Source organism: Sprattus sprattus (genome assembly GCF_963457725.1).
Source record: "Sprattus sprattus genome assembly, chromosome: 19".
NCBI lineage: Eukaryota > Metazoa > Chordata > Actinopteri > Clupeiformes > Clupeidae > Sprattus > Sprattus sprattus.
This window is the reverse complement of record NC_137917.1, coordinates 471,794-601,677: the sequence shown is the minus strand read 5'-3', so window position 1 is coordinate 601,677 and position 129,884 is coordinate 471,794. Positions and strand designations below refer to the sequence as shown.

Genomic DNA, 129,884 nt, shown 5'->3' with positions numbered 1-129,884 from the left:
TATCCAAATTCCCCCACCCCCCCTAAAATCACTCAGGACTCTGTAACAATCTGCTTCTGCACTTTTATCACTTATGGTAACACCACTCACTGTACCAAATTGCCCTTTTTTTGCACTTCATAACCTCACTTTATGTAACTTATGCTGCTATATGTTTATCTGTATGTTCTACTTGTATTATGTAATGTCTTGTCTGTATGTTTGTATGTCCTCTCTGTTGTGCCTGTGCACTTTATATGTTTCACTGTAGGAGAGTGGGAAACGTTTTTTCGAATACTTTGTATGTCTTGACATTTGAAGTAATTGACAAATAAAGCTACTTTGACTTTTGACTTCTTTATGTTATGTTTATGTTAAAACGGATGGCACCCAGGCTAGGGCGGACTGGCCGGCTGTAATGAAAAAATATAATTTAAGACGGCACTATGAAACAAAACACCAAGACAAGTACAAACATATGGACATGAAACAGAAGCTTCAGAAGGTAGAGGAGTTGAAAAGAAGGCTGGTGTCACAGCAGGCTGTGTTAGCAAAAGCCTTATCACAAAGTGAGGCTGCAGTGAAGGCAAGCTTTATTTTTAGTAGCGGAGATTGCTAAAGCAGCCCAACCCTATACAGGGGGAGAATTTGTCAAGAACTGCATTATAAAAGATTCTGACATCTTGTGCCCAGATCAAAGGCAAACATTTTTAAATGTGAGCCTGAGCAGAAACTCTGTTGCTGATTGTGTATGTGACCTTGCCACTGATCTACAACAACAGCTGATGGGGAAAGGGAAAATATTTCATTGCATACTCCCTTGCTGTGGATGAGAGCAGCGACACATCTGATACTGCCCTGCTGTCAATTTTCATCGGTGGAGTGGACTCTGTGCGTTATAGAGGAACTTTTGGGATTTAAAATCAATGCATGGCACACCTACGGGGAAAGATCTCTTTGAAGAGGTATCCAAATGTGTAAATCAAAAAGGGCTGCCTTGGGACAAACTTGGGGGATTGACCACAGATGGAGCCCTGCGATATGCAGAAAAGAAAGACATACGAAATGAATGCCATTGATGTTTATTTTATTTATTAAATTAGATCTCTGTATTTATAGGCTATAACTAATAGGCCTAAGCTTTAGGCTGTTTTTCCCAGATTCAATAGGTCTTAAGTTCTTGGTTACATATGAAAAAATATAATATATTTTTTTCCCCAATAAATATTGAATATGTCCAGCCCTCAACTTGGGCGCAGTTTTTTTTCTTCAATTTTGGCCCTCTGTGTATTGTAGACCTTAGTGCTGCTTTTGACGTCCTATGAGGGCAATCATAATGCTGATGTGGCCCAGTGTAAAAATTAGTTTGACACCTCTAGGTGGTGGGCTGGACCCCAGAATTGTGAATTTAATACTTACCGTCCAGCTGTGAAGCCCATTTTTTAAGGATGGATTCATAAAAATACACCAAACTGTATTTGCTTTGTTTCCACCTTCGTTTCGTGCACATTTGGCGAACATATCCAGTACCGGTTCTTTCAATACGCACACTACGCACGTTGCGTAGGGCCCCGCAAATTTATTATTTATAATAAAGGCCCCGTGGGAAAAAAAAAAAAAACGTGACAACGTAACTGTCCGTCGTGGACGTCAGATAGCTACCCATGCGCATTATTGCATCATCAGTGTAGAAAGATGAAGCGGAGCTATCCCTCGGGGGAATGAAAAAAGGAAGAGGAAGGAACTTGAAAATGACCTGCGGGAGCAGCAGTCAGGTAAAGCCTTTAACTCTCCTCTCCTGGTGGGAGAGAGGGAGGGACAGTCCGTGTTAGACCTACAGGGCGGTGAGCCCTTGGGGATCCCCGGTCTCTGTGTGCGTCTTGCTAGCTTCTGTAATTTTAGTTGTAGCCTTGTATAGTTACAACTGCACTTAACAAAATGGAAAGTAATGGATACATATTGACTAAGATTGAAGTTTGTTTGCTTGGATAGCCCACAGGCAAATATAGACGCAGATACGATTCATTCTTGGTGAATAAATAAAACCCGTGAAATATTATGACAATGGTGCTAAATAATAAACACTTATAAATAGAGTGAGATCATACGGAGAACTATCAAACTGTTGCTTGAAGTATTGGTTTGATGTTTCGAGGTTAGTACGTTGTTTATTATGGCATTTTACTCTCCTTTCATTTTATAAAGACACGGTCATTGTAAATCGAAAACATGTCGTTTTGTTAAGCTCAAGTCAACCACTTCAACAGAAAACGGACAATATGGATCTGCTAAATAAAATGGTTTTAATTCAAACACAAGTGATTCAGAGTTTGTAGTCTTTCTATAACAAATAGTTGCTTCATCTGATAACCTTGGCATATTTTCACTGGACCATTGAAGATTTGAAAGTTACAACCAATGTGTGTGTTTTCATGTTAGCATGGCAGCTGGTAAATTAACTGTTGATTGTAAATAGGCTGCCTTTTAAAGATTTTTAGGTCTTTGTGTTCTGCTCCAGAATGTTGGAACTGTCGTTGCCATATAATAATAATTAAATAATTACAGTATATAAACATTCACCTATATTTGAAGTATATGAAAGTAAAACAAGTGCAGCCGATTTGATGGAGCTGAATTAATAGTAGCCTTATCCATATTTTACAGGTGCTATGCTTAAATTTCTTAGAAGCAGCACAGACTCCAGCCAGTCAGCCAGTGGAGGGACAGAGCCAGCTTCCCATAGAACAGACACAGATGAGCCATCCAGTGCAGGCACAAGCACAGGCACAGGCACAGGCACAGGTGGCGATATGCAATATATTTAAAGGGGGGATGAGTGGAAGCACTGGGTGTCAGGTGCGACAGTTGAACATTTTGGGGGTTCAGTTAGGAGGGCCCCTTGGCAGAATTTTGCCTAGGGCCCCATGGAGGTCTGAACCGGCTCTGGCTTCACGTCTATTGTAATCAATGTTTCACACCCTATACTGACGAAATTAACAACATGTAGCCTTAAACAGGTTTCATTTATGACAAGAAAAATAGTCATGTGTTGAAATATCCACTTGAAGTTAAACAATGGACCCTTCCGCTAACTCCGCCCCCCTTAGCAACGCTTGCTATATCAGTCAAGCATTCACGTTTCCCAGGTTCTCAGCATTGGTATGAATGGCGTGGCAACATGTTTTCAACCGTGTCAATTTCAGCCCTACCCAAAGAAATCACAAGCATTTTTTGGAAAAACGGCAAGATCTCAGATCGAAGCAGGCAAAAGGGTCTGCAATATGCTTATATAGGCTACAACCACGACATTACATGCCGTGTTTGTAGACAAACAAATGCTAAGGCTAACAGGTTCATTCCAGCTATGTTTATGTGTTCTAATATCTACACAGTCGCCGCTACGCAAACATGTAAGGTGGTAAAACTGAATCGTATTTTAAGCAAGCACGTTTTCGATGCAGTGGGCAGATTTGAGCGGCATAGCTTCTTGGAACAAATGTAGGTGCTTCTGTTTACGTTGCTGACATTCAGCTGATGGGGGGGGGGGGGGGGTTTCGGGAAGGGATAAAATGTTACCCCTCCCTCCAGCCTTTTTGGATATCGGCTGTCAGAATTACACACTCCATAAGCGCAACGTTTCATTTTCTCTTCTGGAGCAGACGTCTCTCTCATTGACTTCCATTCATCAAAATGGCTCACTTGACTGAAGTCCCGAGCTTAGTAACCGTTGCTATGCTATGATTGATCAGTTACCGTTTTGGGGAGTGGTCGCGGAAGGGTAAATTCTTACCTCAAAGCTGTATCTCAGCTATTTTCCAGTGGCAGATGAAGTCGATGTGCATTTCCTGGTGTGACGATGCGACACCAAGAAACGCAATTGGTTGAAATACCCCAATCCGCAGTTTTGATTGGACATCACGCCGGAAAACTTTGATCATATTTTTGAGAACTTAATTGTAAAATACTATTAAATGTGCAACAAAAATTTGCTTCACAGCTGCAGGGTAACTATCAACTCGAGAACTAAGCAAGATAGACGGTCTCAGCCCACTGACTACTCTGGTCTTACACTTACAACTGGTCTTTTGTGGGCAACCATATTGGCCCAGTGTGAAAATGAGTTTGACACCCCTGCACTATAGGCTTGGCTAAAACCATTCCGATACTCCTGGTTAAGCTGTGCGCAACTGTAACTTTTGTAAATCAGACATGGTCCTTTGAGCCGATGGTAGTCGAGACTGGAAGAGTTCTGTCGTGCCAGCATGTTGACATTCTTCTCTTTGGAAATAGATCATTAAGTATATATATCCTGCTGTTTAAAGCTTTTGCAATTCTGTGATATACTTTCGCAAGAGTTACGGAGACCCAATCCATCTTTCCCTGTCATTCGGATTTGAAGTTTGACTGCGTGCTGTAGGCTACTGATTGAAGTTCAGCATTTTCGTGAGGCAAGATTATTATAGTTTTGCATTTTTCACTAGTTTTTATTTTTATTTAGTTTTGACTTTTTGTTTTCAATTTCAGTTTAGTTTTAATTCGTTTTTAAAGCGGGTTTGCTAGTTTAGTTTAGTTTTTATTTCCTGAAAATGCTTAGTTTGAGTTTAGTTTTTATTAGTTTCATTATTAGTTTTAGTCTTTCCCGCAGAATGAACAGTGTTGGGCAAGTTACTGAAAATTAGTACTTAGTTACAGTTACTAGTTACTTCTTTTAAAGGTAATTGAATTACTTCCCAGTTACTGTATATCAAAAGTAATTAGTTACTAGGGAAAGTAACTTTTAAGTAACTTTTATATCTGCGTTTAATATAATGAATATGAACAGTACTGAACAGTCTTAGATTCAGATTCAACTTTATTGTCATTATACAGAGTACAAGTACTGAGATAACGAAATGCAGTTTAGCATCTAACCAGTAAGTGCAAATAGCAATAAAAGTGCAGAGTATGTGCAAATGTAGGGTGGACTAAGTGAATAAATATGATATGTACAGTAAGTTAGAATATGACACAGAATTGTAATATAAACAGAAATTGAATAGCAGCAATTGAGCTAAGAGTGAGGTATGATAAGTATATAAAGTGCAGGTGAAAGTAAACTGATGGTAACAAGTGAAATCAAGAGAATGAGGTAGTAAAGTACAATCAATACAGGTAATACAGTGAAGTGGATACAGTTATAAAAAGACATTAAGGTGCAAATGTTCAGTGGCTGGAGGAGGGTGTGTGGCAGTCAAGCCAGGTATAGGGGGGGAGGAATGAGGTGTAGTGCAAATGATCAGTGGCTGGAGGAGGGTGTGTGGCAGTCAAGCCAGGGTGGGGGGAGGGGTGAAGTTAAGTATAGTGCAAATGTACAATGGCTAGAGGAGGGTGAGTGGCAGTCAGCCACGGTGGGGGGGGGGGGGGGGGGGGAGTAGGTATAGTGCAAGAGTTCAGTTGTTGGAGGGGGGGGGGGGGGGGGACAGTTACAGGGGGAGGTGTGAGAAGGGGTGGGGGGGCTACCCCCGTGGAGCAGAGTTCAGCAGGGTGACAGCCGCAGGGATGAAGCTGTTCTTGAACCTGCTGGTACGGGAACGGAGGACCCTGTAGCGCCTCCCAGAAGGGAGGAGGGCAAACAGACTGTTGTTGGGGTGTGAGCTGTCCTTGATGATGCTGCGTGCCCTCCGCAGACATCTCTTGCTCTGGACAGCCTCAATTGTGGGGAGAGTGGAACCAGTGATGCGTTGGGCAGTTTTCACCACCCTCTGCAGTCTTTTGCGGTCGGCAACAGAGCAGCTGCTGTACCATGTTGAGATGCAGTTTGTGAGAATGCTCTCAATGGTACATCGGTAGAAATTCTCCAGAATCTGAGGAGACAGGTGGACCTTCTTTAGTCTCCTCAGAAAAAAGAGACGCTGGTGTGCCTTCTTTATAATGGATGAGGTGTTAAGGGTCCAAGAAAGGTCATCGGAGATATGGACACCCAGGAACTTGAAGCTGGCAACACGCTCAACCTCCATCCCATTGATATGGATGGGGGTGTGTGTGCCAACTTTCTTCCTGAAGTCCACAATGAGTTCTTTGGTCTTTGTGGTATTGAGAGCCAAGTTGTTGTCGGCGCACCACACCGCCAGGTGCTGGACCTCTTCTCTGTAGGCCGACTCATCGTTGTCACTGATGAGGCCAATCACCGTTGTGTCGTCTGCAAACTTGACAATGGTGTTTGAACCATGTACAGGAGTGCAGTCGTAGGTGAAGAGGGAGTCAAACCCAATAAACATATATCATTTTTACCTAATTATTTTAAACAACAGGGCAACATGCCTTCAAATCAAGCAGTAGTACAAAAGTCCCTTTTAACACTTAACTTAACACAAAATAACTGTCCCAGTCATTTAACAGTGTTTTTTTTTTTTTTACTACATTAGGCCCAATGTAGTTAAAGTGATTGGCTTACAGTATTAACACCATATAAAAAGTAGGGGGATACAACATAATCAATTAGTGGTTCAGTTCACAAAATACCATGAAACACCCACACAGTATTCACAATATGCTAAATATATAATTAGAATAATATCTTTCTAATACATCCTAATCGCTGGCAATCCCCACCCTGATCAAGGTAGGAACTGTTTATAAGTTCCCACTGGTCCCGGCGGAGCTTCTTTCGCGGTTGCCCCGACAGCCAAGATGACTGAGGACACGAACCATAGACACGAACACCCTATACAGTTGGTAATAGATTCCACGCGTTTTCTGGTTAAACAATAAATGTTGGAAACCACGATCGGTGTCCTAGCCTTCTTTCCATGTATGCGCGATTGTATACAAGTGCAATGAATGTGTGTTAGCGGCCGTGGAGAATGGGAGAAATAATTGCGGTTATCTGTGTGTGAGTGCGTGCGAGCGTGATTGTATGCAAGTGCAATGTGTGTGTGTGTTAGCAGTCCTGGAAAATGGGAGAAACAGATGCGTATGTACAGCCTTGTGCGTGTCTCTGTGTGTGTGCATGCGTGCGTGATTGTATGCAGGTGCAATGTGTGTGTGTTTGTGTGTGTAAGCGGTCGTGGATCTGGGTAGCAGAGTGTCTTTCATGTGCGGTCGCATTGGTCCTGCGACATCAGATCAGAAGAAGCTAAAGTAGGTCTATCTTGTCTTCTTGTCTGCAAGTGTTCATTTTCCACAAAAGATAGTAACGTGGGTAACGAACTCATTTAGATTTCAGTAACTGTAACTGCGTTACTCGATTTAAACAAATGCTCGTTACCGCTAAAAGTAGTGGAATTACAGTAACGCGTTACTTAGTAAAGCGTTACACCCAACACTGAGAATGAAACAGACCAAAGGTGGGCCAGGCAGGGAAGCTTCAATTTTTGCTTGCAAAACAAAATGCTCAAAATGATAGTAGATAGAAGCAGTGATGTAGGGGTCCAGGGTATACGCACCCACTTTTTTTTCAGTCAGCAGTGGGTATACCCACTTCTCAAAACAGGGCGTCTATCCTGTGCTGTATTAGCCTGGATACCAGACCGAACCCCGCCCACAACATTTTTGGTCTGGAAGTTCGGTCTTGCACTGCTCCGTTGGGGAGAAATTATCACAGATCCGAAACGGATCTAGCCAATCAAATTGTCAGGACGGGCTTTATACGATGATGGACAGATGGCTTGAGTTGAATTAACGGTGTATTCGAAATCGTACCCAGATGGCGGCGTCTCGGGAGCCTGTTAGCGGGAAATATTTTATGTGAATTAAGCTATCTACACGACTTTTTTATGTCTACATTGACTCGGTTAGTTGTGTATGTGCAACACGAATGTTGCAGAGTATTGTAGGTCTTAACTGAAGCTCTCTAGACCATTATTGTTAGGTTATTGCTAACGCTTAGATCAAAAATCCATTGAAACACATAGTAGCTAGCTAGGCTCGCTGCTAATAAGTATAACGTGAGCATGCATATCTGACAGCATGCATATCTTGACAGCACATTCATTTTGAAAGGGGAACAGAGAAACGCGATTAAGGCAAGACACGGCAGGCAAAAACATCGTTTTTTCAGCAGTGGTCAATTTTGAGATTTTGAGCTAGTTCACTCCCTGAACATGTAATCTTTCATACTAGCATAAAGAAATTAGCCCAATTATACATTAATGTGTATATTTATTCACATTTTGTCTGTTCGCGGCGTTAGAATTCTCCTAGGTTTCCTGGAAAGTTTGCATTCTAACGTAACGTGCAGTACATCGGCTGTTTTCTAATGCCTGTCATATTTGGTATCGTTGAAAAGCTCTGTATCTCCCACAAAACGCTATGTAATCCAAATAAGGACATTTCCTTTCCATTAGGACGCAATTTCATTGGTTTGCGGTGGTGTCTGATAACGTGATTGGTTCAGACGCATCACGTGTAAATCTTTAAATGCCGTTTTCTCAAAATAAATTGTTTTTTCATTTTTAGGTGCACATTTCTCAGCCTATGTAGAACCTAGGTACACCACACTTCCCAGTTTCACACATAGCATTGTTATGAAGACATCTACACATGGATTTGTTTATAAATTGTTCCTGGCCAGATTTATGGGTCATTTGGAAATCATGGCGAAAATAGGGTTTTTAAGGCCATGGATAGTATATTTTGATTTCCCTGGTCATAAAAGCAGATATCCTAAAAATCCATGTGAGGATTTTTTTGTCATTTGATATATAAACAACATAAAAAAAGAATTTTGGTTTTATCACAGTTTTGGCTTTATCACAGTTTAAGATTCATGCTCCGGAAATATATGCAAAAACGTGCATATTTAATGAGATCCCGCCAGATAGGACAGATCAACAGCCATCGACAAAAGACAACTATGAAAGTTGTGTGTCAGTCAGAATTTGTGCATATCCTGACCACAATGGTTCTAGAGGAGAGGATGAGAGACACACAGACACAGAGACAGAGAGGGGACATTTTAAGTGATAGACAGAAAAAGAGAGATGTTTAGCTTACATCGTTTATTTGTAAGATCCTTTTTTATTTATAATAATCAATTGTTTGATTTACAGTCCTGCTCACCATTATTGGCACCCCTAGTGAATTTGAGCAAACAGACTATGAAAAAATATGTCTGTGCTTTCTCTTGGTGTTTCACTCAAAATATTCACAAAAATCTTACAATAATTTAACTTCCATGAAAAGGTAAGAAAAAACAACGGTTGAGATTAAATAAATATTCTTTCAAAGGCCCTGGACATCTTGTTAGGATACATGGTATCATGGACTCCATCAAATACCAGCAGATATTAAATGAAAACCTAACAGCCCCCTCTAGTAAGCTTAAAATGGGCCATGGTTTGACCTTCCAGCAGGACAATGATCCGAAGCATCCCTTAAAATCAACACAAAAATGGTTCACCGACTGCAGAATAAAGGTTTTGCCATGGCCATCAAAGTCCCCCGACCTAAACCCCATAGAAAATCTGTGGGATGAGCTGAAGCCGAGTCTACAAGCATTGACCTCAGAATCTGAAGGATCTGGAGAGATACTGTATGTAAGAATGGTGTCAGGTCCCGTGCCATGTGTTCACCAACCTTATCACGCATTATAGGAGAAGACTCAGAGCTGTAATCTTGGCAAAGGGAGGCTGCACAAAACATTTAATTAAGGGGTGCCAATAACTGTGGCACACATGTTTTGAAGAATAATATTTAATAAAATCAGCGGGAATTAGATTTTGGCTCTGGGCAGAGGGCTTGTTTTCTTGCGCTTCAGTAATGCAAGTACAATTATAGCTCCGTAACAGCCATCCTCTGTAGCCTCTTTTGTTACCAAGTAAAGTTTTAGTGGCACACAAATCTCCCTGAGGGAGGACAGCACCACAACAGAGAGCAGCAAATGTGTGTGTGTGTGTGTGTGTGTGTGTGTGCGTGTGCATTCATGCATGTGTTTATACGTATACGTTAAGCAAAAAACCTACTGTACTGATTCACATATCCATCTAAAACTTCACAGTACCTAAGTGAATGTGCCTTGATGTAAAGTTTACCAACATGATTATACACGGAGCTTAACAGGTTGGGTTAGTTAAGGTGAAGTCGTGCCCTGCTGCTGGCGTTCCCTAGTCAATGCCAGCCACTTGGGGTTAGACGTGCTTTGCTGCTCTTTTAGTTGCGTTTTACTTGCCACTCTGTGCCTTATTTTGAAGTCTTACAGGTCAGCGGGCACGATGCGCTTGTGTCTTTGTCACATGTCCTTGTCACATACGCATTTGTCCATTAAAGGTAACACCCCACCCATAACCTGTACCTTGACGTGGCGAGTGGGCTTTCAACTAAACAGGTCTTGCTTTGAGTAGTGTTAGTTAGCAGGTTTTTAAAACAAGTATATGCTTTGCGGTTTGTCTTGTATATCTCCACAGGTCTACAGAATTAAACACATAAAGACTCAATTAATTTTGACTGACCACAGCATACAAGACCCTCCACCTGAAGACTGGCATCTTTATTCTTTCAATCACCAGACACTAAATGTCTTACATTGAAATAAAAAATAAATCCTGTACACTGGCATGGTTCTGCAATATTGTCTATTGAATTTGAGTTAAATTCGTTTAGGTATTGCTTAACATGTGTTAACATGTACATCTGCACCCTATTATAATTAATGCAATAGGTTTGGGACTGTACTGTAAATGTGCATATATGGCCTCAGCTACTGTGCTATATGAACATTGCTTGTTATATCTGGGGCATTGTGGTTCTCTCAATTTTTCCCTTAAAAAGCAAGCAAGCAACCTACTAAATCAATGTGAATCGTATTTATGGATATCTCTACTGATGGCTGTTATGTTTAAGTACTCAGATGTCAGTACATAACTTCAATTTCAGAAAGATTATGGCAAGAATTAAATAGATTTGTTTCAAAGACATCAATTGAAAACTGTTTGGTAATAATTTTGATCACCAAGGTTTTCTATTCTGACAAGCTGCTGCTGGGAAGTGGACAGCGAGATTGTAAACGCTTGTTTTTCGCCAACAATTTCAACAATAAAGAAACCTCAACATGCTTCAGTGGTCTGCTTCTTGTTAAACAAGTGACATGAGCACCAGACGTTTAACCCCATGTGAAATAGACAGACAAGCCAAGACGGCAATTGGTTTATTTACGCTAGCTTATAACTACTTATTTGACACGGTTTAAACGTTTGATTAGCACACTAGCTCTGTGTTTTGGTCATTTAGCTTCGTAAAAATTCGGTTAACAAGTCACTTGTGTGTTTAGATGTATGACTTCTTAAAAGTTCGGTTAACAAGTCAGTTGAGTATTGAGCCGTATAACTTCACAAAAATAACAAATACATTAAAAAAAATATAGTTTAAAAGTCAGGCGATCAACACAATTTCTCAACAAAAAAGTAAAGGTCCTGGTATCAGCCAATCAAACGGAGTAAATCACCCACTTCCGGTTTTAAAGCGGTATCTCTGGGCCAAAGGTTTTCTCTGCCGACAGCATTTGTCACTACACGATGGTAGTCGCGCATGCTCAGTTACGATGGTAGTCCGGTGGCATGCGTCACTTTGCGACACTGCTACAGCTCGTGGAACTTCACGAAAGATGGTCTACTTTTTGAAGCTTGGTAATTGTATTAGGACTGGGCAACGATTAAAATTTTGAATCGCGATTAATCGCATGATTTCCCTGATTAATCACGATTAATCGCATTTCTATACGCAAAATCCAATAATCAATTCAAAAGTAGTGTATAGCGCACTTTTATTTTAAATGTTCTGCCATATGAAAGTGCCACAACATTTGTTGTGCAAACACTTAACATCAGCATTTTTATATAGTAGCAGTTTAATAAAATAAATACTTTGTGTAATTCTCAACTTAAACAATGTTATCAAAACAAATACAAAACAAAAGCTTATTGCCACTGCCAGAGCATTAATGTTTTTAGAGTGTGGTGAAGCACCAGAAAATTGTGTTGACAATATTTCAACTCAATTCCATGTACTTGATGGCTGGTTTCCCTGTAATGTAACTAACCAGCCTGGTTATGACGTTGTTTCTGCCATATCTCTTTTAATTACAGTGCATAAAATGCCCTGTATTGTTATTCCTAGGCTTCTTCTTCTTCTTCTTCTTCTTCTTCTTCTTATTACAGTGCATGAAATGCCCTGTATTGTTATTCCTAGGCATTTTCTTCTTCTTATTCTTCTTACCTTTTTCTGTGATTAATTCAGCCTGAACCGCTTAACGTAGAAACTTCATTCAAACTTTGTCGCGTAGGTCTTGTAAAGGACACTTATGCTATGTATTTTTCACTTTTCTAAACTTTATACTTTTTAAGATATTAAATAAAAACGAATCGAAATTTTCCCATTGACTTACATTGGGCCATTATGACATCATAATTAGGGATGAGAACCGATAAGATTTTAACGATTCCGGTTCCTTATCGATTCCTGCTTATCGAACCGATTCCTTATCGATTCTCTTAACGATTCTTATAATTTGGTAAGGGGCGAAAAAGAGCACAAACGGGTTTTTTACATTAATGTTCTTTTATATAAATTTCTAGAATGTTTACATACACATTCAAATAAAACTTACATAACTTAAATAAAATGTGTTCTGTTTAATATAAACGTTCATACAAATAACAATGCTCCTTCCTTACAGAAGACGTACTAACTGCAGCCTGTAACGATGACAGACTAGCAGCCTCTGAGCCCGTCTGATTTAGAACCTCATCATCAGCTTAATTGGATGGAAATGGAGATTATTTATAGAGCGAACGCTGGTTTGCACAATGAAAAAAATGGCACTAACAAAATCGCTGAATTTTCTGATCTGACATACTGAAACATAATTACTTGTATCATGTAACATGATACAAGTAATTAAACTAGGCACTCAGTATATTTAACACTTAGCTATTGCTGCCACTGAATTGGCTACGAGAAACTTATCCATATCGAACTGTCAAACTGAGGGAGCTGCACGCGTTGCTTGCTTATTAACGGAGTCTTTTGTACAGCCTAACCCTACCCTAGGACCAACAGAGGGGAGGCAAGCACTGCCCCTGCCTCTAGCCAACGGTTGAAAATAGAAGATTATACAGTTAAGCTAGCCTAGTTATGTAAGTTATATATAATATATGACAATGTCCAACATCGCCCATTCTGTTAAGCAATTCAATGCTAAGTTTAGTTATGGTTAACTTCCTCCCTTTGAGGAAATACATTTTTTACAGAGGTTACAAGTGACCGTGTTCGCATCCGTTCGGGTGAAATAAAGCCACACTTTAGATCGCTTCTGTCGAGTTGCCATTTCTGCTGCGTTCTGACTTTATTTTAAGAGTTTGCGCATGCGCAAACGGCACAGAGACCTGTTAACAGACCCGGTTATGAATTTGGCTAACGATTCCAAAGATTCGGCTCATTGGGAACCGGTTCTCAACAAGACCCGGTTCTCGGTTCCCATCCCTAATCATAATAGGGTCTTTAAACTGGCTTGCACCTGTGCTTCACTGACAGCTGCGCCAAATCAAAGGAACCTCTTCTCTGTCCCTCTCAATTTAACTGTAACTAGGAACATTAAGACACCTTCCATTCTCTACTTTTTTTCTCTCCATCTCTCCATCTTTCTCTCTATCCCTCTCAGTCTACTTTCTCTCACACTCAATCTCTCTTCTTCACTCCATTTTTATCTCCTTTTTTCAATATTTTCACTCTCTTTTTCTCTTTCACTCTTCTTTCCTTCTTCCACTCATCTTTCCTTCTTCCACTCTTCTTTCCTTCTTTCACTTTTCTTTCCTTTCTTCACTCTCCGTTCTTCTTTCACTCTTCTTTCCTTTTCTTCTTTCCTTCTTCAACTATTATTTCCTTCTTTCACTCTTCTTTCTTTTCTTCTTCCTTTCCTAACTTTTGCATTTCATGCACTGGTATTTCCTTCAGGAAATGCATTTTCTAGTTCTTGTTACCTTTTTCTGCGATTAATTCAGCCCGAACCACTTAACGTAGAAACTTCATTCAAACTTTGTCGCGTAGGTCTTGTAAAGGACACTTATGCTATGTATTTTTCACTTTTCTAAACTTTATGCTTTTTAAGATATTAAATAAAAACGAATCAAAATTTTCCCATTGACTTACATTGGGCCATTATGACATCATAATAGGGTCTTTAAACTGGCTTGCACCTGCTTCACTGACACCTGCGCCAAATCAAAGGAACCTCTTCTCTGTCCCTCTCAATTTAACTGTAACTAGGAACATTAAGACACCTTCCATTCTCTACTTTTTTTTCTCTCCATCTCTCCATCTTTCTATCCCTCTCAGTCTACTTTCTCTCACACTCAATCTCTCTTCTTCACTCCATTTTTATCTCCTTTTTTCAATATTTTCACTCTCTTTTTCTCTTTATCCAGAGCCACTCTTGTTCACTCTTCTTTCCTTCTTCCACTCTTCTTTCCTTTCTTTTTCCACTCTTCTTTCCTTCTTTCACTTTTCTTTCCTTTCTTCACTCTCCTTTCTTCTTTCCTTCTTTCACTCTTCTTTCCTTTCTTCTTTCCTTCTTTCACGCTTCTTTCTTTTCTTCTTTCCTTCTTCAACTATTCTTTCCTTCTTTCCTTTCTTCACTCTTCTTCCCTTTCTTCACTCTTCTTTCTTTTCTTCTTTCCTTCTTCCACTCTTCTTTCCATCTTCCACTCTTCTTTCCTTCTTTCACTCTTCTTTCTTTTCTTCTTCCTTTCTTAACTTTTGCATTTCATGCACTGGTATTTCCTTCAGGAAATGCATTTTCTAGTTTTGCATTGTTAGCTGACGTTTGTAGCTCGCTAGTTAATGGCAACTCCCCATGCTAGCTAGCGATAGCTAGCACGTTCAAATTAGTTAGCTTAACTTATCGGGAGCCGGGGGGACAGGGAATATCATTGCACAACAAGCTCAAAATCATATTTTCGATAGTTGATTTTCTTGTCATCCTGATGTGATCTTAATGAATGGATCCAGTAGGGTGACAGGCTAAAATAGCCAGCTGCTTAGCTGCTGCTAGCACCATTCAGAGACAACGAACTTTAGCTAACAGCTGAGCCCACTGACGTTATCCTTTGCTGGAGGTGATGCACAGGCAATGAATCGCCACATTATTTCGAGAAGTTAAGCTTTCGTGTATCTGTGTTAACATGCGTATGTCTATGCCCTTCTCCAGGGTTGTTTATCCGGTTGCGCAGCAGTCAGCAGCAGCGTGAACCTAGCGGGAATAGAACGTTCAAACCGGATATGAAAATTGTTAGCCAAAACGGCTAAAAGTTAGCCAAACTATCAAAATAAAAGTCCCGCGATTTATACGGATCCACAGCGGTTAACAATGGGAATCCCTAACAATAATGATAATGAATTCCATGCAGCCACCGAACGGTCGAAATTTCGCCTTTTAATGTATAAGAATGAGAAATGAATGAAGATGTTTGGTGGAAACCTTCCAGATTGTTCAAATTACATGATAAAAGTATTTTTCAATAGCTCTAAAAATGGCTCTATCTTTTTCAGGGGGATATATATCATTTGGGATACATATATCATTTGCCTTATTCGAGAAATAACTTATTTCTTATTTGAAGACCAAAGAAACTAAGAGGGTTACACTAAACACTACAGCTTATTGATGAAAGCCATTAAACAAGGCATTATACAATGCACGCAATTAGAGTGCATGCATGACATTCAAATACTTGAAATAGGAAAACTAAGTCTTGTGCACCCTCAATATGGGGGTAAAATGAAATCCTTACAACATGACCTTTCAAATGATATATGGATTATATGTCCTGAATCGCTTTTGTGGCATTGGCGGGGCATCTTGTGCCAACTGTGCTATTCGCCATAGACACGAATGGAGAGCACATATTCAAATAGCTGAAATAAGAAAACTAAATCTTGTGCACCTCAACATGGGGGTAAAATGACATAATAAAAAATAAACCTGCGTTAACGTGCGATAAAATAATTGTCGGCGTTAATTCATTGATGAATTAACGCAAGATTAACGGGTTAACTTGCCCAGACCTAAATTGTATACAAGTTCTTAACGTTAGTATAATAAAGAAGATAAAGTATACCCCGACATCTTTTGTTCTGCCTGTGAAGTTATATTGGCTAGCACATCAATGCTTTATTTGTTTTATCTACTGCTATTTCTCACTTCTTCATAATATATTTGCTCCGTCTCCACACTTTTCATAATTAAATATTACATTAAATATACCCACATAATGCGTTAAGACTTCCCCATATGTTGACGTTGAGCCTTGTGCGGTAAACTCCTTTTCCGGGGGTGTGGCAAGCTTATCCAGCTACACTTTTGTTAGCCTGCACTGGAGCAGGTTAGTGCTAATTGATATGTTACTATGGTGATTTATCGAAAGTTGCTTCGCCGAACCTAACGGTGCAAACCCATGTCACCGTTATGAGCGACGTGATTTCTAAACCCAATGCATTTCAATGGGAGCCAATCCATTGTGACGTAGACCAGCGATTTGGGCGACGCGACCATGAAAATGTTGAAACTTATGCAAATGAGGAGCGATTTTTCCCGGCAGCGGCCAATGAGATTGTTTGGTGTCGTCTTTGACGGTTTGAAAATTGTAGGACTGTATGCTATTTCCACACGCTACACCACGCCCACTCAAAGCGATGGAATTTGGTCGCGTCGCTGTCATGGGTTTGCACCGTAATAGAGGGGCGTTTTTTATTTTAGCCTGTAAATTAGCTTGCTAAACTGCTTAGCGAGCTACTCCGAATAGGGCCCTGGACTAGTAGACCAGTCATGCACTTATGTTTTGATGGCAAATGTGGGGGGGTCTAAACAACTTTTTTTTAAGTGAGGGGGACGTGAACCCCCAAAGTTATATTGTTGCGACGCCCATGCGTGATTCACATGTTTTGGTTCTTACCATGTTAAACTGAGTTCTTGTACACTGATTTTCTCTGTGTCCCAATTTTCCTGAAATGTTTGAAATCTTGTGTACACCTGCATCTCACGTAACATCCTATGATCGCGTGATCAAGCAAAGCATACCAGTATTTTTGGAAAAACAGGCTACTTTAGACTGACATAGTGTCAGAGTTGATGTTTTTTTTGTTACTTTTTCAGTTTTAAATTCAGCCAGTTTATAGAGTGTATGAGACATGAAATCATGTAGATGAAACATTTACGTTTACTACTCTTCTGTCGAAAATTCCCATAGTACAGACATAAGTATTTGAAAAAGAAATAGAAAAAAATGAAAAGCAATTACAAAATAGATTAATAGGAAAGAAGAACCTGTGTTGTTGACAGTGACAGTTACAAACACTTTCTTGGAACACATTCTGCTCACTGCTCAGTTAGCCTGTATGTGCTAGTGTGTACATGAGGAGACAGAGAGGCAACACTAGAAGCAATGTGTATGGTCTGATGCTCGCCGCTGCGCTGTAGTTGCAAAGGCGTGAAGAGCAGCAGAAAACCTTGTTACCGTTCCCAGCGTTGTCCACTGATGCACCGGCTGCTGCCCCTGAGCAGGTGGCCCTGCTGGCACACTGCTTCACAATGGCTGTCACACCATCTGTGGACACGCAGGACATAAGAAGAGAATAAGCCCTGCACTGACTTGTGCCTTACTCACAATCCTATGAAGTGATACATATAGTAATATAAACACAGAGACCTATCCAGCCCATTGCAGTTATCTTGTTACAAAAACCTTCTACCTACTCATAGTGTCCACAGTGGCCATGCAGGTATCCAGGGGAGGGAAGCAGTCCTGGTTGCTCTGGTTACACTGCTCATTGTTGGAGGAGGCACTGCACACGTAGCATTTCAGTGTGTCCACTGAACATCAAACATGAAACAACATTGTCATGAATCTGTGATATACTGTTTTACACTGATGGTCTATGCATAGGCTACCCACAAATAGAGAACATTGAGATGATTATAAATAATGATTCGAATAAATAGTCGTGCTTTATGCAATGTATATTCAAAGCTGCTCAAGAACACTCTCTGAGAGCACTCAAAATGTAAAATTCTGAACAAATCACGATTCCAGACAAGCCAGGCTTTTCTCCTCCGAGTTGAACCTATCCTAATTATTTATGGTCTGTAAAATTCTGCAAGAGCTAAAACGTTTTATAAGACATTTCTTTCTTTCTGGTAACATTTGGGAAGGAAACTTAAGTGGTTCAAAAACTAGATAACATCTAGATGTATTCGAACATATAAATCCTATACACAGGAAGAGCGAACTGAAAAGCTTTACACTTTTGTTTGAGGTGCTCTCTGGAAGTATGAAAGAAGTAATACAAAAACTTGGGATACTATGACAAAACATTGGTGAGGATAAACTACATTGTTTTTATTTCATTGAATTGAATGAAATTACATTTAGGTGTTTGTTTCATCATTGTGCTCATTCAAATGTTAGTATGTGTCCAATCCTTACCTGAACGCACACATACAAGGAGAAGCAGTAGTCCAGTTAGAGCCTTCATGTCATTAGCAGAGTTGTGGATGTGTGTGTTTGTTTCATATTACAGGTTTAAGCTTGAAACTCTCCTTGGGGATTCACCCAGAAGGCATTCCTTCATGCGTTCTTCCTGTCCATCAAGATGCAAAAAATTACTGGTCATCTTGTAAGATTGTTATCTTTAGACAGTCACATTCCTAGATAACGTCACTGCCTGTCACTGTATACTGTTACTGCTATGATTTATTCTGTTAGATCATGTTGTCATTCAGGGTGATGATGACTATACACCTCTTCACCATTGTGTTTGCTGAAGACTGCACTGTGTGAACACTGTATATAATACGTTTAAACAGGTGATCAGTAAGTAAACAGGCCCATTTCCCTCCAGCTAAAGCAAACATCACGTGTCGCCAGAGTTTTTTCTTTCTACATCAGGAGTGATAAACTGGACTGTCCTCTTCAAACAGGAGCGAAACTGCCAGTCTGATACTATTCAAACAGATGCAATCGTGGGTTTGTTTGTTTGACTGTTCCCCTGACAACCACATAGTTGACATGCAGAACTCCCTAGAAAATTATATTTAATGAGGATACCTTCAGATGTATTTTATTCAGATGAGAAGAACAGTATGCAAGAACAGGAATTACAGTCACTGCCAAAATAACAGAGCAACAGAGTTGGATTTAGAGAGAAATAGAAAGAGGGAATTGATATTTTCATTTTTTAAATTCTTTTGAAAAAATAAGCTTGAATGTTGATGTCAGACGGACTTATTACAAAAGAGTGTAGTGCATTTTACATACTAACATTTGCCGTTCAGGTCTGTCTTAACCTTTGTTATTGTACACTACTGGCATCGAAAAATCACTCTAGTGTGAGTGAAAGGAGGTGTTCATCTCATATTTGACCGGTGTCTTTCAGTGTAAATTCTGCTCTAAGGAATGTATGGTGTCATATCATGCAGTCAGCGTTCAAAAACAGAGCAGTGTTGTAATGAGATGAAGTAATTGAAGACTGCAAGGCTTTGTCACCTGACCAGGTCTTCACCAGGCAAAAGGCGTGAGGGAGGTCATGTTTTCGGCTACATATTTCCCTTATTCACTGATTTCACATAATTATACCTGAAACCTGAACTAGCAAAGCAAACACTGATTTCAGAACAGCATGCTAGGGCAAGAAGGTTCTGGAATATGGATACAAGCAGAAGCAGCTTGTTTGGGCTTCCTACTCCAGTCACACTTCTTGTAAGACCCTGACCAAGACTTCAGCATGGCCTCCTTCTACTTCTCAAGAGACACTCAATCCTCATGAGGTTTCCCTTTCAGTCTCTGTCTGCAGCATGCTCCATATTCTCGACCGCGGGTTTTTCTGGCAGGGTACAGTCTGTCAAAGGAGGACGGACAGATTACGGATAGATTCTATTAAATGCCTGAAGTCATACAGTTACATCACCAGCACTGCAAACACAGTCAAATCTGAATAGGCTTGGTTCCTACAGCTTAAACCTAAATAAAGAGTATTCGTTTGACATATAGAGGTCACCTCCTCTGGTAAAGGTGAAGGAGGAAGATGACATCATCCCTGAAGCAGGCCAGAGGGTGGGTTGGCACCGTGAGGACAGTGCTGAGGATGTCATTTATAAAGGTACTCAACCCCTGGGACAACAACACAAATGGCCACTCTCAATACTGATGTCCACCACATTCAACAGAACGCCTGTAATAGTGTCATAGCTAATAGGACAGTACTTACCTTATACATGTAAATTGAAGACTGTAAATGTTCAACTGATTTCAACTGTAAACGAAACAAATTGTTGTCATGCAAAATGCAACAACATTTTCAACTAAACTTTATGCTGCTGGCCATTGGGCATCACCACATTTTCAGACTCACCTTGTAGTTCACGTAGAGCTGAGGACATCCAGAGAGAAAGCAGAAAGCATACACTCCTGATCCAGGACACACATCAGTTTAGGAAGAACATTTCAGAAGCATTCAAAAAGACTGAGGTGCTGACACTAAACACAATGCAGTGAACTATTTAGGCTTACAGTCTGTAGTCTTTATGGTGTAAATCCCGAGATATTACAGTCTGTAGTCTTTATGGTGTAAATCCTGAGATATTACGGTCTGTAGTCTTTATGGTGTAAATTCTGAGATATTACAGTCTGTAGTCTTTATGGTGTAAATTCTGAGATATTCTTTACTGCACAGCTTTATCAGATGGCCAGGTCATCACTAGGCTATAGTAATACCTTAATAAGGCTTACATTTCAAAATGTCAAACTTACCCGTAATGATGCTGCTGAGAAACCAAGAATACCAACTGAAAGGCACAAAAGAACTTGATTATTTTGAGTTGTAAATGTTTTGTTGTAATCAATAGAAAATGGTACAATTATTAGAATTTGTTTTGTCTAATCGTTACCTTTTGTTCTTCAAGTACAAGAGGGAGTAAGTGACTCCACTGATACAAACAGGACACAGCAGATATGACAGGAATCTCATCCCCTATAGCAGACCCAGAGGTTAAGTTCCGATACTCAAACAATCTCAGGGTTCAAGGCATGTGGAACTAATATCAATAGCTTGAAGTTACCTGTGAATCATATCCTGTTGTCAATCTCTCTGGTTCATCAAATTTGTCATCCTAGGGGAGATATAGTAGAAGTAATCAAAAGGATATCCCGTTGTCTTCTTTGGTGATATTCTGGCGTGTCATGGTGATGGTCTATAATGTGCTAAAATCAGCTGAATATTGAATTGCTGTCAGGTATACTGGCTTGGCTGTAACATTGTACCTGGATGCTGAAAGCCTTCTTAAGTTTCCAAAGCTGCGGGGGAGAAAGACATTGGCACAATGGTTCTGTGAAAGGGCAATTCATGAAAAATCTCTGAAATGCCACTGAGATCAGCAAACAGTGGCTATTGACATTTTACAGCAGTAGGTTTGAATTAACTTTTCCAAAGGAATAGGCCTCCTTAAACTATGGAATGGAAAACCTCCCTGAAAAAAGACTGAAACCATGCGTGCGAATGTGTTTGGTGTTGTCAGATTATCACTGCCCTATGAACATGCCGCCACTGATGCATACCTCAAGCACCACTCCCATTCCTGTGGGTACGAGGAGCAGCCAGTTTGTCTGCTTTACCAGCAGGTGGAGGAAAATCACCAGTGTGCTGAAACATCGCCACAACACTGCAAAGACAGAAATAGACAGACATAGCCCCTTTCTGTACCAGCATCAGCACCAGCAGCACACTGTCTGCCAGTGTCTCCAGCCATAAGGAGACACACCCGGACACTAACCTGATCTTTTAGACATGCCAGCCATGGTAGTTTTCTTCCTCCAGAAGCTGATGTCATTTTTAATAGCAAGGAACTCAAACAGAAGCTGGAATATATATAAGAAAAATATCATATTTTGACAGTTCGAGGTAAAGCTGTACATATAAAACATTTTTAAAAAATGAAATAGATGTATAACTGTTTTGTAAGTTTTAAGATGAGTTCAAACATTTGTGGTAAGCACAACAGAACAAACATATCTTCTGCAAATAAAACAAGCTTACATTAAGTATAGCTGCAAAAATGGTGAGAGCCAATATGCATACGTTTGTGTCCGTAATCACACCTTTGAATTCATCAACCTGATGCTCTGTAAATCCTATAACATAAATTGGAAAGACAACCATACAGATACCAAAAGCACATAAAGTGAAATTTCTCAAGTGTATTTATTACATGCCTCTGTATTAGATTTAATGACTTACCAAAATGTTTAAGAGAAAAGATTACATCTCTCATATGGCTCCACAATCTAAATGTCCTTAGAGAGATGTTTTCATAGGTTACAGTCAAATGGACTTCTGTGGTAGACTCATTTATCTCCTGTAGGGGGGAGGTGAAATGTGTCATTCATATACAGTATAAAGCTCTTATCCACTGTTGTGAGCTTGTAGTTTAGAAAATCATGATGTTACATACAAGAAAGTCCTTCATTCTGATCTGCAACTCATCGACAAGCATGAAGGGCAAATACATCTTCTTTTTTTCATCTTCCACCCTGGTAGGACCAAGAACAAGAGTTGGACCAGGCCTCTAATGGGTGTAAGACAGATTCCTTGAAGTCAGGTCCTTAAACAAACTCCAGAGAAGGACAAGATTAAAGTCTGACTGGCACAGGTCTATTTTCAGTCAAGCATCTCAAGAGGAGCACACGGGACGGGACAGGGCCTTAACACTCTGACAGCTTCTGCTTTCTGATTGGCAGACACTGTTCTACTTTGGGCAAGGGCATAAGGACATACATTATTTTAGTCTGTAACAAGTCTCCAAATGAGAGTGAACCAGCAGGGAAAGTGACATTTGAGTAATTCATTCAGTAATATAATGTTGAAATCATATTTGATAGATTAACCAGGCCTATTTATTAGTATTTGCTATTGAATCTTTTGTACTTCCAGAACTAGTTAGTTTTGGCCAAAGGTCCACTGTTCCCTTAACCAGTTCACAGGGCTTCTGCACTAATAGTAAGGTGTATCCTGGTGCCCGTAGTCCTGAAACTCACACTTTCATATAGCGCCGCACATCACTAGGCACAGCCCCTCTGCTGAAGCTGAACTTCTCTGCCATGATGCTGAGGCAGAGACGGGAATGCCAGAGGGAGACAGGCGCAGGTGGCACAGAACCAGGAGCTGGCTGCTGCTCCTCATCCTCTTCCTGTGGACAATGTGCATACAGCTGTAGCCAACTATGAACTTGAATGGGGACATCAGAGGGACTGTATAGAAATAGCTCAGGCATGGCTACAGGAGATAACAGAATAGCTAATGTACAACGGGAACTTTACCTGTGCAGTGTCTTCATTCAGGCTAGCTGTCATGCCAGGTGGATGTCGTGTTGTGTAAGAGGTGAGTCGGATTGCATAGCTCGCATGCCGGCTATCCTCCCAAGGAGCGGCACTACCACTATGCACATATATTACTGCGAACAAAGTTCCGTTGCTTCTGGTTGCCTCTGGGAGTGGCACGTTCACTTCTCTTCATTAAAAAATAAACAAAAACACAGCAAAACAACACAAAATGTTGAAAAGCTTTTGTTGTAATTATTGCACCACTGTCTCCTTGTTTCACGTCAGGTAGGTGATTCATTAGATATTCACATTAGGTAGGCCTGTTATGTGTTTGCGCATTGAAGCACTCCCGATACGCTATAATGATAACTGACCATTTTTACCTCTGGAATTTAGTGAAGATATCAAACTCGTTCTCCTGATGGAGCAGGCTGTGTCCTTCCACATCGCTGGGATCTAATGTTACGAAAATGCTCAGCTTTGGGAAGAAGCAGCCAAGCCAAACATGTTAACCACAACTAGTCTGCAATTCAAAGGCTATTTTGTGTACACGAAGGAGATGGTCGTAGTGACTTACCTGAGGATTCTCAGCAAAATACGGGGTAATGCAGCTGTCACCTCTGTTGGTGTCACAGGGTTTTGTATAAACGAATCCGTAAAGGACCCAGCAGGTATGCAGAACATACACGACGAACACTCCCACGGCCACCTTAGTGACAGACGTGTTTGCATAAGCGCCGTTTTTTGGCAAGTTAGAATAACAAGATGGAAACATATTAAACGCGGAAAATAACCTGCTTTAAAACAAGAAAAATGCGCTACGTGGTTAGGCTACCTTACGAAATCTCTGCCTGATGCTAGGTCAAATCTATAGCGAGCTATTAGACCTGGATAAAATGTAATTTTGGGACAACCAGTGCAGAGGGATACATTATCAAGGCTACAGTACGCTACAGCCTATCACATCTCGTCAGAGGAGCACGATAGACCAATGCAGCATAGAAATGATTCTGGGTGGCTCAATATCCTCCAATAACGCGAACAGATTTGAACCAGCATTGCCCTTTACTGCATTTCAAAATAAATCCGGTGGAGTTTATCTAGAAGAATGACTGAATGCATGAATGAATGAAAATACAGAATTTCTAAAATCTATTGATGCATTGGGCTGAAGTGTTTTACTGCCCGGTTTGGATATGACAGCTGGTGCTCAGGGCTACAGACGAAACTTTGACTGTTAGTGGAACAACTATTTAAAGAGGAAACTGCTTATTTTATGTTTCATGTCCCGATCACAACCTACTGCCTCAACTCAGCGGAGACACTTGCACGTGTCTTGCCGATAGAAGCATACACCCCATTGCATTGTGGTCAAGACCAGTCTTACATGCCTCAGATGTGACACTGTAACGTTAGCTATCCTCACATTTGCTGTATGAGCTTGCATCTAATATGACGTTTCAGGAAACGCAACAAAGCGTTTCTGAATGCTGATTACGGATATCTTCACACTGAACGAACGTTAGCTAAAAGTTTCTTCCATCGTTTAGCATGAGCTATCTCGTAGGACAAAAAGCGGTATTGAGCTAAGTGGCTAAGTTGTATGCTAGTTAGTTAGCATGGTGAAATTGTTTTGATCGCTAAAGACCTCCATAGGTAGCTATACAAGTCGCGTAACCAACGTTGAATTCGAAACATTGGAAATTGTTCTGCGAAAAGACTAAAATTGGGACTGTGGCCAGTTGCAGCTGGAATCAACTGGTCATACTGGCTAGCTAATTCCACACACTGTATGTAAACATGGACGTGTCTCAGCAAAAGTTACATTTTTCAATATAACATCGGCGAGATGGAAGCATGTATGAAGTTGATTTCCCGAGAGGGACTGCGTGGAGCACGTGAGCTTACATGTTTAGCTTGTTCAAGTTTTCTGCCTCTCCGAACAGTGAAGGGTTCAAGATCACCTTTCAGATGTCCTCCTAATTCTCATCACAGCACGTCAGCAACGACGAGAAGTCATGGGGGTCATATAAAAAGACATTTAACATTGTTACAGAAGACACGTTTCAACTGTAAGTGTCAAGTTTGATCACCCCTTTTTATTGGATGTAAAGGGTGTACCTACATGTTCTCATCATAACCAGATAACTCAATTATATAATTGTGTAAAGTAATAACAATGGCCTATCCGCCTCCATTGCAGCTGTATCGTGTCGCTCTAAAGTGTCAGAGGCTTCCCTATCCAGTGTTGCTCCCGTTTTTGTTGTGGTAAGAGAACAAAATGTTTTTCTTTTTTTTTTGCAAGTCTCTAAAGCATTTTCCGATCACACACATGTATGCGTAAAACAACTGAGAATTATCAGTGAACTAAAGTAATATGTAACAGTGCACGGATAAACTGTGTTTAACTATTCTTTCTTTGAACTTGTAGATGAGATTTGAAAAAAATGGGAACGTTACCTCCTCTGGTAAGCCCATAGTGTGGGACATTTTGTAATGGGAAATAGCTATACAGAGTTGTTTGCCAACTATCATCTTTCTCCAGAGAAGAAGAAGACAGAGCTGTATCAGGAACTGGGTTTACAGGCCAGAGACCTGAGGTTCCAGCACCAGACGAGCATCACCACACGCAAGAACATCATCATCATACAGATGGAGGTACTAATATATCTAACTAATATATGCGTGACCTTGATAAGTACTGCTGTTGCGAGTTAATCAACATGATCTGCTCCATCTGTCTATCGAGGGCTTGGAGCCAGAGGGGCGTAAGTGGCTTTTGACAAATTTTACAGGAGAGACAAAACAAAATTTTTACCACACTTCAATCAACTGTATTTATTAACCTTAAGCCACAACATCGCAAATATATGAATGAGTATTTAAGTAATAAACCTATGGCATATTAACAAAATGAACATGTTCTAAAATATTTTAAAATTAAAAAAATGTGGCAAAAATGTCAGATACGCCTTTTTGGCACCAAACATTGCCAAGTCTTCTAAGCACACATTGGGCGTATCTACTGAACAATGCAGATAATAATTGGTCAAAAGGGGAATTGATTGAATAATTAACACTTTAATAAGTAATTCATTTTCATTTAACTCATTCATTGTTATTTTATTTTTTTTCTCATTTCACATTTCCATTCTGGGCATCTGCTGAACAGTACAGACAGTAATAAAAGTCAATGAACTTGCTAAACCCTCTTCTGATAGGCAATTCATGAGTTATTCAATTTATTTCATTACATTAATTCATTCTTTTTTTAAACACACACACACACACACAAAGTGTTCTTTTTACTTATCTCATTCACTTTTCTTTTTTGCTCAACCATTTCAATTACTCTATTACTACTGTGAGTCTATTCATTGACCAGATCCAAAGAATCATGTCACGTCTTATTGGCTTTTCTGTTCACAAGTCTGTTTAGTTCTACTCGCTGTCCACCGTCAGAGCATTGTAGAACTCTGCGTATGTGTGAGGAATACTCCCATTGCTGCACAGGGTAAGTAGATCTTTCTTCTTTAATGCACTGATCCCAGGAGGACTTTCATACATTGAGCTTGGTTTGGACACGGAATGGGTGCTTCTGGTGCCCCTGGTTGCCTGCTTTGCCACCTTCAGTTCACGGAAGGTTGGGTTGGTGAAATCATACTTGAAGAAGACTGTTCTGGGTTCTTCCTTTGTGTAGCAAAACCATTTAATCTTCTGCCAATGCACTGCTTGTCCCTCCTCATCTTTGGTTTTGTTTTTGAGTACGTGATTAGAGAGAGACTTGAAGTCCAGGAAGACCTTGTGTCCAAGTTAATGTACGATGTATGGGTTGTTCTTTCTTGCCACTCTCACAAGGGTGTAGTACCCATCAGGGGAGTAGATTGGAACTTTTCTTCTGGCAGTTTCCAGACCAGACTCCTTGTACTTATGGTCAATAGTGGAGAGGGGCAATGTGTTGACTGCATGCAGGCACATTGTGCTAAAGGCAGCATTTCTATTCTGTCCACCACATGTATCTGAATAAAGAACTGCATGTTTGACTTCAGGATTAAGTTGTGAAAGGTACGAGTAAATACAAGTGCTGATCTCTGATGATCCTCGGCCGCCTTCCCCCTCATGCCACATGTAACACTCAACCTCTTTACTGTCCATATCATAGACAGTGAGGTTGTATGTACTCAATTTGCGTGAGTAGAACAGGCTACTAACGTTGCTCCAGGGGGTGGTTAACACTTACTCCAGGTCAAAAGTGACAGCCTTGTATGACTCCTGTTCCTTTGCTTTTTTTTTGTCATTATCTTTGTGTTCTCTGGCCTGGTTTTTTCTTAACTGGTGGGCATCAAAGTCATCCTTATGACTTTCCTTCTCACGGTCCTCTAAACGTTGGTACCAGTCACAGTATTTGCACGCGTCTTTCTTTGGAGTGTGGAAAGCTAGATTGAACTCAGTGTCAAACACCATTCTATAAAGACTTTGTTTTTCTGGTTTTATTTTCCACTCCTGTTCGCATTTCTCTTCATACAGTGCATACATTCTTGGCACATTCAGAGATCCTTCCAAGTAGAGCTTGTTTGTATCTTTCCTGGAGTAGTGGGATTCAAGTTTTGGGAAAGACTTGATATGCTCTCGTATTTTGTCTTTGCTACTCTCAGGCACTTTATTGTGAGGTGCATGTCGCCCTTTCTTACTTGGAGGGGAAAACCCCAAGTCACTAGATGGATGGCCGCCTGCAGACCTGGCAAATTTTTCAGACACATCAAGGGTCTTCCAAAAAAAGTCTTTGCATACCCTTATCTGTCTTTCCTCAAAGGACGTTGATACTCGAAGGAATGCGTTCTTCTTGATATTTTTACACTGTTTGTTTTTCCTCTTTTGATGACATGATTGACAATGAAGTCTTTCTGCCTTGCTGCATCTCCCATATCCCAACAATGCCGAAATACACTTTCCCTCACTGGCTCTGGGAAGTTTTGATTGCATTTGTATCTACAAGAGGCACAGTTCTTCTCCCTCACCTTCCTTCCTGGAACATGAATGCCATTTGAATTTATGTAGCATTGGCCAGAATTTTGTATCCTTTTACGTTGTTTTTTTTTCTCCAATTTCCAACATCTCTCTTTCTTTTTCTTCCTTGTGTTCTGTTGGCATCCTCCTCCTGGCCACTTTTAACCCCTCCCTCCTGAACAGGCTCAATGTCTACTGTCTCCTCTTCCTGGCCACTGTTAGCCCCTCCCTCCTGAACAAATTCTAGCACAATGTCTACTGTCTCAGTCCCTAGATCCTCTTCTGTCTCCATGTGTACCTCAACTGCATGATCCGTCTCCCTATCTGTCTCTCTTCCTCCATCTTCTGCTGTCTCTCTCTCTCTTCCAGCTCCTCATCTTTCTCCCTCATCTCATGCTGTGTCCCTTAATGATTAACACATTCATATATATTATTAATATAATATGCTATATGAGTGCCCTGATAGTCTAATAGTCTAATCTAATAGTTCAAGGCTAGGGTAAAGTACATTATGAGAAAGTTCAAAAGAATATTCTGTCAGAACACTAGGCTAGCAGGCAAAGTAAACCAGATCAGACCAAGACAATGGGATAAACTTTATCAATGCTAGGCCAGGCTAACAAGGTAATGCTCTCAAGGCATGATTATGACTTACTGTCATCACTCTAGTGAGAAAATCCGTTCAAAAACAACTCTGACTCATCTTCAACTTCATCAATATAGGATTCATCGGTTGGTTTCATAATATTCATCAATATCTTTTCTGCCTCAGACAGTTCCATGTGTGCAGTTGTGTCAGCCATTTTGAATGCTGTTTAAGGGCACTAACTGCCCTTCTAGCTCTGGGTCCCACATGTATTTTTCAGGCTCCAAACACTACTCACACGTTTGTGTTAGGTCTTTATTGTTTTGTTGCTTTATTCAATACAGTTTGATCTCAGATATGTCTTTTTGGCACCACTGGATAGAGCTCATTGAGACCTTTATTTTGATATAAAGAACTCATATTCGCTCAAAATGCCACTTACGCCCCTCTGGCTCCAAGTCCTCGCTATGGTCATAATGTTTGGCTCATTTGTGTTTTTTGTCGAATAATTTTTGTTTTGTTAGTTTGCCAATGGAAGGCAAACATTATTTGTGCATAAATGCTTAACACTTTTGTCACTCAGTTCTCCGGGTTCTTTACTGGAACCCATATTTCCTGCACACTGTGTGTGAGCCACTGCAACTCCTCAAGTCTCATTCTGGTGTGTGTTTCCAGTCTCTGAAGGCCATAGTGACGCCTGAATGCCTGCTGGTGTTAGACTTCAGAGGCTTTGGGCTGGATAAGTGGCTGGTGCTGGAGCTGGGCCCACAGCTGGCAGGAGAAGGGGCTCTGGTGACTTACTCCTTACCCTTTGAGTTCAGAGCGCTGGAGGCCCTCTTGCAGCACAGGGTAAGTTAAGGCTGTTCAGGTAAACGTATACCAACGATGTCACAGGGTAAGTTAAGGCTGTTCAGGTAAACGTATCTCAATGATGTCACAGGGTAAGTTAAAGGGATAGTTCGGGATTTTTGACATTAATCTGTATGGCATCCCCATCACCAGTGTCATGCAATCACACTGACTTACCCCTGGCAGCGTCCTGTGAGCAGAGTTCTCGTCCAGCTTTGGTCAAGCCGAAAGTAGTGCGGCAGGTTTGCTAGACCCAGCAAAATAAAACGTTTCTCTTCCCAAAACATTATGTGTTTAAAAGAGTGATATATTTGCATCCCAAAAACATGATAGTGGAAAAAGTCACACCTCGTTATCACTTGGCCCTATTTTCTCTTGAGGTTTACAAAAGCACATTTGAACAAGCCAGATTAATTTTGGAACAAATGTTTGCCAACTTGGTCAAAACAAGAGGCGTTATGCATGGCAGCAAAAGAACATCAGATTCCAAGAAAAACACTTGCTACCCACAGTTCAATTTGGTGGGGGGTCCATCATGCTGTGGGGCTATTTGGCTAGTGCAGGTACTGGGAATCTTGTTTAAGTTGAGCTTCGCATGGATTCAACTTAATATCATCTAATTGTTGAAAATAATGTTAAAGAGTCTGTCACAAAGTTGAAGTGACGCTGGAGTTGGGTGTTCCAGCAAGACAACGACCCAAAACATTGCTCAATCTACCAAGCATTTATGCAGAGGAACAAGTAGAATGTTCAGGAATGGCCATCCCAGTCCCCAGACTTGAATATTATTGAAAATCTATGGGATGAATTGAAGCAGGCTGTCCACACATGGCTGCCATCAAACCTAACCGTCCTGGAGATGTTTCGTAAGGAAGAATGGTCCAAAATCCTTCATCTAGAATCCAGACACTCATCAGAGGCTATAGCAAGCGTATAGAGGCTGTTATTTTGGCAAAAGGAGGCTCTATTAAATATTGATGTGATTTTTCTTTTGGGGTGCCCAAATTTATGCACCTGTCTAATTTTGTTATGATGCATATGGCATATTTTCTGTTCATACAATAAACTTTATTTCACTGCTTAAATATGACTGTGTCCATGAAGTATTATATATATAACAAAGAAGGTCCTGATCCAAACGCCCAACAATTTATAAATAAAAGTAATGGAGATTATCAGAGGTGCCCAAACTTTTGCATACGACTGAATGTATTAGGCCTTTCTGTAGGTGTTTAAATGATCTATGTCTGTTTTTCCAGGGTGACTCTGAAGCATTCTGACCTGTGTTGGTGTGCTGATACAGGTGAACACTTTGCAGGCCAGGCTGAATGAGATGCATCCTCAGATCATGGACTCTCTTGAATCTCTGGTGGATCCAAAAATCTTGTCTGCAGACCGCAGTAAGCTGCACATGCTTCTGCTCAATAGCAAGGGGTAAGTATGTCATCACATACTTCATTTAGACTTCCTGATCCACATGCTGTCAGTTAGTGAGGATTCAGTGACTCAGATTAGTGCAGCCAGGTCTGAATAGCCCCCATATTCTGCAGTTAAAAACCTGTAGAGTAGAGTTGGGAGTTGAGAAAATGCAGTCGAAGGGGAAATACAGTGCCAGTTCTTTGGTACATTTTCAGTTAAAAAAGGATATTAACTAGCCTGGATGCCAGACCGAACTTAGCCCCGCCCACAACATTTGAGTTCTGGAAGTTCGGTCTGGCATCGCTCTGTTGGGGAGAAATTTTGCCCGACCAAAAACGAAACAGCCAATCAAATTGGCAGGGCGGGCTTTATAAGATGATGGACAGATGATCAACGGTAATGTAATCAACCACGTCACCAAAGAGCGCTTGGTTTGAAGCCAGCTGCCACTGGAGAGATTGGAGTCTGTTTTAGAAGACATTGACTGCGCATTCATTTTGAAAGAGGAACAGAAAAAATGCGATCAAGGCATTTGTCGATCGTAAAGATGTTTTCGCCGTCCTTCGTACGGGATCCGGTAAGTTTAATGTATCAGCTGGCCCCGATGGTCGACGTTTGAAACACGCCCCATAATCACAGCCCAATGGAGCAGTATCAGACTCATAATTTGACTAGTGTGACATCGTCAGGCTAGATGTTAACAGTAAGAGTGAAGAGTTGTTTATAGTCTCCAAAACACATCTATGAAGTCCAAATCAGTAACTAAAACTCCATGAAACAACTACGAATAAAATAATCATATGTATATATCATACATGTATAATGACATCCTGGAAAATGTAACAATATTATATAGGCAAATAGCACTTGAAGAACTGATAATATGCATCCAAAGGGAGAAAATATAAAACTTGTCAATATGACATACACATAGTACCACAGCAAACTAACAAGGCGGGCCAAGGTAACCAATTGGAGTTGTTGGGAAGGCAAGTTCATGGAAATCTCCACAGTGGGAAACTGGTGAAGAAATTCAGACATGACACTCTGCTGCCAAGTTGAGCTGCAGGATTCCTATCTTACAGAGCTCATCAGCAGCAAGCGCTTGCTCTTAACATGTTCAGTCTTTCAGAGTTGGAAACGGACATCAAAGTGTTCAAGGAAAGCCTGCTAAAGATCCTGGATGAAGATGAGCTCATCGAAGAGATGTGTCTGACCAAATGGACAGACCCCCGTGTGTTGTAAGTGAAGTCTCTCCATGTGTCATATATAGTCACTCAACCAGCTTTAGTTCATGGGCATGTTAACACAGAAGTGTGTGTGTGTGTGTGTGTGTGTGTGTGTGTGTGTGTGTGTGTGTGTGTGTGTGTGTGTGTGTGTGTGTGAGCAGTGAAGAGAGCAGCTTGGGCATTGACCACGCAGAAGAGATGGAACTGCTGTTGGAGAACTACTTACTGCAGGCGGAGGAGCTGGGCAATAACACTCGGGAGCTGAAAGGCCTGATTGATGACTCAGAGAGCGTCATCTTCATTAACCTGGACAGGTGAGCGGAGACATACAAGAAAGGGGAAGTTTGAAGTTAAGATAATCTTTGATAAAGGCACGATTTGTGTGTTACGCCATGTGCTGGTTTAGAAAAGCGTTTGCTGTTTCAAGTTTAGGTGAATGATAAACTTGAGTTCTTCTGACAGCTCATGGTGAAGTGGGCTAAGTATAGGTGATGTAGCTGTATGGTATATAGCGTAGGCCGTGCAGGTGTACACATAACCTAAAGTTAGTGTTGTGAAAGTTACAGTGCCAACTAGAATGCTAGTCTAATCATTACTTACCTGTTATAGCCCAACTGTTGTTATATGTTTTCTTGTTCCTGCTTTAGAGATAAGCTGTTGAGATAGACATTATGTATATCTTATTTGCATAATATTTGTTCAGAATCTGGTCTAATTACCCCTCTGAAAATAGTAATACCTATCATATGGTAGTAAATGACCCTGTAAAATATTTGTCCATGTGCATGCTTTTAACATTCTTCCTCTAAACATAAGTGATTCATTCATATTTCTCTGTCGCTGTGATGGCCCAAGTCACCGAAATGTGATGATGCGGCTGAACCTGCAGCTGACGATGGGCACCTTCTCCCTGTCCTTGTTTGGCCTGATCGGTGTTGCCTTTGGGATGAACTTGGAGTCCAATTTAGAAGAGGTCAGTTGGCTAGAGCACAGATTAAGTGGACAGCATTAAGGTGCAGTCCACGGATCTGGCGAAAGGTTGTTGATATTTGAGTTCAACAGCCAATGAAATTACACCCTCCCATCCATGCTCCTGAAGCAACATTGGCCAGAGTTTTTCTGAGTGCACACACTGAGGACCAAAAAGAATTGCAGGCTGCACCTTTACCCTCTACCTATACTCCTGTACACATGGTGAGAGAGAGGACATTAGCAGGCCTACTGTTTGTGTGTAGTCAGTCTGATCATTAGAGCTGAACTGAATATAGAAGTGGTCTCTACAAAGACAATATGTGCTCTAATGTTCGGAAAAAGATCTGTAGAATGTATCCTGGAGTACCCATTCATATATGAACTGCTCAAAATGTGAATTTCTATGGTTTGTGACAGATGTTTTAGAAATTATCAGGTTTGGCTTTGATAATGCTATAAAGGTTACCCTGATGATGTAAATGTTTGTGAAAAGACTCAAATGAATAAATGCTGGCTGTCTCACCTGTTCCGCATCATCAGATGACCTTAAGACAGATAAGACGCAGACAGGCTATTGTCTGCAGTATTGTAGGAGCTGAGTGTGTCTGTGTCTGTGTCTGTGTCTGTGCAGGACCCGCGCGTGTTCTGGCTGGTGACGGGGATCATGTTCCTGGGCAGTGGGCTGATTTGGAGGCGGCTCCTCTCTTTCCTGGGGCGACACTTGGAGCCGTCCTCTCCACCCCCTGTGAGTAGAAACCACTCACCCACATACATACACACACACACACACACACACACACACACACACACACACACACACACACACACATACAGACATTCTCACACACATACACACACCATTAGTCTCAGCCTCAGACAGCCTACCCACAAATTGGCACAGTCTGACTGATCCCCATTGGGCACAAAGCTAGCAGTGCTGTGGGAGTCCATCAGTTCTACTGTCACTCTGTGTGCAATGTTAGTCACGGGGGTGTTTACACAATTATGGAAAACCTGCATGAATGTGTTTTCTTCAGTGTGCTGAGAAGCAAACTGTTATTTATTAGCAGTCAGCATTTAGCAAGTTACACAGCAACCGCAGTGAGTGTTCCGAATGATCACTGTGTTTGAGACGGTCTATTAAAAAAAACAACAGTCTGTGGTTGGACATTTTAAAGAGATCAACAAGCCGCTGGTGCATAAAGAAGATGGTCCTTGGCTATGTGACTTTACAGTGTTGGTACTCTTTATGTCTATAATCTATCTTACCAAGCTTACCTACTGTGGGCCTTAAACCAAACATGCTGGATTCATCTGTATTTATCCTTCTTGGTAAACTAACCCAAATCCCTCTGCAATGTGAGTGAGTCATATAGCTATCTTTCACATAACACTGACAGGACTAGTGAAGATGCACAGATGTCATGCATCTCGTTGTTGTGTTATGGGCAAAGAACTCACCGAATGTAAGGGATAATGTATTGTCCGGAGGTCATTCTCCAAAAATAATTCCCGACGGGTCGAACAACACCCCGACGCGCGCGGAATGATATGAAAGATGTGAATAAGAAGTACAAAACCCGTTGCCAATGACAGCGGTCATTATCTTTTTGCAGCGGTATGTTAGCAGGAATTAATGTTAGGTATGACGTAGGGATGGCCCATTCAAATCAACGGTACTTTTTGGAACATTCTGAAGAGCCGTATAATAAATCAAATCAAATCAAATCAAATCTGGATTGGCCTGGAGACTGCACTGATTAAATCCAGTCTCTTAGGATATGAAAGCAGCCTTTACCTTTCTGTCAATTCTTGGCTTAGAATTACTGGACCAACTGACCCTGATGAGCTTAGCTGCTGTGTACCAAAAGCCTGTTCCCTCCTTTCTCCCCTCTAGATCCCCCCAGTATGGAAAAAGGGCCACATCGCCTCCACAAGAGGGACAGACATTAAAGGAGGAGTCAGATGATGGTGATGATGTTGGTGTTGAAAGCACAAACCAAATACTGGTGGATTGGTGGATCATGCTGAAGTAAAGAGTAAAGATGGGGCAAAAGAAGAAACAGACTGTTTTTCATTCATGCCATTGAAGTTCAGATGTTGAACAAAAACAGACTGTTTTTCATTCATGTTATTGAAGTTCAGATGTTGAACTTGCATTTGAAATTTGAATTTCACAATGCAAGTTTGTGGTGTAATTTTTTGTATTTATTCCTGTAATCATACAGTTTTTTGTTGTTGTTGTTATACGTAATCATACAACCTCTTGCTGTTTCCTTATCCTGAGGAGTTCATGCAGAGCAGTGCATAGGTGTAGGAATAGACTTTGCCAAATTGTATTTAATCACAGTGACAGACCACTGGATATTGTGATAAATATAGATGCCTCTTTATAACATTACATCAAGATAGGAGGACGTAACATTGCCTTTGTGCTCATATGCTTGAGACATACAATTCCTGCACTTTCATTTTTTCTGTATGCATAGGTGTAAGATGGTGTTTTAAAAACGTGTTTTAGCTGTTTCATAACCACCACAGTGTATACCAAGCAGTTTGAATGGTCAGTGACAGAACGAGAGACTGTGATCATGTTATCCCACACTAATCATATTTTGACTGTTGTATCATACAATAAAATTAACGTCACATACACCGTTCTAAAGATAGTGTTTGTTGTGTACATCTACTTTCCTTATTATCTTTTATAGTTTTATCTATTCGGTTTGACGTAACTCCCATATTGTGGTTCAGCGTGTTCGTGATTCATTTCAGGCACACAATGTTGTCCAATGATCGCCAGGGGGAGACAAGAAACCAGATACCAGACATTGCCGACACCAAAATAAAAATGTAGGCCTATATATATTTATATATTCATTATTACAACTGCAATTGAACTAGGCTACCGAGAAGGACAATACGATAGCTTATTAACCAATACAACAGAACATGTATAATTGTTTAAATTATAAAAGCTCCTTCTTTTAAACCTTGTCTCAAGTAGCCTAGTCCCTAATTTCCCTAGTCAACTTGGCTGCCCAGATGGTTGACACACGCTTACGAAGTGCAGGGCATCCTTTCCCGACTCTCCCTCTGCTTCCCTTATGGCCCAAGTACCTGTCAATCAAAGCATAGCCTTTCCCTCGTCTTCCCCACTTATATTTGCATCCACAGTCTGTTTTCACTGCTGCTTCCGACGTTCAACGATGCGCACGGTTTGATATGAATTGCAAAGCGTTAGCGAGTTTGGCACATTTTCAACAACAGGAGGCAACAGGGACGTCGTGAGGAGTAAAGACCAGATAGTGACGCACTGACGCGTTATAAAAATTGGAAGACGCGCCGTTTTGGACTTTCTGTGAAAGCGCAGGTACCGCGTTTATCAAACAAGTGAGACCTGCGAGAGTGATCTACATCGCCCTATCAGAGATTACGCTCTGAGGAATAATGAAGCATATTTGGATACTCCTGACTTTTTCCGCGTTGGTCTGGTTTTCGGGAGAAAAGGTATCGTTGAAGTTTATCGTTGCCTGATGTCCTTTGTTTTATAGTAACTTGAACGTCGGACTGGCTCGAGTGTCTGATATAGGATAAAGTTGTTGTAAATCGTATTAACTGTACATTTCACCATGGTTACGTATAGTATACGTCAGACTGTTCACTCTGCCTTTTTCAGCTGCATTGGCCAAAGTAAGATGGATTTATGAGGATGATTTTTTTGAAATGTAAAGTAAACGTCTATCTGGAAACAAATACAAACATCTTCTCTTGATTTAACTCAGTTTATCTTGCCTCTAACCAAATGCCCCTTAACTTTCATTTTAGTTAGGCTACCAGAAGTGTAGGTAGCATTCCATCGTCTGAGATTAATGGAATCAGCAGACTCCCCTCGCTCTTGCAAATACATTTAATTTTGAGTGGTTTCTGTGAAACCTGATTGTAGTCACGAGACTCTGGTCATGATCTAACTATAGTGCCAATGCCTACCCTCGCATTATGGTTAATGTGGCTAAAATGAACGACTCAAAAGGCGAGTTTCAAACTCCATTATGTCATATAAACCACAGAGTCTGTTTGCTTTGCTTGGTGTACAAGGCTCAGTGCAAACTCCCCGAAACAAAACGTGTTGTCAGTTCCATGGATCCTCTCCCTTCTTTTGGATACAAAGCAACTGCCTTCCAAGCCTCCATACCAACAACCACAAAGAATAACATCCCTCACCTCCAAACTTAAGTGCTGTTTTTCTCAAGTAAAAATAGACATGTGATGGCAATGTTTGGAGTTGTTTTGCTGAAAGGTTAGACACCACTGATTTGGATCAAAATATTGTCCAGAGGCCTGTTGTCAAGCAAACATGAATAATTAGGTTAAACTGGTTGTTGTAGGACCATCAATGAGCTTTTTGGGGTGGTTACTTGACTATGTGTTGACCAATACTGAGATTTTTTTAGCAAAATCCCTCTCTGCGGGGGCTGTATAAAATCGACGTGAAGGACATTACAGCGGTTGAAATGAATCCCATACAGTCCAAACACTGGGTGTCAGTAGTTACTATTGTCTACTTTACAGATTATTAAGGGGAACATCTATGTGTGAATTACTTTGCACTCTCATGCCTGTCTGGGATGAACTGTAAACAAGGAAGCTGTGTAGACATGGTAGACGCTTTATCACTCAGAAGTGTCTGAGACGGATGAATCATCGGCATTGAAACTGGGTGTTATAAATGTTAAGGGCTCTTTAATTCCTTTGTGTAGCCTATGAAGTGACTTTGCTGTAGAATCATAGGAACTGTAAGTGGACTCCTTCTTTAGACAAGAAAAAAATGGCATTTTGTGGAATTTCATGCATTACCCTGATTGTCACTAAAAAGATTTTTCACAAAATGGCTTCTTGACTTTTAAAAACAGTTTGGGAATTATACAGGAAGGTAAGATGAGTCAGATGAAAGTGGACATGTGACACTTTGTCCCAGAATCCTGTACTCTCAAGAGTGTAGTAACTCACTTCTTCAACATTTCATGCCTCATCTCTGTGTCACAAATTGCAACTTCCTTGTGATCTTGTCTATCTACCTGTGGAATGGATCTCCCTTAAAGCTGCAACATCTTAGGAAGCGACTCTTTGGTTAGAATTGTTGGATTTGCCATTACCTATGTTGCTTCACATGCTGGTTCCCCCAATCAGTGTGTTTAGCAGACCTGCTGGGATGACAGTGGGCAGGCAACAACACAGGCATCAGCTGTCATCTGAGCCACAAGAGTCCACAGGTCTCAGAAGACCCAGGTGGACACCAGACTGAAAAAGCCCTAATTGGATAGTGGGAAACTATTTCTGGCCTTAAGACTGTTGTTTACAAATGGTTGCAGTTTGAACAGTGTACGAATTCAGTATACAAACTATTGTCATTGTCCATTATGTCCTCTTTGGCTAGTACCATTACGTAAACCCCTGGCTTGGGTAAAAGACCAGGAACTGTAACAATCTTTAGGTGATACCTGTAAAAACTATTTATTTTTAATAAGCATGACAAATGGGAAGTAAGCGGGAGTGAGGGTTGGTGCCAGGCTTGGCTATCTTGCTGGTGTTAGTTTAAGAGTGCACAATGATAGAGGCTGTGTTCTGCTTTCTGCATCAAGCACTGTTTCACGTTCATGAAAGAGGAATTTAGCATGGAGCCTGTAGGTGAGAGGGGGAGGAGAGGCTGAGCCCTGGCCTGTGACCCTATCCATGCTCAAGCTGAGCACAACAGTGAGGGCAGTGTGGAGGGTTCTTCAAGCTTCCTCTTTACCTCACTGTGGAGGCATTTGGAGGGACCTTCGCTTTTTGTGCTACCTGATCATTTGATAGGTTTACATTAGAAATCACTGATGAAACCGTAGGTTAAAACAGTAATCTCCTGTAAATATGTCCCATCATGGTTGAAATTAGCCCAAAATCAGTCAAGCAGTTGTTACAAACCTGAGGCAGCCTGTTGAAAATCTGTTTATAGTTGATGATCTGTCACTGATATTTAAATAAGTTTCATACAAGTCTGTCCCCAGATGTAATATATTTAAGACATGCCACTGTTCCCAGAAGTAAACGTTTATTGTATTGAGTGAAAGTTGTTTACCGTCAATTCAGTGAAAAGTGCCCATCTGCTGAGCAGTGTGTGCTGAATGTGACCTTGGACTTTTGGTTCTGTGTGTTTCTGTCTAACTGGTGTCATGTATGTGTGCTCTGTAGGGCCACGTGTTGATCTGCAGCACAGCCAGCACAGGCAGTAGTTCAGGTCCACATCTAGACACTTTGTACATTCATACCCATGTGTATTTTGTCCCATTAGTATGTTTTCCTGTATATATGTTTTATCCCAGAGTATACGTTCTCCCACGTCTGTTCCATCCCCAAGTATGCTTTTTCTCCGTACAGCCCGCCCCCTGAAGAGATCAATTGTACTACAAACAAAAGGTATATTGACGATTTGCTCACTGGTATGTTATGCAAGTGTGTTGACGGTGTGCAAAGCCCTGGCTGTAGACAGAACCCCTGTGGGTGGACTAGGCTGACGTCTCTGTCCCCTGCCCCACTTAAACCCCCATACATGGACAACTTCATTTTTCCTCAGGAAATGGGGCTGTCCAGGCCAGATGGTTTTAGTATATAGCTCGGATGTGCATGTTTCCCCTCTCTCTCTCCTTACTCTTATTGTTGACCACATCTTAGCAAAGATTAGACACAACATGTCCGACTGGCCTGTGTGCACACCTATGCTCTGCTTTCAGAGACTGCTGCTGTGTGTTTACATAGCCACTCCACAAGCACCACTCGTTCAGGGGGGATTCCGTGGTCTGTCAGCTCAGTCAGTACCTTTCAGTTCATCAAGTGTGTTTCAGGGGCTGAGACCAGAAATGTTTTGTGAACTGGGATCTCATTGATAAATATTCTTCATAACAAAATGTAATTTGTTCAGTGTGCATTTAATTACATTTAATGCCTGTTGTAGACATATAAATCAGTGACCTGCCTTTTTCAATCCATAGCTCTATACATAACCTTTCAAGGGAAACCACTAACTACAACTACCTACTTTAAACTACTAGTTTTGTCACAGGAATGTCATTTTGACACTCATATTTAAAAACAATTGTTTTTGATGTCCTCAGAAACATGTCATTTGTGACACTCATATTTAAAACTAAAACTAAATCCTGTTTCACTCCTTGACGACACTTAAAATGGAGTGAAAGGGTTCCAACGCGCTTGGTGAACAGTCCACCAGTGTTTTGTGCGGCAATCCGTCTTTCAGTGGCGGTTCTAGACCATTTTTACTAGGGAGGCCAAGGAGGGGCCAGGGTTTAACCAGGGGGGCACATAAAAAAAAACGCAACAAATGATATTTAAAGATTATAAACTTGAATTACTTTAACAACATGTATAACCTAACTTAACATTATAACAATGAGTGCAGGTGCAAGAGAGGTAGGGCCATACAAAATGAAAATGAAAAATACAGTAGGCCTACAGGTGCAAATAAATACAAAGCGTCAATTCAACTTTTGACATTGTGTGAGTGGGAACCAAAGCAGGACAGGCTCTTCTCTGATTGGTCCTGATTTGACAGCAGGATAGTCTCATATTCACGACAACCGCCAAAACTCCGTTAAGTAGCTACATATGTCTTTGTATGGTGAAGACTAATATTTAATGACGAACCTACTGGCAGATAACAGCAACTTTGTCACGAGAACTGACTTTTTTATTTTGGAATTAATGAAATTATCGTGAAATAAGTGTTTTGCGGGTGTTTACGTGTCTGAACTGAACAGAAATATGGTCACCTTATCGTGAAAGCCTATGACCCAAACACATTCTTGTCATCGTGAATTGTGAAATCAAATTTGTTCATTTCGTCTATGACATAACATCTGGGAAAGTCAACAGGCAAAGGATATTTCCATCTTTTGGTTCTTGAAAATAACGCTGTGGTTATTTTTCCTTCTTCCCTGCCTTCATGTGGCAGAAAAATCACCAGCTCAGCCGGTAGACAGTTGTATATGATTACTACGGTTACCACTACAGGCACAGGCAGACTACCAGCTCCTCATTAACTCTGTTATCGAGTTAAAGGCACCCAGTGCAACTTTCGAGGCTTAAAAATAAACATTCAATTTCTAGTCTTTTTTACACGTAGTAAGTTTCAATAACTCCATACCATTACATACCGACATTCAAGCAGCAAAGATGAGACGTCGTTGTGTGGTGAGAACTGATAGAAAATCGATAAAAACAACAATCGCCGCCATTTTCTTTATTTTTTGTAACCTACAATAAATAAAGCAGGCTTCCAGTCAATGGAAAAATGGCTTCTCCCCACCAGCGATTGTTGTTTTTTACGATTTTCTATCAGTTCTCACCACACAACGACGTCTCATCTTTGCTCCTTGAATGTCGATATGTAATGGTATGGAGTTATTGAAACTTACTACGTGTAAAAAAGACTAGAAATTGAATGTTTATTTTTCATTGAATGTTTACATAAAGTTGCACTGGGTGCCTTTAACACAAATATTGCATCTTGTTCACAGATATCAGTGAAGAAGTTATCCTAAACCAGACTATAAGAACCAGCGATCCATTAATGAAAGAGAGTGAGCCAAACATTACAATCGTAGCTCCTCTCTCCAACGAGCACCACATAGAGGTATGTTTGTCTCCATTTTCCGGCACACATGGCAAACTACAGTGATTGGGTGCACCGCTTTAATTTACCCGTGTTTACCCGAGAACACTGCGTCGCTAGTACCGCTTTTGGTGTTTGGGTGTAAAATCATAATAAATTAATATTTATTTTATTTGGTCAGCACGGGGTGGCCGCCAGGGACATGTCTACGGGGGCACGGGCCACCCCAGGCTTCCGTGTAGAACCGCCACTGCCTAACATTTCAGTTTTCCTGAAATGTTAGGCACTCTTCAAACCCTAGATTAGCCCGTATCTCATTAATGTGTTTTCCACAATTGCAGGGAGAAAATTGTGTTCAGGCCACTTTGCAGTATCCACTCAAGTACACCCAAAAAACAGTTGAATGCAGGTTGAATGTTTTGAATTGATATCTGCAACACCTACTGCTGTTCATTGGTGAAGGTTCTGCCCAAGTGCCTGGTGAAAACAGGGAGCATATCATGGCACTCTGGGCACCTTAGTGAAGTCTTTCATCTTTCTGCTGAAAAGATGGAGGAGGAGGAGGAGGAGGAAGTGTTCTGCTTGGGCTTGTGCTTGAAGGGGCACAGATTAGGACAGAGGACTCCCTCAGTAACTGAAGAGGGAAGAGAAAAATTGGAAGCTTACAAAAATGTTTTGCAAAATGTAGGTTGAGAAAAGAATCAGACATGGCGCTTGGTCACACTTTTTAGCTGATGAAATCTACATCTTATGATGCAGATCACACTTCATTTCACGGTTAGTACTACTTGCAGATTGAACCGTTTTAACTGCAGTAAAAACATTGTTTTCCCTTTTCTCCATCTCGCTTCTAAAATTACACCTCCAGTCCAAAAGAATCTATGTAACGGCGAGGTTTGGCCGCGCCGTCTACCACTCAGCCCTGAGACTTTGACTCTGCAATGGAAAGGAAAGCATGGTGCTCGTTCCACTCGTCTTGAGGGACATACGTTTGTGTCCAAATCAGTGTCCAAATCTAGGTGGGGAACAAGTTATGTCATGTCTACAAGCAACATGCCGTGCAGAGAGTTTGATCTGATACAGATATCTTATCCCACACTAAGCTGCTATGTCTAGGCTGTGTTACTTTGACCACATCACTATGTATCTCTTTCTCTGGCTCTCCCACTCTCTCTTGCTGTGCTCTAACATTTGCCCTCAATCAGACCAAAAGCTTATCTGGAATTTAAGACTTATTGTAGAGCCAAGATATTTTCTTCCAGGATTGAATATTTGTGGGTTTGAGGTTTTGCGAATGTTTGTAAGATTCAACAGGACAGATCTTTCCTGCACAATGTAAAACTGTTATTTAGTCTGCAAGTTATTATTTCAGTTAAGTTATGTGACAAGTGATGTAAAGGTAAAAGCATCACTTAAATATCTCAGTCACTCAATGGGGAAGTCCCAGGTCTGAAACTACAATACGGCTGGTGAAAGGTCTTTGTTGAATTAAAGTTAGGAAACATACCATGCCTGCTTTTTCTGCAACACATAGGTTATGGAGGATTCCGCTGTAAATCTCAGGACTGTTATGCCTCCGAAGGGCCTAATTGGCTAGACGCCAGCACGTCAGCAGGAGGGATAGGCATCAGGATAGGCATGTGCTGATAGTCAAAACAAATGGCCTTAGAGTCGTCTTTAAAACCCAGAGGCAAACACACACACACAGACACATGCACTCACAAAGACACATAGGTGTTGGGTTCTGTGGGATCTTTCGGTTCAAGAGCCAAAAATATATGTATTTGCCTGCGGCTCCTTTCAAGCTGACTGTTCCTTCGCCCTGAGGTGAGGTATGACTGCAGTATGACCAGTCTGAGCCAATTCAGCCCCTGCATACTGGCCAGCGCTGCACCTGTATTTGTGGAAGCATATTAAGAATACCAGACATGCCAGCGGTCTGAATGGGCTGCATTTATTATCGCCGTCTCCTGCTCACCAGCACATTTAGGACCGTGGTGACTGTGTGTGTGTGTGTGTGTGTGTGTGTGTGTGTGTGTGTGTGTGTGTTCATGGATGTATTGTGTATACATTTGTTACAACTGGATAGGCTTTACATCATCCATGATTTGGATTTATCGTCCCAAACATCTGGGCTCTTTTGGCTGGTTGTAAGTAATTTGTCATGCTGAGAGACTGATGAAATTGCCTATGTAGTAAAAGATGTTTTATACAGTCTATACTGAATAAATACAGTTGTAGTTTTCCTGAAATGTTAGGCCTCCAACACATCAGCACGATGTACACTATGTCTAGAGCATACCTTGTGTAATTCAGTCTCTCATAGATGGATAAAAACTAGTTAGTGGCATGAGAAGCAGATTTTATAATTGCGGTTCCAGTTTGTAAGTAAGTAAATAGGGCTTGATGTCTGCAGTGCCATGGTGATGGTTCAGTCCCAAAGAGCACAATATGAAACCATGTGTAAATGTCAGTGACTTAAAATCTTTGTTTTTTAATCGTAATACTCCGTCAGCTCAAGTCAAGTCTTGTTGGGCTTTCGTTGGAATATTCCTTCTGCCTGTTTTTCTCCACTTTGGCCATGTTGCCTTTCTCAGCTCGAAAGCAGCTTTGAGCACTGAATGTTTGTCCACATGTTCCTCAGTCGTGTGAACAGCACTAGGCCCTGTGGTGCTAACCTGAACCTGAGCCTGAGTCTAATGGGATGCTGTGGACAGATTCCCGGGAATGGGGAAACACTGAGTAATAGCCATTGTTAGTCTGAGCTCAGCCTACCTCCATTTTCCACTTGATCTGGCTGTTCCAGAGCCATGGAGAGCTATGTGTGGGAAATAAGAGCCCCAGACTCGGGCATGGCCAGCGAGCACACAGGAAATAGACTGGTCTGTTTCATATCGAGATGACATTAGATGCAGTCGGCTCAGCGGATTGCCCGGAATGTGTGAAGAGGCAGCTTATGGTGGAATAATTGTATTACTTCAGCCTCAGGGCCTGAAGCTCTGGATGAGATGGGCTTCACCAACCAAGGGTTTCATACATGCTATCCAGTAGGCTTAAACCTAAGGTACTTTGGGCAGATTTGGATTAATAATGCCACATTTACCTGAAGCCATTTTTGACTTCCTCAATGGTCTGTGTATCCAAGCCTGGACCACACCTCCAGCTGTAGTGTATTTGTAGACCAAAGCTTTCTTCCACCCGTGTCATGACGACTGACTGCTAACCCTAGGTAGCACTTTAGACCCAACTAGAGGAACAGGCTATTCTGTCCTCTGCACTGATTGATATTCTCTTGCAGACAATCAGCAGAGGTAGTGATGCAGCAGATGACGCCCTTATAAACACAATGCTTGGCTTTGCTTGGCTGTGGTTTGTACCTGTGGAAAACTAATCTTATCCTAGTTTCAGAGTCTCAGGCCAGTGCATTTCCCATACAGCTGCTGAAAATGTCAGTTCTTGTAAGTCATGTGCAGGACATATGAAAAACAGGTTTGTTTAAATGTTGGTGCACCTCTAGGTTTGGTCAGGTGAGCTTAGTGGAGAGGCCGCTGGTGGGTGGAGGTGGGGTGTGGACAGGGGCCGGGGCTGTGTGAAGGGGTGTGGTGCTCTCACAGCCAGGGAAAGGCACTCTCAGAGCTGCATACAATGGTAGGCCTGTGCCACTGTGGCTCAGGTCCATCCCAGGAATGCACTCCTCGATCACCTACAAACACACACACCACTGCGTCAAACACACACACTAACTGCGTCAAACACACACACTACTGCGTCAAACACACACACCACTGCATCTAACACACCTTAAGAGAGCACATATACACAGTAGTTAGAGGTGAGAAATGTTATACATACAGCTCTATCATTTTTGAAAGCTTGTTTTACATGGCATTTTGGGGTATGTGTGAGAGAGAGAGATCTGTGCAAGTGCAGTTTTAACCCCATCCCCCAGTCTGTCCCTCAGTCCTGTCAGTGTTTTAGTGTTAGATCATTTGATCCAACTTTGTCTGGTTCCTTTTCACTGCCTGTAAGTTAGAAAGAACGCTTCACTTAGTGATGCGATGGCTAGTGACAAGTGACAATAACGTATCTCAAACACAGATAATTCAGTGTTATGTTAGCATAAGCATACACTAGTTACAAAGAAAAAGGCCTACATTGAAACACCCATAGACACATTTGTAGAAAGATAAAATGGTGAAGCCATTTATCTCATCAAGATGTGTGTGTGGCGCCTCAAGCCCACCTTAGCTGACTGTCTCCCAAAAATACAAAAACACAGCATAATGAGAATTCTAGAAGATCAAGCCTAATAATGTCTTCAGTACCACACTGACATGTGTGTTACATCATCAGAAAGTAATATCAAACTGTATTATTATATGGACAGTAGGTTGATGGCAATTTCTAAATGTCTACCTCCGCCTAGGTAGTTATGCTTTTTAGTTTGGTTTGTCTGTTGGTTTGTTTTTCTGTTAGTCTGTCAGAAGGATTGCATAAAGGTGTAAGGATGTAGAATGGGCCAAGAAAGAACCCATGAAATGATTCCACCTGAATCGTGGGACGGATCCACAAATGATTTTTGACTTTCGTTAACATTGCAAGATTGGCTGTTTGGTCTTGGCTGACGTCTGCACTCTGAGAGCTTTTTTAATTTAGATTTGTTATTTTTGTGGTGCTGCAGCCAGCATAATTCAGCATTATTCAAGAGAAGAATACTGGCCATATATCTGGGCAGTGCAAATGAGACGTGGTGAAATCCCCCTTCCGTGGGCCAGTGTGTAGATAAGGCAGAGAGAGACCTGTGGCCGACCACTCAGCTTGCTGAGAGAACCTTCAGCTCCGCAGGGACTCCTGCCATTCATCACCAGGCTGTGGAAACTCTGTAATATTGCACATCACGCTCTATTTTATATTCCCTTAGTTCCAGACATTCTATTTATATTCAGCTCATGGACAACATGGTGTAGGCAGTGGCCCCTGGGAAGCTTTTGGAAGAGGTGGAAACATGCTTCTTTAGTGCGAGATGGATAAATAAAGTGCTTTTTTTTAATTCATAATGGAGATTTGTGTACTTGTGTACTAGTGTTTTTGTCTTTTTGTGTGTGTGTGTGTTACAGTTTGTGTACGCAGTGTCATTGTGTGTGTGTGATGAATGAGATGCTCCATGGCTTTGTCTGAGGGAGGAGATTCCCCAGTCACTCAGCTGTCAAACACCAACACTCACACTCTCTCTCTCTCTCTGCCTCTCTCCCTCTCTCTCTCTTACACTCAAAGGGAAAGGAAGAGAGAGAGAGAAGGCTTAAATGGCTTTATTTAAACATCTCTTTCCTTTCAGCCTGGGTCCTGTATTGTGCTGGTTTAATCATCTTTCTCCCTCAGTGCGTCTGAAAGGCTGGGTGCCTGGCCTCATGCTATTGTGAGGTCCCTGCCTTCTTTGAAGCCAGACTCTTTGGCTTTCTTCTTCTTAGACCCTGTTTATCTGTCATTATTTTTTACACTACCCAAGCAAAGTCTGGAAAATTGCACGCAGGCTCTTTAGTGTCAATGTTTATTTGTAGAATGAATACACAGGGAGGCAAGGATGCACACAGTCACAGGCATGCAGTGTATCAGCTGTCTGATCACTAGCAGCTCAGGAAGAGAGTTTAAGAAAAACAGAGTGTGTCATCTTTCAAAAACAATCAATCATCAATAATGATGTGAGTTGTTGATGTCACAATGTTACACCATAATTTATCCATATTCACACCTACAAGGTTAAGTAGGTATATACTGTATGTTCAGGATGAAAAGTCTTCGATTTTAGAATGTGTTTGGTGTAAATGTTTTGAGAGTGGGCTCTATGTCTGGGAGGCTGTTTGTTTGGTTGTTGTTGTTTTTTTTAGGAGAAAGTCAAACATTCCTCTCTCTCTGGGCTGTTTCTAGGGAGACGATAGTGTGGAACTGGACATCTTGTTTTAGTCTGTGTGCAATAGAAGAGTGGGCTCCTGCCCTCCTGCGCACCCCTAAATCTCACCGGCCTTTATTGTTGTTCTGCTTCTGTAATGTAACCCAGATAATCATGAACGGTTATCACCAGGAATTAGTTAGCCCTCGTAATATGATTGTTTCAGCACCAACATTAGCTGTAGAGCCAGTAACCTATTAAAGGGGTGGGTTTTAGGCCTGCCTGTCTACTTTTGAGAGGGTAAATGCCAGAACAGTCTACCATAGGGTCTGTGATGAAACACACCGTCCAATTCAACCATGTGAACATTCTACATTTTTGTTCTTCCAGGTCAGAGCACAGTCTCCTTCCCCTGCGGATGACCTGTACCTGGAAGAGCAGGCGTCTGGTGATTTCCCTGTCGACGACGATGACTTCAACTCTGGCTCGGGATCGGGTAAGAGTTACACACGCTTAAAAAAAAGCCTGACAGAATCTTTAGGTGGAAAATTCTGGAAAGACTGCATGTGTAATAGTGCCATCATGTTCTATTCCCCCATGGCTTCAACTGAGAACCAGATTGCTTTGCATGTGGCCAAATGGATGACATCATGGGAAGCAATTCCAAGATGAACAAACTGGGTCAGGCGAAGCATTCGCTCCTGCCATGTGTGAATGATGCTGCACATGTTGCTGGATACACCGTGTTTGTTTTCACAGTTAAACTGCTAGGAATCAATAATTTTACAGTCAGTGGCTCTGAACATGTGCCAGGTGTTATGTTATGTGAGGCGGACGAACAGGAGAGACCTCAGATGTCATGTGTGGCTTTCGTTCACACACCTGGCGCTCGCTTTCCCATACAAGGCCCATGTGTCCAGGACTGCTGCTTACAGAACTGCTTCTAGCGTGTCGCTTAAACAACCAAACCGGGTTGTCTTGTTGCGGAGACGAGCTTGTGTGTCATATCAATCCAATTTTTAAAGTACTTAACCTGAAATGTGGAGTTGTTGAAGTAGTCAGGTTTAGGTATGAGATATGAAATTTTACAAAGATATCTCTTACTGGTCTATTAAAGTCTAAAGTGTCTTTCTTGTCTCTCGTGTCTGTACCGTCAGTTGTACCACGCAATTGAGTGTACTACTCTGAGATTGCTAGTTCTGCAAGTCTTTTGGCTGTGGTCTAAGTTGGCTGGTTGTCCTGTAATGCCATTGGCTGTTCTTGATGTTTATTTCCTGAACTAAAAAGCTATTGGTTGTGCTCTGAGGTGTTTGGCCCTGCTGCGATTCTATTAGCTGTGCCCTGTGCTTGCTTTCGCTACTCTTATGTTGCTGCTTGTAATGATTTAGATTTCTATGCTATGAGGGCTTTGTATGTGAAGTTGTGCTTTGCTTTGAGGTCAGTGGTCTTGTCTTGAGACTGCTGGTCATGCTGTGAGTGCACTAGTTGTGCTGTGGGGCTCCTGACTGCTGGTCATGCTGTGAGTGCACTAGTAGTGCTGTGGGGCTCCTGACTGCTGGTCATGCTGTGAGTGCACTAGTTGTGCTGTGGGGCTCCTGACTGCTGGTCATGCTGTGAGTGCACTAGTTGTGCTGTGGGGCTCCTGACTGCTGGTCATGCTGTGAGTGCACTAGTAGTGCTGTGGGGCTCCTGACTGCTGGTCATGCTGTGAGTGCACTAGTAGTGCTGTGGGGCTCCTGACTGCTGGTCATGCTGTGAGTGCACTAGTAGTGCTGTGGGGCTCCTGACTGCTGGTCATGCTGTGAGTGCACTAGTAGTGCTGTGGGGCTCCTGACTGCTGGTCATGCTGTGAGTGCACTAGTAGTGCTCTGGGGCTCCTGACTGCTGGTCATGCTGTGAGTGCACTAGTAGTGCTCTGGGGCTCCTGACTGCTGGTCATGCTGTGAGTGCACTAGTAGTGCTGTGGGGCTCCTGACTGCTGGTTATGCTGTGAGTGCACTAGTAGTGCTCTGGGGCTCCTGACTGCTGCTAGACACAAGGGACAGCAGTGTGACGGGCAGACAGATGTTTCTCTTGCGGTCGCGTGCGGTCAGCCAAGACCAGTACCGTCAGCCGAGCAGATGTCTGCTGAAGAGCTTCTCTATTATTTATGAAACTTTATTACATTTCTCACCTCCGTCTGTTAAAGTATGCAGGCTGAGCTGGCTGATTCACACACACACAAAAGCTTGTGCACGCTTGCCTTAGCAACAGATTTTAATTTGTGGAATTAAATGGAAAAACATAACCCCTTGACAATAACATTTGGTAGCTGTTTTGCTAATTGCTACATCTGGGTAGGGCATTAAAGGTGTATTATGTAGACCACAGCCAGTGGGGCCTCCTCTACTGATTCATATGTGTACCTGATAAGTATGTACATCTGTGCTCACCCTCTTCCTCTAAACTCATTTCAGGGAATGGCGGTGATGATGAGGATGTGGTGATTACCAGGAGGATTTCGTATAGCACTCCAGAGCCTGAAGTGACCCCGGACGCCCCCGAGGCCACCTCACCCAGCACAGACACAAGCACCAGTGAGGACACCTACACAGAGACCGCTGAGGTTGACACCACAGAGGACAAGGACCTGGGAACTGAGGTGGATATCACTGCTTCATTCTGTTATTGCTGTGTAGTTCAGGGACTTTCCAAGCTCCCAACTTGTCCTACATCGCTCATAGTGTGCCATTCAATTCAATTCATGAACGTACAGGAACCGGTACCATAAAAAAGAAAAACATCCTGTATTTTTGGCATTCTGTACGGGGGTTTCCTGTCTTCCATCATGTGCTTCCTGTGGTATGACACGTCTTCCCTCTTTGTTTACCCCAGGCACCGTTTGAGGTGACGGAGGACTCGCTTCAGGAGGTTGAGCCCAGCAGTGCTCCCAATGGACGCAGTGTGGTACAAAATGAGGATTTGCATGATGTCCGCTCTGAAAACCTCTTTCAGAGAACTGAGGTGCTGGCAGGTATGTATCTGAGAACCTCAGTCTTATTTAACTAGGGCATCCCTTTGAACAATGACAACACTGTAGTAGGCTGATGTAGGTTTGAACAATATACTGACCTCGTATCATTTGTGTGCTTCTCTTGTCTGACTCTATACATGTCTGTCTCCCAGCGGTCATTGCAGGAGGAGTTATTGGCTTCCTATTTGCTCTATTCCTTATTCTGCTCTTGGTCTACCGCATGAGGAAGAAAGATGAAGGAAGTTATGACCTTGGGGAGCGCAAGACCCCAATCTCAGCCTACCAGAAGGCACCTACCAAGGAGTTTTATGCTTAAAGACTCTGGCCTCAGTCCATGAAAACATCAGTACAACAAAACGTCTCTAGACTGAGAAACTATTACATGATGCCTTGGCATAAGGAATTTAATAACACAGATTTTCTTACAAGCCAAATAGGGCTTAATTTATCACAAAGTTCGTAAAAAAAAAAAAACTGTGTTTGTATTTTTGCCATTGTAAGAGTAAATTGAAATGTGAGACAGTGAAGCATTTCTTATGGGTCATGTTTAGTTGTGGACTACTTTTTAAAATGTAGAGCTACATATTTGTGTTTTTAAGAACAAAAATGGAATTTATTGAATATAATGTGCTGAACTATCATTTTTAAATCACATCTACCATTGATATTGAATGTTTTATTAACATTTTGAAGACAAAATTGTCTGTACTGTTCAAATAATCTATTGCTTGTCTATAATAATGGTTAATGGCAAAAGACAGAATATACTTTTATCCTTTAAGGGTACAAGAAGTTTCTTGTGATTTTTTTTTTTTTTTTTTTTTTTGCTCTGTCCGCTAACAGCTTTTCCTTTGCTTAGGTAAGCAGGTTTGAGTACTTGTACACGTGCATCATGTGTGCGTCACGTCAAATGACATCTTTAAGATGTGTTTGTACATGATGTATTGTGGTTCTGTACACTTGGCCAATCAACTTCTCCTAAGTGTTCTTCATGGATGGATGAAGTGCACATCAAGCACATTGTGCTTTTGCTGATCACAAAAAATGAGGCACCGTTCCACTGAGCACATGGGTGTGCCGGCCATAATGCTCCAGGACTGTAGGGTAAACCTTGTGTGGCTAGTGGGACAGGCCTTTGCTAAGAAATTGCTGATGAATTGAAACACAGCTGGTCTTAAATATACTTGAAAATGGCCAGGAACATTCTCTTCTCCCAGTATCCCACATCTGCTTCAGTCTGTCCTCTCAACTTTTAACCGTTTGCTTCATTCTTTCACATGTTTTTTGAGTACCATCGTTTTGAGGGGCAAGCATTCTAAAGACTGCTCTTTAACAAATACAAGTAAATGTTTTTATCAAAAGTAAATGTTTCTGTGTAGCGCTCAAGGTCTCTAAATAGATAGGCTGACCAAAGAGAAAAAAGGACTGTCTTAATGATCCCAGGCCAATATTGCCTCATGCAGAGTGAAGGATGATTTAGGTTTGAATTGTACATGTTTAATGGACAAATAATGTTTTTTATTAAATATAAGGAGACCAAGCTTCATGGTGCTGAATAGATTTGTGGATTGATTATCCAGGTTAATGACGGTGTCACTCTGTCATTGATGGTCTGTTATGTAGTAGATTAATGACAAATGAGTTTGAGGTTGAAGCCCCCTTTATGAAATATCTCCTAATCAGTATTATTACACTGAGGTACGTGCTTGACCTTTTTCATTTCTGCATTGGTACAGATTCCATATAACATTCACAGTGTTCGGTTTAAGATTTGTTTTTTTCTCATCTATGATATTTTTTGACCTGACCAGTTTTGCATCAAAGATTTTGTCTGTTTATTTTAATACACAATAATTTATAGATGATATTAATTTATATACAACATCATCTGTGTTATAAGGATACAAATGTATGTTCTCAGTCCTTAAAGTGCCTACAGTTCTGAAATAAACATGGGAGATGTGTACAAACACTTTTGTTGTGGAGTGATGGGTGTATGAGTACAAACACTAGTGTTGTGGAGTGATGGGTGTATGAGTACAAACACTTTTGTTGTGGAGTGATGGGTGTATGAGTACAAACACTTGTGTTGTGGAGTGATGGGTGTATGAGTACAAACACTAGTGTTGTGGAGTGATGGGTGTATGAGTACAAACACTTTTGTTGTGGAGTGATGGGTCTGAGTACAAACACTTGTGTTGTGGAGTGATGGGTGTATGAGTACAAACACTTGTGTTGTGGAGTGATGGGTGTATGAGTACAAGTTGTGGCAGGGTATCCAAGAATTAATGACATGAATGGTATCTGAAAAATAACCCACTGTTTAAACATTTGTTGTAAAATACTTCGTATTAAACTGGGTCATTGATTGCTACATGCCATGGAGGTTTACAGGAGATCCAGACCAGCTGCTCCCACAGGTCTGTAGGCCTCGTAGCAATAGGGTGAGCTTTCAGTTTTAGTCTAATAATGGAGAAGATCAGTGAGCATTCGCTCCTGCTGTGAAAGTTTCATCTCAATCTCAATCCAATCATAAGGATAAAACCTTTTCAAGCTATTTGGAAGTGCCTTGTTCATGTCTGAGTTCACAATAAGTGTAGTGGATGAGAGAAAAGATAGACTTAATATAGCTATGCTGTATGTTCTTTCAGAATGTTGTTTGTGTGTGAACAAAACCATGGATGCTAATTATTTTGTGACTCCACCCAGTCTTTCTCTTTCACCCATAAAGATATAGACAGCAAATTGACATTCACATATTGTAATTTAATTTAAGATTTAACTTTGCAGTTTCAACCACTTACTAGGAAAACCCATACATTTGGATAATTCAGATGTATACATAGTTTAAGAGTTAATTATTGCACAACATATTTAACACTCTATTATCTACACGTGTGTTACAATTAAGGCCAACCCCTGTGTCAACCATTCCATTAACTACGAAACCTTTTAAATCGCGTTTTGCTAAAGAAATTTGAGGATTGTACTAAGTGACTTGCCGTACTCATACGGACGTCGGTGGTCCAAACATTTTCATCCCGTTCTATCATATGTACGTACACTTACTCGTTCTGTGCTATAATTAGACAAGATAACATCGACTTTGATCAATTTTACAGAGCTTGATAGTTAAAGCCATATTTAAGAGTAGCAGGTTATGATTTCTTGGTTGCAGCGTTGCTCGATGATTGCAGCTAATGTTGTGTTTTGATACTTGAACTTTTCTTAACACATCAGTGAAAAGTTGTTGTTTTCCCCGTAGTCATCCACTTCACTGCATCTTAACAGTGTATATTTGTCTCGTAGATGATGGGCACCGACAGGGTGTCTGGGTTGCTCCCTCTGGTTGTCCTTACCTTCCTGTGTGAATCTCTATATTGCAAACCCAACAACGATGTTCGTTCACTTGCCAAAGTCACAAGAGAAATATCTGGATACAGAGATATAACCCAGAAAATTATTCACTTGGCCGTGCAGGGGAAGGCTCAGAACCGATCTTACGACCGATTGGCTGCCTTCACAGACACAGTGGGGAACAGGATAAGCGGGTCTCAAAACTTGGAGGTCGCTATTAAGTACATGTACAGCGCTCTTATTCAGGACGGCTTGGAGAATGTGCATCTAGAACAGGTGAAGATTCCACACTGGGTGAGAGGCGAGGAGAGCGCCGTAATGGTCCTCCCGAGAAACCATACAATGGCCATTCTCGGCCTGGGCAGTAGCGTTGGGACATCCAGCCAAGGTAAGCAAGAACCCGCAAATTTGATCACCAAAAGCCATATTAAGTGGGTGCAAGATAAGACTGCTATCAGCAGTAATCTATAACTCAGTGATTCTTGAGACCTGGGACAAAACATGTCCGTGACATAAATCACAGTTGTTGTTTTTATCTTAAAATGTACGTAATATATTTTAAAAGCCTCTCCAAACTCATCAACAGAACAAAGTGTGTTTTGTTGTTGTCTTAACATTTTGTTTTTATTCTTAATGATATGATATGTGACAGTACCTACAAAAACCCATGTCCGAAAGCAGGTCACATCACACTGCAATGCTTTAAAAAGTCTGAAAAGTGATATAAAATTGAACTTTATCTATATCATATGTAAATAACATAGTATTTATTTCACAAACATTAAAACAAATAATTTTGAAACATTTTGAACGTACTTTCTGGTCAGTTGAACATGTGTCCAGAGTTTTCGTCAACATCAGACTTTTTTTAAATTGGGAAAAAAATCAGGAATAATTTACGGCAGCTTTAACTCAAAGGACCCCTTTCCTTCCTCCTTGGTCTTCTTGGTGACATGAGAAAATTTGAGCTCTGGTAAGTTTTTAATAATACTTTGTTTTTCATATCTATTTACTAATATGCACATGTCACAACCATAGCGTAACAACTCCAAAATGGCATTAGAGTAAAATGTTCTGCAATCTAGTGTTTATTTAGATTGGCTGGACCATGATCAACAAATGAGTGATATAAGGAGAAATTTACTTTTTTGTCAACAACATCAGACGTCAACACCATCAAAACACCATCAAACACCATCAAAATTTGTGTCTGATGGTGTTGACTTTCTCTGATGGTGTTGACTAAGGCCATTTTAGTGTCCATTTTAATCAATTTAATAGTGTTTATGCCAAAAATATCACTTCCTATGCATTTTTATTGCTATTTCAGTTTCATGTGTCGAATTAAATCTATTTAGAGTGTCAACTCCAGATATATTTTTTATAGTTTTTTTTTTTTAAAATGGTATCGGTTTCATTCCTTGAAGGATATTTGTTCAAAGACTAACACATTTCCAATGTAGATGTGTATTTTTTAATGCTTAAAAATGTCTCTGTTAAATCTGAAGGTTAAAGACAAATGTAATTCGCGATTTAAATTCTACTCATTAAACATTGACTTGTTTGGCTCTAAACTTTTGTTTTTAATGATTTAAAGACCTGTGTGCATTATAAGGGGAACTGGGAAAACTAATGAGTGAAAATATTTCTGATAAGATAATTTAAAATAATTTCCATAAGTATATTTATGTTTATGATGGTGTTGACAAAATCAAGTGCTGACCCAGCAAACATTCAATTAACATAAAAAATCTACAACTGGGAGGTTGAACCAAAACATTTTTGGATAGACAAAACTTCATTTGACATAAATGTAAATAAAAAAAGTTCCTCTTGTGCTAATCTGGGCAGTTGGATCATGCGGTCACATGAACGTAGTTGTTTGGTGCAATATAGGCACATCTGGGAATTTTCAGTCATAACTTAATTTCATAATAATGGGATATCTTGTCTGAATGATTATTTTTGTGTCATGCTCCAAACATTAATGTGTGTTGAGGAGGGACATTGTGTTGCTGTGTTCTTGTGTATCATGATATTAAAGGCAAAACATAATTTCTTCACTTATATCATGCTGACCAGGATCAGAGACAACAGTCTGCATTTTCTCTCATTCCTCCTTCAAAACAGAAAGCACTTTAAGGAAAGGGTTCATTACTCTAGGGATTAAGTCCTCCTGCAGCCCACTGCCTTGCATGTCTCCTATCCCTGCTCCAAGCATGGGTGAAACCTATGATTTAACCTGTTCCTGATTAGTTTGATCAGGTCTGCTGAGGAGGAGCAAGAACCACTGCAACCACCATTTGGAACCACTGCATAGAACCTTGTGGTACCACGGCATTGGACCTGTGGTACAAAATGTACAGACATTTGAGTGGAGGGAAGGCAATAAAGATGAACACCAAGCCTGTCACAGTTTGGGGCTGTTCTGCTGATTGCGTGACCGCTTGGGCTGTGTGTAACTGCTCTGAGAACCATGCCCTTAAAATTCTATCAAGAAACTTTGGAAAACTTGATGAAGCACAGTAAAGCGTGGAGCAAATCGACATGGAATGACAAACAGAGGAAGCGTAGTATTTGAACGGTCAAGTCATTGTTAGGATAGGATGAGTCGCTATGAAGGCAAAAATATAAAAGTGTTTGAATCAAACAGAAAAGAGCAGTAGGAAAGGATTATTTGGGTTGTATGGCCTTTAGTTGTTAAGACGGTCTTCTGTGCAAAGGATCTTGTCAATATCCACTACAAAATGTTGATATGATCTGAAAATGCAGAAGTCATATTTAGCCCCATCATTTATGTTACCAATCTTGGAACTGCTTACTTAGAAAGTTGAGGTGGATGATTTTTTCCTCTTTCAAGAGAAATGGTTTATAGCTCCTCCAAACAAGGACCTTGTGGTGGTTCTACCCAGTTATTTACCACCACGGATGTTTTTTTTTTTATTTGGTCAAGGCAACTGTTTACATATTACAGTGTTTATGCAAATTGCATGGCTTGTGATTGTGAGTATAATATAATAGTATTATATTTATAATTCTCTTCTGCAAACTCCAGGATATCCCAGACTTCACAAACGCACTTCTAGAAAAACATTTTCTTTAAAGGGCCCTGCCTGCATCTCTCTACAAATAGTCACCATCTGTGAGCAGCCATGAATGCCTGAATGAACCCATTTGGGCAGGACTGAACATTAGCAGTGTTAACGCCACCCTATTTTAATACCACAGGCATCGAGGCTGAGGTCTTGGTGGTCGAGTCCTTTGAGGAGCTGAGGAGCCGTGGCAGTGAGGCCAAAGGGAAGATCGTGGTGTACAATCAGCCATTTGTGAGCTACGGAGAGACGGTAGCGTACCGTGCCTATGGGGCTTCAGAGGCGGCCAAGGTTGGAGCTGTGGCCTCCCTCATCCGCTCAATCACCCCTTTCTCCATCAACAGGTGTGCAGCTGCCTGCCCTCTCTCTCACTGCTGATTCTCTTGATTCTAAAAGGGGCTGGGAACTTGATAGTTGGCTGGTAGAGACGACATTCTGTTCATTTCTGTCTCGGAAAAGGGATATTGTCGTGAGGAACAATACAACGTTATTATTGGCTATAAGGTTTTGCTTAAACATAGATTTTGATTGATCGTGGTCACACCTTGGAAGAAACATTTGATAACCAGCTATCACTACTTATTGGCTAAAGTGTTACCCAGTGGCTTCAAGTATATCTATTCCAATGGAGTCTGCTTTCCATTGCTACATTCTGATTCTGATTCTGATTTCTAGACTGTTTTGGTTGCATGGGACAGTTCTATCAACAGTTTTTAAACAACGTTTAACAAAGTTAACTGTTTAATGTGTGAAGGTACTAAGGAGGTGTCACACCAGATGACTGACTTCATAACTCCACTGAGTGAGGTTTTGATGCAGAGTCTAACTCTCTGCCACTAAAGTATCAAGTGTATTTACAGATGAGAGGATTTTCACACTGGTTTCTTTTCCTAGTCCACACACCGGTTGGCAGGACTACCAGCCTGGGGTGCCACGCATCCCCACTGCCTGCATCACTGTTGAGGACGCTGAGATGATGGCCAGGATTGCTCTGCGGGGGCAGAAGATCGTGGTGCGGCTCCGCATGGGTGCCCAGACACTCCCAGACGCAGACTCCTTCAACACGGTGGCAGAGATTGTTGGCAGTGAGCACCCAGAGCAGGTAGGAACAGCCCGAGGGAGCACAGATGGATTAGTGTACTTTTCTCAAGCACTGCAAAGCTAGTCTCTATCTTTTTGTTGGCCTTTACTTACAGGTTCCTTTATTTATAAATGTAGCTATTTAGTAGGGGTGTGCAAGTGCTCCCGATTCAGAATCGATTCATAGAATTCCAAAATTCGATTCATATTTATAAAAAAACGGTTTGAGTGATGGTGAGCGCGATACGGCGAAATGGTTGATAAAAAGCTTCTGAAAAGAAAGTTTACCTTTAAAAGTTGTGTTGTGCAAAAGAAGCAAGCTTTACTGTTGTCTGAAAATGTCAATAGGCAGCTGGCTGAAAGCACAGAAGTAGTAGGCTTACCTTTTATTGGTAACCTTACTGTTACGGTTCATTGTTTTTGAAATAAGAGGCCTGCCTTCTATGTTCACAGCAAACTTGAAAAAAGAAAATATTAAGCCATGGTTTAACTGCACTATAGGCTGAGTCTGAAATGTGCACTTTATAATTTAATTTTGTACCGCCCTGTTTGGTAATGTTATTTTTCAATAAAATAAAACATTGGATAAAGCAAGCCAATCCACTTTTCCATGATAAGAGCATAAAAATAAAATTTGCGATGAATTAATTTGCGATTAATCGCGATTCATTTTGAGTTAACTATGACAAAAATGCGATTAATCGTGATTAAATATTTTAATCGTTTGACAGCACTAACATTTACATACTGTGAATCAATTTTTTTGAATCGAGAATCGTTTTTGAATCGAAAATCGATTTTGTATCGAATCGTGAGCCTTAAAATCGGTATCGAATCGAATCGTGACATTTTCTGAATCGTGCACCCCTACTATTTAGTAAAAAAAAATCCTTGGTTCCCTCATGCTGAACTCACCGTGATGTTTTCAACAAGTTAGTGTTGGTCTCGGTAAACATGTTGTGTGAAGGTGTCAGTGTTGCAGGGTGGTTGTTTGCACCTCTGATCTAAGCTTGGCCTGAGCCTCATGTGTCTGGTGGCTCCAGACAGGCCAAGGCAGATTCATGGCAGCTGCACCCACATTGCACCCCTCATGCAGGCAGAGCAGAGGCCAGCGAAAGGTGTCCCATGCACTGGCCATGTGTGCGCTCGCTCATCTTATGACCCTGACACCCCAAGGGACCAATTATGAGAAGTGTATGCTAGTTGCCTGTCAGTAGAAGTTTTCTGGGGTCTGGCTGTCACATTTCTCCATAGGCATGGATGAGCTGTGTCCATGGGTTGACTTATTAGTGGGCTGTTTTCAGAGGCTCTAAGAAACCGACTTGCTTTTCATATGAACAGACTATCTGTGGGGGGTTGTCATTGCTATGCAGGAGAGCCTGGATATGGATCACTAGGTCTATATTTTTACCAACACTAATCAATGAGACTTTGTTTAAGTGTTAATTGGACTGTGTGTGTGTGTGCTTGTGTGCATGAGGTATCTACTACCTGGTTCCACAACTGTTTTAAACTAGATGATTTGTATCTGTCTGTCTGTCTGTCTGTGTCTGTCTGTCTGTCCTCCCCTGCTGAAGATGTTGGAGGGCTTTCGGTATCTTTAGTGGGTAAAGAGGAAATATTTGACATTTCAAGTGAACTTTTTCTCTATGTTTAACCCAGATGAGCGGATCGTGTTTAGAGAATTGGAGAAGTGACAGGCATGCATAAACTGGCCTGTCCAGTTTTTCACTTCTCTTTTTTTTTTCCAGCATTTGATAAGATATATGACGCCAGATAGAACCTTCCATCTTTGCCAGTGTTTTAAATTTCATATGCATATATGAATATACGGGTTATTGTGAGGTTGTAAGGCGAGTAAGCACTCCTTTTTCACTTCTTTACCCCAAAGAAGGTGATTTAAAGGAGAGAATTGTGCACACTTTTGCGCCTCATAGGAAAAGATTATCCCTCCTCGGTTCATTGTCAAGTGTTCATTCTGGCACTTTGAGTCCAATGCGATAGGTAGGGAAAACATACTAGTGTCCTGGAGATAAGGTTTTGCTGTTCATTTGATATGAAGAGTTCCGTCATGGTCCCAATGATAACATTGATATTAAGCACAGTGTGACTGATTCAAATTGTGCTTTAAGAGTTAATAACTTGAGGGCCACAAGTCCACAGTCTCTGGTACTTCTGCTTGGAGCCAAGGAGAGGGCATCATGGGGTGAGAAGAAGTGGCATGAGGGAAAAGCCCCCTGAGTGTGTGGAAAAACCTTGACCGAGTGGAGGGAGCGAGCGGAGCAAGCGGAGCGTGAGAAGGGAGTCTGCCGAGTCAGAGATGAGACGAGATGTGCAGACAGGGTGAGCGGTGAAGAGATGGACGCTCAGTCCCTTCAGGAACAAACTAATCTCTGCTAACTGTGTGTGTGTGTGTGTGTGTGTGTGTGTGCTCTGAGACACATAAAATACAAAGCAGTTTTAGCCGATTTAGTTCATGGCTGTACATCACCGACTGACCTGATAACCTAACCCTGATTGGCCCAAACTCCAACTGACCTTAGAACTGGCCCAAACTCCCACTGACCTGAGAAGTGGACCAAACTCCAACTTACCTTACAACTGGCCCAAACTCCAACTGACCTGAGAACTGGTCCAAACTCCAACTGACCTGAGAACTGGCCCAAACTCCAACTGACCTTAGAACTGGCCCAAACTCCTACTGTCAAGTTAAATTTCATCTCTCCCACTCAACATTGCATCACACATTTCCTACCCAGGCCTATCAGGTCTACTGATCATGGGGGAATCCGCAAGATGTTTGTATCGGCAGACCAATTGTTAAGATGATTAAGCAATAAATTAGAGGAGTCATGTGTGTGTGTGAAAATATTTCATAGGGATTTTCAACTCTGCTGAGTTCACACTTTCCATTGAAATGAGTCAGTCTATAGAAGTTTGAAGTGGCTCTTCCCGTGTAAGATTCCACAGATCACTCCACTGTCAGGATTCTCAGACTTGTGGTTTACTTGAAACCAGTGAGCACTTAGTGATTTAGTGAGTCATGCGTGTACTGTGCCCTGACTTCCTTGAATCATCTCGTCATGAGATTTAGTGGAACAAGGCAATGTTGTCATGGCATGGGATCGCTTCCTCTTTAGTTAGTGATGCAGTTTGTTTTTCCAGACAGATAGCATGACCGCATACAGGCTGATAGTTTGGGTGACGAGTCATATCTTAAGAAATATTTGCCCTTTATCGTCTGTCTTAAGTGCATAATGTCCAGCACAAGTTTGTCCTCAGCTGCTTCAGATTTATTTCCCATCTCCAAATCTGGTTTCAGTCACCACGTCATTCAGCGGTCCAGCGTTATCTCTGGCTCCACGGTACAGTCTGTACACTCTCACCCATCTGTGCTGGAGAAACCCTCCGCATGAGATTTACATTGATGTTGTACATTGTGTGTGTGTCTGTCGGCCTGTCTGTCTGTCTGTGTCTCAGCGAGAGACGACGAGAGGAATATTTTTTATTATGCTGCATAGTTTGACTACAATTCTTAAGATCGGGATGGTTGCGCACAATTGCATACCAATTTCTTTCCAATGGATATTATATATATTTTTTATCAGTAGCTACGGATGCTTGATTGTAGGATTGACAGAAACATGAAGAATGGGATGAAAAGCTGTCACTTATGGAAAGAGGCCTAGTTTATTTTGTGACATGCTTGCTTTTAAAGAAGTGCTTGCTTTAAGGGGAGGAATATTCACAAACTACTATGTTATGAGGTGGCTTAACGGCTGAATAGCCTACATGCTAATTTGACTCTTATCTTCCGTTATGTCATCTGGAGAGTGGGACTGCAACTTTTATTTCAAAAACTTTTAAGTTGTACTGATTTAACTGGAGGATTTCTGAGTTTAGTAAAGTATAACCCACCCAATGCTGTTTTGTCACACATACAGCAAGGACTTACTCCTCATGAAAAGAAGGTTTTTGCAAAGTTTATCTGAACTGGTTTCACATGTGTGACCGGTAATGCATTATTTCCAGTATTAGAAGTGTGTCTGTTTCCTCTGTGAAACGGGACTAGCTTCTAGCACACCTTGCCAAACCTTTTGCTGGGCTGTCAGTGGAAAACAAATACACAAATCAAGAGTTAATAGCACATCAATTATTCAGTTTAAATATTTATGTGAGCTCTTTGCATTGCAGGGATTACATTTGCATGCAAGCCTCTAGCAGATAACTGCTGAATTGCCACCCCTGCCACTGTCTGTCTGTAGACTGACATTTCCACTCCTCCCTGCACGTCTCCCCTAAGGTCTCATTTGGAATGATATCATTCTGATGCAAGTCTGCAGTCTATCTATAACACAATTGGCATTTGAATTTACTGCTGCCAGTTCTGAAACGTGCGTGCGTGCGTGCGTGCGTGCGCGGCTTACCTTCGCTCTTAGAGTTTGTTGTGCTTAGAACACTTGTGCAGAGAGGACTGATGAGGCCCCATCTAGAACATGTTTGTCAATTCCAGCTCACGTCACACTGCTAGTCCATGCGCACACTCGTGTTTCGCCATGTGAACATTGTGGTCACTGTCAGGTGAGAGCTGAAAGCGTCACTGGAGTATGAGCAGGCTTGAACATGCCCTCAGTGTTCCCTCTGGTGGATGCCCACGGGACACGACTTTGTGTCGCTCTCATTGGGATAGAATGGAGGCGTCTTGTTGCCTGCCGACAATAGCTGAGGAAAAAGTCGGCTCTCCTGGCTACTGAAAGTTGGGGATTTTTTAACTCTATGCAAATGAAGGCGACTTGCTGCCTGCTGAGAGCCAATCAGTTCGGCGTGTGTGTGATTTGGAAGTCAACGTAGCTCATAGGGGCGGGAGTAAACAAAAATTTCAAAACAAGATGGCGGACATCGGGACTCATTTACCGTGACATATTTTATGTGAATAAAGGTTATCTACACGACTTGTATACGTCCAATTGACTCGGTTTGTTGTTTATATGCTACACGAATACTGTGAGGTCAAACTGAATATTGTAGGTCTTAAATTAAGCTCTCAACATTTAGTTAGCTTGTCGCTAATACTATGAGCGAAAACCCATTGAAAACACATTGTAGCATTGTAGCTAGCTAGCTGCTAAATATGTTACATACAACGTGATTGAACTGATTGAACTGGCTGATATGGTTTAGATAGAATAAGTACACAAATTATAAATTAAAGTAATCAGCACAACATCTTAACTGAACTCTGAACTATTACTGCTAGCTTGCCGCTACAACTTAAACCGAAACCCCATTGGAACACATAGTGGCTAGCTAGCTGACTGCTAATAAGTTTCATATAACATTACATTGATTGTTGTTTACTTTGCATATGAGCAGATTTTGGGGCAAATGACCCACTCCAATATTAGCGATCTCAGTCACTTCGTGAAGTTTGAGTTTTTAATTATGTATTTTAATGATGACTTTAATGTATTTTAATGATGACTTTATTGGCAGCACACAATAGGCGGTTATAACATATCGGCTACAACACGTACTATGTTTGGGTGCTTCCAAAACCACGAGCGCTCAAAAGCTATCCCGATCATGTCCCATGGGGGAGGGGGGAGGGGTGTGGTTTTTTTTTATTGCGCTTTTTTAAACAGCGGTTGAGATTTATTAAAAAATGGAGAAACTCATTGCTACCGTGGCTTCGTTCCCGATTTTATATAATGTTGTATTACATGACTACAAGAACAACCTTCTGAGGATGGATGCATGGCAGAAGGTGTCAGGCATTGTTGGCTGTGATGGTGAGTTTAATTTTTGCAATATTAAATTAGTTTTACCTTAAATTGTCCAGTGCAGTTATTAAAATAGAGGTCATTGCCCTGACCACTGAGCATGATCACACAATGACAGTCAATTAAAAACGGTAATTACATTAGAAAAGATAGATTAGATTTGATTAGATTCAACTTTATTGGCATTGCACAAAGTTAGGGAAACCAGTACAACTAATAAAGTTTATCATCTAACCAGCAGTGCAATCATAGAAAAGTGCAAATGTAGCTAATGTGCTAATGTTATCCAACCCAACCCTGATTGCATAATGGTGCACATTTTGACAGTAAAAAAAAAAATAGGAAATTTGATTTTATATTTTTTTCTTTTCTCTCCCTCTGTGTGCGTGTATATATTTTTACATGGTGAATGAATGCATCAAGAAGTGGAAGGGTCTCCGTGACTCTTACATGAGAGAAAGGAGAAGGGAGAAAGAGAGGACCAGGAGCGGAGCAGGGCGGACAGAGGCGAAGGTGTGGAAGTACTATGCCATAATGGGCTTCCTTGCTCCCTTCACTGAGCAGAGGACCACTTCGGGGAATTTCCCAGCAGTGGCAGCGGCAGCAGAGGAAAGCCAGGAAAGCCAGGGTGTGGCATCTGTTGTGGCATCTGGTGAGGATGAGGCAGAGGTGCCAGCACCACTGTCGCCCCAGGTCACCCCCAGACCCCCGAGTGTCCCTGGTACCTCGAGCACCCCCACTGCACCGCCGAGTGTCCCTATCTGCAGCACCCCCACTGGACCGCCCAGGAAGAGAGCCAGAAGGGGAAACGACAGCTCCTCGTTTGAGGAAAGAGTATTGTCGGCTATGGAAAGCAGGGTCCCTCTGAATGAGAGCGACCATTTTTTTAAAGGAATCATACCCATGCTGGAGAGCTTGCCCAAGTTTAAGCAGGAGGAGCTCAAATTTGACTTTTATAGGAGGGTGTACGAGGCAAAGCAGGAGCTGAATGCTGCACCCTGAGAACCCATTTTTTTATTCAGTGAAATAAACATATGTACATAATATGTACATGTTTCCAGAAAATCTAAGTATTGTCGTTCTATCATTTACATTATATAAATACCAGTAACTATATATAAACTATATATATACTATACTATACTATACTAAACTAAACTATACTAACTATATATACTATATATACATATAAATACCAGTAACTGTTCTATTGCACACATTGTCTTACGTGTGATTTACCCTTTAAGAGGAATTTATATTCAAATTCTAAAGGAAGGCATAACTTACCATTGCTGTAAAAGTGTATAGTTTAATATACTATGAAAGTGTATAGTTTGATATACTATAACTGTGTTGCAGTTCTACTTTGTTCTTAATAGTAAATGTACATTTAAAACCCTCACACAGTGCTTATACATTTTGGGAAATGCTTTTAACGATAAAGATGGGTGGCTCTTAAAAGAGCCTTTAGTTTGGGTGGGACAGGTTACGGTGGTGGCTGCCAGGATAAAGCACCCTCTGCGTTAAAATAGGCAGATATTGTGTCTCTGATGCGGATGGCAGCCCTGTCGGAGTTGTTGCTTCCTACACGACCTGCATCCACGAGACCTGATGATCCCTCCACCTGCCCAGGCTCCATCGCTGTCCTCCTCGGTCCTGTCATCCTCAGGTAGTTGTGGAGGATGCAGGTGGCCTTCACACAATCCTCTGCGTTCACAAGCTAATGTGCTACACTAGCGCAGCGCTGCAACCGAACTTGAACATTGCTACAGCCAAACATCATTTTTTCTGACCACGCCCCCCAGCCGACTTTTCGCGTACCGACTAAACGCAAGACATATCTACCGTGGGCACCCAGCGTCAGACGACCCTTCCATGCGAGTCATGCTAGCATAGTTGGACTTTTGTGTGAGTCAGAGCTAAGTGCTCTAAATGACTGTTCTTGATCTCCTCGGATCTCTGGTTCCCTCCTCCTTCACACGCAGTGCTGTCTGTGAATCTGATCGTCTCTCAGTCTAATTACAGGGAGAAGGCACTGCTGTCCTCTCCTCCACTACCTACACCAGAGTGCCCACACTGCAGCTGACTGTGGGTTGGGGCTGGGGCAGATTGGTTGGATCAGAGACGTCCATAGTGGTGACGGCTGTGTACCAGGTTAAGATTCTCGACTACTTTGACATGTTAACATGTGGTCTACAACAACTTGAAGTGAAAAGTGAAGTGAAAGTGGGCAAACGACTAAACCACAGGTCTCAGAGAGGATGAATGGCTCAAAGGATGTTCCACTAATTGGTTTCACATTGGCATTCACTTTGAGGCAGGGGTTCTTAAAAACTGAGGAAGGAAAAAGAAATGGTGGTTTTGCAGATATCAATTGTACTGTAATAATTGAACAAAAGCTATGGTGTTGTTCACTGCCGGTGGTATGAGGTTTTTGCAGTGATTGAGATGCTGCACAGAATAGGATGAAACTGCACCGTATTTTTAGTCTTTTAATTATAACAAAGGATTGGCCATGCATTTCCAGCAGGGCTTCTACAGTGGTGCATGTTTGATGCGATAAGGTTTTCTATCTTTCCTATCGGTCTAAGCCCTCAGGTAAAACCTGCATTGATTCCCTTGTCTTGTGGTTAATAATGTACAAAACACCCTAGTTTGTTGTGATTTTAAGCAGTGTTAAACCAACAGCCGAATGGAACATTTCGTTCAGCAATATAATCCTAATGTTGGCACCATGGCCAGGCACTTTCTTGAAAGCCCCTTCTTAAACAGGGAAGCTGCTGTTTGCCTGGCTAAGCACTTGAAAGCTTTGTGGCTCCCCTTCAGTGGCGTGGTCTTGGGGGCTTTGCCCTGTCATAACCATTCATCTCTGTGGTGAGTGGGGATCGTCTGGGCTTCATAAATAATGCATGGCTCACTGATAAAGCTGCGAAGAGCTGAGCCACCAGGGACACAGAGCAGGTAGTTTCTAGAAGAAAATCGAAGAGTTGCATCCTTGGAAAGTGTTCACGGCCAGATCTGGTGACTTGCCCCAGATGCTTTTAGATTTTTTTTTTAAATAAACTTTCCACACCATTGTGTTGCCTACTTTGACTTTGCATAAAAGACTTACAAGACATTATAAGATATTAATGAAATTCTAGATGAATCACAATGTTAAATTAACATTCCATCATATTCTAGTTTGTTTTGTTTTTACTTTAATATTATTATATTAAAGAACATCATTGTCATGAGGATTCTGGCTCTCTCCTTTTCGCAGCCTCTTGGCTTGGACTGTGAAGCGCTGAGCGATCATTCATTTTCAGCATCATGTTTTTACCCAGCACTAATTCTGCATTTGAATTCTGTGCCACTGAGGCCGCAGACTCCTGTGAGTCTCTCATAGATCATTGGACGGAGGGGTCCTGGGTGCTCAGTAGTGTTGCACCGATGCCATTTTTTGGATCCGATACCGATACCGATACCTGGCTGTGCAGTATCGGCCGATACCGATACCATACCGATACCACTCTGTTTGAATTTTTATTTTTACTTTTTTTAATTTTTTTTTTTTTATCAATGGTTTGGTCCCATGTGTAATACTAGTGTAACAGTAAGAAAGTCAAGTTACATTTCTTGACAGTTTCAGCACTTCAGACATAACTGAGTACTAGTCCTCTATAATTGATGGTTTACCTTACTGAGCAGCACTGTTGCTTTTCTGATTTTGAACACAATACAGTTAAAGTTTGGTCAGTTTTTTTTTTTTCCCCTGTATTGTTTCTTTGTGTGTTTGTTTTGTTTGGGGACCAAACCATTGATAAAAAAAAAAAAAAAAAGTATCTGCACTATTTGTTGGTACTCGCCGATACCGATACCACCATTTTAGTGCTGTATCGGGGCCCCACCCGATACTGGTATCGGTATCGGTGCAACACTAGTGCTCAGTATGGTTTATTTGCCCGCAGGCTTGGCGCTTTTTTCCCATCTTTCTCTCCAAATGGGATGGTCATTGAGTACACCCCCCACCCCCACCACCAGCATCTCCCCTTCATGCCTTTCTCTTAAGTTTGCAGTGCATGAGTGGATTCCAGTATGGGGTTTCTGGTTGTTTATGCGCTTAGATGGCACAAAAGTGGTGGTCAGCGTGCGGTGGCTGGGGGTGCCTGTTTGTTGCTTCTGGCCAATGCTGTATACATGAACTCCAGTGGAGGAGCCAGAGTGTATACTGCTTCTCCCACACTCATCAGTCATAACGTGGCAGCCAACAGGGCTCCAGAAGGGCCTGGCCTATCTACTGGGGAGAGGCTGGGTGGATGTGTACGGACGTGTCTTAATGCTGAACATGTGTTCACAACTTTGTTTAGAAGTGTGGAGACACACATAGGCCTCATGCTGCAACATTCTGTTGAGTTTTCTCGTTTTCTCCTAATCTTTTGTTAAGAGAAGTAATAAGAGAGAAGTCAAAACAAAGAAGGCATCAAACGCTCTTCTTAACCATCCAAATCTGCTCTTAACCTGGTGTGCTAGAGTAGAAGAGAAGTAAGTGTTCGATCCTCAGTTCAGCTGAACTCGGTCGCGCAGGTAGTATGACCTAGAGGTGACGTAGGTGGACGTAAGTACAGATGTTGAGAAACCGGCTGTCACTTCTGACCCAGTTACCATGATGTTTGTGTAATGGGAGGGCATCTCTATATGACCAACCCCAACCTTGAGCTCCTGTGTGTCGCCATCCTGTCTTCACTGGGAGTGGCCCAGTAGTCCTGAGAATACTGACTCTAAGCAGCTGTGAGGAATGTTTGTGGAGACTCTTTGCACAGCCATTTCAGGCCCACTTGTCATGTGCACTGGTAAGTCTGTTTGACATGTCTGAGATTTCCCATGATGGACAGCTACTAGGCCAGGCTGACGAGCCTTTCATTACTGCAGAATAGTACAGCATGTCTACTTAACTGCTGACTTTCACTCTGAATTGATCCAAACTTTCAGTTTCTATGCGCTGTGCTTGAGGGGAACACCTGTGGCACTGTGATTTTCAGTCACGTGAGAAAGGATGAGGAGAAAGTGAGAGCCTAGTGGCCAGCATCACTTCATTTCAGATTAGTTGTCATGCATACACAAGACCATGTTGATAAGGTTTATTGTCAGATGATTGTGCCTTGAATGCCCATAAGCACTTAGCACCTAGTGTTCTCTCTGTGTGTAGACTCTAAACCGTAGCGGCCATCACTAAATGTGAAGCCCGTTGTCTTGCTTGACCACTAGCCTTCATAGTGCTAACAGTCAACCACAGCCACACTTAGCCACACTACCCATGTCAGTGAGCTACTGTACAGTCTGGATGTGGTAGTGTACAAGTGCCTCAGCACACTTGGGCCTATTCAGGTGTGTGCGTGTGCGTGTGTGGGCATGCGTGTGTGCGTGCGTGTGAGTGTGTGTCACTAATAACTAGTTGGGAGCTCAGGTGGCGCAGCAGGTGGGGACGGGAGGAGGTGAGAACAGGTGTTAATGTCCACACCGGTGTAGGCCAGGACTGAACACAATGGAGAAGGGCTGATGACCTCGTTTCCACAACCATACATGTCTTTGCTTTTGAACAGGAGTTGCCATCATTCAAAGTGCCTTACAGCAGCCATAGAATGTGTTCTGTAATAGCAGTTTGGAAATGGTATTGATCAGTGTGGTGTTGGAAGATGGGATGGATCTGGTCTCCTCACAGCATGGACACAAGCCTATACTTCATAGCTCTACTTTGACCTGTCAGTGCGTCAAGCTTGATTTAGGTCCAACCAAGGATAATGTAGAGGTGTAAAAATGGTATGTCAAATATGTCTGCTTGCTCATGCTCTCCCCCACCTGAAGCCTTTGTTCAGATGGGTTTGAGAGCCATTGATTTGAGGTGACACTGTTGGACTAGCTATGTCCTTTCATCTTCCTGTGTTCCTTTGTCTATGACAGCCGTGTGTGTGTGTGTGTGTGTGTGTGTGTGTGTGTGTGTGTGTGTGTGTGTGTGTGTGTGTGTGTGTGTGTGTGTGTGTGTGTGTGTGTGTGCACACTCTCATACAGAGAAAGGTTATTGGTGTGATGCTGTGTGGCTTATGGGAAGTGGGGGCTGCTGTTCCTGGAACTTGTGCTGCTTTTCTGTCGGCGAGGGGGAGAGAGACGGGCTCTCTGTCTCCAGGCGTATTTATGATGGCCCGCTCCATAATTACTCTGCCCTCAAAAATGCAGGGGCAGTATATTAGGAAATGGCCGGTCTATGGTGTATTTATTCACCGTCACCCAAATATTTTTAGGGACTTTGGTGTGTATGGTTTGCACTCCAGCAGAGCGTAAGGTGTGTGTGTGTGTGTGTGTGTGTGTGTGTGTGTGTACAGAGTTTAAAAATCAAGGCGGTTATCTTTTTTGGGTGTTTTTGTATTTTGTCCTCACTAGAAGGCACATAATGTACATTAGTTCACTCGTGGAAAGACTACCTGCCCGTAATGTTTTTGGTGAAAGAGAACCTGTTCAGTACTACGTGTTCCAGCTGAGCGATGAAGTGCTCATATCATAAGTGTTACCATAAGGGGCATGTGGACAGTATTGTCATAAGACATACCACAGGCCTTGCCCCTAAAGTATCAAGTTCACTTTCAAACAGCCTCAGTTTCACTCAGTTCTCCTGGGGAACATTTCAGTGCAAAACTCACTCTGTTTTTACCTCCATTCAAATACTTTAATTAAAGCTGAAACACAAAGGCATTGCAGGATTTTTTTAATAATATGCTGTTTTTATACTTGGGCTGTCAAAATGGGCATCCTAGCATGTATAATAAATGTGGCTAAACACCTTTTAACTGAACTAATGCAAGTCAACTAGCCTCTTTCCTCTGTGCTGATTGTGTTTTGGCTTGGACAGTGGTAGAGTTACTTGAAACAGCATTCTGATGGGCCTCTGGATAGAATCATGGCGGATTGCAATGATGAACTGACTTGTCACTGTGAAGGTGAATAGGGGATGGTATTTGAATGCAAAGCATACCTTTGCAGGCGGGTCATGCTGCCCAAGCCCTTATACTCCCATTCCATTATGGTCGTGTTCATTTCAAGGGTCCATTTGAATTCAGTGGGTGAGGTGGAGATTCTGCTGAATGACACCGCGTGTACTGTACAAAGCAATGAGTGATGTGCTGCGTGTGTCCTCTCCAGACCTTTCTCTGTGGTCCTGCCCTTGGGCTGCTGTGGCCACCCATAACACCACTTTCCCAATTACATTCTAAAGCCTTTTAATTAACCACTAAATCAGCCCACACTCTTATCTTTGACATTCTGAGGCTTAATAAGGACAAGCAGCTGTTAGAATCGGCTTAAGCACAGACTGAACTGTGTGCGTCGGTGTGGCTGTTTTTGAGTATGGGCAAGTCATTACAAGTAGTGTTGCACCGATGCCATTTTTTGGCTCCGATACCGATACCGATACCTGGCTGTGCAGTATCGGCCGATACCGATACCATACCGATACCACTCTGTTTGAAATTTGAAAAATATTTTTTTATTTTTATTTATTTTTTTTTATCAATGGTTTGGTCCCATGTATAATACTAGTGTAACAGTAAGAAAGGCAGTTTCAGCACTTCAGACATAACTGAGGACTAGTCCTCTATAATTGATGGTTTACCTTACTGAGCAGCACAGTGGCTTTTCTGATTTTGAACACAATAGAGTTAAAGTTTGGTCAGTTCTTTTTTTTTTTTTCTTTCCCTGTATTGTTTCTTTGTGTGTTTGTTTTGTTTGGACCAAACATTGATAAAAAAAAAAAAAAAAAAAAGTATCTGCACTATTTGTTGGTACTCGCCGATACCGATACCACCATTTTAGTGCTGTATCGGGGCCCTATCCGATACTGGTATCGGTATCGGTGCAACACTAATTACAAGGTATAACTATGTTCCCTTTATCCCCAAGTTCAACTTCCGCTGCTAAGGACTCTATAGAGTTTGGCCATGAACACAACAGCAATTAAAGTTTGATTCATGGCTGCTTATGCACACAAAAGGATGTTTACCTTCAAGGTCTCGCTCCACATGAAAGTGGCCTCGCCAAGCCAGTGGCCGTTTTGTAGGTCCTCAGAAACCTGCTCACGCATGGGTCCCTCACCTCAGTAATTGATGTCTTAACATCTGTGAGTATATTGTCTGCTCCTGTATCTGCTCTTTGCTCTCAGGGATATTCCTACTCTATGCAAATATTTCACAATGTGAGTCGTCTGTGTGTAAGAGTGAGAGAGGGAGCAATATACACACACACACACACACACACACACACACCATTCTCAGCAGCTTACTGTACTTGAGTGATTAGTGCTGTGGCTGTCCTACTGGGGCTGGTACATGTTTATGATTTTAAAATAATATTGTTTGCATTGTTGAAATGTACATGTGTCTCATTATAGTAATGTCATCACATTTACTGTGTGTATGTGTAAAAAAAAAAAAGCAGTTTGTTGTCTCCACTAATTGTTGCACCTAGCAATAGGGCCATTAGGGGCTAGGCTTGTGGTAAGTAATCATCATACAGCAATTTAGAATGCAGCTTCATTAAAACAAGAATTCATTTCCACTCGTGAGACTTGAAAATCTCTGCAGTACAGCACTTGTGTGCATCTTTTTTTATTTGATTTAGTTTCTCTCTACAGGAGCTCCACACAGACCCCTAATACCCACAGGACTGCTGATCAAGAACCCTTTCTTCTCTGTTGCCCCAGCAACTACACCTTGGACTTCACGTATGAATAATGTAGTGACTGGGGGGGGGAGAAGCACAGGAAGTGTGTGCCAGAAGCACAGCAGACTGTAATGCTAACAGGAAGCTGAAAGTATGTTACATCTTGGTGGAAGTAGTTAATATGGTTGCATCTGTACGAGGGGAAACGAGACGCAAAGTGACTGTTTGCTGTGGAGAGAATAGCCTGTGCTAATGGGCTAATTGCACCTAGTGCTGGCAGACAGACGGGTCTGTGAAATTGTCTTTAAAAAAATCTTGTTTAATGACAGAATCTAAGATAAGAAATGGGGGATTGGGCCAAGCCTGGTGTAATGCCATCTGTCGGCTGGAGTTGCTGTAGTTGGACATGGCCAAGGCACCACTTTACCCAAGGTCTTAACGGTCCCCTTCTGCCTCCTTAATGACAACGACACAAAGCAACTCACAGAATCCCTGTGTGCTGTTTGATTATTTGTTATCCGCTTCTTGGCTCTGAAGTTTTCCCAATGAGTGAACCCTATACCTCAATTTACCGTTCTGACAGCAATGCCTGTGTGGATGAGCGGGTGTGTGCTGTGTTTGTGTAGAAGAATAGTATATTTTATTTTGAATACTGACTGCAAAAAGAGTGTTTGTGTGTGTGTGTTCTCTCTCTCTCTGAGGTGGTGCTGTGTGTCTGTGTTGATGCAGTGTGTTCTCTCTCTTAGGTGGTGCTTCTCAGTGGACACCTGGACAGCTGGGACGTGGGACAGGGAGCCATGGATGATGGAGGGGGCGTGGCCATCTCCTGGGAGGCCCTGAGTCTGCTCCGAGACCTCGGTGAGTGTGAGCCACTCTTCTGAGGCCTGTTTTAGATCTAAACTGGCTACAACTGATTAGCCCTTGGAGAAATACGAGGTTGGCCATTTCACCATCATGTGGTCCAATATCCACTAAAGTCAAAGTCTGAGAGTCCCTTTGGGCTGTAATAGTAAGCTGACCTATTCTTTGTCTAATTTAGACCACATAGACCACACTTCCTGGCAAAAGGACAAAGGACGGGACAATATCTTGTCCAATCGACCTGGTTAACCTCTCCAACCCCAAGTTGCAGGAATTACAATTGTGGCCTTTTTTTTTATTTTATTTCATGCTGCATGCTGCTTCATAGCCTGTCTGGCAAGGGAGACCTTTAGTATTTTTTCAGGATCTGTGCTTTTGGCTATCTGGGCTCTCATTCAAAAGAAGGTTATTGCTAAAGGCTGTGTGTTTTTTTTTTTTTTTTTTTCTTTCTTTCTTTTTTTTCTTGGCGAATCTTGAACAGTGAAATGAAACTGGTAGTTTGCTGATCTTAAAATGCAGACTTGGGGTGTGTTTTTAAATGTGGTTCAGTTCATCCTGAGACTATGCAAAACCTCTAAAAAAAATATCTAGACACGGGATGAACTGTTCAGGTCTTTTTTCTGATGCAAAGAAAAGAACTGACGGGTCACGATAAACTCTACACTATGCCCAACTCCATTTTTCCAAAAATGTTTTCCTGTCGAAAATCTGACTTTTACTACTTTTGAAGCACAGCTTGGTATGGAACCTCATGAGCTCATGGCCTCTCCTGTCTGGCGTGTCTGAGAAGAGCAGCAGGAGTGAGAGGCTAATCACACCCGTGTGGGGAGCGCTGCGCTCATCCAGGGGCCCATTAGAGCCCCCCCTCTGTGGAGCACTGCTCCTGTGGGCATCAGGCTCTGGGTGGCACCAGGCATGTGGACCCTATGGGCTGATCTGGGGACAGGTTGATCTCTGGCAGAGAGAGTCTGAGTGAGTGGTGAAATAAAGGGCTGTATGTGTCCCTCTGGCCTCCCTCACTCCTCCATGAACCCTCAACATGGTGCTGATTAATGTTCACTGCTCATGTCCTCACATAGACACTAAAAAGGAACGAAATGAAGGACAGAAATGAAGCCAGTCTGCTGATTTCCAACACAGATTGACTGCAGCACATTCACCTCCTGTGGAATCTCCTTATTAAAGCCAGCACTATAAAACCACACAGATTTATGGGCCTTAATACTGATCTCTGGACTGCTACTGTACAGTGTCTGCTGTGAGGTCCTGTGTTCTGGCTATGGTAATAGAGGCTATGCTGTTGACTTTCTCAACCATCTGATTTGTCCATAGGCTTACGTCCAAAGAGAACAATCCGGATGGTGCTGTGGACTGCGGAAGAACCGGGCGGAGTCGGGGCCAGCCAGTACTTTGAGCGACATAAAGTAAATCACTAATGATCACTTCTGCTTTGTGTGTTTTGGTCCTTTGAGGTTGTTAACGTGGTGGCTAAGCAGCGCACATGGACACCCCACTTTATTTAAACTACTAAACTCGTGCATACCACTTGAACATGTCATTTTGGCTGAGGTCGCCTCGTCACTCTAGTCTTCTGTATTTCTAAGTGACATTATGGGCCAGTAGCTCCCTTAATGAGAACTTCAACAGTAAAGTACATTTGTCAGGGCTGAGACCAAACTGAAATGCGCCATGGCATAAAATGATTAACAAAGCCATTGCGTAGCCAACCACAGCGTAACTCTAGACTCCACTGAAGCTTTGTGGCTTTGGTGCGTTTTCTTCTGATCCTGAGGGATAATCAGCCTGGCCAGTGGTTAGAGGGCCAGGGAGGCTTGAGTTCTGGATTTGGCGGCTGACCCACTTGCTCTGCTGCTCTCTCCCATGAGGGGGTGGATTACATTTTTTCTGATCCCTCCTTCCTTGCTGTGGAGCCTGGAGTCTGAAACAACCAGACTTTACATAGACTTTCAGGAATGAGGTGACCGATCCATGGTTTGCCCCAGTCCTCATTAAATCCATGTAATCAAGATATTTCAGCCGCTGTATTCTCCCTTCTTTTGATGTGTGGGTGGTTAGACTACCTTTGCAGGATATTTTAAGACTCCTTACTTTTGAGTTCTTAATTTTTCTTTTGTCAGTCATTAACCTTGTTCCTTTAAACACATATGGACCATTAAAAGGCAGTTGCGGTTTCACTGAGGCATCACACCCATATCAATATTATATACCCTACAATTAGAATCAGAGTTGGAGTTGGTAGGAACCACGTATTCGTATGTGCATTGCTTGAATATGTGTCTACTGCCTCAGCCAAGTTTCATTGCATTCAGGCAAACCATTTACGTTTTGAAACTTTGCTTTGAATGTTACTTTATAAAAGTGTCTCTTTCTTTTTTCCTTCAAGGGAAACATCTCCAACTTTAACCTGGTAATGGAGTCTGATTTGGGCACCTTCACCCCCCTGGGCCTTCAGTTCAGTGGCAGTAAGCAGGCCAGGGCCATCATGCAGGAAGTGGTGAAGCTGCTGACAGCCATTAACACCACGGCCCTGGAGGAACATGGGGAGGGCACCGATATAGAAATGTGGATGGAAGCTGGTGTGCCAGGTGAGTCGGATGGCTAAGGTGTGTTTGTTTGAACTCATAAAAGGGAAAAGTAGACTGCTTGTGCTCATGGAACCTTTTCAGGTGTATTTGCTCTCTGCCTGCGGGTGCCTTGTGGCTGTTTCAGTAAGCTCTTAATGATGGCCAAGGATAAACCACAGTGTCTCAGTGATGGTGGTGCTGGCAGTAGGAGCTGTTATGCGGGTGCTAGAAGGCAGAAACCGACTGCTTTGAATTCTGTCTGAATGTTTCATTGTGCGCTGATCCTAGCGTAGATGGACTACCTGAAAGAGTTTGACCTTGCTAAACTTGCTGTGGGAACCTCACAGGAACCTTGTTCGTTAAATCATTCCAGTGTTCGGTTGGCCATCTCCACATCTACATCACCTCTCCTGACTATAGGGGTGTTGGTGCTTTACCTCACATTTCAAGACTGGCAGGGAGAGGGTATGAGCTCAAGGCATTGTGCTCTTAGAGGGTGTTAAACAAATGAATCACTGGACCAGCTGTTTAAACATCTCCCACTGCTAAAATGCCTGAATTTGAATAAGGTTCCCTCAATTTGAGGATTTGTCTGGCATATACTTCCTTGTCACTAAGAGTGTAGCGCTGTCAGTGAGCCTGGAGCCGGACTGGCCCTCAGCTCCAGGCTTCATGTTCATGTACCCCCTGTTACATCTCCATCATCTCTCAATAACTCTGTTTTTTCTGCCTGTGCTGTGTATGCTTGTGCTGTCCACCCCTGTCTGTAAATCCCCCCCCCCCCCCCCTTCTATGACTTTGTAATTTGCGACTTTGGGTCTCTGAAAAGCGCATTATAAAATAAAGGTATTATTATTATTATTATTATTATTATTAATAAATACCTCCGCTCCTATCCCAACTCACCAGGCTCCATGCAAATACCTCCGCTCCTATCCCAACTCACTGCTGATTAGCTTGGACAAAAAGTAGTGCCACAACAAGCTGTGTCTTATTATGGCGGGGGGGGGGGGGGGGGGGGCAACAACCATTTCTTTCTCTTTTTTTTTTCAAATGAAGAGAAACATGAAGGGTGGGTTATTGATGCTTCTGGATTAAGTGCTTTCCATATGGAAACAGTGGAGCGATCTGGCCGAATGAAAGTTTTAACTGCAACCACATGCGCTGAAGGCATCCTACCCTGTACACTTTCACTGGCCCCTTAAATAAACACCAGGACAAAACTGGTCTGTCCCCTTAAGAGAGAAACTGGTAAACTGCTACTCTACTTGGTTTACTTTATCTGATATGATGTTGAGATCAAAATGCAGTTTATTAGACTTTAGCAGTCCATCATTGTATCTTCTCTGTCATTGCAGACGAGGAAATGGAATGCATGAAAGAATGTTCAGAATGAAGTTGGCATGAAAAAACGAGACTTTACAAAAGACTACTATGTTGAAATCAAATTAATTTTTATGTTTCAGTGGTCATGTTATGATTCAGTCATTGCAATTTCATGAGTAAATGTGCGAGTAACTCCTCACTCCTCTTTGACTGCCCCCTGTGTGGATGTGCTCCCCAGGTGCCAGCCTGCACACAGCTGATGAAAAATACTTTTGGTTCCACCACACTGAGGGGGACATGATGACGGTGCAGAGCCCAGTGGAGATGAACCTGTGCTCAGCCCTGTGGGCGGTCGTGGCCTATGTGGTGGCCGACCTGGACGATATGCTGCCGAGGTAGCACTGCATGATGGGAGGACTACAACTGATCATTCCTCTCCACCCCTTACCAAATGTCAGCGCTGTCAGTATCTTCATCCTTCTCAGCACTGACAGCATCTTCATCCTTCTCAACACTGTCAGTATCTCCACCCTTCTCAATCATGCTTTCTGGCCCCATGTGCTTCACAGGACTATAATTCATTTCACTGGGCGCAATCCCTCCATTTTTTGCTTTCCTCATTGTGACTTGGTGGATGACTTTAACTGTAGAAACCTTTCAAACTTTTGATGTACTGTATTATAAAGATGTTCACTGAAAATTAGGTATATCTTGGTCTGGTTTTCTGTGAGTGAATAAAATCAATGTTATCCCAGGCTGAATGCGGAGTGTCTATTTCAGAAGAGAGGCTAGGATGTCAATCTTGATGTCTGTACAGCACATGACGGGTATGACTCAACTGGTCAGAAGCATGTGATTGAAAAGAGAACACCAGTCAGTATAAGTCTGTTGGTGGGGGGGGGCTGTGATGCCTGACTGGGTCATGCCAGTTGTGTGAAAGACCTTTATTAGGCTGACCTTCTCTGCGTCATATGAGAACTGGCCATCAGCTTTTGGAATGGTTATGGAGACTCATAGGGGAGCTTACTCAAGATGCTGTCCTGTGCAGTATCTAAAAGGAACCTGACTCAACACTCATGGTTGTGTCACAAACGTATGGATGCACAGTGTCATCAAAGGGCACATTTGGCATGAGCATCTCCAAGCCAGTAGAAGGAAGAGACAGACATTTCCTGGTGTTGGTGCTTTTTGGATTTCCAATTTACCAGACATTTTGTTGTGAACGAGAGTGTGCCATTTAAATGAGAACTCCGTTTACCAGAATGGCAACCAAATATGTTTACCAGATAAGAGGCTAATGAATCTCATTAATAAAAAAGGAATACAAGCAGAGACATTGCTGTCCTTTTTCTCTATTTGTGCTGAGATTGGCTCGTTAATCAGCCACTGGCTGTTAACTTGCATTTAGAGCATTTTCAAGCAAACTAGGTTATGGGTTAAAAGTGGGCCTCTGACCCATCTTAACATAATACGTTTAAATTAAAATTGTAAATACCCATCATGGTCTGAGCCAGATGTCACAGTCTTTCACTCACGAGGTCTCTTTCTAATGGCTGATTTGACAAGCATTTGTGTTTTTTCAGTTTGTTTTGTTTTGTGAGATCATAATGGTGTTTGGCTCGAGAAGGAGGTATTCGCTGGTAAAAACGTACTCCTGATTCATTCTTTTCATAAACATTGGGGATACAGCATCTGAGGTTCACAGCAAATGGATTATGGTCGCCACTGGAGAACATAATGGGGCGTAATCACACAAGCACGGCAACGGATGCACACTTCTGATTTCCTTCAGATGGAGGAGCGTGAATTTTCCATTTTGCTTTTGTCCATGATTGTCTCATTAGTGTTCCCTGTCTGGACCCCACTGCACTTCTGCATGGCACACTGCACTTTCATTAGTTGGAGGCAGTAATGTTTCACTCTTTCAAGTGAAATTCTGAAAATGTTGGTGATTGCCATCCAAACTGATATGCAGTTGATTGCACTGCTGCAGAGCAAGCTGTTAAAATGTGTTTGTGCTGTACTTCACATATTCAGCACAGTTGTCAGTCTTTTGAATGGCAAAGCGATGATGCTGGATTGGAAACAGATACACAATATTTAAATATGTAAATATGTCGTCATAAATGTAACCTCATTGGTTTTCTGCAATCAAGCTGATCAGGAGGGACCCACTCAGACAAAATGTGGGCGCAGTCAGTTTGCCTGTTGCCCTATTCCAAATATGTCTGTCAGTTGCAGGAAACTGATCATAAAGTCATCATCTAGGCTTTTGGAAATCTGCTAAAGCTTTGGCATGTTTTGACAGAAAATCCCTCCTTTAGGAGCCATTTAGTGCTGTAATTTCACTGAAACTAGAGCTGGCTGTAGAAACGTGTGATCACCATGCATACTGAAAGCAAAAGCCCTACTGCTGTCCACTGATGCTCATCATCTGGGTTGAAGGAACAGTGTCACCAGGTAAACTGATACAAAAATGTGAAACAGCTGAAAGAACAAACTGAATTAAATAACTGTTCCTGTTGTTATGCAAATCATTGTTCGCCGTACCAACTTTTGCCCAATAACCATGGTAATTAATCGCTTAGCCCTAGCCTGCTCCAGGGCAGGCTAAGCAAAGTTTAGCTGGCTAAACTTGCCACACCCACGCCAAAAGGAGGGATCCCATTGACAAGGAGTCATATTAATAGTTTGATTAGCGTAGGAAGAGTTCTTTGCGATCGCCAAGAAGATCCATTTTTCCATCATGATGAGTTCTTGTATGAGTGCTACCGATCCACCCGACAAGGAATAATTAATTTAAAAGACCTTCTCGAGACAATTATTGCATACACCACCATCGAACATTGAATGTCTTCTATTTTTGTAATGTCGGCGATGCGGAGAACAAAGCACTTATAATTATATGACATTGGTACAGTTGATAAACCAGAAATAACTTTCATTCGCAGCCTGAGACGTGATTTTTAATTTGCACATGAATAGCCTAACGTTTTCTTTGATCCCAGGAAATTTGAGCACAAACCCATCTCCATTACGGAGATATTGGCTAAAGTTGTTTTACCTACTTCAACATTCATCATTGCAAACGTTTAGTTTTGCAAACATGTCTAGTTTTTGTGCAGTAGTGAATGGTGGATGGTGGAGGTGGATGCATGATAAGAAGAGAGAAATAAACACAATTTATTTGCATTGCTTCAGTTTATTGAATTTCTCACATTTAGTCATTTAGCAGACGGTTTTATTCAAAGCGATTTAAAACTACAATTCTTACGAAGGTGAGGGGAGTCGAGCCGGAGATCTACTGCATGCAAGTCATACGCTCTACCCGCTGCACCAAAGTCACATGTTTGGCGCGAGAAAAGATATCACTTCTTAGACAGCCTATAGACAGTTTCTTTAATGCTGTCGTAGTCGCAGCAGAGTTAAATTTTGACATGATTATGGTCTTGAATTCTTCATAACGCGTTCATGGTCATATCCTGCCTTAGCGGAAAAAAAAATGAGCCTTTTTCTTTGAGTTTAGACTATAGTGCCGTTATAAATATCATGGTTTTGGCGATCGACCTCTCCTGCCTTTTGTAGAGGGACGTGCACGCGCAATTTAGCTGATGATTTTAGCCTGGGATAAATTAACGAGAGGTTAAAATAAATTAGCGCCCGTCGCCAGACGGGCTTGGCCTGTTCTCAATTAGCGAGCTAGTTAATCTCCAGTTGCGAGCTAAATTAATTATCTTAGCTTCAGTTGTACGCCGAACAGGGCCCTTACACATATATTACACAAAATATACATTACAACACAATACAAAAACACACAATATATTACACAAAATATACTGTAGCTGACTCTACTAAATAATGGCTCGACGACTGATGTTAAAATAAACTTTGCTTTTATTAAACTGTATAATACACCGTAGTCTACTTTTGACACCGTAAGAGCTTAACATCTCCTCAGTAGAGCAGCATCCTTAAACCTTATACAATGCATTGAACTTCCAGTGACCTTTTCCGCGGGCAACCCTTTCACCTCAAAACATCCTGGTCACGTATATACAAAATAAAAGTCTTTAGTCCAAAAAAACTAAATTCTTAGCACCACACTTACAGTTTTTCACTATTGTTAAGAAGTAAAAAGCAAAAATTCGGCACAATCTGCACAACCTTCACGTCATGTATCAATCGCTCGCCCCAAGAGGGAAATACTTAAGACTCCCTTATCTGCATTAGACTCTGATTTTCCTTGTGAACACACTGATGTCAAATACACATCACGTTGTTGTCAAAACACTGTACACAAAGTTCTGTTGTTGCACACAATTTTCAAGTAAAATCTCAAAGCATCAACCTGCAAGGCACAAATAGTCAAATCTCTAGACTTTCGGGTCTTTTGACCAATTTGCAGTGAGGACTGCACCATAAAAGTGTCTTGAGCCTCTGTTTTGTTTGGTAAACTATTGAAAAATTTCAAAAGATCGACAACCAGAGAAGGAGAGGGGGTAAGAGAGAGAGGAGGAGGAAGAGGGCAAAGAGAAGGAAGAGGAGGACAAGAAGGAGGAGGAGTAGGAGGACAGAGAAAAGGAAGAGGAGGACAAGGAGGAGGAAGAGAATGAGGACAAGGTGAAAAAGGAGGAGGAGGAGGAGGAGAAAGAAGAAGGAGAAAGGTCATCTCTAATGAGATTTGGGCCGCTGTAGTAGACCATGTTTTCATGGTTTTTCATTAGAACCTTCAGGATGGAGAACAAGTACGAAATCTGTTTGCCTTGTGTATTGTAATACTGCATATCAATAGAATATAGTGTGCTCACAGTATTTGCATTTTGCTGGACTGAAAGAGAACCACACTGTGGAGGAAGAAAACACACTTTCAATATTTTTTGAAAGCAAAGTAGCATTTTCCAGGAGATATAAAGGGTTTTGCATTTTTTTTTAGTTGTTTTGGGATTTGTGTTTAGAGTTTTGAGAAAACGAGGCATGCTTTACTCTAAAAAAAAATGTGTGTAAGCAATTGAGGAAAACTGTAAGCATTTTGTATACAATTTTATGTCAATACAATCTTGTGTTTGGTGGAACAGGAGACTGAAATTGTAAATATGGTTTGTGAGAACAAAGGTATTGCTGTTTTATGTTTGACTATGAAAAATGTAGGCCTACACTGATACAGTTTACAAAAGGAGAAATGGCTCAATGAGTCATTGTCATTCATATGGTGTGATTCGATGATTGTGTTATCAATTTTGCACTTCTGTGTGCTGTAAATGCTTGGTAGTGTGCAGCAAATGCTTAGCTGTGTGTACTAAATTAATGTATGTGTGTGTGTTTTGAAAATATGGCTGTGTGTACCAAATGAAAACACGAGTTCCATTTTGTGAACAGTTAAGAGATTTGATAGCAAAGAGTCATCTTGCAAAGGGAGTGTCAGGTTTAGCATTTTGTGTGTGAGGTTTTCAGTTTTCTGTGTGCAGTTTTGAGAAAGCCGTTATTGTTTTGAAAAACGGGTTTTAGCAACAGTGAAAAACTGTAACATAAAAAAATAATAAATCCCACACTAAATAAAGAGGGTTATCTACACTCCCACCAAATCATGAATTCACATTCCAACAATTATGAATGATTTCCATAGAAATGACCCTGAATAAGCATTCAATAATATCAAATCATCCAAGAATATATCAAAGGTTGTATTACTTAAACACACTGCAATTCTGAAATGTCTTTACAGAAAGAAAACATTGAAGTCATAGACCCTTTTAAATCATGAATTGACCTTTTAAATCAACATAAAAATATCCTTTACACACATTTTTCCTTTTTGTGTTTTTTTTCTTTTCCTTTTTTTTTTTTGATTAACGAAATTCTCAACACTTAATATACATATAATTCAGTAGGGAAAATCAGTGAAACATAATACTCAACATTCAAGTCTCCATTAATAAGACTAGCTTTTGAATTGGGCGTTCAACTACTGAGGGCTTGTAGATGCGCTCTCCCTTATGATTCAGGTTTCTGTCCCCCAACTGTATCTTAACCTTTCTGACTAACCCTTCTTGATTTGCTATAGCTTCTATCACTCTTCCAAGTCGCCATTCATTTCTAGGCAAAACCTTATCCTTCATCATCACTATATCGCCTATCTGTAAGTTTCTCCTTTGAACATGCCAGCGTTGTCTGGTGGCAATGTTGGCGAGCTATTCTTTGCGCCAGCGACTGCACAGTGTGTACAGATCTTCTCTAGTGAACTGACCTGGTGGGGGAAGGGCTACAGTAGACTTAAGTGTGAGCAAGTGATTTGGTGTGAGGGGTTCTGGACTGTTTGGGACACTTAAATTTACCACAGAGAGGGGCCTGTTGTTTACTATTGCCATTGCTTCATAAAAGAAGGCACGGAGGGAGTAGTTATCTATCCTTCCTGGGGAGAGCGAGAGGGTGGTATTGAGAACAGACTTTATTGTACTGATTTGTCGCTCCCACACACCTCCTCCAGCATGACTCGAATGTGGTGCATTCATAATGAAGTGGCACTGTTTGTCTGACAAAAAGGCGGCTAGTCGTTCTGAATCAACTTCCTTTAATGCTTCACGCAGTTCGTTTCGAGCTCCGATAAAGTTGCTTCCTTGATCTGACTTTATCTGTTTGACTGTGCCACGTATGGAGATAAAACAACGCAATCCATTGATAAAAGTGTCTGTGGACAGGTCAGTCAGCATCTCAATGTGCACTGCGCGAGATGAGAAGCATGTGAAAAGCAGACCATATCTTTTATAAGTTTTCCTTCCTTGTTTGACAAGATATGGACCAAAACAGTCCATGCCGCAATAACTGAATGGTGGGGAGGGGTCAACTCTTTCTGATGGAAGATCAGCCATTCTTTGTTCCTCAACAGGTCTCCTGTGTTTCCTGCAGATGACGCACTTCTGAATGTAAGACGCCACAACCCTATTCATGCCAGGAATCCAAAATCCGTTTGATCTTATTTCGTTCATTGTGAATCCTTTACCTTGGTGTTTAACCTTCTCATGACATTCAGCAATGATCATTTTTGTTATGGGGTGACCTTTTGGAATGACCATAGGGTGTTTGAAGGCATATGGTGATGATGAATTGCCAAGCCTCCCTCCCACCTTGAGCACACCGACTTCTGCTATGAAGGGGTCAAGAGTATACAATTAATTATTCTGTGGTACAACTTTCCCTTGTTTTATTGTGTTTATCTCCCCTTTGTATACGTCGTTTTGTAAAGCCTTAACTATGACACATTCTGCTTTCTTCCTTTCTGTTACAGTTGCTAGGTGGTTTGATTTATCTTTCCTCATCCATCTTGAGATGCGAGCAACGGCTTTGGTGGCATGAGACCAGGAAGGAAGGTTTGACAGGCGGTCTGTTGGATCTGACTGACCTGTGCTTTCTGTGTTTAGAGCTCGAGCTACCTTTACTTCCGGGTCTCCTACTGACAGCTCTGGTGAGACCTCCATGGAGGTGTCAATTTTCTCTTCCCATAGAAACTTGGGTCCGGTGAACCAGTTGGAGTCCAGCATTTCGCTAACAGTCAGACCTCTTGATGTGTGATCTGCCGGATTTTCTTCTGTAGAGACGTATTTCCATTGTTCAGGTATTGAGCCCAGGTGTATTCTTTGTACTCTGTTTGCTACAAACACATGGAAGCGTCGAGCCTCATTATTCACATATCCTAGTACAACTTTGGAATCTGTCCAAAAAAATTCATCAATATTTTCATATTCCAGTTCACTTTTAAGCATGCTACTTGCCTTCACAGAGGTAACAGCGGCTGTAAGCTCTAATCTGGGGATGGTGGTTAATTTCATGGGGGCTACTCTTGATTTTGCCATTACTAGAGCACAATGGATGCCCTTTTGGTTGCAAAGTCTCAAATATGAGCACTGGCCATAGCCCAGAGTACTTGCGTCAGAGAAATGGTGTAACTCGGCTTTGACAACTTCACCGAAGCTAGGAGGTGCATAACAGCGGCGTATACTCAGTTCTTTCAGATTGGTGAGATCCCTTTTCCAGCACTCCCACCGTGGCTTGAGTGCAGGTGGTAAGGAGTCATCCCAACTGGTGCCTTGTTTACACATTTCCTGTAGGATCCTTTTTCCATTTAGCAGCAAACACTGCATGAAATGTGGGATTTACGACAGTCTTCGACCCTGTGAATTGCCGTAGAAGCCCACATTGGTGTGAAAGGCCCCCCCCCCTCTTCCCCTTGGCCAGGCCAAGGTTTTGTTATGTTAATTTAATTGACCTGGATTGAAACGAAACTGGATTTACGACAGTTTTCGACCCTGTGTATTGCCGTAGAAGCCCACATTAGTGTGAAAGCCCTGAATGGCACCGTTTCTGTGCGGTTCTTAGTCGATAGAAGAAGCCATGTCGGTGTCCGGTGCGTCGAGCTACAGCTGTCCAGAACCGATGAGGTGTGCGAAGGGCGCTTAATTCAAAAATCGCCGTAAGTCTATTTATGTTTAGGTGATTTCTTCTTACAGTTATACAAGGCCTCAGAATTTTGCTTTCAAGCAATGTAAATTATTCAGGGAAATCATTGTGAAACGTAGGCTACCAGACTGCCCAAATGCCTGCTGCTTAACTCTGGAAATGTGTATTGCACTTTACAGGAGACTGTGCGGCGTTTACACAACAGCGAGCGAAGCGCCATGCCATACGACCCAATGCAAGGGTGAGATTATTCGTGTTAATAAAAAGTGACGTTTTGCATCAGAAACTATGTCCTTTATAAACAAATGTACATTGCAGTCGTCGTTAAACACATTTGATGGACGAACTATAGAAATATGCGTTATCGTTGTGTCAGCACAGCGGCACTTATTTGGTTTATGTTTACAGCTGATGGAGGCGAGGATGACCGTCTTGGCGAGGGAAGAAATGGACCTCTGGAAGAACGTTACCCTGGACCTGATGTCCGATGAAGAGGATGGCACAGAAAACTGGCTGGATTGTGCAGCTGCCAGTTTTCAGAAGCAACGAGCTCTCTGACCTTTGTGCGGCTCTGCAAGGAAGACTCGACCAGGCGGGACCACAGAAGGCTTTGTGTCGGCACACCATCGGAAAGACTACCACATTTCCACCACTATGAAGCCGTTCCAAAATGTTATTGTCCCAGATTTCAGTGCTGTGTTGCTGTTGCTGTTTTTTTTCTCTCTGATGCAATGTCTGTTTTTCTGTTTAAATAAAGCTTTGGTTTTCAATTCCTGACTTAAGGTCGTCAATGCTCGATTTTGTCTAAAGCAACTGCCTTTCTATTAGGCCTACTATGATTATGATTATTTAAAGGATTAATAAGAAATTAATTAATTTCATATATAACCATTATCATAATATTATTATACATAAATTATTAATTTCGTTTTTATGAGGCAATAGCTGTTAATGGGAGGGGCTACGATTTTGTCAGTTGAAAGTTGACCAATTGGAAAGAATCTCTTTCCCCAATCACAAGACGGTTACATTTTAAATCATGATCATTTTCAACCAATGGCTGCATTGTGTGTGAGGCTACAGTCAATATGCTAATAAGAGCCTTTCACACCTCTGTCAGCGGGAGGTGAGAAGTTAACACATCGCCCCCCTCTCCCCTCTTGGCTTGTATGCGGGAAATTCTGTGAATTTGCGGCAGACGGAAATTTCGGGGGAATGTCCGATATCAACCAGGAATGCTTATCATTCGCGGCAGTATCACAGCGTTTACGGGCCCGATAATCTTGCTTTTCGTGCAGTGAAAGGTGCAATGAATCCAAGGGGATCATACACTGAAGCTACTGTGGAGAGTATGTTGCGTCTCCTGGTAGGCTGGTCTTGGACTTGGATTCTGAACTTGAAGCAGTCAGATTCTCTGTGCCACTGGATGCCCAGTGTTCTTTCTAATGGTACATCATCAAATGTGAATTCAACATCCTTCACTTCAGCACATTCAGATGTAGGGATGCTCTCCATAACGACTGCGTCGTTTGACATGAATTTATGTAACCGAAGGCCGCCTTTAGCACATAGCATACTTGTCTCTGATGCAAGTCTTATTGCATCTTGTGTGTTAGCTACACTAACAACTCCATCATCAACATAAAAGTTCTTAATTACAAATCGGGCACCAAGAGGGTATTCATTGCTGTGCTCTTGAGCGAGGTGTTTCAATCCGTAGTTCGCACATGCAGGTGATGACGTGGCACCAAAGAGATGGACTTTCATGCGGAACACGTCCGGTGTTCTTTCTAAGTCGCCATTTTTCCACCAAAGGAAGCGTAGGTAATTCCTGTCAGGTTTATCAACGTGGAAGTGGTGGAACATTTTTTCCACGTCGCACATCAGTGCTATTGGGTGCTGTCGAAATCGGATGAGAATTCCATTCAAATTGTTGATCAGATCTGGCCCTTGGAGTAAGTGATTATTTAAGCATATGCCATGGTATTTTGCTGAACAGTCAAAGACCACACGCAGCTTTCCTGGCTTTTTCGAGTGATATACGCCATGATGAGGTAATTACCATGTCTCTCCCTTGTCGCCATCTTCCATAGCTTCCTCAGCATCTCCCCTGTCAATGATTTCATTCATGAAGTCAGTATAATGTCTGTGAAAAGTCTGATCTTTGGATAGCCTTCGTTTGAGGTGGTTGAGTCTGGTCATAGCAAGCTGTGTGTTGTCCGGCAGTGTGGGTCTTTCTTTGAATGGCAAGGGCATCTCATAATGGCCAAGGCTGTTTTTCTTTATGTTTTCTTCCATTTTGTTTAGGAACAGAATGTCATCCTGTGACACCCTTTTACTGTCTTCACTGGTGTCTTTAAAGTCGCTTTCTAAGATGCGAATGGCGTCTGCTGGAGTAATAGGAGGGAGCTCATGAACAGCTAGGCGGTGACATATACTGTTAGATTGAGGTATGTCAAGACGTACTGGTGAATATCCTACTATGCTCCACCCGAGATCTGTCTGTATGCTGTAGGGTTCCTAGTTACCACCCCACGATTACCCTTCTGGGAGCCATTGCTCTTGAGCAGTTGTAGCCTATCAGCAGACCAATCTCGCAGTCTTGGAGAGGGGGAATTTCCTTTGCAATTGTCACAAGGTGGCTGCAACATTTGGCCGTCTCACAGGTGGGGATATGGTCGTGATTTACTGGTATACAATCTCTTGTGTAGGTAGACGGGAGGTCAATGTGATTGGCTGAACTATAACTTCTCACTTGCAGGCCTGTTACCTTTCTAGACTGTAAAACTGTGTCTTTGTCTAACATGGTGGTCAGCTTCAATTTCACAGGATAGGAGTCAGCTTGAATGGCATCGCTCACTGCTTCATCAATAAACGTGGTGTCACTTTGAGTGTCACTGAGTGCGTATACTAATTTTTCATTGCTTGGGTTTTTCTTTGTGGATACCCATACTGGCACAATCATAGAGGTGTTGGTATTCTGACCAGTGGCTACATTTAGAGCTCTGGCCCTTGCTTCATTTAACACTCTTTGTTGATCGACTGGAGGAGAAGACTTTGTCTGCTTTACGTAATTGCCGTCATGTAGACTGGTGGGGTGTTTGCCTTTGCAGGAGTTGCATGTATGTCGATGGCGACAGTCTTTCGCACTATGTCCTGGCCGCAGACAGCCATAGCAAAGTTTTCTTTCTTGAACGAATTTCCTTCGCTCTTCAAGATCTGCATCTGTGAATTTCGTACAATTGTAGATTTGGTGGTTATCATCTTGGCAGAATGCGCATGATGGCCTTTCAGGCGGTCTCTCCTCGCTGTTTGTTTGTGTGTTGAATACTCTAACCTTTTCCCCATTGCTTTCTTTTAGATTTCGTTTCTCCATAACTGTGTCTGAGGAGCGAAGGGCGTAGAAGGAGGTTATAGGGTTGCATGCGATATCTGCTTCTGTTGCCACCAATGCAGCAAATTCCTGAAATGTAGGGAATTCTTGATTTTGACTCAATGCCTGTGTGACATGACGGTTCCAGCGAGATATGGCCCAATCAGGTAGTTTCTGTACAAGTTTTTGGTTCTCTTGACAGTCATTTAAGATTTGAAGGCCCTTTACATGTGACATTGCATCCTGGCAGGCATTAAGAAAATGAGAAAATGAGACCTACCGCATCCTTTGGACTGATTATTGGCCAGTTAGCAAGTTTCTCTCTGAAGGCCTTTTGTGTTATGAATGGTTGTCCATAGCGGCTATTCAGTCGGCTCCAGGCATCGTTATAAGCTTCTTTATCATTTCTGTAGAAGGCTCCTTCCAGAGTTTTATGGGCTGGACCACTCACATATTTCTTTAAATCAAACAGTTTGTCAACAGAAGAGACATTCTTTTTGTCAATGAGTGCCATAAATGACGCTTTCCACTCTATAAACTGGATAGGATCGCCAGTGAACACTGAAGGTTCTGGTATTGGAAGTCTGCTTAAAGCAATACTATCCTGAAGGGCTAGTAGTACGAGAGAGGTTGTATCTCCGTCTGATGTGCTTTTGATGCTAGGTGTCCGCCGAGCTGCAAATTGTTGTATTTTGGGTTTGAATTCATCAGTGTGGTTGAAGGGAAGTGGGTTTATTTCTCTTTCCGTTTCTTGAGTGTAGACCTTTAATTTAGCTTGAGCTGCCTTTAGGTCCCTTTCTGCATGCAGTCTTTCTAGTTCTCCTTTTTGAGATTCAAGGGCCATTTTGTGTTGTTCTTCTAACAGTTGTATTTTATTTTTGTATTCTCTGTCTTTTAACAGCACATATGCTGCTTAGCCGCAACCTCTGCTGCTGCATCGACACGTTTAGTTGCTCAGCAGGACACAGAAGAGTGTTGACTGTGTTCGTGGCTCACTTTGGAGACAATGGATCCGAAGATGGAAGGTGCATATTCATATTCGAGTAGCGCGCGGAGGCGGATTCTCTCCCTCTCAGCATCAAATTCATCAATGCCTGCTATCCTCTCATAAGCAATCTTGATAATGTCTGTTGTCACAGCCTCACATGCGTCTACACGTCGCCTTATGTCTGATGAAGGTGTGACAAGTTGTCTTACTTCATTGTACAGCTTTATCACGTTGTTCTTTACGTCCTCTAGTGTATCAACAAGAATGGCTAACTGAGGTAATGAGATGTTTGATTTTAGTTGTTCACGTGTATTACGGATTTCAGATTTCCAATTATTATATGAAGTAAGAAATTTGCTTTCCTTCTTCTTTGCCTCTTCCGTTTGATAAGCAAGCATTCTATCAGTTGGAATACGATGCATTGTGTCGTACGCTTTGGTTTTCTTTCTCAGTATCTGGTACCTTCTCTAAAAGGCTATTTAGTGCCCGCTCTTTATTTTGAATTTCTCTCTCTATTTCTTGTCTTTTTCCTCCATCCGTTTCACTCTCTAAGGGGACATTTAAATCATTGATTTCTGTTAGGAGATTTTCAGTTTGCGCTTCTTCTAACCCATTTGGCACTAAATACTCATCGTCTGACTGGAGGGACATTTTGACTCATTTAACATAACAATCAAAACAGTTGGATACTCAGTATTTAGTTAGGCTTACTTCAGTAATATCAAAAACTTAAACAGTATCACAATCTCAATGTAAAACTCATAGGATCAACACAAAAAACCAATATCAATATCAGACATGTTAACTGTTATGCAAAACTAAGGAAATCAATGTGGTGTAGCACTGAATGAGTCCATCCATGAGAAATCGGCACAAAGAAACTCATCTAAAAAAAAATTAAGTTCTGACTTTATTCTCAGAATTCTGAGAATAAAGTCAGAATTCTGACTTTAAAGTCAGAACTACGGGTATCTGTAAGGACCATTCTAGGACCAAGATTTTGTTACGTAGCCGTGGTTAGTTTAAATCCGCCAATGGCGCGCCAGGTAGCCAAAAGCCAGTTTGTTATTATTCCATTATTGTGAATTTGTTGATACTACCGCTTGACTGACTTTGACAGTGGACTAGCTCTCTTTCGTCAACGTTAACGCACGCGACCTGTCTGTGTCGTGCTACGTGAACTATCTGTGTTATTATTTTCTTTTGTGAATGAAATATTTTTATCACACAATAAATTAAATTAAGAACGCAGAATGAAATGAAATGCTAATAATAAATAAACCATTATTTTCTTGGGGGTGCTTTGGGGGTGCTATGGCTAATCCAGGGGGAGCTGTAGCACCCCCTAGCCCCCCCCTGGCACCGCCCCTTGCAGAGGGTCCAGCAGGTCCCGCAGGCTATAGGTGCAAGTATAGTCATTATTATAGTTTATGAACGAGTCTGGGCAAACACTGCACATTGTGTATATAGTGGCACTGAAAGGAAGATCTATGGCTGGTCAGACAGGAAAGCGTAATCTGCCCCAGGTTAAGAGGTTTTCTATAGTATTATGTTACCTTCAGCCTGTTTTCATGCTCTTGCTTTTATCATCACATTCCCAGTGCAGGAATGCCTGACCTATAAGCAGTAATCTGGAGCTTTACAGTTTGGACATGGAAGACAGGAAACAAAGGAGGCAGTGGCCAGGCAGCCAGGATGGAGTGTGTCAGCAGTGGAGATCAAAAGGCACAGATCATTCTCTCATGCACCAGCAGAGATTGCAGGAGTCTGCTTCATTCAGAGCTGAGATGACCAACATGAAAGGACCTCTCCAAATGGTCTGAATGTGCTGAGAGGCTGAGAAAAGAATGTTGCTGCCTGGCTTGTGGCGAGTGGACATGGGTCTTATATGGCTCCGACTCCACTATGACCTGCAGGATTTTATTTTTGTCTGAAAGGTTTCACAGGCTCAGCAGCTCTCACACTCATAGGTGTGAGACCAAGCAGTTATTAGGTCACCGGCCTGAGCAAGCTGGTTTGCAACATGCCTGCTTTCAACGTTCAAAAAGACTTCAAATTAGTCTTTGTTGAATATCTGCAGGTCATCTTTGAAGAAAAGTGCAACTGGTTTAACACATGTCAACTGATGTCACAGCAAGCTGATAATAATCAGTGATAGGCCAAATGCCAGTAGTATAAACTATTGTTTACCAGATTCCAATATTTTAAATACATAAACACACAATAGGTTAAATAATTCCAGTCATGCATAACATTCAGCATTTGCCTTTGCACTGATGAACTGCAAATGAAAAACAATCCATTGAATAAGTGGAGATTCTACTAGCAAGTCAGCTGCACTGAAAGAGGGAATACTGAAAAGCAAAACACATGGAGAAACAGTTCAACTGCGTGCTCATTATAGCTGGCATGAGAATACACATCTCCGCTTTCTCTGTCCCAAGCCCTTACTCGTTTTCAGTTTTTATTCATCATTAGTTTTCCTTAGTTGTCCCCCACTGAGTTTTTCCTTGTGTGGGTTATAGAGTGTGACATTTCCACTTCTTGACATTTCCCACTTTCTCATTAGTACTGCTGAGAGGCTTTACTGAACGTGTGTGGACTGTGTTGTATAGTCTTATTAACACGGTAATTGTGGACCAACTGCTTTTCTGGCTGTGCATTTGACCTGTTCTAAGCATCTTAGGCATCTACCTGTTCCCTTCCTTATTAGAGTTGCAGTCCCTCTTCCCTTCACTACCATAGAACTCTCTTCCCTTCACTTCCAGAGTGCTCTCAGCTGAGGGAGATGGCTCCTGTCCTGACTGAGCTCTTCTTTTGTCATGGACTTTGATAATGTCAAGAACGGTCTTCTGCCCTTGGCCAAGAGAGCAGTGTTTTTGCTTAAATGAACACAACCGTCTTATTTTCTCAAGGCTTGCATCCAGTCAGCAGCCTCCACGTGCCCACACAAACCACAGGGACTGGAGGCTGTTTACAGCAGCTCATTGCACTCTTTGGCTGGAGCGCAATATGGAGAGAGTGCAACACTGCTTTATTTCAGGACATGCATGAGTTTTTTTTAAATCTTCCATAACGATTAGAGAAGGGATAACCCAACTTAATTTTGTGTTGCTATTGCTGTTGTTCCAGAGTTGATACATAAAGCTATGTACTGTGAGTGTATTACTGTATTATTTCACAACAGTTATCCTGAGCGTAACCCTAACTGTGTATCACCGGCACTGCTGCAAGAAATACACTGTTTAAGCAATCATGTCAGGGTACATTAGGACACTCATGGCCTGATTTACTACCAGGATTGTGGCCATTTCAGGCGTAAAAAACGGTATTTACAAAGGAGGCGCATTTGAGTAGAGGCGCATATTAACGCTTTGTGGGTGTGAACCGCAAACAGGTGGGAGGGCACGATACGTGGGTGGAAACGTGGGCGTGAAGCACAAATATATGGGAGGAGAGAAGTTAAGTGCACCTAATGATGTATTGCGTGGTATTTACTAAAACTGCCTGGCGAGCGCGCGTCTCTAATTTGCGGGCTAATTCTCCGCCTCATAAAAGCACGTCTTAACCAGGAAGCGCATTTCCATTGAGTCTGAAAACGTTGATATGGCAGCAGTTATAAGAGCAAGGCGAAGAAAGAAGACAGCTCACAGAAAGAATTTTTTCAACTCGTATAACACTTTTTCAGTTAAGCGAACCACAAATCATTAGACGGTACAGGTTTACTAGCCACGCAATACTTTAATTACTGGACCAGATCAGAGACGACATCGAACCCTCCACCCGGCGATCACATTCCATTCCATCAGTTGTTAAACTCCTGGCACCATTTGCAAATATTGGCCTCCGGATAATTTCAAACAGTTATAGCATCTGCAGTTGGTATATCTCAGCCTTCACTCAGCCAAATATTCACCCAGGTACTCGACGCATTGCTACGGCGCACTGGTCAATATACATTTCCCCACTACGATAGCAGAAATCAAACTTTCCAAACGTAATTGGAGACATTGATTGCACCCACATGCAAACAGTCCCACCTTCAATCCACGAACAAATTTACTGAAACAGAAAGCCCACATATTCAATGAATGTCCAGGTCATATGTGATGCAAACATGACCATTACTAACGTGGTAGCCAAATACCTTGGATCTGTCCATGACAGTTTTATCTTCCGGATATATTGTAGTGAACCCATGTCCCTTGTAGAACTTATTAATCTCGCCATGTACACATCTATATTGTTATAATAGACAGTTGATGCATTAATGCCACCAATAGCATATTCTTTATAATCGTGTTCTTTTAAACATCTCGCTGTAGGTGATGGCGGGCAGAACAACAATATAACCGCGTGCCCATTGAATCAGGTTCAGTGATTGAGCGGACGTTAACCAATATATCTATCTCCTCTTTGCTGAACCTTAGTTTTTTCTTCCTCGAATCTCCATGGTGGCAGTAACTTGCAGGCGATTTCTCCTGTCTTTTGACGGTGCGCTAAATAATGATTGCCCAGCGCGGATCTGGTTTGATAAATACCACGGAAAATGCAGAAAAACACATGCGTTAATGTGCGCCTGGCAAAGGCGCAGATTAAGCTGCGGTCGCATGTTAGTAAATCAGGCCCTAAAGGGCGGAGTAAGCACAAAGTGCCCAGCACAGAGTGCCCAGCACGTATCTGGTTTGATAAATACCACGGAAAATGCGCAAAAACACCGTGCGTTAATGTGCGGTCGCAATGTTAGTAAATCAGGCCCTTAGTATCAGTGACTTCTGTATGGACTGCTGCAGCTATATGTATGTATGTGAAGGAAATACGATAAAAAAGGTTTTTATTGCATCTGACGTTCATCATGAGAAGAAGTGCTGAATATCATGCAATATATTATGCAAAATACCAACCTAGCATGGAAGAATGCTGGGCTGGCACCACCTGGGCCCGTATGGCTTTGCGGAGGGCCTTGCGGCGGGATTAGGGCCTGGCGAGGTGAACATGCGGGCGCAGCTGCACTGGTGTGAGCCCCTGCAGGAGAGTGTGGAGGGCCATCTGCTCTTTGGCGTCTGTGGGGAACTGCAAGTTGGGCATGCAACTACACATCTGCGGAAAAGGTGCCCAAGCTCTTCTTAGCAGCTGGCTGCTCTCTGCTCTGATCAGTGAAGAGCTGCTGCCAGTATCGCCTCTCCGGTGCCCTGGTCAAGGTCTGAACTGCTCTGCTGAGGCCAGGTCAAGGAGCACCCACAACGCATTCCCCTCAGTGCTAGGAGGGCCAGGTGAGTGGCAACTGCTTTGTCGCTCCAGCCATTGTGCCATGCCGCTAGTTGGCAGATTGCCCAGTTCCTGGATCTCTCTCTCCCTTTCAGGGTGCAGTGCTCAAGCCTACTTCTGACACCAATGTGGCGAGCTAGTAAGAATGAGATCTCAGTTTTTAAGCAAACACCTGTGTACCATATAGCCCAGTACCCCAGCAGAGTGCTGATTGTGAATCAGACACAGGCACATTCCCACAACACCCGCTGCAGGCTGGGAGGCTACGCAACAATCTCCCGCCCAGAAGTTTCACTAGTCTACCCCCAGGATTCTACCCTTCTGAAGAGACCACTATTGGAACTGAAGTGAGGCAGTGAACAGGGATCTGTGCTTCTAAGAGGTAAAGGCAAGATGGTGTCATCTTCAAGCATTCTGCTCATGCTTTTGGGCCGAGAGAAGGAAGACATAATTTGTCTCATTGGCTTCCCGGGGTTTCCCTTTGAAGGACCACTGGGCCAAAGTTGAGGGAGCCCTTTGAGATGTAGATGCGTCCCTGCAAAGCTGGTAACTTCAGTCTCATCAAGGTTAGACCTATATTGCCTAGCAGGAGGTGCAGTTTTGATCTGAGATATGAATATGGATTGAGCGTTGCCTCCCAGAACTTTTTCCCACAGCCTTGCCATCATCTGATAAATAGAAGGTGGGTAGGTTGGTAGGAGCCATCATCTGATAAACATACAGAGGATGCTGGAGGAAGGACTGTACTATTTTTTCATTTTTAATGGGTGGAACATTAAAAGTTACATAATTTTAGTTGTTTTCATCTAAGAAGTTTGCTGTCACAATATTTTAGGTGTTGGGGTGTCATCTAGTGGGCATAAATGGTATTGCCGTTCTTGCACTGGTAAACAAAAGATAATTGGTACCTGAGGTCCAGCTGCTGACCACAATGTTTCATCTTCCATAGCGGATATGGATGTGGCTGTTACTACACTGTAGAAGTGGCCTTAACAAACACAAGTCAGCCATTATGTCAGATCTGTCCTTCAAAGTGGCTTAGCAAATACTGAAGGTGAAATGTGCTGTTTTTTAATTCAACAAAACAAATTCTGAAGGTGAAATGTGTAGTTTTTGAAAGTGGCTTAGCAAATACTGAAGATAAAATTTGTATTTTTTTAATTCAACAAAACAAAAAGACTACTAACAACAAAACTAACAACAATGATATAATTCTGATCAAATGCACGTGCACAACCCTTTTATTCCATTTGTTTGCATTTCTCCAACTATCTCAAAAAGTGAAATAAAAATAATCCTTTCACTGCATCCCTCATTACAGTCGGCGTAGAATGAAGTAAAACAACAGAAACTATATACCTTTGAAATATTTCAAAGAAACAATAAAGCTGCCTTGTGGGTTTGTGTGGTTCTCTTTGTCTGCCTCTAATGAGGGCAGTGCAGCACCCAGGACCCTCTGAAAGGAGAGGGCACTGGAAGTCAGCAGAGTAAACGTATCAAAATGAAACAGCTCTCTAATTAGCCTTTTACATTATTATGGGGAAGCTGAATTCTAAAGAGTGCAGACCTGAGAAAGAACCTCTATAGACCCACTGATGAGCACCCTGCTCACATCCCCACTGACTGGAGCCTCCTGTCGGTCTGACGGAGATTGCCTCATGAGTGTGTTCAAGTGTGAAGAGCAGGTCGGGGGTTCACCCCTTGCAGTCAAATTGAAAATGGGTCCCGGTTGTTGGGTGAGGGTGAGGTGGAGCCTCACCTGAAACTTAACATAAATGTGAATATAATGAATCAATCACGATTTTACTGAGCAAACCCTCCAGGAGCAGGGTGAACGTGAAATATAGGGTGCTCAAGTAGAAACGTCAAGTTGAGTGTCTGTAGGCAATTCTGTCTAATATGACAAGGTTAAATGTCCAATAAAATTGATACGAATTTCTTAAATGATAAGCTGTCACAATATAAGCAGGTAAATGTGTCTATCCACTCAAGTACTTCACAAGGGGGAGCAATAGATCTGACCTGCCCTGTTATGCTGCAAGTATAAATAAACTGCTTAGAGCTATTCTTTAGTGGGGAAGGGCTGTGAGATACTTTCCAGAAAGGAAGCCTTTGACTGATACCGTCAATACCAAGACTAAGTACAGAACACTTCTGGTCTCATTCGGTTGGTTTCATAATTGTCTGGATGAGACATTTATTTTTAACTTGCCAGTGAAAGAACCAGAAATACTAGTTCAAAGCTGTAGGATTACGACACGGAGCAGTCAGGATGGTGTCATGCTGCCTCTAAGACATTGCAATGGTTTAAGTGATACTGCTGCTTCACATTAACACCCATCCCTCATTCGGTTGGTTTGAGAGCTTGTTCAGAAGCCTCAACTTTAATTACACTTTTGTGGGTATCTGGAAGAGACCGTTGCTTTAAGTTCTCTGTTGTGGCTAAAGGCTATCAGTTCTCTGTGGTAAGGCTTGCCACACTTCCCCTGATGGATCCTTGGCCTTCTCTGGGAATGTAGACAGAGGCATGCTTGAGAAGAGAGAGAAATGGGACCCAGTGGTTTTTGGGATCTGAAAGTGGTGGCTAGGAGCCAAATGTGTGAAAGAGCACATTGCTAAATACCGCCCTCGCTAAACAAACAACCCAGCGCCTCTAAAACCAAATGAGTTCTTGTCTGTATGGACAGCAACATGCATACAAGCTCCTCTGCTTTAAGCCTTGGAGTTGGAGTTTTTGGGGCACAAGGCAGTATCTAACACTACTGCAGCCATGTTAGCTTGCCATTCATCAGACTGAAATCCAACTTTCCTCAGATGAAAGGGGAAATGTTTCGACAATAGCAGGGGTCCAAGGTCTGGCACTTCACCATGAAGTGACGCTTGCTGCCTTAGGAGTTGACTAAGAGCGGTTTGTAGAATACAGAAGTCGTTTGCCTTGTAGCCTGTGTGGAGGAGTTTCATATAAAACTATATGACAGGCAACATTTATGTAGATTCTAAATCCGTAAGGTCTTGCTCTAGTTGTGTTTGTTTAAGTGGAAAGGCCCAAGTTGGCAGAAAGAGCTCTTATGTAAGGGAGCCCTCAGCTGCTCCATACCCCATGCAGACTGTCCCAGCCTCCCACTCCTCTCCCCCTATGGCAGCAGGCTGACTGGAGGCAGGGCTCTCTCATGAGGCAGGTTAGAGGGGAGTCTCTCCCTCCAGCTGCAGGCAGCGATGAGAGGAGTGGACAGGACAGGACAGGAAGTGTTCATCCATCATGAGGAGTGTGTGCTGTCTGGAGGCTCTGTGGCTGCAGTGCTCTGGCCATGAGGGATGAGTGGTGAGGTTACCAGGCAACAAGTAAATCCACACCTGCTGGTCTTCATGTCCACAGCCCACACTTTTGCATGAATGACACACAATCATGTTCTGTTTTCTATTCGCACAAGGTAGCAATTCCGCTGTACCACTCTTTCAATTCAAATAATTGTGTTATGCACAGTATGTTATTTAATATTCGGTTAAGTTTCATAAGAAAACGTGTGTGTGTGTGAGTGTGTGTGTGTGTGTGTGTGTGTGTGTGTGTGTGTACCTCAGTATTCCCATACTTCTTTGGAACACTGGCACTTCTCTCCTCTGTATGTGGTTTGGCTTTTGGCTTCATAAAAACACAGCCAGAGAACACACTCATACAAGCCCACTGTGATCAGATGGTCTGTAACAGTATTAATCAAAGTCTTATGAGGATGTGTGAATGGTGCAGATATCTGCTGATGGATCAGGCAACATCTTACCATCTGACCACTTCCTGTGGCAGCTCACAGTCAGCAGGTCTCTCTCTCTATCCCTTTCTATCTCCCTCCCTCTCTCTCTCTTTCTCTCTGACTGTATGGCTGTAAGTAGAACTCAGCTAGAGAAGCAGGTTGTGTGTCCTCTCCTCTGTCTCTCTATAGTGACGTATGCAAAACAACTCAGTGTGGGAAGCATGCACTCTTTCTTTCCCTCTCCCCCTCTCCCTTCCTTACACACACACACACACGCATGCATGCACATACACACACACACACACTCACACACAAACTCTCTGACACACACACACACACACACACACACACACTCACACACTCTCTCTCACACACACACACACACACACTTGCATGCATATACACACTCTCACACAAACACCCAAACAGACACACACTCTCTCTCTCACACACACATACACACATGCACACACAAACACACACACACACACACACACACACACATGCATACACACACTCACACACACACATGCTTACACACATTCCTGTGCAGTCACCCTTTATGTGAGACTCAGAGGCACGATGTATTACTGTACTGTCAAGCCCCATGGTAACACTAAGCAGACGGAGAGAGAGTGAAGTGGAGCTAACGGATAAATCACTGTTTAGATCCTGACGGGTGAGAAGCAGACCAGCGCCTGCTAACACAGGACACATACGCAAACACACACACACACACACACGCAGGGTTCACTGAAGGGGCTCGGCTGCCACTGCCAGCCCTCCAGATCCAGCTGTGTTTCATGACTCAGCTCTCCTTCTCTCTCTGGAGTTTCTGCAACAACACGTTCCTGCCTTTGGCTGCACCGCTGGGAAACTGGGCTGTCTGTCTATCGGACTCAGACGCATTCCACTGTGTGGTTCACGGAGCTGCGAGAGTCCTGCATACTGCCATGCGCTGGAGCAGACTTGTGTGCCTGCGGCTCTGGCTCTGGCTCTGGCTGGCTGCTCTGCTGGTCCAGATGAGATGCAGGGCTGATGGCGAGGAGCAGCACCAGGCGCGTCTGGGGGCTGGGGACGGGAGAGGTCACAGCTCCATGCCACTCAGCCAGTGCACATACACTTTCATTCTGCCGGAGATGACAGGAGCCACTCAGGCCAGCTGCCCAGGGCGGGGGGAGCCAGAGCTGGGGGGCAACAGCCTTCTGGGAGAGGCAGCAGAGGAGACACAGAGCCCTGTGGGGCAGCGAGTTCAGCACCTGGAGCTGGCCATAGAGAACTACACACACTGGATCCAGCAGGTGAGTGGCCTCCGTGTTGGGAGTGGAGTGTGATGTAGTTTCTAAATTCCCTGTAAATGCATGGTAAGATGTTATTGTTATGTTATTTTTGCACAGAGTACTTGATGGAGTTTTTATAGTTGTCCTTGTTGTTTCGTGATCAACTCATTTCTTTTAACAGATCAATTTAATGTCAGAACTCTGCATATGATGTGTGAAGTGTGATACACAAGGAAAACCCTACACAAGAAATAATCACCAAAGTGTTTTCACAACAGGACTGTAATCCATCTTACTGTGAAATGAGCACTCTGCCTTGTCTGCAGGAGACACCAGGTTTGGAGTTAACACTGAGAAGGCTGAGTGGTTTTGGCCACAGCTGAGTTGAAGGATCCACCTTTGGGAATAGAGTCTGTTTTATTCAGTACTCTGTCAATTGTCAAAACAGCCCTACTAGCTTTGAATCTCTCCAGTTCTTTTTTGCTCCCTTTAATCTTATTGGATGGAGCGCTGCTCTTAGTAACCACTCGTAACATATCAAACAGTCTGTCTGCTTATAAATGAGACTGTTGGATTTGTGTGTGCCGTAAATGGCTATGGTTAACCTTATCCACTGTGGACATCCATTGTGCTGACTTACCGATTCATTGGCTAGCTCGAGTAGAGTCCTTACACACTCCCCTCTCTTTTGTATTTCTCAACATAGCAGACCCTTTTCAGTCCTACAGCTTGACATGATCAATCAGAGGATAGATGTTAGCAAGTTGAGTCTGGATTGTGTGAAGCTCTAACCTGACATGTTAAAACACAGGCGTACTCCATGTTAACGGTGCTGTGGCCCTGTGCCTCTGGGCAGTCTACATTTAGAGGTTTTCCGACGGATAAGATTGATGGGAACCTTTTTGCTCCTCAATGTTCCCTTTAAGTCATTTTCAGACAGAACTCATTCTGTGAGGGAAGTAGACAGACCACAGAAGTACAGACAGAGAGATATGCATTTATCTGACAGCGCACTCTGTTGAACCATTATGCAGTGCAGACCATTCTCTAGCATAGCTTCAAAGTGCATACTTTGTACTGTGCATTGTGCATACTGAACCATACTGATAGACTCATATTCAGATGCTACTCCAGGATGAGAATAAAGAGATGTTTCTGGGTTTCACCACCAAGCTGTGGATGTGTTTGCTCCAGTGTTAACAAGAAATTCATATACTAAAAATGTAAAAACTCCATCCATGGAATTGTACTTATTTTAAAGACCTTTGTGAACATACAAATACAGTAGAGCGGCACCAGTAGACATCCGCGCCAAGGTACAGTATTCTATACAAAAACTGCTGTCTCATCCAAATCCAGTTATTGTTTGTCAGCATGAGAAATTCCAAGGGGAATGAGCTAACCTGATCTTATCCACCTGTGACTGGTTCATGTGTGCTATAAATTAGAAGAGGAGCCAGCCACAGGCCTAAAGATTCACATTCATCACAACGGCCAAAGGGTTTGCTCAACCAGTTGTACAGATTCTACTCTAGAGCCTACTTTGAAATTCCTAAAAATCCAATGGGATCCAAGATGGTCCATTAAAACATACTGAAAATAAACAGCAGGATCCAGAATACATAATTTGACACAGTAGCCCCTTACACTCTTAAAAAAGCTGGGTTAAAAATAACCCAAAAACAACCCAGCGCTGGGTCAAAAATGACATAAAGCCATTATGGGTTGGAATAACCCAGCACGCTGGGTTACACATTTTAACCCTGTTCGTTGGGTTAAGTTGGGTTATGAAATCAACCCAGCAGATGGGTTGAAACAACTTTATTGCAGGGTTGAACTTACCCAATGTTTGGGTTGCAAAAATTAAGTCAAATCATGGGTAAACCAAAACTCTTACTGCCATGGATGGTTTGCCACCATCTATGCTAAAGCAATGCTCGAATGATAAATTAAATGTAGTAAGTTATTAGTCAGCCTTCTCCAGCATAGATGCAGGGAAAAGGTCAACAAAAAGTGGCAGTAAAAAGAAAAACACCAATCAAACAAGACAACAAAGACATTCATTCAACAGAAAATTGTGCCCTTAGGACCTGGATGGTGGGACGCACTGGTCCAGGTATTTCAAAAACTGTTTGTAGAAATTCCCAAACCTGGGCACAGGGACTTGGATAGCCTATATCAAAAACAAAAAAAGCTTTGAAACACTCGTCCACTGCTGAAAGTAGAGACGGATGTTGCAGAGCTCTGCCGTTTATGATTAGGAATGCCTGAGTGCAGTCATTGCCCAACTTGAGAACGTAGGGGTGCTCAACCCTCTGGTGAGCTGTCAAATACTCAGCCATATTTGTTCCAATCTGTAAGAGGAATATGTAGGTTTGAGGGAACATTCTATTCAAAAGAACATTCTATTCTATTCTCGGTAACACTTTATTTTAGCGTTACATCTATTAGCACCAATACCTACAATATTAATGTCTGTGTCAGTAACTTGTAAGGCATGTACTAAGCAAAATCAGACAGTTGTTAGACATTTATTTGCAAATGTCTTGTTCATGCACAATAAGGGATTTATTACCAATATAACCTTAGTAAGGACCTAGTAGACCTAGATTTCTATTTATGAGTAAGCAGTAAGTGCCAGAATACAATGTGTATGAGCTCCTGGTACACTGTGTGAACAAACCCTGAACAGTGTGGAAACAGATGTGGAATAAGGGTCCCTACTCTAAATTGAGGCATTGCTCAGTTAATTTGCGAACATTTGCGAATACATGCCTAACAAATGTTTTGCATGCAAAATAGTAAATAGTAAATATCTCAACTCACAAGCTGGGTATCCACAAACACACTACTGCTTTCCAAAATGGTGGGTCGCACCATTTTCCTGCCCACTCTGTAAGGGATCGCTGGTATGACCTGTGGTAGCAGCAAAAGGGCGACTTCGTCACGTTTGTCTGCAATATATGTCAAGAAAACCCAATTAAAATAATTTATTTAGTTTACAGTGAATACAAAGACACAAAATAATCATGGAAATCAATGCCTTTGCTTAGTCACTAACATGCGCACCTTCCTTCATGAAACACTGTGGTCTTTTCTGGTTTCTTGGCTTCAATGGGTTAACATTGTATTACAAGGAGTGTGACAGCGCACATACCTGCAGAGAGGTGTTCGACGTTGGCCGCCCTCTGCCCTTGACCCATCTGAATGAGTTTTTCGCCAAAGAGGCTCCAACTTTGCTCTAGTTTGTTTGTACTATCAGGATTAAGGAATGCAAAGTCCTGTGAAATCTACAAATAGAATAATACAAGGGTAACAGGAAAAGGTCCCATGAAGTTAATGTCATGTTGAATAGGCTTGGCAGTTCTATGCTAAGACACTTGAAACGATTAAAGTGAATGCAGCCCCAGTGCTTATTTGTGTTAACAATATAATATTATTTGTTTAGTAATGGTACATTTCAAACCTTCAAAAGTTGGAATTAAGTCGCTCAGTCCCCAGGCCTCAAGTGTCCGTTTGACAAAGTCATCCATCTTCAAAACAAATGTAAATGATCATTTTTACATAAAAAAGTCCGTAAATGACCGTGTGAATAGTTTCATAGTGTATACAATTAATACATGATCAGCTAGGTTGTCCATATGTGAATCACAAAACAGTAGGGCTCTCAAGTTTTGAAGATAGGCAAGAGTGACATATTGCCGAGCTCCCCCGCGATCAGAGGGGTATCTAGTGTTTATATAATCGATACCTCAGTGGTTCATGATCTCAGGGTTAGCTGATCGATGCCTGAGGGGAATCATATCTGTCACCTCAATTCATGGGTGGAAGGTGTACGGCGTTCGTGAGGTAGACTAGTTAATTAGGACGGGATTCAAACCCGAAAGACTTAGATTCCGTGACTAACTCTTGCTCTGGCCATGGATGTTACTGTGGTGGTTTTCACAAAAACTACTCAACATACCCGGTGTTATTGAGCGTTTTGACTACTCAGCTGAAGCTAGCTAACACTACCATTGTATCTAACACTACACATTATATACTGTATATCCTTCTATCTATCTATCTTGAAGACCGTGTCTTGGATGTGTAGAATTGAACACGTAAATGTCCTAAAGGCACAAGTACACAGACAATTGTCTAGCCTTTCTGGAAGAGCTAGGCATCCGTTAGCTATATGTTAATCGGGATATGGTGGGCGGTTGTGGGTGACCAGAATACCGCTGTGGTAAGCTAGCACTACTGCCTTCAACGGTAGTTGCTATGGGGATTCTTTCGGCCGATTAAATGTGATGAGTCTATTACTAGTATAGAGTAAACCGTGTACGCTGGAAACACGCACATACTATACACAAACCATTCAATGGCAGGTTTGTTATTGGTGTTGCCAAAATGAGACCTATACAAATAATGCCCTAAATTCGTCTGGTTTCGAGTCTGTCAAGCTAATGCAGGCTAAGTAGCCTATCGCTAGCTACCCTACAACGAACTACATCGCCACCCACCGACTGACGTACTACTGCTTTCCAAAATGGTGGGTCGCACCATTTTCCTGCCCACTCTGTAAGGGATCGCTGGTATGACCTGTGGTAGCAGCAAAAGGGCGACTTCGTCACGTTTGTCTGCAATATATGTCAAGAAAACCCAATTAAAATAATTTATTTAGTTTACAGTGAATACAAAGACACAAAATAATCATGGAAATCAATGCCTTTGCTTAGTCACTAACATGCGCACCTTCCTTCATGAAACACTGTGGTCTTTTCTGGTTTCTTGGCTTCAATGGGTTAACATTGTATTACAAGGAGTGTGACAGCGCACATACCTGCAGAGAGGTGTTCGACGTTGGCCGCCCTCTGCCCTTGACCCATCTGAATGAGTTTTTCGCCAAAGAGGCTCCAACTTTGCTCTAGTTTGTTTGTACTATCAGGATTAAGGAATGCAAAGTCCTGTGAAATCTACAAATAGAATAATACAAGGGTAACAGGAAAAGGTCCCATGAAGTTAATGTCATGTTGAATAGGCTTGGCAGTTCTATGCTAAGACACTTGAAACGATTAAAGTGAATGCAGCCCCAGTGCTTATTTGTGTTAACAATATAATATTATTTGTTTAGTAATGGTACATTTCAAACCTTCAAAAGTTGGAATTAAGTCGCTCAGTCCCCAGGCCTCAAGTGTCCGTTTGACAAAGTCATCCATCTTCAAAACAAATGTAAATGATCATTTTTACATAAAAAAGTCCGTAAATGACCGTGTGAATAGTTTCATAGTGTATACAATTAATACATGATCAGCTAGGTTGTCCATATGTGAATCACAAAACAGTAGGGCTCTCAAGTTTTGAAGATAGGCAAGAGTGACATATTGCCGAGCTCCCCCGCGATCAGAGGGGTATCTAGTGTTTATATAATCGATACCTCAGTGGTTCATGATCTCAGGGTTAGCTGATCGATGCCTGAGGGGAATCATATCTGTCACCTCAATTCATGGGTGGAAGGTGTACGGCGTTCGTGAGGTAGACTAGTTAATTAAGACGGGATTCAAACCCGAAAGACTTAGATTCCGTGACTAACTCTTGCTCTGGCCATGGATGTTACTGTGGTGGTTTTCACAAAAACTACTCAACATACCCGGTGTTATTGAGCGTTTTGACTACTCAGCTGAAGCTAGCTAACACTACCATTGTATCTAACACTACACATTATATACTGTATATCCTTCTATCTATCTATCTTGAAGACCGTGTCTTGGATGTGTAGAATTGAACACGTAAATGTCCTAAAGGCACAAGTACACAGACATTTGTCTAGCCTTTCTGGAAGAGCTAGGCATCCGTTAGCTATATGTTAATCGGGATATGGTGGGCGGTTGTGGGTGACCAGAATACCGCTGTGGTAAGCTAGCACTACTGCCTTCAACGGTAGTTGCTATGGGGATTCTTTCGGCCGATTAAATGTGATGAGTCTATTACTAGTATAGAGTAAACCGTGTACGCTGGAAACACGCACATACTATACACAAACCATTCAATGGCAGGTTTGTTATTGGTGTTGCCAAAATGAGACCTATACAAATAATGCCCTAAATTCGTCTGGTTTCGAGTCTGTCAAGCTAATGCAGGCTAAGTAGCCTATCGCTAGCTACCCTACAACGAACTACATCGCCACCCACCGACTGACGTAAAAACTTCACCTTTTGACACCCTTCTTTTTTTTAAAACACGGCCCCGAACATCATGACGTTTGGATATTCATCACCATTCATAAGTGTAATGAAATGCTGGAAAAAATATATTACCACATCAACTTACCTCACAGAGCTCAAACCTTAACGGTTCCCGCAAAATGGCTGACGTTGTCTGGCAGAAAAGTTTTCAAGCGGCAGAGTATATTCTTGGAATCTCTGGCATAACCCAATGCATTTGGGTTACTGGCTGGGTTAATATTATGGGTTGAAATTACCCAACACAACCCAACATAACCCAGCGTTCGTGTTAACCCAGCGTTTGGGTTACGAAAATAACCCAGCATTTTTTAGAGTGTATACATGTGTCAATGTGATCCGATCACATCGCGTCTGTTCCGATAGAAACTCGCGATATGGTTACAATTGCCTCATGTAGGACTGGTCTAGATGTGATCTGATCGTTTTTCCGCCGATTGTCTGAGCCTTTCGAGAGAGGTGGTTTACCCCGATCGTTCAGCTCAGAAAAGGGCGTGTCAAATCAGGCCGATGTGCCATGGGGGAGGCGGTGACAGGAGGCTAGAAAGTTAGAGGCTAGAAAGTTCTTGCCTGTTCTTGAAAGGAGACTGATCCAATAGGCTAGTAGGCCTACAATTTTTTATCATTGTAATAAAACGCAATTTGGTACACCATTTTAATATGGTAATATAGCCTACTGTTTTTTGCAAAATGAAAGAAAGCATATTAAAGAAACGCCGACTCGAGCCTATTAATTCCGAAATTTCACCATATTGTAGGCTATATGGGCCATTCTACCGAATTCGTGTAATATGCAGTCCCTCAACAATAAAAACTATTTACAAAACAATTAGGTATTTAGGCATAGATAATTAATTAGAAAATGTTATGGTCTTTATAAACCCAATGCATTGCATGAGATAGTGATAAGCTAAATATATACAAAATCATCATTTATAGGGTACTTTCTATTGGGAAGTAGCTGTCCCCAACCCTGACATCTAAATTTCAATGCCTTTAAATAACACTTTACATTTTTTTCAATGATTTAATTTCAAAGGTCTTTATGATTGGGTTGAAACTGAACTTGGAATATTTAGATTTATTGTGGGTTTCATTTTTAAATCAATTTACTATACTCAAAAAATCATGTCCCTAGTTTTCATGTCACTACCGAAACACAAGAGTTTTAGTCCATTGGCTGAGCCTGTGTTTTAGCCACGACTCTGCATTTTTGACCATGCAGTGACACTGCATCTCTGTCCCTCATGGTTGAATGGTAAGTAGCTAAATCCCATAGTTTTTATATAAATGTGTTCCAAAGTCTGAAAATCGACGTGTAACCTTAAGAATTGTCACTACCGAAACGCATGTTTTCTTCAATTAAGTAAACCTTTTGGGGTTTCATGGAAAATGTTATGTTTGTATGTGTGTTCACCTCTTCAAAGATGTGTTTGCAAGCCGTGTGCTTGCTAGAATTCTTTATTTATGCTTAAAGTTTTTCTACCGCTGCGCTATAGAGAGTGTGCTTACATACTGCCTGAATGTATGGTCCTACAGCTGTACAAAGGCGGAGCAGGCAGCCATCCAGAGGCTGATTAAAACAGCGGGAAGGATCATTGGAGTAGAGCTGCCCGACATCTTGTCCATCTCCTCCTCCCGTTGCCTGCAGCGCTCTAAACGCATCCTCACAGACCCTTCTCATCCTGCCCATCATCTGTTCCAGTTACTCCCATCAGGGAAAAGGTTCAGATCAAAAAAGGCACGCACCTCCAGGATGGCAAAGAGCTTCTATCCCTGTGCAATAAGGCTCCTCAACAGCTTACCCACCCCACCCCCCCACCCCCCTTCATCTCCCCCCGGCCCAGCCCGCCCCGCCCCCCTTGGACTGTGCACTCTAACACTTGATGCACCTTAATATGGAAATATGGAGATATGGAAATATATTGCATTTATTATTTTTATTATTATTATTTTATGTATGATATTTATGAATCTATTTATTAATTGTTATTTATTATTATTTAGCTGTGTAAGAAGTCTGGTTGCCTCTACTGTCTCGTTGTCTTTGTGGCAATGACAAATAAAGTACTTTGAACTTTTTTTGAACTTTGAACTTTGAAAGTTAGCTAGAATTGTCACTACCGAAACAGTCACTACCGAAACATATGGTAGTGACCAGATGATTTTGGTAGTGACAAAATTAAATGGTAAGTAGTTCAATCCCATAATTTTTAAATAAATGTGTTGTGTGGACTAAAGGGCGGCCCAGAGCACCTTTTGGATGATTTTGGCAGAGAAATGAAAATCCATCCAACAGGGTAGTCACTACCGAAACAGTGCAGTCACTACCGAAACAGATTAATTGAACTTGAAAATTTGGTAAAAAATGAATTTCTATGGATTTCATTGTGAAAACCTTCAAGAAATATTTGTAAAAATACTCTTCAGAGAAGGGAAGGAAACACAATCTGAACAGGTCAATAATAATACTTTTTTACTATAGTAAATGTGATGTTTCGGTAGTGACAATTTTTGGAAGAGGAAAAACATTCCAACACATTCTGAAAATACAATATAAAACTTGACTGTTATTTTACTAGATATGTGTACTTTAGATATGGTACAATATACATATGGACAAAGATTTGGGAATAAACCAAAAAAAAACTCAAAATATATCCGACATGACTTTGCATCAATTCGGTAGAATGGCCCATATACTGTAAAAAAAACCCACACATCACCTCTAAAGAGTTTCGGACCTCTCTGGCAGCATCTGGGGTAAATGTACATGGGTCTACAATCAGACGAAAATTGTTGGTTTTGATCGTGACAAAATAATTCTATCTCGGACTCATCTGTTTAAAGAAGGGACTTCCAGAAGGCCTTTGGTTTATCCAAGTGCTCTCGGGCAAAGTTGAAACGGGCAGTTTTGTTCTTTCTTGAGAGCAGAGGCTTCCTTCTAGCAACCCGATCATGAATGTCATGTATATTCAATTTTCGTCTGATTGTAGACCCATGTACATTTACCCCAGATGCTGCCAGAGAGGTCTGAAACTCTTTAGAGGTGATGTGTGGGTTGACTTTTACCTGATTTATTCTTCTTCTGGTGCTTCTTGGTGATGGTCTTGATGGGCGTCCACTTCTAGGCAGAGATGCGGTCATGTTGAATGCCCTCCATTTCTAAATTATTTGTCTTGGATGGATGGATGGAGCTGGAATCTTTTGGAGATGGTCTTATAGCTTTCCCAAGACTGATGGGCTGTCAGAACCATCTTCCTGATGTTCTCGGATATCTCGTTTCCTTTCGGCATTGTTGATCTGTGTGGGTTCACGTTGGCACTACAGTGGTTTGGTTGGTTTCCTCCCTCTTTTAATCTGTGTTGCCCAAACCTTTCCCTAAGGATGTCTCAGGTGATCGGTTTGCTTAATTGACTAATTAAGCACCCAAATAAGTTTCACTGAATCTGTTACCTGCTTGACTTTACCAATTCAGCTGGGGGTTCACTTACTTTTGAAATGGACTAATTCCATGTTTCATGTAGTCTTTTGGCTACTCAAACAATTCCCTCTAAAAAAAGTACATGCAAATGATAAACATAAACCTGACATTCCTTCTATGGAAAATTGGTGATGAAAAAAATGAAAAATCATGGTAAAACAACAGAAAACTCCTAAGTGGTCAAGGGGTTCACATACGTTAAAGTGGCACTGTATATGGAAGTTTGTAGAGAGATTGCGGGGGAGTAAAATGCTCCGCTGCCGAAGTAGATTACATGTTTTTAACTTCGGGGTTAATTCCCTTTCCTTTACGTCTGCTGCTGGCTAGTAAATACAGACAGCCGGAAAGGTTAATAAACGGAATTAAATAGCTACACACTACACACGCTATGTTTTAATAAAACCCACGTTACTCACATACTGGTTAACACTGTTTGTTACAGCACATTAATGTTTGTCGCTACATCCAAACTGCGTCACCGTTGTTCCTCCCTGTATGTGCTCCAGCCGCACCATTTTACTTGCAATGTGAATCATTTAATTTAAATATGCTTATTGGCATTTGTTGCACCTTAATCATTTTCTACAAACATGATATGCTATGTATGGTGTAGTAGACTGAGACTCTATTCACTACTGCACAAAAACTAGACACGTTTGCAAAACTAGACGTTTGCAATGAAGTAGGTAAAACAACTTTCGCCAATGTCTCCGTAAGGGAGATGGGTTATGTGCTCAAATTTCCTGGGATCAAAGTAGACGTTAGTATTCATGTGCAAACTAAAAATCACGTCTCAGGATTGCTGCGCATGCAAGTTATTTCGGGTGTATCAACTGTACCCATGTCTCAACTGTAACTAATACCACTGTCATATAATTATGAGTTCAGTAAAAGACGGAGCAAACACAGTTTTCTACCGTTGTTGAAACACATCCAGTGTAGACTCGTTTTCTTTCCATCTGAGAGTGGTTATTCAAAGAAAATATTAAGAACTATATGCTGATAGAAAGAAGGGAGCTTTAAGCCACTACACTGCCTGTGCACGATGCGGATCCACGTTGATGTTGTTAGTAAACAAACCAGGTGGGAGCACATCTCCGTGGTCTTTGCGCATGCCCGAGGCAATGTAAACGGATCACATTTTGCACATGTAGACACGTAACAACAAGAGCCGATTCCCTTAAAAATGTTCACACCTACACGCGAATACGATACGATAAACTGATCAGATCACACTGACACATGGATATGGGCCTACTGTGAGAGTTTTTGCAACAGTTTGGGTAATCATGTAGCAACTATAGTTTTATATGTCATGTCAACAGTAATGACTTGAATTGAATTAGATAGGCTTAATAGGTTGAATATGTTCATCACTTTCTGACCAGACTGGAATTGAAATATATGCAGATTACATCACATTTGCTGTCTTATACATGAATTGACTATGTCTGTGGCACTCTAGATTGAGGGCTTTGCGAGAACTAACATCAATGTGGAGGCAAGAAGACTAGAGCAAAGCCCAGTGAATGATGACACGGCTGCCATTTTGGATATGAGCACCAATTTGCTCTACCAGACTGCCAAACACACACGGAAATTCATGGATGTGGAGACACAGGTGAGGTACCCTTACCCTTCGGATTCATCTTCCCTTAAGCCATACAGGTATTCTGGGATGGACCACCTCGCAAAAATGTAAAAAAAAAAAAAAAAAAAGAAAAAAAAAAAGCTTTTACACCATGAAACTGCCAACTATATTGCCAAAAGACACCAGTTAGAATGTTAGCACGCTTTTGTCAGTCTCAGCTGTGCTCGTTTTAGTGTTTGCAAGGCTTTTAGAAAGTTAGCTGGCTTGTTTCAAACCTAAAGGTCTTGCTGCTGCTTGTCCAACTCTGGTGTATTGTACGTACAGTAGTTGATGCTGTATTTGTAGGTTCTGGATCAAACCTCCAGACTGGAGATTCAGCTACTGGAGAATTCTTTGTCAAACAACAAATTGGAGACCCAGCTGTTACAACAATCCAGTGAAATCACCAAACTTGCTCAACAAAATGGGTAAATTGAACCCCATATCCATGACACACTTTTGGTTCAGGATAGTCATATCATCAGAGCATCATGTCTGTGCTGTCAGTGTGATGGAGCAGAGGGAAGAGAAGGGTTAGTCCTGACTGCTGTCTGTGCTGTCAGTGTGTTGGAGCAGAGGGAAGAGAAGGGTTAGTCCTGACTGCTGTCTGTGCTGTCAGTGTGTTGGAGCAGAGGGAAGAGAAGGGTTAGCCATGACTGCTGTCTGTGCTGTCAGTGTGTTGGAGCAGAGGGAAGAGAAGGGTTAGCCATGACTGCTGTCTGTGCTGTCAGTGTGTTGGAGCAGAGGGAAGAGAAGGGTTAGCCATGACTGCTGTCTGTGCTGTCAGTGTGTTGGAGCAGAGGAAGGAGAAGGGTTAGTCCTGACTGCTGTCTGTGCTGTCAGTGTGTTGGAGCAGAGGGAAGAGAAGGGTTAGCCATGACTGCTGTCTGTGCTGTCAGTGTGTTGGAGCAGAGGGAAGAGAAGGGTTAGCCATGACTGCTGTCTGTGCTGTCAGTGTGTTGGAGCAGAGGGAAGAGAAGGGTTAGCCATGACTGCTGTCTGTGCTGTCAGTGTGTTGGAGCAGAGGGAAGAGAAGGGTTAGTCCTGACTGCTGTCTGTGCTGTCAGTGTGTTGGAGCAGAGGGAAGAGAAGGGTTAGCCATGACTGCTGTCTGTGCTGTCAGTGTGTTGGAGCAGAGGAAGGAGAAGGGTTAGTCCTGACTGCTGTCTGTGCTGTCAGTGTGTTGGAGCAGCGCTTGCATGGCATGGAGTTACGGCACGTGCAGCAGCTTGAGGCCCTGCTGCAGGAGCGCTCCGGACTGCAGAAGGTGGTGCTTCAGCAGAACCAGCTGATTGCAGAGTTGGAGAGCCGCATGGGCCTGGTCTCCAGCAACAACAGCCTACTGGAGAGCCAGCAGCAGCAGCTCAGACAGGCCATCACACGCCTGCAGGACATCTGCTCCAAGGATACAGGTATCTACGCTCAGGCTGGCTCCTCCTGCCTACTGCAGGTTTGGCTGAGAAAGACATGTTGTCTGGTTATAACATGCTAATAATAGAACTCCTGAGTGAGGAAGATGATCTATCTGCCTGTCAATCAAGTGTTCAAACCAAGGCAATACAGTGACACGTATGAAGCTAGATCATAGTAAGTCTTTGTTTTGTCTGTGTACATACCATTTTTTAATGGGTATTTTAAAAGGATATGCTGATATTTTTAGTTTGTATGTCATTTTTTTATGTAAAAAAATCATGTGCTTTGAATGTAAACCTATTTGTTCTCTTCCTTCTTATTCAGTAGAAGCCTCAAACAGCCTAGAGCAGGCTGATGAATACAGGATGTTTCGAGACTGTGCTGACGTTTTCCATGCAGGGTTCAACGAGAGTGGAGTCTACACTATTCATCTCACAAGTCACCAGACTGCAAAGGTCAGGTCTGGCTCGATGATCTCGGCAATAATTATGTGTTTTTTCAATACTTCAGTACAGTGGATAGTGAGATGCTGACAGGTATGTGTAGGATCATCATTAAACAGGCTTTAGGTTTTATCACGGTTACTTGAGATGCTGACCGGAGGCAGTTTTTGTGGAGGCTGCAGTGTGGTACATAAAAAATGGAATTATGTCAAGAGCGACTATTAACCTTTATCATGTCTACTCATAAAGAGTTTCATGTTTGTCTCATTTTTGAGCATTGGGTTAATAAGCCTACTTTTGGCCAAGGCCAGTTAATGGACCTTTGGGCTTTTTGCCAGAGTATCTGACTCCAATGTGCCAGTAATGTGGTTGGTATTAGCTAGCTCTGGAAATACTCTTGGCTCTCTGCTGTAGCAGATGTTCCTCTCCTGTAAAGAGCCCTGTTCACCCACAGCAAGCAGGCGGAGGCCATATGTTAAATACCTTGTCTGTGAAATGTTGAATTAATTCGACCTTGATCAGACTGTTAAGACTGAGCTTTTGATAATCGCACTCACCTCTGGTAAGACATGTTTACCAGAGGTGTACAGAACACACATGCTTGTTGCCAGAGTTGACCAGGATACCATTACAACACAGATGCTTGTTGCATACATATCCGGTCACTATGGCTATATATGGCTAGACTTGTTGTGAAAGTGGTGGAGGCATGCCAATCTAGTGCCCTTGTCCTGGGTGCCAATGTGCCAATGCTGCCTGCTGTGCGCCCTCTGTAGGTATACTGTGACATGGAGACTGTAGGAGGAGGTTGGACTGTGCTTCAAAGTAGGCAGGATGGCACTGTTGACTTCCACAGGACCTGGGAGGAATACAAGATGGTATTTTTACACAAAAGAGCTTTAACCAAAGAGATAATTTCAAAGTGAAGACACCTGCCTGACTCATTGTTTATACATCTGTCTTTATATGTCTTAAGATGTAACCCATAGTGTATTTACCTGTGTGTGTGTGTGTGTGTGTGTGTGTGTGTGTGTGTGTGTGTCTGTGTCTGTGTCTGTGTGCGTGTGCGTGTGCGTGTGCGTGTGCGTGTGCGTGTGCGTGTGCGTGTGCGTGCGTGCGTGTGTGTGTCTGTCCCAGGGCTTTGGCCCTCTCTCTGGAGAGCACTGGTTGGGGAATGAGCTTGTTTTCCTGTTGACCAGTCAGAGGCAGTACTCCTTAAGGGTGGAGCTCACAGACTGGAATGACCAGCATGGCCTCTCTCAGTATGAACAGTTCCACATCTCCAGTGAGAAACAAAACTACAGGTGTGTGTTGCCAATCAAATGCCTGATTAAACGCCGATCAAATGCTCAATTAAATGGAGTGGAGTTTGCCCCTCTTTTATGTGCTTCACAGAAACCCCCCATTTATCAAGACGCTTGCAGTTGGTTTCTTATGGAGAGAGATATGTCTCAAAAGTATTCGTAAATGCAAGTACCATGATCCACAAATGTTTCACGATTTACAAATGTGTTTTGCAATCCACAAAAACAAAATTCTTACTCGTGATTTGTAAGTTGGCATGATTTGTACACATAGATGTCCATTCGTAAATATATCGTTTGTAAATTCTTAAAATACTTAACATTTCTTGTGTGCATTACTCATGGTCTGTCATTTGTAAATCTACAATTCGCGTGTGAAGTGTTGAATCTGCATTTGTGGATCGCCCAATACACGCGTGCAATCCTTCTTCCTATGACGTAATTTTGAGAAAAAAAATTCGGTTTTGAGACATGGCTTTCTGATCCACAAATACAAGCCTCCCCCCTCCTCCTTTTCGACAGTGCCAACCTATCTGGTAGGTGGCAGTGTTGTCTTCTGCCTTGTAGTCAGGTGGCTTAACAACGCGATCGTGACCGGGGTGATAAAAGCATGAAATTTGGCACACACAGGGGCGGCCTTTCCTACAGGCGGGTTAGGCGGCCGCCTAGAGCGCCATCTAGAGGGAGAGCGCCAAATAATGCGCCCGAAAGAAGAAAAAAAAAACCACAATAATAATTTTCGTTTTTTTCCCCCGGACGCATACATTGGCGCCCCTTCTATATCTCCAACCAATATTTTGACATTAAGAACTAAATCTAACATTAGGATAAGAGCCAAAAATCAAAAACGGAGGGGTATGTTCTTCATTAGTATTGACAGAACGGCGTGCATGATTAGACGGGCCGGATTACAGAACACTTCAAATTGCTCTCTCTACTGTTGTAAAGACAGGTGAATTTAATGATATGGTAACCTCGCGAGGTGCAGGTATATGTACTTATGATGTACAAAACATATGTGTTATCATGAAAACACTAATGAACACAGTATTTCAGAGATCAAACTTATTTTGGAGAAACAGTGTATAATGAGCAGATAGACAACACGTGGGAAAAAATTACTACAACTTCTTCAGGGGGTTATCAAACATTATTGTGAATGACGAACAGTAACATGGATTAATGGGAACAGCCGCTCAACAGCGCCTCGTCTGCTGCAACTAATTACAAAACAAACTTCCTCCAACAATGTCACGTAGGCCTATGCGCAAATTAACTTATTCTTTTAACGACATTGAAGCGAAAAAGCCACAAAGCTAAATTTAACAAATAATGAGAATACATACTGTAACGTGCCGGCATAGTCGCCCCATAATGCCTTGCGGCGGGCGCATCATTTTCTATGTGTGATGATGAACTAATGATGTACCTGTTCCTTACTGTTCTTATTGCATGTCGTTGTACTGTGTTGGGACTGAATTTATACAGGTGCGTGACGGTAACACAGTCTATTTGCTGCAATCGTTGTTGTGTTTATGTGAAATAATTGCAGTCTTACAAGGCAAAAAAGCGTTTGAAAGTTTTCCGTTTTCGTGGGGGGGGGGCGTCGTGGGGCGCCAGGAGTGAAGCTCGCCTAGAGCGCCAAATGTGCTAGGGCCGCCCCTGGGCACACAGTTAGCTTTTACCCTACCAAGTAATATTAGAAGGGGCTCCCAAGTAAAACTGCTTGTTTTTTCGTTTTAAGGAGATTTTAAGCACATGACATCTAAGAGGCCCTGGACAACGTCAACTAAAATGTTTTTCCTTAATGTGAGCCCTTTATTGCAACTCATTCAATCAAAATATTATGTTAAATTCTGGGCTGTATTGGAGGGTAAATCTGCGCAATCTGAGATGAGGCACAGCTCGTCGCTGCCTCACAGTCTCGCTGTCTCCTGTCTGTTTGAACAGGACATGCGCAAATTCATAGATTGTGATAATAAAAATGCTCGAAATGATTGTAATCCTGCAGAAAATACATCGACAACAGCACAGATCAGTAGAAAAATATCAGTATATGACTTCAAATAACGTATTGATTAAGCATATAGGCCTATTCAGTGAAGCAACAGCTTGGCTCCCCGCTCACGTTTCTATGCGAGAGCACCTCATCTGTCATCATGAGAGTAAAAAACAAGTAACGATAAAATCAAATAAATACTGATATTTTTTCTACGCTGTGTGCCGTATAATTTTCACCAGATATAAGTTACTTTAAACTTTATCCTATTTCTTTTTTCAGTTTGTTTCTTTTTGTCACTGAACCCGTGTTACATTAAGCTGGCTTGACAAATGCTCATACCTCCCAGTGCCAGCCTGCTGGATCTCTAGTATGACTGCCCTTTATGCCCGGTGGCTCAGGGCCAGACATCTGCCCTGGCTTCTACCCTCAGTCTAGAGTATTGACCCTCTCTCTCTCTCTCTCTCTCTCTCTCTCTCTCTCTCTCTCTCTCTCTTTCTGTCTCTCTCTGTCTCTCTCTCTCTCACTCAGAGCTCCGATGGTACTGTATGACATGATACATGCCCCAAATAAACACAGTTCAAGTGGGGGTCATTATATTTACCATTTGGCAGATTTGAATTCCAGTATTTGAGCTATGAACACTTAATGACATGAGCCAATGGTCACTAGGGCTCTCGCACTCTGCAGGGTACTGCTGCCAGCTGAGCTCCATGCGCTAGAACATTCCCCATCCCCTCGCTATTCCTCCTAACTTAGATAATTATGAAAGTATTCATCTAATGTTTAGATTTTTTCATGATCCTGCAGGTCTACTTATTGAGTCTTTCATCTGTGTTTACATAAGCTGCTGATGTAGTGTGTGAGTGTGTGTTCAATCCCAGAGCATATTTCCCCTTCACAGACATTGTGCTGATAAAACATTTATAGCACCTTTGATCAAGCCCTCGTAGTGCCCTTAAGCTTATGTGAACAGGCTGACTAAATATAAAGTTGAGATCTATTAGTGAGCAAACACCTGCCATTGGCCATCTGTCCACACTGCCAGGGCTGTTCCAGGTACTATACGGGTGTGCCCGCTGCATGACCCCACACAGTGCCAGGGCTGTTCCAGGTACTATACGGGTGTGCCCGCTGCATGACCCCACACAGTGCCAGGGCTGTTCCAGGTACAATACGGGTGTGCCCGCTGCATGACCCCACACATTGCCAGTTGTGTGTGAGAGAATGCAGACCCATGCCAGAGAACCGTTCCACTGGGCATCATGAAGCCCTCAGTGTACACCAGTGGGGTTAAGGTCTCACGGAAAATAACAAAACACACAAAAAACAATCAAGCTTTTGGAAATTTGGAATCTTTCACATTTCACCCTTTGAACTGCCCCAAAGTATTGTGTCTTGAATGCTCTCCCTACTCCATCCCTTTCCTCAGGTTATCTGTGGCGGGCTACAGTGGTACTGCGGGCAGACTCAGCAGCCTGGTCTCTCATGGAGCTGACTTCAGCACTAAGGATGTGGACAATGATAACTGCATGTGCCACTGTGCACCACTTCTCACAGGAGGCAAGTGGCAATCACACTACGCACCTAAAACTCACGTACCCAGGACAGTCACTGGCAGAGCTTTGTCATGAACAAACAGAACGCTTGTGACAGGCCATTATTGTATCACACAAAGTACATTGACAATAGTTAAATACAAAATAGAGTACAGCTCATGTTAACTTTTCCAATGATCACAAGGGTGTATCTTCACAATGAGGGACTGTGGTGGGTGGGGTGGCAGAGGTCAGTGATATAACTCAGAGGCTGAGAGACAATGACCCAAAATTGGACAGCAGAAGCCACCTGTGGCAACATATGCCCAGTCTACAGCTAGTGCTCTTGGTTAGGGTTAGATGCCAACATATGCCCAGTCTACAGCTAGTGCTCTTGGTTAGGGTTAGATGCCAACATATGCCCAGTCTACAGCTAGTGCTCTTGGTTAGGGTTAGATGCCAACATATGCCCAGTCTACAGCTAGTGCTCTTGGTTAGTGTGAAATAGTGTGCCCGAGTGGTTGGTTTGGTCAGACTTAAGGGATGGATGACGGCACAACAGTATTCCAAAAAGGGTTTTTTAATTTTCTATTTCTTTTCTACCTGCATGTTTAACAGACAAAACAAACAAACACTGAATGTAACATGAAACAAACACCGGGACAATGCCCACTTAGCTATGCACTAGCACCTGGTTTCAAACAACCATCACTTTAGGTCTGCTCACGTCAGCAACCTAACACACCGGGACAATGCCCACTAAACTATGCACCTGGTTTCTTCAACCCTCAACTTCGGTCTGCTCTCGTCAGCAACCTTCCTCAACTGAACTATGCGGCCCGTATTTAAACCAGCTGGCCGTTACCACTGACACGCATTAAACAATTAACAGTTTCGCACGGTATTCTTATCTTCCACGCAAACTGACATGAAACATCACATACGTACATGCAGGTTCTATTAACAATTCTACAATGAAACACTTAATAAAAAAGAGCACGTTTGATAACTATGAACCCCCCCTGCCCCGATGAGCACGTCTCTCGCAAAACACGAAATAATCACAGGTAATCCTTATCAGCCCTGCATCCCCGTTTGCTTCCCACGTTCCAATTAAACAGTTTGGGCCACCGATCAATGCACATAAACCCCAGCCCATTATATTCTTCACATAATCACATATATCACACAACAGTATCACATATTCCAATGTTCATATTAATGTCCATCCGAACGCATTATAGACACAGTGACTCAGATCTGCGGGGAAACCACCGCTTTAAGTGACAGTAGCCCTGCGCTCTGTCACAGTTAGGGTTAGGTGCCAACATATGCCCAGTCTACAGCTAGTGCTCTTGGGGTGAGTCAAATAAATATCATTTATTTAAATTTTCTTCCTCACCGTGCAGGCTGGTGGTTTGATGCTTGTGGCGCCTCCAATCTCAATGGAGTCTACTACAGCAAAGGACATCACATGGGCAAAATCAATGGCATAAAATGGCACTATTTTAAGGGCCCCAGTTATTCTCTTCAAAAGACCACCATGATGATCCGACCGCTGGACTTTGGAGACAGTCTGAGAGGACTGAAAACTGGTCATGATGCAGCTCTTCATCTCGATAAGGAACTTCATGGATGAAAACAAAAACATGTCCCATGACGAGAACATGACAAGGGAACAGACTTCCTTGATTATTGTGTTATCACTCACCACGATACATAATTCATCAACCTGTATAGTTTGTCTGGTATGTCAGTGTTGAAGCTGAACCTGTTTGTATTTATTCATTCATTCATTCATTCATTCCTCAGATATTTCTGTCCTCTGGATTATCACTACTGATGTTATGCCATGTAAACAACTCTAGAGCTTGGATTTCCACATAATTGCAACAAAAAAAGTCAGTTAATTAACTGTAAATATAGCATGACTTTAATATCAAATCAGTACAGTGTTTTATGGTAGATTAACTAAATGTATCACATGCTGATCGTTTGTTACTCTGTAGCACTGCACTGCTTTTAAGATTCACAATGAATTTTAAATATGAATATTCCTGATAAGTGTACTTTTATTATAAATTAGCATAGTGCATTTTAGGATGTACTTATGTTTAGGGTTAGAGTAAGGTTAATTAATTCGATCATACAAATTGATTAATAATGTCATGTGACAGACTGATGATATGCAGTTGTTCACATACATACAAAGATACATACATACATACATACATACATACATACATACATACTGTAAATGTGTGTAAATGATCATGACTAACACTTCCTTTAATTTCTTTATTCTTATTATTAACATCTGAACGATCAACTGACCTCACACACGCTCAACACTGTCACTCATGATTCATGAGCATTAGGACATGTCCTTGCTTCTGCTTCTGCTTGTGCTCCCATGGCAGGAGGCTGTGTTAATTAAATCTATGCTCTTCAGTAATACTCCTGCACACAGTACACTCCTTCTCCATCTGTATTGGTAGGGGGTTTGGCCATGATTGATTTCTGTGGCAAAATGTTCTCTTTTTGCCTGGAAGTTTCTCTCCTTTCCTTGGGAAGATACTTGTTCACATTTCCTGAGGGATGCTATAATGCTGAAGATCTATTTAAAGCAAAGGATTAGTGCTGTGGTTGAGATCTCACCTATGACACAGAATGAAGGTGGCCCTGTTGGCAGAGATGGGCAGTTTTTCAATTACTTGTATTTGAAATACTAGTTAATTTACTTTTGAGTATTTTGTAATTTGTATTTGATAGGGCCGATAAAAAAATCGAATATAATTTGCAACAAAATACTTTAGAGTGGAGTAATTTTGTATTTAAAATACTCAAAATACTTTCTCCCGTGTTTAGACAAAATTAGATTTTTTTCTGTCGGATTCTAGTCTATGATATGGTCTACATCTGATCTGCCTCTGAATGTCATTGTCAAATCAGGCATAAGTCAATTTGCCAAAAGTGTTGCTTCTTATGGCCTGCCCCTTTTTGGGACGAAAAGCAAAACACCCCAGGTCTCTCTCAGTGACTCTCATGTTAAATCCATTTTTTTTCACAAAACAGGGCTCAGGTCGAAAACTTAGATAGCTCTTTTGATCCTTGTCAATTTATCTTCATTAGTACACCGACTAAAAGGAGGTTCTTTCAAAGAGCGAATCGAGTTGTTGCACTGAACGTTAGCCATCTTGACAGAATGTGACTTGATCAAAGCCGTATGATGTCCTAATACGCAATTACGTATGACGAAAGCATGGTGGGGATAGCCCTCCCGGAAGCCATAGAGATTGCAATGAGAGCCCTGTTTTGTGAAAACATGAAAGTCACACAGCTGCTGCCTGCAAAAATATATATATACAAAATAAATCAAGTGGTTGTCTTTTAATAGCTTTGCTTAGTTACACTGACATTCTGTGACTGTTATTCCTTTTTTGCTGTGTTCACCAGAGCTTTGTGTACATTATATAGCCCCGTAGCCAGGGCCCATAGACATATTTATGTCAATCTAAATAGTCTGAATAGCTAAGTCACATTGCCAAAAATACTGATGTATACCTATATTCAGCGGAAAAAAAAAATTACACTGGCAGGTGTAATAGGCAGAATATGTGTGTGGGGGCAGGGGCGTGGTGGCGGCGGTTACAAACATGAAAAAAAGGATACGGATGTTTGGGAACCACTGCCTTACAACACTGACAAGGGCCCGTCATAATAGCCTGCACCTGGGCCCGTAATAACTACGTTAGGCCACTGAATAGCCCAAACCTGAATGTTCTGCTATACCAAATTGAGGGAAAACTGAAAATTCAGAAAAAGTATTTTCTGTATTTAAAAAATACAAAATACATGTATTGTATTTTGTTATATTTTCTGGCAACAGTATTTTGTATTTTATTTTGATACATTTATTTGATGGGTATTTTGTATTTTGTATCAAAATACATTTTGATGTATTTTTGCCCATCTCTGCCTGTTGGTATGGATGCTTCATGGGACATGCCCTCATCAACACATTTCTGCCAGCTGGTCCAAACATAGTGAAGATAGTTGAACCGATAGTTGAACCTCACACCAAATTTGTTATTGTCAACATCTGCTTATCTGACATGACTGGGTTAAGTAGAGTTCAAGTAAGTCGATTTATTTATTATCTAATGAGGAATTTCATTTTACCCTACCTAATTCTATTTCCTCTCTCTCGCTTTCTCTCTCTACTTTTCTCTTTCTCAGTGTAGAATAAATGTCACTAATTCATTCTCTCATCATGACAGGAAACAACTAGAGTGGCTGTGGACTAAATTAGCACCTTAATACAAATTGTAAACCTTAGTGCTGATCCTCTCATACAGTGATAGAAATGATGAATGATGATGTGATTTAGTGCTTATCCTCTCATACAGTGAGTAAAATGATGAATGAGGATGGAAGTTTGTGCTTCTAGCCATATTCCTCCTGCCCACACAAAGGGACAACAGTGGGGGAAAGATAATTGCACAGAAACGTGCACTAATTGAGAGGAAGAACAATTAATGTGTAATTAATAATACAGCAAACCAATTGTATTGATATTTAATTTGTATGGGTCACATCTTTAAATGACAGCATGTCAGTGATATTGCAAACTTCACATAGCAGATCGTAGCATCTACTAATGATGACTCATTACACTCTCTTCTGATGGAGGAAACCTCATTTCACATGAGTGGAAGCTTTCTTTGAATGTTATTAATTAAGCTTTCTTTGAATGTTATAAATGAAGCTTTCTTTGAATGTTTTAAATTAAGCTTTCTTTGAATGTTATAAATTAAGCTTTCTTTGAATGTTATAAATGGGCTTCATAACTTGCCAGCCTATTGTGTTTTTAGTGAACAGTCAAGTTCATTAAAAGGTTTTGGAGATACGGAGACTTCATCATGAAATCAGTCATAATGTGGAAATTCAATGTATTGTCATGAACATGGACAAGAACATCCTCATCCTTGTTAGTCTGGGTGCTGTATTGGCAGATGCCTGTGTCTATTTAGTCCAGAAGCAGATATAAATCACCTTACTTGAGAAAATATGGCACAAACAGGAAAAATATCTCATGAAAAAGACTCTCATGAAATGTGCATGACAGAGAGCAGCTGTTGTGATGGCATCTGACATGAACTGAAAGTGTTTTTATTTTTTCCAATTATTCGTTAATTCGTAATTTATCATAAATGCATTTTACATTTATTTATTTCAAAATACCATATCACCATGTACAATTTAAATTGTAATGGAAGGTAATGGATACATTGTTTGTTTAATGGTTGATTGGAGAGAAGTCTTGGCATAGCACCGATTATTCACAGATGCATTATATGTGTGTGTCTCTGACCTAGTTTCAAGCTCAGGCACAACCAGGCCTGGGGTTGTGTGTATGGCATTGTGCAGCTCTCAGGAAACAATCACAACAGGAACTACATCCAGCAGCTTACATACAGCTTACAGCGCTCTCTGGTCAGTGGTCAACTTCTACCCTACCCAGAGCAGCAGTGAGCTGATGATTCTGAGTGGCAGGTTCAACAGATCCCAGAGCAGCAGTGAGCAGATGATTCTGAGCGGCAGGTTCAACAGATCCCAGAGCAGCAGTGAGCAGATGATTCTGAGCGGCAGGTTCAACAGATCCCAGAGCAGCAGTGAGCAGATGATTCTGAGCGGCAGGTTCAACAGATCCCAGAGCAGCAGTGAGCTGATGATTCTGAGCGGCAGGTTCAACAGATCCCAGAGCAGCAGTGAGCTGATGATTCTGAGCGGCAGGTTCAACAGATCCACGGCATCTACTCCATTGGGGCTCACTGGGGAATGGTCACCATGATGCCAGCAGCCTCCCAGTATTGGCCTCTTAGCATCAGGATTATTGATGCTCATGCTCCTGTTATTATTAACTTTGTATTTACATTTTCTTACCTGATCTTGCAAGAATGCAAATGTAAAGAGCTGTAATATCACTGGTTCTTAGTTCAAACTGCATGATGGGAAAAGACCCTCTAATGCTCACAATTCCAGTCCGCGGTTTACTTCTTCTGTATGACACAGTCAGGCTTCATGTTTACACAACTGAATATGATCTGATGCTTTTAAGCATATTTAATTACTGCTTGTGTTTGTGAAATACTGTATGTGGCAGGCACGTGCACAGACATTTTGGGGGGCAGGTGCTCAAAAAAAAAAAGGGCACCCATCGCCAAAATTATTTATGAAATTAAAAATAATAATAATAAATAAAAAACCACAGAAGGATATTTTCAACTTATATATTTATTTGTGTTAACAAACTAGATCAAATTATCAAATTGAATAAATAAATGAATAACAGGCAAAAACAAACATTTTGTAGTGTCTTCTAGTGACATATCAAGTTTGGTGTTGATTTGTCAAAGATGTGCCAAGATACAACTTCACTTCTTGTTTGGCGACTTTTCTGCTGAATTTGAGTGGCTGTACCGGACAAACGGTTGTGAGGATCAAAATTCTAAATTGTAACTTTTGTGAGGCTAGGTCTGAAGATCATCTCTGGTGATTTTGAAGAAGATTTGCCAACAATTGTAGGAGGAGTAGGCTTTCAAAGGTTTTTGATAAAACCGGAAATGGCGGAAAATCTATACAGCCGCGGAAAAAATTAAGAGACCACTTCAAAATTATCAGTTTCTCTGGTTTTACTATTTATTGGTATGTGTTAAAGTAAAATGTACATTTTAGTTTTATTCTATAACCTACTGGCAACATTCCTACCAAATTTCAAATAAAAATATTGTCATTTAGGTCATTTATTTGCAGAAAAATTACAATTGGTCAAAATAGCAAAAAAGATGCAGTGTCTTCAGATCTCGAATAATGCAAAGAAAACAAGCTCATATTCATTTTTAAACTACACAATACTAATGCTTTAACTTAGGAAGAGTTCAGAAATCAATATTTGGTGGAATAACCTTGATTTAAAATCACAACTTTCATGTGTCTTGGCATGCTCTCCACCAGTCTTTCACATTGCCGTTGGGTGACTTTATGCTACTCCTGGCGCAAGAATTCTGTGGCTTGTAGGCCTCTCCAGGTCTCCGTCTAACCATCAGACGACCATGTGTTGGGCAAAGCTGAAAATTGGACTCATCAGAGAAGACGAACTAGGAGACCCTCCAGTCGGCTTTGGTTCAATCCTTATGGTCTTTTACAAACCTCAGCCAGGCAAAGTACAACGTTGTCCCGGAAGAAAAACTTGCTTCCTTTTGCTCTGACAATGTTCCCCAACTCTGAGAAGTGTTTTTTCCAGCAGGGCAATGCTCCATGCCACACAGCCAGGCCAGTAAAGGTGTGGATGGAGTATCACCAGATCAGGACCCTGTCATGGCCAGCCCAATTTCGAGACCTGAATCCCATAAAAAAAACTCTGAAATGTGATCAAGAGGAAGATGGATGGTCACAAGCCATGAAAAGAAGCCGAGCTGCTTGAATACTTGCGCCAGGAGTAGCATAAAGTCACCCAACGGCAATGTGAAAGACTGGTGGAGAGCATGCCAAGACACATGAAAGTTGTGATTTTAAATCAAGGTTATTCCACCAAATATTGATTTCTGAACTCTTCCTAAGTTAAAGCATTAGTATTGTGTAGTTTAAAAATGAATATGAGCTTGTTTTCTTTGCATTATTTGAGATCTGAAGACACTGCATCTTTTTTGCTATTTTGACCAATTGTCATTTTTCTGCAAATAAATGATCTAAATGACAATATTTTTATTTGAAATTTGGTAGGAATGTTGCCAGTAGGTTATAGAATAAAACTAAAATGTACTTTTTACTTTAACACATACCAATAAATAGTAAAACCAGAGAAACTGATAATTTTGAAGTGTTCTCTTAATTTTTTCCGCGGCTGTATAACCGGAAATTGACGCCATATGGTCTGTTTAATTCGTCTTGATCCAGGGAATCCAATGGTACCTCATTTTTGAAAATCGGTCATACGGTTCAAAAGTTGCGTGTGTTACAAAAGTCCAACTTTGACCTGTTGGTGGCGCTAGAGTGGTGTATTGAGAGCCATGAAACGTGGTGTGAATGAAGAAGGGACTGTCCTTAATGAGTGTGCCAAATTTCACAAAAAGTTACCATATGGATCTGCTGCCATTGACTCCCATGGTACTAACATAATAAGAAAGCCTACAATATAGCTGCAAGCAGCGATGGCGGTTTCCTCCTCCAAACATTGCGAACCAGGGAAAAATGTAATTTTGTGACAATTTGTCACTGTATAGAAAAATCCATGCTGCAGACTTGCCAATGGGATATTAAATTTCAAATCCAACATTTACAATGCTTTTGCCCTGAAGTTTAGACTGAGTGGAGGTTGTGTGTGTGCGCTTACGCTGTGTGTCTGTGAGAATGTAAGTGCTTGACACCAAGCTGTGTGTCTGTGAGAATGTGTGTGCGTAAAACCAATGCTGCGCGTGTGTCAAGAGGGAGACTGAGTGTGTGAGACACGCGCTGAGGAGAAAAGTAGCAGAGAGGCAGACTTTCTATTGAGAAACACCCTAGCAATTAGCCAAGCATGCATGTTTCAAATATTCACCAAAAATCCACTTTTCATCTTACAGTCAACCTTTTTTCAGATTTGTGTACTAAACATTCTCAAGTGTCTTCACATGAACTTGTGATTGAATCAGAGTATCACATTTTGACCTGTTGATGTGTAAAGCATTATTTTAGCGTTAACAATGTATCCAATTTGCTTTATATCAATCATTTTTCAAGATATGAAGTTGCCTTTGCACATGGGAACATGTTGTAGTGTCTTCCAGTGACATATCAAGTTTGGTGTTGATTTGTCAAAGATTTGCCAAGATATGACTTCACTTCCTGTTCGGCAACTTTTCTGCTGAATTTGAGTAGCTGTACCGGACAAACGGTTGTGAGGATCAAAATTCTAAATCGTAACTTTTGTGAGGCATGGTCTAAAGATCATCTCTGGTGATTTTGAAGAAGATTTGCCAAAAATTGTAGGAGGAATAGGCTTTCAAAGGTTTTTGATAATACCGGAAATAGCGGAAAATCTATGTAACCGGAAATTGACGCCATGTGGTGGGTTTAATTTGTCTTGATCCAGGGAATCCAATGGTACCTCATTTTTGAAAATCGGTCATACGGTTCAAAAGTTGCATGTGTTACAAAAGTCCAACTTTGACCTGTTGGTGGCGCTAGAGTGGTGTAATGAGAGCCATGAAACTTGGTGTGAATGAAGAAGGGACCGTCCTCAATGAGTGTGCCAAATTTCACAAAAAGTTACCATATGGTTCTAGGGGCTGCTATTGACTCCCATGGAACAAGAATAATACAAACAGATACAATAGGTTACCTCCTACCGGAGGAAACCTAATAACAATAGGTTAGTGTTACCTCCTACCGGAGGAAACCTAAATAACAATAGGTTACCTCCTACCGGAGGAAACCTAATAACAATAGGTTACCTCCCTACGGAGGAAACCTAACAAGGCCATATTGTATAGGCAAATAGTATGTTAAATAATCAAACAATATTCTAACTTAAAACTTATCAAAACTCTGCTTTGGATAAATTAAAGGATCTTCACAGGAGCATCCTCCTTGGTGCCATGTCTTGGAAGATTTGTATTACTTCACTGTGATTTATTTCAATGTCTTGCTCAATGGCAAGTAGGAGAAGGCCAGAGAGTCTTTCTTCCCCACAGAGACTCCTGAGCCTGTTCTTTATAATCTTCAGTTTTGAAAAGGATCTTTCCACTGAAGCTGTTGTCACTGGCAGTGTTGCATTGATCCTTACCACCTTCACAAATGTTGGAAAGATGAGCTGGCCAGAGTTATCCTCCACAATGGCAAGGATTTCTTGCAGGTTCTTCGAGGGAAAGCTGGAGTGGAACACCTTTACCTCGGTTTTCAGCTGGTCCTCATTTTCCTCATAGAAGTCACAAAGAACATGGACAGCTTCCTCTGCCTCTGGGTTTGGGGTGCTTGTCCAGTTGGCACACACTGTTAGAGAGTGGAAGGACCGTATGATTGTGCCAGTTGGACTTCCAGTGATGCTCCTATGGAATCTCCTGTTGAGCTCCGCAGTCAAGGTATCGATAAATGTGTAGTACACATTCTTCCTGTAGTATGTCTCCAAAGAGTCAATCTCATCACTCACTTGCGATGCAGTTGTGCTCTGCTGGAAACGCACTGGCACTTTCCGTTTCCTCTCCTGACCAGGCACAACAACCTCTGCCTTCTCTGACGCACCTTGAAATATCTCAGCAAACTTCTCCTCAGACCTCAATGCTTGTATTGTGTGAATTACACCATCGATTAGCTTGTAGGCTGTGGAGTGGTCCAGGCTTTCTTCTTGCAGAGCGTTTGATGAAAGAGCAGTGACTTCAAATGCTGGGGTGGTGATTTCCATGCAGAGGATGAATGCGAAGTTAATCGCATTTCTGTACATTTTTGCATCCCCTAGGGCCAGGTCAGGTGGAATTCTTTCACAGATCTCATTGAGGAGCATCATAATATGTTCCAGATTTTTCTGAAGGGCCTTCAGTGCTTGTTCCCTGCAAGCCCAACGTGTATCTGAAAGCCTCTTGAGCTCCACAATAGCCCCTTATACATGCGTCAATGTAAAGCTGTTACATTGCGCCTACCACGATAGAAACTCGCGAACGTGTTACAATTGCCTCATGTATAAGGGGTCTAGATGTAAACCGTTAGTTTTTCCGCCGATCGTCTGAGCCTTTCGAGAGAGGTGGTTTACCACGTTCATTCGTCTTAGAAAAGGGCGTGTCAAATCAGGCCGATGTGTCATGGGGGAGGCCGTGCGTGACTGGGGGGAGACGGTGACAGGAGGCTAGAAAGTTCACTCCATCATCTCTTTGAAATTCCTTATTCCATGAGTGGTAGGCTACAATGACTGGCTGTTTTAAAATATAACTAATAGCCTAACGAAACAAAATAACCCAGGAAGTTTCATCTTCGAGACGTTAAGGCTTCTTCC

General features: G+C 42.0%; 5 protein-coding genes across 5 annotated transcripts; 4 read left to right on the top strand and 1 right to left on the bottom strand.

Annotated features, from left to right (window-relative positions):
• Positions 1-19,210: 19,210 nt before the first annotated feature.
• On the bottom strand, positions 19,211-24,093 carry LOC308380062 (lipid scramblase CLPTM1L-like; the record flags this gene model as incomplete). The annotated part of the gene is made up of 17 exons (XM_080857343.1): positions 19,211-19,842; positions 20,002-20,114; positions 20,212-20,256; positions 20,356-20,411; positions 20,754-20,788; positions 20,891-20,973; positions 21,062-21,112; positions 21,264-21,296; positions 21,558-21,661; positions 21,773-21,857; positions 22,036-22,130; positions 22,237-22,354; positions 22,451-22,529; positions 23,034-23,185; positions 23,316-23,505; positions 23,702-23,796; positions 23,896-24,093. The coding sequence occupies 17 exons, from the start codon at positions 24,091-24,093 to the stop codon at positions 19,758-19,760; spliced, it is 1,617 nt and encodes a 538-aa protein (XP_080713469.1). The 3' UTR covers positions 19,211-19,757.
• Positions 24,094-24,612: 519 nt separating this feature from the next.
• On the top strand, positions 24,613-35,987 carry mrs2 (magnesium transporter MRS2). The gene is made up of 11 exons (XM_080857415.1): positions 24,613-25,390; positions 25,522-25,586; positions 25,750-25,786; positions 25,864-25,976; positions 29,587-29,760; positions 31,064-31,194; positions 32,304-32,420; positions 32,570-32,722; positions 33,264-33,381; positions 34,012-34,125; positions 35,278-35,987. The coding sequence occupies exons 1-11, from the start codon at positions 25,168-25,170 to the stop codon at positions 35,347-35,349; spliced, it is 1,317 nt and encodes a 438-aa protein (XP_080713541.1). The 5' UTR covers positions 24,613-25,167; the 3' UTR covers positions 35,350-35,987.
• Positions 35,988-36,680: 693 nt separating this feature from the next.
• On the top strand, positions 36,681-52,876 carry LOC308380157 (syndecan-2-like). The gene is made up of 5 exons (XM_080857427.1): positions 36,681-36,890; positions 48,326-48,431; positions 50,392-50,576; positions 50,810-50,948; positions 51,101-52,876. Exons 1-5 carry the CDS (start codon positions 36,831-36,833, stop codon positions 51,262-51,264), a joined length of 654 nt encoding a protein of 217 aa, XP_080713553.1. The 5' UTR covers positions 36,681-36,830; the 3' UTR covers positions 51,265-52,876.
• Positions 52,877-53,985: 1,109 nt separating this feature from the next.
• On the top strand, positions 53,986-78,463 carry LOC308380317 (carboxypeptidase Q-like). The gene is made up of 8 exons (XM_080857617.1): positions 53,986-54,003; positions 54,258-54,693; positions 57,534-57,741; positions 58,292-58,499; positions 73,692-73,803; positions 75,139-75,230; positions 76,211-76,412; positions 77,956-78,463. The coding sequence occupies exons 2-8, from the start codon at positions 54,258-54,260 to the stop codon at positions 78,114-78,116; spliced, it is 1,419 nt and encodes a 472-aa protein (XP_080713743.1). The 5' UTR covers positions 53,986-54,003; the 3' UTR covers positions 78,117-78,463.
• Positions 78,464-100,496: 22,033 nt separating this feature from the next.
• LOC308380336 (angiopoietin-1-like) lies at positions 100,497-120,497 on the top strand (the record flags this gene model as incomplete). The annotated part of the gene is made up of 9 exons (XM_080857637.1): positions 100,497-100,844; positions 111,997-112,152; positions 112,468-112,589; positions 113,341-113,573; positions 113,899-114,029; positions 114,794-114,895; positions 115,155-115,321; positions 118,753-118,883; positions 120,268-120,497. The coding sequence occupies 9 exons, from the start codon at positions 100,497-100,499 to the stop codon at positions 120,495-120,497; spliced, it is 1,620 nt and encodes a 539-aa protein (XP_080713763.1).
• Positions 120,498-129,884: the final 9,387 nt, after the last annotated feature.

Excerpts from the sequence above, each read along its gene's own strand:
- mrs2 (XM_080857415.1), top strand. The coding sequence starts at position 25,168 with ATGGAAGCATGTATGAAGTTGATTTCCCGAGAGGGACTGCGTGGAGCA. Across the intron at positions 25,787-25,863 it reads TGGGAACGTTACCTCCTCTG|AGAAGAAGAAGACAGAGCTG; the intron begins GTAAGCCCATAG and ends ATCTTTCTCCAG. Across the intron at positions 31,195-32,303 it reads CTTCTGCTCAATAGCAAGGG|TCTTTCAGAGTTGGAAACGG; the intron begins GTAAGTATGTCA and ends TAACATGTTCAG.
- LOC308380317 (XM_080857617.1), top strand. The coding sequence starts at position 54,258 with ATGATGGGCACCGACAGGGTGTCTGGGTTGCTCCCTCTGGTTGTCCTT. Across the intron at positions 73,804-75,138 it reads GAGTCTGCTCCGAGACCTCG|GCTTACGTCCAAAGAGAACA; the intron begins GTGAGTGTGAGC and ends ATTTGTCCATAG. Across the intron at positions 76,413-77,955 it reads GATGGAAGCTGGTGTGCCAG|GTGCCAGCCTGCACACAGCT; the intron begins GTGAGTCGGATG and ends TGTGCTCCCCAG.
- LOC308380157 (XM_080857427.1), top strand. The coding sequence starts at position 36,831 with ATGAAGCATATTTGGATACTCCTGACTTTTTCCGCGTTGGTCTGGTTT. Across the intron at positions 50,577-50,809 it reads ACAAGGACCTGGGAACTGAG|GCACCGTTTGAGGTGACGGA; the intron begins GTGGATATCACT and ends TGTTTACCCCAG. Across the intron at positions 50,949-51,100 it reads GAGAACTGAGGTGCTGGCAG|CGGTCATTGCAGGAGGAGTT; the intron begins GTATGTATCTGA and ends TCTGTCTCCCAG.